The sequence below is a fragment of the Arctopsyche grandis genome, chromosome 6 (genome assembly GCF_051622035.1).
Source record: "Arctopsyche grandis isolate Sample6627 chromosome 6, ASM5162203v2, whole genome shotgun sequence".
Classification (NCBI taxonomy): Eukaryota; Metazoa; Arthropoda; class Insecta; order Trichoptera; family Hydropsychidae; genus Arctopsyche; species Arctopsyche grandis.
Window position 1 is genome coordinate 27112075 of NC_135360.1, and position 144179 is coordinate 27256253.

At 30.8% G+C, this 144179-nt stretch overlaps 5 protein-coding genes across 5 annotated transcripts; 1 reads left to right on the forward strand and 4 right to left on the reverse strand.

Annotated features, from left to right (window-relative positions):
- The first annotated feature begins 23058 nt into the window (after window positions 1-23058).
- Window positions 23059-105708, forward strand: LOC143912669 (adipokinetic hormone/corazonin-related peptide receptor variant I-like). The gene is made up of 5 exons (XM_077431965.1): window positions 23059-23442; window positions 82309-82536; window positions 93112-93316; window positions 101506-101659; window positions 105501-105708. The coding sequence occupies exons 1-5, from the start codon at window positions 23059-23061 to the stop codon at window positions 105706-105708; spliced, it is 1179 nt and encodes a 392-aa protein (XP_077288091.1).
- LOC143913734 (alpha-(1,3)-fucosyltransferase C-like) lies at window positions 47685-48827 on the reverse strand. Its single transcript, XM_077433713.1, has one exon. It carries the CDS (start codon window positions 48825-48827, stop codon window positions 47685-47687), a length of 1143 nt encoding a protein of 380 aa, XP_077289839.1.
- On the reverse strand, window positions 57141-58434 carry LOC143913736 (alpha-(1,3)-fucosyltransferase C-like). The gene is given in 3 exon segments (XM_077433715.1): window positions 57141-57636; window positions 57709-57924; window positions 58376-58434. Coding segments are annotated over 3 exon segments (771 nt in total).
- Window positions 67677-69527, reverse strand: LOC143913819 (alpha-(1,3)-fucosyltransferase C-like). Its single transcript, XM_077433834.1, has one exon. It carries the CDS (start codon window positions 69474-69476, stop codon window positions 68334-68336), a length of 1143 nt encoding a protein of 380 aa, XP_077289960.1. The 5' UTR covers window positions 69477-69527; the 3' UTR covers window positions 67677-68333.
- LOC143913820 (alpha-(1,3)-fucosyltransferase C-like) lies at window positions 76336-78056 on the reverse strand. The gene has a single exon (XM_077433836.1). The coding sequence runs from the start codon at window positions 78017-78019 to the stop codon at window positions 76925-76927; it is 1095 nt and encodes a 364-aa protein (XP_077289962.1). The 5' UTR covers window positions 78020-78056; the 3' UTR covers window positions 76336-76924.
- Window positions 105709-144179: the final 38471 nt, after the last annotated feature.

A 144179-nucleotide genomic window follows, 5' to 3' on the forward strand; every position in this document is an offset into this window, starting at 1 on the left:
TCGTCACGTGTTCAGTTAGTCTTGTTAGTTGTTGGGTCGTGGAATGTCCAGTGCGAAATCCAAATTGTTCATTTATTAATTTCTTATTTACGACTTTAAGTAAACGAGTGTAGATTATTTTTTCCAGAATTTTTGAAAGCGTGCATAGTAAGCTAATGGGTCGATAATTGGCCGGGTTTTTTGAGCTTTTATCGGGCTTAAGTATGGGAATTACGTTGGCTGTTTTCCAGTATTCTGGGAAATACCCGGTGAGTAAACATGCGTTGAATATTTTAGATAGTGAGACTAAAGCTTTAAACGGAAGTTGTTTGATTATGATGTTATCTATTGAATCTCGCTCAGGTGCCTTTTTATTTTTTAAATTACGTATTATATTTTGGATTTCACACGGATGCACCAATTTTATATTTTTAGTACTATTAGTGGGAGTTTTTGTGATGATTTTAATGGACCGGTTGACTTTATTATGCGTTGGTATGTGATTGTAATGTTGTGTGAGTGTGTGATGTTTTTGGAAAGATTTTGATAATAGTTCTGCTTTGTCGCAATCACGCGTCACTGAGATTCCTGCATCATCTAATGGAGGAATCGAGTTTTTTGTCCTGCGAATCGCTTTAGCTAATTTCCATACAGAGCCATCAACTGAGCTTAATTTTTCTAATTTTTTAGACCAATCTTCATTTTTGATTTCTTTGATTCTAATTTTAATTTGATATGTGAGCTTATTAATTAATGTTTTCAATGCTGGATTTTTTGATGTTTGTCAAATTTTACGGAGGTTATTTTTACTTTTAATTAGATTTGCAACAAAGTCAGTTATCTCTAGTTTGTGTTCAATGTATTGTGTCTTAGGTATGTGAAGATGTTTGGATCGAGTTATTGATTCCGTCAGGTGTATTATGGAGCTGTCGATTTCTGTTTTGTTTGTGAGTGTGGTAGAAGTTAGAATAGTTTGGTCATTTATGTACGACTTGAACTCTCGCCAGTTAGCTCTCCCGTAATCCCAACTATGCTTGATGATTTCCTCGGGTTTCCTGTCGATTGAGAAGATTATCGGGAGATGATCAGACGACAGGGTTTGAAGGGCATTTGGTGTCGATATTTTTGGGCAGTTCTTGACGAGGACAAGATCTAGTGTGGATGGTTGTGAGCTATTTGTGGGATAGTGTGTGTATGTATCCGGATGAAGTAAGATTGTATCTGTTAGTTGAATGTATTTAAAAAGAGTTGTGCCTTGTTGGTCAGTGTTTACGCAACTCCATAACGGATGTTTGGCATTAAAGTCACCAGCTACCACTACCGAACTACCAATGTTAAATATTTTGTTAAGATCGGATGCCAATAATCGTTTTTGGGGAGGATTGTAAGCGGATGCTACTATGTGACGGGTACCTAATTAATTTAACATACTTCTAATACTCTTAAATCTACTCACATTCAAAATACCTCTCATAGCTTTATTCTGTATTTTTTCTAAATCTTGACCACTAAACAAATTAAGCACAGTGGCACAATAAACGACATGTGGCAAGACAATTGAATTAAACACTAAAATTTTCCTTTTTTTACTTGAAATATTTCTTAATCTACACAATATACCAACTTTTCTAGCCATTTTTTTTATTATATTGAACGTATACTAAACAGAGCCGCCGAGTAATTGCGATCGGATTAGGACGGGTAGCGTTCTGAGAGACCGTGTGACCGGGGTTTTAAGGATTAGCGACAAGCTAAGTGCATGAAAGCTAAACAATGATTGCACTTCTCATACCGTGGGAATACATATCCGAATACGTGACTATATAACAGGTAAACAGATTAGACGTCCTGAGAGATCTACCCCTTATAAGGCGATACGTAGGCGATATCATGTCATTCTGGACTGAGCACTGGCAATACGTATATCTCCTGAATCATCAATAAATGCTGTGAAACGACTGTTGGCCTTTTACTTGGATCCTCCACCCACCCCTACGCAACAATATAGTCAGCGTGCATCTTAAAATTTAGTCCCGAGTCTATGTATATTCCCAAGTATTTTATATTTTCAACTTTTTCATTTAAATTATCATCAATTCTAATTTCATTCAATATATTTTTATTTTTACCATTCAACCACATCATTTTTGTTTTATTCACATTCAGCTTTAATTTATTTTCACACAACCAGTCATTCACATAATTTACTTCTATATTTAAAATCTCAGACATTACATCAACATTCTTTCCAATGATATATATCAATGTATCATCTGCAAACAGATGTATTTTACAATTCTTAATTACCTTAACAATATCGTTTATATATAAAATAAATAATAAGGGTCCCAATTTGGACCCTTGCGGCACTCCATGAGGTGTTTCATATTCAGAAGATAACACCTCATCGATTTTTACAATTTGCCATGTATTATTTAAATATGACTTAAACCAATTTAAAACTAAACCATTTATTCTTAATTTATATAACTTATCTAATAATATACTCCTATCTATAGTCTCAAACGCTCGTTGAAAGTCTAGAAAAACTGCTCCAACAACCATGCTAGATTCATCCATCGCCTCCATCCAATCAGAAACCACCAACTGTATAGTGGTTTCTGTTGAATGTTTCTCTCTAAATCAAGTTTGTTCCACAGCCAAACAATCATTTATACTAATAAACTCTTTCAACTGAATCATCACGATTACCTCCAGCATCTTCTCAACAATTGGTAAGTTATTGTAATTGTTTCGATGAATAATCACTAGACGGTACAAACTATTTGTAAAAAACGAATCAATGAATCAAAGCGATGTTTTTTACTTAATATTTTAATTTACTTTATTTTTATTTTTATATTTTGCTTTATACTTTATATTTTACTTTACATTTTCGTATATGTTTTATTTAATCTTAGAAATTTATGGATGCGAACCGAAAATTTAAAGAATGGAGTCAAACTCTCAAAATTAGTACGCCAATATGGGAGTATTTTTTCCGTGAAACATCGGGAGAGTTTGCAAAATTCAATTGAACGTTTTTGAAATATGAAAACATGCAATTGAACTTTTTTTTCTTATACATTTCCCGGTGCTAGCACCGAAAATATATTTGTGTAACACTTGTCATTCAAAATTGTTGGATAGAAATTATTTAGAGCAATGAAATAAAAAAATACGCATTTTTAAGGTGGACATTTTTCATTGACCGTTACGGTATATACATTTATTTAAATTTAAGTTTGGACCATTGTGACATTAGAGGAGACCCTAATGTGCCAAAATGGTCGAAAATACAGAGATATGAGAAATATAAAAAATTATACATATATACACCGACAAAAAATACATTTATACAAAATCATAAAAAAAATAGCCTCATTATAATAGCAGATAAAATAAAAATATAAAATAATAAAATACAAAGTAGGTGAATGTCTTTTACCCAAACCAGCCGCAAATACAAAATATACCCTCGAGGCCCATATGAAAGAGAAGATCAAAATTCCACTCATACATCACATTCAATTGTGAAAATAATGATGAGCGTAGGCTACCCGAAAAATTGGTTAAAATAATCTCGGATAACCTACTCTCACTGGGGTGGAAAATATCACATTCAGGCTCAGCAGCAACGATTTCATTGAGAAGTCAGATAGCTCTTGGAAGAGGAGCCATCTGATAAAGGACTGTGCGGGCAGGAGGTACAACCATTAAATGATGATATCTACCACACACATAATTATTAGGTACGTAAAGCCTCCTTTTCATCGATGGGCATGACGTATTACCATATAGAAGCTGGAGAACAAAACGAATTAATGAGAAGTTTTTTCGAAGCTCCAGGGGATTGTACCCGAACATGCTCAAAAGGAAAGGAGTAGGGTAGAAATATGGGTAATACCCATACTTTTTGCACTTTCTCAATCCCTAGAGAGTAATTGACATACATATATTTTATATATGTACATATTTACATTCCTATATATGTGATATTGAATAGCACAATATTAGGAAGTCCCATTTTGTATTTATAATATAAGATTAATAAATATTGGTTCCTATATGGGAAATGAACAAACTTAATAAAATTAGCCCAGAAATACGAAGTTGCGTAAAAGATTATCATTATGTTTCACATATATGTACTTATATTATATGTGTAATATTCGTATGTATGTTTGCATGGACGCCGAGTAAATATACGTATGTATGTAGTTGTAATTTGAAGATATTTTCCATCAAACCGATTAATCCAACTGTCAATAATAACGATTGTTACGTTTTATTTACTCTTCACCGAGTAAATGATTTCTTATTTATGTTAAGAGGAAGTAAGAAAATCTTGCACGGTATAAAAACTATAATAAATGTGCATATGTGTGTACATATATTTGTTAAATATTATATTAATTAAAAGTTAATACTTTTTAATGGGTAATATCTATTTAAATTTTGAAAAACTTATGCTTTACTTTTAGGGAAACTTTTTAGGGAATGGTACTTAAATATAATACTTATTTAAACATAGGTGCGTATTTTAATATAATACTTATACAGTTACTCCTTATTATTATGATATTATTAACACACATTACACATATAAAACTAACACATTCGGAAAACCAGTTGTGCATATATTTTCTGTTAAAATTACAGCACTCTAAAACACCAGAATATATGTAATATAAAAGCATTTTTTTTCCTACCTTCATTGTATCAAATATGCACACACATATGTATGTACATATTTGTACACTTTGCCGTAATGGGGTCTCCTTTACCATATTTCAAACTTTCAACACTCAAAGTTAATTTAGATGAAATTCCTCTGGAAAATAAGTTACCTGCACGACGAGATACAAAACTTTGCGAGCACTTTGCATAGCCTAATTTAAAATATTAACCGGCACAACACAACGTGTAAACCGAATTATCAAACTATTATCTTCAATGAGTCTCAACTTGAAATAATCCGTTTATTATTCCACAAACAATAATAGTTAGGCTAATGATATTTTATGCGCAGATAATGGGTCAACATTATTTCAAACGACTTGGTGAAAATTTCCCAAACGCATTTTTCTTTCGAAACGTGTATCCCACGATTCACTTTTCATTGGCGTATCTTTATGGCACATCACGTACATATTATATTATATTAGCCAGAAAGAGGGACTTTGCTATGGGGAAAAAAACATTAAAGTTAATGTTGAGTAAAAACAGTTAACGTCGAATTTATATTATTCGGAGAAAAACGACCCTACTACGGTTACTTGCTTATTGCGTCCATTCTACGGTTTTTTTCGTGGCGTAGGTTAAATGTTAATATTAACACAAACGTACATATAGGGTGTAATTAAACTGGCAGGTCGAGGATAACTGCTTTGACGAAACATTCGCTAACTATGTCTACGTGTATTTGTATTATGCAAAAAGCTGCGGCATGTCGGAATTTAGATTAAACCATATTCAAAGTATGTACAACACAAATGCAATGAAGAAATTTATGGAAAAAATATCATCTAAACTTTTGTTTTATTTTGCATTAATAGACGAATTATTAAAATTTAAATATTTAATATAATGAATTTAATGTTAAGGGGGTATTCTAGTCTATAAATATGAAATAAATCGATTTTTTTCATATTTTCAAAGCTTAAATATGTCCTTAAGAGGAATTTTCAAAATTAAAATTATTTTCGGAGTATAGCTGTTTTAGTGACGTGGCATCTAACCGGCGCGTAACTTTACACGAAACTTTAAATGCGTGTTTTTCGAAAATACTTTTTTCGAGACGGTTGTCATGATATCTCAAGTTCTACTAAACCAATTTACTGAAATTCGGTGTGAGCCTTCTCTATACATTACTCTATCGCACTAACTAAAACTATAACAACATTTCAATTTTTACTATTTTTAAAAAATTCTGAAAAATCAAAAAAAAAACTGGTAAAAAATGTCTTTTTATTTCAGACAGCCGCAATTTTGCGAAAAATATTTTTTTTTGACTTTTCCATAGTTTGGGCGATTGCAGCATTTGTTTGGATCAAGCATTAATTTGTTTTTACATACCTCATCTTAGCTTGCAAACGATTTGGTCGTGAGACATGGGCTTTTATCCGATCGTTTTCAAACTTTGCCATTTTGCTCGGTTTGGTCATCAATATAAGTGGAAGTGTAATCCGCCATTATAATATAATAATAATCGTAATAGACACGTTTGAAAATACTGCATCGTATTACACGGTGACGTTTATCTGTCACATACATCATTCACGTCGGTAGTTTCATTACTTTTCGCCTTGCCATCATTAATAATGAATGTTATCGATCGATATTGCTGTTATTTTTACAAGGTTTATTTTGATATCAGATTACTAGGAGGGTTGCAATTTTGACAACTAGGGCGCACCATTTTTTTGAGACCCCTCACTTCATCAGCCTGTAACATTTTGAATTTTGAATTTTTTCCTTCGATTTTTTTTATGTATTCTTCAAACAATAATAAATATTTGGTAAAATAATGGCTATTAAATTATATGTTTTTGTTTTTTTTTTATTGCACCTGAAAAAATACCTACAATTCATGCCTCTAGACTAGAATACCCTCTTAAATTTGATGTTAAATTGTATGTTATAAAAAATATTTGAATAGTGGACAACATTATACATTATATTGTATGCTACAGAGAAATCATAATTACACTGAAGTTTCAGAGAATTCATGATCGACTACGCATTCACTAGGTATATATTTACTACGAGTTCCAATTACATGTAATTGCAGTGAAATTCACATTCCACTGAGTTTTAGTGTGTTTTAATTACACATTCACTGGGCATGTCTATATTTTTCTACGGAAATTACATGTTCATGGACCCTGGTTAGTGAACTTATAATTTCACTGACGATATTAATTTCACTGCGGTATACATTGTATATGTACATATGTATGATAGTAGTAAGATAATTATGGTCAGACGAATGTTGGGAAAAAAATCATCGCAAGAGCTACGAATCGTTTTTATATGGTAAGATTAGCATAATTTTTCATATAAATATAATATAATAATTACATAATTTACCAAGGGGCTTTGATCACTAGCTTTTTAAGTAATCATATGTTAACATTACACACGTTTTAGATGGTTACCTGACAACTCGTTCACAGATTTTCCGTAAACCGAGGATGCGCAACATAATAGTTTATATTAATATTGACGTTTCGGAAATTCTGTAACAGTGAGTAATAAGGGTATCTGCATTAGTATTTATGTACAAAATCGAAATTTTGCTGTAGAGAAATTGAAAAGCGTTTAAATACTCCTCATAATTCATAAGTGCGATAATGATGTGGCTGCATGTGAATATTGGTTGTTTTATTTTTGTCAATTTTAAAAGCTTTCTACTAGCAGGCACGCTGAATATTCTTGAAATTTTGGCTGAGTAAACACTATGAACCCACAGGTAAGTAAATCTGGTGTATAATGGGAGATGAGGGATTATAAGGGTGATTTTTAAACAAAATTTTGGAATAAAAGTTTTCGGTGTGTATGTGCATATTTAGGGTACTAAATAATGAAAATTATAGGATGATTGTTTTATTTTTTTAGTTTTTGATTGCACTTTTGGAAATATCGCACGCTTCAAAATTAATTTTTAACAAATTTTTCTGGTACTAAAATATTCAACTCAAATCTCGTAAGAATGCTATATGTACTATGTGTATGTAATTCGGGATATTGCTACACACAAAGACAGACTTAAAGGCTTACAGGATTAAATATCGAAATATGGTCAGTGTATAAAATATGCTGAGGCTGGTTATCATGAGATCTGTGGATGATCAAATAAAGAATTCTTTAATAATTTACGAAAATCCTCAAAATGAGTATATATACTTAGCGTCGGAGGAAAACGTTGAAATTCGTTGTAAATTTATTTTTATATCATATAATGCGATTTGTTCATTTTTAGAGGAAAATGGATGAAATAAAAAGCATTTTTATTAATATTATAATACTATTTTGTAACTAAATATAGCAATATCGAAGCTGTAAGTAGAGATTCTGATTTCTCGATGATTTTCATTTCTCGAGAAATAAGAACTCTCAATTTAACTTCTCAAGAAATTTTGATACATGAAAAAATGTATACAACACAAAGTATCGTTTATTCTACAACATTGGAGTCAAGAATACAAATATATGTTTTCGCAATATTGGTATGTAATTTTTGTATATATTATCTTAGTGTAAACATAATTAAAATAAATCTCACGCCTTATTTCTTCTTATCGGAGAGGTTTCTATAATCTCCAAAGCAAAGATAGCCCCACCGGCCGGGTAGAGTAATAGAAATAAATAATAATAGAAAAAAAGTCACATTAAACATGACGGTAAATGCATTCAGAGGATAATTAAGGATAGTCAGAAAATATTGTTTGCGTATTTAAGCATTTGCAATGACCAGGTCAAAATGAGATAAAGATCAATTCAGAAAGTAGTCAAAATATACTGTATTAAAAATATAAAATATATATAATAAACAATGTGGATTGCTCTTTCAATGTGGATTTTTATTTGCAACCGTGGTCCAAAAATGTGTATTTTTTTCTTGCATAATTTAATTTAAATATTCATATAAAATGATTTAAATTTTTTTTTATTTATATTGACATTTATTCAAAAAATCAATAATTAGTTTGCGTCTGATAGATATTTAAACACGGTATGCTTATACATACATACATTCATACATACATAGTTCGGCATCGCAGTCGCTACAAAAGAAACGATTTCTTGCCTTCTATGACACATTTCCTAGAAATCTTTTTCATACGGAAAGGGTTAAATTTCATGAAACGTACATACATAATATAAAAATAAAATAAAAATGAAGAAAAGAACAATCGATTGATTGGAGTCACAGGACATTGTTTAGAATTGATGATTTTTACTTTATCTATGTACGTAGTAACAATAGACGAAGTTTTGTGATCATGCGAAAATTAAAACTCGAGATTTTGACTGATTCAAACTTAGATCTAGAAAAAATGTATGCATGTGTGTGTGTCTGTGTGTCTGTGTATTTTGGTGAGTTTTTGAACACCGCTAATCTTCTCGAACTAAAATTTAGTATCGGTTACTGAAATTCTTATCGACATGAAGTAAAGTTTTTCAAATTTTTAAATTGACCGGAAATGGTACCTTATAGGTTTCCCCTTTTTTAAGTTTTTGAATTCAATTATCTCCCAAACCGCCAACTGAATTGGACTGGAATTTTTTGCATGTAATAGAAATATTTTTATCTGAACTGGAAGTAGTAATTTTACTCTAGAGAATCGAGGTTTTTTATGTTTTTCTCAGAAACCTTTAAGTTTATTGAGCTAAAATTTCATATCTAGACGTTTAAGCTTAATAAAAAGTTATGTATAAAATTTGGTAAGCATTTGTCAACCGGAAGTGGCAGTTTACTCTTGTTCGATTTTTCTTTCACTATTTTTATTGACCCCTTTAACATGTGTGCTCTTCATGAAAAAATTCAAGTATAATTCTTGTGATGAAAATAAAAAAAATCACTAAATTTTATATACCGGAAGTGGGATTTTTTCCTATTAGAAAGATCAAAAATGTCATAGCCACGATTATTTCCACACCCCTGAACGTATCAAGTACTAACTTAGAGCTGATAAGGTCAGAATTCGTATACCGGAAGTAGTATTTTTTTTAAAACAATATTTCATTATTTTATTTTGACCTTTTATTATTATTTTAATCTTCTTAATATTTATTGTGTATTATTTCTGGTTCGTTATTGCGACAAAGATTTTATGTATTAGATCGCTGCGAAAGACTGCCACAAACGGATTGTCACCGAGATAAATTTATTTATTTCAAGTGTATTTATTGAAGCGAACGTCGTAGAAGATTAATTAATTTTATTCCATTGCCAGAGTAGAAAAGGAGCGCATCGAAAACAATCCACCTCTCACAAAGAGCATTTTTGCTTCCTCAAATGATGTACATATATATTCATACAATAAATGGTATACGTTCGCATTATATTTTCTACATAAATGACTGAAAATGAGATGAGGTAGCGAATAAAGTTTCTTCGTTTAATTTTCTCGGCTATCATCAACGGGCTTTGTAATGGAAAAGCGTATTAATTTCGCCACGTGCTTGTGAGCCATTTACATTTTGACCGAAGCCTGAGGGTTCATCGGCGGTCGGTGGAGAAGATAAATGTGATGAAGAATCTGGGACAAGACAGAGAGGGTTCATTTGAAGTCCAAAAAAAAAAACGGAGAAATATTAATGAATATATTAAGTGAAAATGGAAGCAATGTGCGTTAGAATATATTCGACGAGAGTAGGAGACGCGTTTTGTCATGCATTTCATATGTGTTCATAATATCTAAAATGTTATACTTCCTTAAAGCGCAAATGTAAATCTTATAAATATATAATATACATATATTAAGGTCATGTATATATATACATATACATATCATAAGCTGCTGCAGCCTATTGAGGGCGAAATAGTCAAAGGATAATATGGCTGTTTGGTGGGTATTTGTATTAGAACAAAGTCTCAGAAATAAGGTCAGTAATATCTCTGGAAAATGATAGGAGAGATAACGTCGTATCGATTAGGTCAGTTTTGTTGCCATGTCAACTGACGTTTTCCAGCATACTTTATCGGTATTCCTATAAATAATTCACTTTTATGCTTATACATACATATATGTTATATATATATATATAAAAAACCGATTTTATCTGGTTATTTTTTTAGAAAATTCAAAAAGTGTATTAAACTAGAAGATATTTCCCATACCATGAACCTCGGTCAAAATTCAAATTCAAATTTCGCGCATAAATTTGTTGATTTTTGGCCAGCTAAAATTACATTTTTTATTCAATCAGAAAACTGGAGTTTCATGGAACGGAGAAACATATATAAAAGAAGCTGAAAAAAAATCAAATCGATCGGATGATTCATTCATGAGTTACAACTGCAGCAAATTTGAAAAATGTAGTTTCGAGAAAAACGCGTTTAAAGTTTAAGTTAGTGATTTCGTGGTTTTAAATCAAGAAATATCATACCTACTACTAATCTGTTATTCCAGGCCCATACAATGGACCTTCCTCTTCTTTGAAAGACAGCTGTTGGGCTGCTGAAGCTTTTCTTCGAGCTGATCGGCCCTCTTTCGAAGCAGCTTGTTGATCTGCTATTGTCAGCGGCATAATCGTTTGCTGCAGGTCCAACTATTATTCCCCATCACATTGAACATTTTTAAAATAGAAGAATAACCGTCATTGAATATTGACGTAGCAACATAAATGGATAATTCTATAATTTTGAGACCACTGGAGTTTATTAATTAATTTGATAGTAATTTTTTATGTATCCTTGCTTTTTCCTCCCAAGGTCTTAAAAACGTTCTTCAAACTACGGCATCGTGATCCCATTCTTTTATTTATATGTAGACAGCACTCAAGTTTTTGTATTGGAAAATCATATGGACTCAAATCCAATAATCCTTTGTAAGTGGCACTATCACCATCGCCAATATACCGCGTATATTTCGCTGTAACTCAAAAAATATTCGAGATATGCACTTGAAATTTTAGTATGTTATTTTTAAAGGTATAGACTATCGAAATATGCAAAAAAAAGATTTTTCAAAAATGTCACGCTAGTGGTCACCCTTAATGAATTTAATAGTTACGAATGTAATAAGACCTGCAGTAGAAGAGATATTACGTTTTTGTTAAACTATTGCGTTACGTTTTTAGAAGAACTATTACGTTTACGAAGAACTATTTACGTTTACGAAGAATTATTACGTTTTTGTTAAAATATGTAAATAAAATAGTATAATGAACATACGTACGTGCATTTGAATTTAATAATTTTTTTTTTAATTAAATTTCAGTCGACAAATAACTCACACAAGGCAGAAATTGAACACGTATATTTTATGATTCAATTAATTACCAAAATACCAATCAATACAACTATATCATTCGTGAATGAAGCTGAATATTAATCGCAATTCAATTGTCGATTGTGGATTTATTGAATATCATCGTCTGCAAAACCGTACTTCGCACTCGCCATCCGCGTATTTTGCTCAGATAAATTATTATATTATTCGCATCGGCTATAAATAAATAATAGCTACGTATTATGAAAAGTGATTTCAATTATAATTATCTATTATTTAATTGTGTTGAAATTTTCATTCGCGAGTGAAAAATAAATTCATCTGTTTTTCGTATAAAGTGAATTTAAATTTAAAAAATAATAATAAATAATCATTATCAAAAATACATAAATAGAAATGTTTGTTCAACTACGTACGATCTTTTTAAATGCATATTGAAAAAGATGGGTGGAAAAGGCGCTTAAACTATTGCCATGGAGACTGTTTAATGAAAGTTTAACTGGTGAATTTCCACGCAGTTTTATATTGCTGTGCAATTTTATTTAATAATGTCTGTATTTCAATTTAAAATATTATATTAAACTTTTCACTAAACTGGTGGATATTTATTTTTACTCGCAGAAATAACTTACCTGTAAGGTTGTTTTATTTTTATTATCATTTAACATATACATATACATATGTACATATGCACATGCAGCCTGTATTATACAGGGTTGTGGAGTCAGATCAAAATTTATCGACTCCGACTCCGGCTTTATTTTATGATTCGATACCGATTCCGACTCCGACCCCAAAGTCCGACTCCAATTTAAACGATTTTAGTAAGATGGACCTTTCTTGACAACGTATAAAATCATTAGTAAATTCATGTTTTAAGAAATTATTAAATTTCAATTTATAAGTCGATTTACTTCAATAAAATAAGATACTTTTTTTTTTAAATACTATTAATTAAAAAAATATAATAAAATATTAAACAGGAGTCCGAATCGGTTGATATTTTACTACTCCGACTCCACAGCCCTGCAAAAATGCAAAAAGAATTGGTTTTGATGGTTTTTCAATTCCGTATTCACCATGACAGTATTGTGAATTATATATTTAATGTATTCTATTCTATTATTATTACAAACTAATGGTTTTACCCGGCTTCGCTCGGTATTTGTAATATAAACTGCTTATAACATGACTAATCTAATAGTAAACATTTTATTAAATGTATTTGAATAGTTTTATTTTATAAAATTTTATTTGAATACTCATTTGTTTTTTTTATTAAATTGACTGTCAAGAACGTTTAAACATACATACTGTCTCTTTCAAAATTATATATATACATATATACCGATACGAATTATATGTAAACGTATCGGACCGATATGATACGAAATTATATGAATCCGGCGCCTACGCCCTTGGAGCCTTCGCCCCCACAGGCTTCGCCCCCTAGGGCTTTGCCCTCGGTGGTTGCGACCCCGAAGGCTTCGCCCCCGGCGGCGCCTGCGCCCCCGATGCGTTTGCCGCCGGGGACTTTGTGAGACATTTATGGACAAATTTACGGCATTTTTATACGAATTTCATTTATAGTTTAGTTATATTTATAGTTTTAGTTATATTTATGGTTTTGTTTATAGTAAATTTATTTATTTATTTCAATTTTACCATAATGACATTACACAGTAGTTCCAAGTCGTCACTATGACTAAAATAAAAATTCGGGTGTGACCAACCCATGAATTTATCTACGTATTTGAGGAATATAAGAAGGTTACAAAACAAAATTCGATATTGAACTAATGACTATGATAGCGATACAAATTCAGCGCAAATGTATGGAAACTTGCACAAAACAAAAGTTCTACTTCCGGTTGTCAGATTTTGTTCAAATTTTTTTATTACTAAAAATCACTATCAGTATTATACACAATAAATATCAAAAAGATTAAAATAATTTAAAAGGTCAAAACAAAATAATGAAATATTGTTTAAAAAAAAAATACTACTTCCGGTTTTCGAATTCTGACCAAAAACTTATCAGCTCTAAGTTAATACATATAGAATAAAAATATGAATTTTCAGCTTAATACGTTAAGGGGTGTGGACTGAGTAGTGGGCACAACATTTTTGACCTTTCTACGAGGAAAAAATCCCACTTCCGGTTTATAAAATTTGCTCATTTTTTTTTATTTTGATCAAACTGATACAAGAATTATACTTGAAATTTTTCATGACGAAAAAACATGTTTAAAGGGTCGAAAAAAATAGTGGAAGATAAATCGAACAAGAGTAAACTACCACTTCCGGTTGACAGATGCTTACTAAATTTTATAAATAACTTGGTATTAAGCTTAAACTTCTAGATATGAAATTTCAGTTCAATAAACCAAAAGGCTTCAGAAACCTTTTTGTTTATGAAAAACATAAAAAACATCGATTCTCTAGAGTAAAAGTACAACTTCCGGTTCAGATAAAAATATTTAAAAAATATAAAGTTATAAAGATTATTATTTCTATCATATGTAAAAAAAATTCACTCCGACACACACAGTAACACACAGAGACACACACACAGACACACACACACAGACACACACACACACACACACACACACATTTTTTCTAGATCATTAAAACGTGATCAGTAATCGATTCCGAGTTCGAATCAGTCAAAATCTCGAGTTCGAATTTTCGCATGATCACAAAACTTCATCTATTGTTACTACATAGTGTACGTACATAGATAAAGTAAAAAGAAAATAGGATGAAATGAGAAGAAAATAAAATATGATAAAAAAAAACAGCATTAGTATATAATTATATAACAAATATAATAATAGAATACGTTACGATCTCAAATTAAACAATCCGTTAACTAGATCAGCATATTTTTCATTAAACAAATCCAAGTTAACATAAATCTGGTTGAAAAGCTTGATGCCTCTGGCAATAGGCGACGAAACCATTAAATTGTTACGTGCCCTAGAAAATAAGAAAATAAATTGCGGTATCTAATGTATTTGAGTTGGCTGGGGACATTGCAGCTCATTCTGCAAGAATTTGAGGGTTGCTCATCAAACTAACCAGTAATTTATAAAAAAATCCTCAAATATACTCTATGCCGTGACTCTAAGGAATTATGACCTATTGCTCTTAGCAGGTAAGCACTAGGATAGTGCCAAGGATAGCGACCATAAACTATTATGTACATATGTAGGTGTATCTGAGAAACCTCCTTTGTACTCTCTCGATTCTCAAACAATGGACCCTTTCACTATCAATGAAACTCACAACCAAATTTAGCTTCATGCCATTTAAATGGTATTAAAGATGATTTCGCGATCTGGTGAAGCTCAAAGAGCAGCATTTCTCAATTTTGAACGGTAACAAGCTTACAATTGATCAATTGAAAATAGCAAATCAGATTGCAGGTCAATTGAATCGCAAAGGGCATCAACAGATTTGAATAATTTGAAATAATCAGAAAACAATATTATAAGAGTACTTAATAAAAAATACAATTTATAAATATAATCTAGAGCAGGGGGCCAAAATTGGAAACCAGAGGATTTGTCAGAAACTTTGCCGCAATATGAAACATATTGCCTCCAATTCACAAAGTAGGACTTTAAAAGACTCAAAAAATATCAGATAAACCCAGACAGCAATTTTTCAAGCAAAATCTGGTGATCAACAAGGTCAAAGACATGAACGAACATGTTTAAAAAGTATGTGCATGAACGAACCTGTGTACACGTGGACTGTAATATTTACACATCAGACTATAGTGACGAATTGGAGTTATATATGCTATGTTAATATGACCCGACAAGAAAAAAATAATGGTTCAGTTTTGTAAAATATAAAAAAAAATCGTATTAAGTGAGTAAAGTAACAAAACAACACAAACTGCAGATGTCATAAATCTTTGTTGATACATATGTACATACATATGTATGTAAATTGTTTTGTTGAATAGAGGTAATTGGTTCGAATTAAATTGCAACGGTTTCTTTGACGGATCCATTTTAATTATACGGTCAAAAAGTAATAATGAAATCAAATCTTTCAAAAATTCAATATCCGATTCACCTTGTTCATCATAATTAGACGATAATGGGCTTTTGAATGAGTGGTTTATAGCACAGCACGACAGTTAAGCAATTAGCGTTTTGAGTTCCTAATTCGCGAATTAAGGTTAATTAGGTCACTCGTTTTAATTATAAATACACATATAAATGAACATGACAGATTCGGGATGTTCATTTATACTGAATAGATGTACATGGCTGATAAAATAAATTTACGGTTGATATTACCCACGTTGAATGATGTTAGTGAGAAATATTACATTTCACCTACATACATATTATACATAGTATACATAAGTTGAGCATTGAAGCGATGTTATAGGAGTTCATTAATTTATTAATTAAATTTACGTATTTAGCAATTGAGGTATTAATTTATAATGAAAAAAATTGCTTTAATTTCCATTGGACGTCGAAAGGAATTGGTTCATCATAAATAGGATCAATTTGGCAAATTTTTACCCGCTGATAAAATTTTATTATATTCTGTTCAATTTGATCGAATTAATTTAACGCGACTTGTTTTTATCGTCCACATAAAAAGTCCCTGGGGTGTAATGTTAAAAGATATACATTTATTCATTTGCTGTTTATTGTTGGTGGAACAATGTATTTTATTTTATTTATTTATTAAATCGATCATGTGCATACATATGTACACTTATCTTACAGATCGCTCCAAAGCGACTAGTGTACTTATACATATCAGGAAACACTAAATTATATATTACTAATTGTTTTACCCGGCTTCGCTCAGTGTTTATTATATAAACAGCTTGGCGAATCTAATAGTAAATATTCATTTGTTTTTTTATTAAATTTATTTGAATCGAAAAAAATATATATATCGAATCGTCATATATATAGAAACTTCATTTGTTTTCGATGTTACCAACCAACATTACATATTTATATACTTAAATACTTACATACAAAGTCTCTTTCGAAATTTTATATAAATACATAATTATTATTACATATTTTTACATTATATATGACATCTTAACTATTGCATGCCTGATAGCATTTCAGTAGATGATAAAATAAAAGAAGTAGTCAACAGTTATTTATATTTAGGAAATCTAATAGACATGTCCGGTAGTAATTAAGAGAAAATAAAGAGACGTGTGAAATTAGGATAGAGTGCATTTGAATGAATGAATGCGGTTTTTTAATAAAAAATGCCACTTTGCCACAAAATCTTCGATCAATGTATGTTACCAGTGATAACGTATGGATGTGAATCTTGGATATTAAACGCCAAGTTGCTGCATAAAATTCAATGCACTCAAACATTGTTATGCCACATGCTTGGCATAACTAGGAAAGACAGGAAACGGAATACGTGGGTACAACGTTAGTGGATATAGTGGATACAGTGAAGAGATTGAAGTGGCAATCTCTTCAATCTCTTCGCAATCAATCGCAACGTGGCTAGAAGAATGAACAAAAGGTGGACAAAAGAAGTGCTGGAATGGTACCCAAGATAGTGAAAAAGGGTAAAAGGAAGACCGCAGGGTAGACGAAATTAGAAAAATGTGTGGGTTGAGATGAATGAGAGTTGCAAAAAACAGACGAGTGGAAGCGTGTTGTAGAGGCCTTCATCCAGCAGCAATGGCTGTAGATGATGATAATGATGATACGATATCTTATGGTCAAACATTAAATTAAAGTACCATTGCAAGATTTTATATAGTACGATCAATACAAACATTTATACAATACGAATTTATATAAACAAATGAAGAAATTTTTGCAGCATTTTATTATACAAACCGGTGAACCTCAAGACGCCGAATAACTTGAGATTTACAAGAGAGATAGGAAAGGAGATGTCAACTTTGCAGAAACCGTTTCAAAGGTCTGGCCAGCAGACTGATTCGAATCCGTGACTAATCTGCTCGAAAGCATAATATGCTAACCATTAGTCCACGCTGCTGGTTTTATTTTCGATTAAAAGGCAGGAAATAATTGATGTATAAATATGTGCATAATTTATGAAATAAAATAAAAAAAATGTATGAAAATACAAATACAAATAAAAAAAATGAGATTTAAAAATATAAATTCATTATTCGGTTCAAAAATATATAAAGAACGCGTCGAAGAAAAATTATTCGAACGACGGAATATGTAAAAATATCAGTCTCATATCGTGGTTTAGAATAGCATATATACGGTTTCGGAATGCGAATGTCTTCTCAATATTTGTTTAGGTTTTGATAGCACGTTTCGAATTTATGTAATGTTTATGCGAAGTCAAAGATCGGTATTTAAACTTTGACGTTTTCATCTAGATGTTTTTCACATTCAAATTTGTACTTTGAATATAGTATTTATATATGTGTGTATGTACGTGTCTTATTGATCAAAATATGTACATACATATGTATGTATTGTGGTGTTTTTCGGATGGATAAAGTAATTGTTGAATTCTTTTGTTTATGAAATGTTTCGATGTAATCGTCTCTTTGATTTTCAAGTTGAATGATTATTTGGGGTAAAGCTTGTGTATACATATGTACATACATATGTACGTACATAAAAATATATGATACGTTTATAAGCAAAAGAATAAATCGGACGGGTTCATATTTATGCAAAATATACCAATAAGGAATAAGCAAACATATTAGACTTAATTTGAATGTTTCCTATAAGGGCTATAAGTATAAACTCATATAATAAGCATACAAAAATAGGTCTAAAGCCTAAACGAACTTCATTATTTGTTGTCAAAATGAATGTGACAAAATTTCAAATCATAATGTTTTTTTACAACTTTTACAACAACAGTAAATAATCAAACTCAAAAATCTATGTATTTTTTTAGCATAGTGAGGACCATTCTCACGTTTACGTGCACATAATATAAGATACAGAAAACGTTGAGTTTCGTTTGATTTTGCAGCGTTTTCATTAGAATTTTAAGAGATTTTAGTGTACTGTTTCGAGATGTGAGATAAAGTATGAGTGGTGAAGTTTTCGAAATGTACATATTTACATTTGTGAAGAAGTTATCGAAAAGTTACTTAATTTAAATGAATGCAAATGAATGTGGAACGTACCTACACAAACGAAGCAAAAGGTATATTATATGATATGTACCTATGTACTGATAAAGCTATGTAGGTGAATTCTTAATGTATTCAATTACATATCGCCACAAAATTTATTTAATTAACATATAAATTTAAAAATGTTTTAAAGTTAACGTCAGATTTATAGTAATTTAGTTTTTCAGTCGAGAATGTTTAAATAAGTGTGAAAGACCGGAATTAAACTTTTAATCTTTCTCGCAAGTTGAGATTGCACATCGTAAAACATTAGTAAATGAGAAACTCGATGACTCGAGAAACTGTTAAGAACCGTTTAGCTTTGTTTGGGGAAAAACAAGTTGGAAAAAGTAATCATCGTTTTGTTTCCAAAAAGTCCATCGTGGTCGGAATTCACGGAAAGCTCACGAAACATTTAGAAATCGTTAAATACGATATATGAAATTAAATTAAAGATAGAAATTAAACTTTTTGTATTTCTCAGGTTAAACGTAAATTTTCATCGATTTAAATCAATGTCTAAATAACCGATCCATTAATATCGACAAAAATTAAGAGATCATTAGTTTATTTTTTATTTACACATACATACAGATCGTAGACATAGAAAATGCCGCACTCGATCTTTTCTACATTTTGTTTAATTCTGTGCGGTATGGTAATTTGCAAAGAATTTTTGAATGGGGGTTTGAAGATTATCAGTAACCTTCGATTTAAGCAAAAAAAAAAATGTAAATAGTTAACAAGATTTTCTTGGAATGGATGCAGAAATGTATACAGAACATAAAGTATACAGAACATAAATATATATTTATTTATTTATTTTATTTATTTAATATACTTGGGGGAGGCGGCAAAGCCGATAGGCCCAAGGGGTTTGAACAATCATATTTTACAAATTATCATGTTTGAAATAAAAATGAGAAAAATTAAAATACATTAAAAAAAAAAACAATTTTAAAATAAAAAAATAAAAAATAAGACAGAGAAAAAAAAATATAAACAAAAAATAGAAATACGATTATGGGAAAGAAGAGTTACAAAAAAATCCTTTAGTTTTAAAAAAAGTATCAAGTTTATTCTTAAAAAATTAATATTATCAGAGGTTACTAAATCATTCCAAACTGAAACCACATACATATGTATATATATGTACAATATTGAGTTTTTTTTTTAATAAAAAATATGCTAATATATAAAATTCATATTATATTTGTTAATTTTAGTTACTGTCGAATGTATAGGTTGGTAATTGCGATATGTTATGATAATAAAGAGGAGTTTGCTGTCACGAACAGACTTTCGTAGAGTATTTTGCGTCGAGCAATTATATTTTATGATATGTATATGAAGGTACGAAATAGCTCGCCGTAGTATGTTCAAGAGCTATGATAGGGAACAGTTTGATTGAGTCGTATATGGTATATTTGAATATCGTATACTTTTATCATACTATAAAATGCAAATGATCGACGGGAATAGAAAGAGAGCAATTCGATGAAATAAATATTATTACTATGCAATTATTGTGCAATCAATACATTCAGTTAATTTCAATATCCTAATACTGTTATATTCCGGATCTCGATATCGACTAATGCTTTATAGTATTCGATAAAATATTCGCTAGTTGCACGTTTGAAATTCAGTCTAGTTGAAAATCGATCCCACATAAAGGCTTTGAGTTTGACATACATTTATGTACATAGATAGATATTTGACAGCCTAACTTTCAGTTTTGATATATGTCTGTACATATGTATGTATATGCATATACAATATGAACATACTCGTATAACATGCATATGAAAATTAGATGCATTAAAATTTAAGTGGTAAAATTAATGTATGATTTATATTTTTTCAATGTACATATTTTGTGTATTGAGTATTATGTAAAACAATGTAAAAAATACTGTAAAAAACCCTACACACACACACACACACACATGTGTACATATATGTACGTATATATTATGGGATATAATTATTATTTTTGAGGGGCTTATCGAAAAATCCAATAAAAATTTAAAAAACGAGAATAATAAGGTCAAGAACCGCTTCTGGGCTTTTAAAAATTTTGAAACAAAAATTCATTAATCGTTCGACGTTTCAGTGTAATAGGATTAATGTTATAAAAAGTATAAAAACGAGATCAAATATGTACAAATCAGTCAAAAATTTCGAGGTTGAAATTTCTCACGACCATTTTATTTTATCTATTGGAATTATACTTTGTTAGCAGATTTAGTAAATATACTTATGTATATAATACATATTTTTAAGGGGGTTTTCTAGTCTAGAAAACCCCTTTTTTTACCCGAATAATTCAAATAATTTTTGGAGATATAGCTGTTTTAGTGACGTGGCATCTAACCGGCGCGTAATTTTACCCAAAACTTTAAACGTGTTTTTCTTGAAACGACTTTTTTCGAGACGGTTGACATGATATCTTCTAAGTTCTACTTAACCAATTTACTTGAAATTTGATGTGAGCCTTCTCTATACATTACTCTATTGCACGAACTAAAACTATAATAAAATTTTAATTTTTTCAAGTTTTTTTTGACTTTTCCATAGTTTGGGCGATTGCAGCATTTGTTTTGATTAAGAATTAATTTGTTTTTTTGATATCAGATAACTAGGAGGGTTGCAATCGTGTCAACCAGGGCGCGCTATTTTTTTGACACCCTTCACCTGTCATCAGCCTGTAACTTTTTGAATTTTAAATTTTTTCTTTTGATTTTTTTTTATGTTTTCTTCAAAGATTAATAAATATTTGGTAAAATAATGGCTACTAAAAATATGTTTTGTTTTTTTTTATTGCACCTGAAAAAATACCTACAATTCATGCCTCTAGACTAGAATACCCCCTTAAGAGGGCTGTACACCCGAAACCCTAATTTTGTTACCGTTCCTTTCTTCGATATATATATTGAGTGTATGTATATATTGAGTGAATGCGACAATATATATCAATATATATTGTCGCGCGACAGTTGCGCTTCGACCAGATAAAACGTATTTTAAATTGACAAAATCGAGGTTTCGTATTCTTCTATTTTCTCCTCCAAAACTGGACCAATTTTTAAAAAAACTTCATCATCGGTATGAGAAAGATACTTTCTGTGCATCTATCGGCGTATTTTTTTAAAATCGACCGTTAAATAAGCACGCTGGACTCGTTTCGTGGGTGTAAAAAAGAAGCGATTTTATAGATGTTTGGCGGCTCCTAGCTCCTATAAAAAATAATTAATCAAAAAAATAAAACGATAGATGCACCCCAATGGTGGATATCCATAGCATATTAAAAAATAGTTTCTCTAGTGCCATAATTGAGGAAGGGAGAAGTATAGTACGTTTGTATGGACAAGGCGCTGCTGTCCAGCCCTCTTAATAACTTGACTCTTACAATCCTTTATACATGCTTTAAACGCTAAAAAATAGAGAAATTAAATATTACAATGAAAATGAGACCATTTATTAGAAAGTAAAATCCATCAAAGGATATGTATATTCAAAAGAAAATCAAGAATATATCAAGCATAGGAATGCTTTTGAATAAAGAATCTGTCGTCTACCCGCAAAAGATACTACCAATCGGATACTTTTTTTCACAAAAGTCAACTATTTTTTCTTAAGGGACTTATTTTTTACTCAGCGGAAAGCTTCTGTTCATCAATCGGAGTATAAAGTGGAAAACCTAGAATCCGGTCATTTGTCCCGATGAGAGGAGTATGAGAGGGGAGTATATCGTCGGGGTAGAATTTGGTAGGTGGGAAACTGCACCTGCGCCTTGGGGATCAGAGCTCTCAGAGCTTTCACTAGAGACCATTCCACTGTGTGGGCTCGCATCGTATGGCCGAAGCTTTCAGGGTGCGAGCTTTCAAACTTTCCCCCTCGAAATCGTACGAAATTAACTGAATTTTTTTCTGACGCGTCGTGAGTGGATATGATGAAGGATCGAAGATGCCGACTTCAGATGGCTACAGTGCTAAAGTGAACTTTTCTTGGTACTTTCAACCCCTAAAACCCGTCGGTGTTATGTTCGACGGTAACCAGGAAGTGCTTTCGGGTGTTTCTAGCATGAATGAAACTACTTGGTATAACGATAGTGGTTCGGTTGATGAAGCAGTGAGAAATTCTACCAGCTTTGTGCCGCCCACTTTCAATCAAAATGCTTTGACTGTGATTATAGTTTATTGTGTTCTGTTCGTGATTGCTGCTATTGGGAATTTGACCGTATTCATAACGTTGTTCCGGTCCAGGAGGCGAAAGTCCAGGATTAGTTTGATGATATCGCATCTGGCTATCGCCGATCTGCTCGTCACCTTCGTGATGATACCGCTGGAAGTGAGTAAAAAAACTTGAATATAATTTTAAGTGGAAGTCATTGAAGTTGAAATCCAGACTCCTTAGTCTAAGGTGGCTTTTCAACATTATGTGTACCATATTTTGTGTTGATCATACTACATCGTCCAGGTCACGGGTGGCGAACCTTTTTACGTTTTGCTTGCAAAAATTTCCAAATACTTATTTATTGAATTTCAGGAGAGGCAAGGAATTTTGAATGAAGTAAACAAAGGGCTTTCAAAAATTATATTGAAAAAAATTAAACAAAATCATATAGTTTTAGTGAAGTAAAATAAATTAATAACTATAATAAACAATGACTTCGTATGTATGTAAATATTGTTGGTTGGAAATTGGTTTGGAACTTCGAAAACAAGTCAAAATTTCAATGACGACATGGGAACGGGGGACGGGGGGTGCCGGGGACAAAGGCCCTCGGGTGTGCCGGGGGCGAAGGTCCGGAGGACGCTGGAGGCGAGGGCCCCCGGGGGCGCTGGGGGTGAAGGGCGCAGGGGGCCGCCGGATTCTGGAATAATATATAATACATCTTTTAATATATAATTTCGAAAGAGACTTTGTAAGTTTGTAACTATGGTTGGTTGGAAATCGAAAACAAGTTAGTTTCGATGACGATTCGATTGGTTGAATATTTTTTTTTTTTCGATTCAAATAAATTTAATAAAAAAACATATTAATATTTAATATTAGATTCGCCATGTTACAAATACTGAGCGAAGCCGGGTAAAACAACTAGTATAATATAAAAAAGAGGACACTTATAAGGAGAGGTACCATTTGGGTCAACTAAAAAAATTGAAAAGAAAGTACGTCGTATCGATTAGAATTTCAGTAACCGATACTAAGTTTCAGTTCGATAGTTCAAAAATAATTATTTATTAATGGGATTTTTGTTTATTGGAAGCCAAATATATTGTTTTATATCTGCGTCATATTTTGTGACTTTCATCAAGATTCGTCATTGAATGAATTTTTTAAACTAAATTTTATAAAATTCATTGCAGAAAATAATGACTCACAACCGTACATAGGAGAAAAATTGGTCAGTATTGTCTCGCTATTATTTTTAATAAATAAAGATAAAGTTCTAAATATTTCTTATTCTGCATTTATTTTAATTACGTTTGATAACCGATCATTTCCAAGTTATTTCATAGGTTTACAATTTTTTGTTTCCATAAATATTATCGTGATATTTTTAAAATTTAAAAATTTTTTGGGCTGTTTTTTTGGTTTGGTTCCCGACCGCTGGTTAAAGCACGATATCCTCAACAATGGAAAGTTTGTTTGCAAATGTCTGTCTTTTGAGAATAATCTCTTTTATGTTGTTAATTCATTGTATTCATAATAGGGAGATCTATCTTTCGGGGTATTTTCCGTTTCTCGTTTTGGGCGATTTCACTTTAAAACATAATGCCAACGTTCAATGTTATATTTACATACATATGTATATTTACATATGTATGTAAATATATAAACACAGTGGTGGCACCCCAATTTTGGAACAACTGGTTTCCAATTTTTTTTCAATTTATATATACATATGTATGTACATACATATGTACAATATATACATGTCACTTTTTTTCGTTCAAGGCAGTATTATTAAAATAAATATAAATTTCAATTTTTACGTAATAGTGACTTGGATGAATTTTTTTCTTATATGTATATGTTTGTATTAATTGAATGTTATAATATTTCAAATGCTTATTTGAATACATCCAATAATATAAATTTGAACTCAATAGTGTAATTTGATTTTTTTACGTCGCTAATTTTAATACACAGATATCATCACTCATCAGCAGTGTGATGCCTCTGATGTAACCACGATTCAACAAATGGCTTTGCATCAAATTCAGAAATTGCCTTTCGAGGAAGTTTAATAGTCATTGAGTGGGATATGTTATCTACAATTTCTTTGATCATTAGGATTATTATTCATTAAACTAAATATCATTTTTAGCTTCTGCAGAGCTCACAGCAAAAGTTGGCTATTTTCTTACCTTCTTGGATACTTTTCGGAATTCGATTTATTGATAAATCGCTATCGTCGACATAATCTCGAAAATCGATAATAAAAATTTACGAGTTTATTGAATTTTCAAGATTTGTATATTTTTTGACAAAAATTATATGTATTTTTAGATTTCGAACAACGGGTTTCCGGAAACCCGTTGTTCGAAATCTAACTAATCTAATCTAACACCACTGTTAACATACGTACATATGTACATATATGTACAATATGTGCGGGCGTGCGTGTGTTCGTTCATTTGAAATAATAGAAACCGAAATTTGGGTTTCTGCCTATTCATTCATCAGGTTATCGATGACTGATACTACATATATTCCATTTTTCATTATGAGATTCACATTTCTCGTCTAGTAAAACATATCCACGTACATATTACTTATGTATGTAGTTGCGGATCCGGTCTCCGAGACGAGCCAGAATGTTAAATTACAGAAAACACAAATATCGGAAGGCGAAGATCGAAAATCGAAAGATCGTAAGTCGAAAGATCAAAAAAAAAGGGTGCATGGTAAACGGTACATACTTACTTAATTTGCGCGAGCAGGATATAACAGGAATAAGAGGAACAGGCTTTTCCTCCCGTATTAATGTACGCGCGCAGAATACGGGAGGAAAAGCCTGTTCCTCTTGTTCCTGTTGTACCCAGCTCGCGCAAATTAAGTGAGTATATACCGTTTACCATGCACCCTTTTTTTATTTTTCGATTTTCGATCTTTGCCTTCCGATATTTGTGTTTTCTGTAATTTAACATTCTGGCTCGTCACGTAGACCCTTGCGGATCGTATCATTAAGTGAAATTAAATATTGCTAGCATGATCTTATTTCAAGAATTTGTTTACATTTATTAGTTTGTCTATGTATACAGGGCCGTAGAGATAAAATCCGGGCTTCGGTGCAAATTTGAAAATCCGCCCGCCCTTGACCCATTTTTGTAAAAAAAAATTTTCAAAATATGTAAAAAAAAAATTGATGTGGGTATTTCAATTAATATCGTTGCTAGTTAATTAAAATATATTTCATATTAATTTATGTACATAAATACAATATATTGAAACAAATGAAAAATTAAATAATTAAAACATGTGTTTCATTTTAAAAAAATACACAGACACACACACACATTTTTTCTAGATCATGAAAACGTGATCAGTAATCGATTCTGAGTTCGAATCAGTCAAAATCTCGAGTTCGAATTTTCGCATGATCACAAAACTTCATCTATAAGTACATATGTAGATAAAGTAAAAATAATGCTGTTATACATGATATAAAAATTAAACATATAACATTATATAACACGAAGCCGTAAAATATCAACTTATATTATTCATGGAAAAGCAGATACATAGTAGATAATAATGTATTGAATTTGGGATGATTTTTTTTGTGAGACCTTTTTAAAATGTCTCTACATATATACTAATACATACTTCAGATTGATACATGTCATTATAGGTTAAAATAATCGACATAGAAAACAGTTGAATAATAAAAATGAATTCGTAAACGACACATACATATTATTAAGAGGGACCACTAGTGTGACCGCGCGAAAAAAAGGTGATTTTTGGGAATTAAAATAAAAAAAAACTACTGGATGGAATGTTCTATCGTTTTATGGATATATTTATAGATATATATTATAAAAGTTTTTAGACAAAAAAAATTTAAAATTCAGCGAGTTATACGCAATCTCCCAAGACTCCAAAATAAAAGTACCCCCACTGCTGCAGTGATAGCAACCTTCCTGAAATCAAAATTCAACAGTGCCTGAAATCAAAAAATTCAAAAAGTGTATTAAACTAGAAGATATTTCCCGTACCATGAACTTCGATCAAAAAAAATTGAAATTTAACAAAATGGCGGAGTTTTAAAAAAAAAAATCAAATTTCGCGCATAAATTTGTTGATTTTTGGCCAGCCAAAATTACATTTTTTATTTAATCGGAAAACTGGAGGTTCATGGCACGGAGTAACATATATAAAAGAAGCTGAAAAAAAATCAAATCGATCGGGTGATTCATTATCGAGTTATAACTGCAGCAAATTTGAAAAATGTAGTTTCGAGAAAAACGCGTTTAAAGTTTAAGTTATTGATTTCGTGGTTATAAATCGAGAAATATCATACCTACTGCTAATCTGCTATTCCAGACCCATACAATGCACCTTCCTCTTCTTTGAAAGACAGCTGTTGGGCTGCTGAAGCTTTTCTTCGAGCTGATCGGCCCTCTTTCGAAGCAGCTTGTTAACGATAATCTGCTATTGTCAGCGGCATAATCGTTTGCTGCAGGTCCAACTATTATTCCCCATCACATTGAACATTTTTAAAATAGAAGAATAACCGTCATTGAATATTGACGTAGCAACATAATTGGATAATTCTATAATTTTGAGACCACTGGAGTTTATTAATTAATTTGATAGTAATTTTTTATGTATCCTTGCTTTTTCCTCCCAAGGTCTTAAAAACGTTCTTCAAACTACGGCATCGTGATCCCATTCTTTTATTTACACGTAGACAGCACTCAAGTTTTTGTATTGGAACATCAAACAATCCTTTGTAAGTGGCACCATCATCATCGCCGATATACTGCGTATATTTCGCTGTAACTCAAAAACTATTCGAGATATGCACTTGAAATTTTAGTATGTTTTTTTAAAGATATAGACTATTGAAATATGCAAAAGATTTTTTCAAAATTTCACACTAGTGGTCCCCCTTAAGTTAAAAACTAACTTTGATTTGAAATATTCTGAATCTAGTCTACCGTTCGCAATTATACAGCAACATTTTAACATGTTTGAATAACGTATATTCCTAAAGTCGAAATACAATCGGACACTTTTAACGATTAAAATCAATCATTTATTAGTATATTTCTGTTGAATTATTCTAGGAATAGCACGTGCATCAAATTTGCAAAAAAGTTAAAAGTTTCGTAGCAAATTTGCAAATAGGTAAATGTGAAAGATTTTATCTTTATTATCGATGTAAAAATGCGCTAATTTCGTACTTTTAACTGTCCGCTTGTTACCTGCTTGAATCGACCAAGGATTATTTTAATAATTTGTTTTGGATATTGTGACGAGGGAACTGACCATTCTGAACACCAGAACAGATCTTTTCCTAAATTTTATTATGCCATAAGTAGGTAAAATCTGTTACTTGAAAACACCAAAAATGTACATATTATTTGCGGGGGCCCCCTTCGAAAGCTGGGCCCGGGTCATTTGCATACCCTTTCCACCCCTCTCGACGGCCCTGTATGTAACAGTTGGGCTGAAAAGTTCATAGGCTAGCATAGAAAAAATCTTTTTTTTGTTAGAATTTGATTTTATTATTCAATATAGTTGCCTTTGAGGGCGATACAACGATTATAGCGGTCATACAATTTTTCGATACCATTTTTATAGTACGATTTGTCTTTAGCCTCAAAATAGGCTTCAGTTTCGGTGATTACCTCTTCATCGGCGCAAAACTTCTGTCCAGCGAGCATCCTCTTGAGGTCTGAGAACAGGAAAAAGTCGCTCGGGGCCAGATCTGGAGAATACGGTGGATGCAGAAGCAATTCGAAGCCCAATTCATGCAATTTTGCCATCGTTTTCATTGATTTGTGACACGGTGCATTGTCTTGATGAAACAGCACTTTCTTCTTCTTCTTCAAATGGGGCCGTTTTTCCGCGATTTCGTCCTTCAAACGCTCCAATAACGCTACGTAATAGTCGCTGTTTATGGTTTTTCCCTTTTTAAGATAGTCGATGAATATTATACCATGCGCATCCCAAAATACTGATGCAATAACCTTGCCAGCCGACTTTTGCGTCTTTCCACGCTTTGGAGTCACTTCATCACGTGCAGTCCATTCGGCTGACTGTCGATTGGACTCCGGTGTGAAATGATGGAGCCATGTTTCATCCATTGTCACATATTGACGCAAAAATTCGGGTTTATTACAATTGAACAGCTCCAAACACTGCTCAGAATCATCAATTCGTTGTTGTTTTTGGTCGATTGTGAGCTCGCGCGGCACCCACTTTTAACAGAGCTTTCGCATACCCAAATATTCATTCACGATATGTCCAACACGTTCCTTTGATATCTTTAGGGTTTCAGCTATCTCAATCAATTTCACTTTACGGTTATCCAAAATGATTTTGTGGACTTTTTTGATGTTTTCGTCGGTAACAGCCTCTTTGGGGCGTCCACTGCGTGCATCGTCCTCGGTTCTCATTTCGCCTCGTTTAAACTTAGCAAACCACGTCTCAACGGTTGATTTTCCTGGTGCAAGGTCCGAATAATGTTTATCAAGCCAAACCTTGGCTTCAATAGTATTTTTTTTCGCCGAAAAACAATGCTTTATTAACACACGAAATTCCTTTTTATCCATTTTTTCAAACTAATAAAAGTTGCTTCACTCAAAATGCTATAACTCACAAACTAATAGTACGACAGCTGTCAAATTTATACACGTGTCTTTTTAAGGTTAGGGCTAACTAAAAATCATATGGATTTAATACTAGTAGCGCTATCTATGTGTCAGCCTACGAACTTTTCAGCCCACCTAATATATACATATGTATGTGAATATGGAGAAGTCAATGAATTTTCGATTCATTAACGTCGCGGCTATATTACGTAAGTTCAGAATTATAGCCTACATAAAGTACTTAATTAGATTTTAAGGTTATGTAGCTACATAGTGCTATGATAGAAGATTTAAGCTCGGGGTTTAGTTTCAGATCCCGAAAATAATTGGTTAACGAAGTATTTTATTGGCTTGTGCACAAAAGCGAATATAATTCAGGGTTAATAAGAATTTAGATTGAGGAACCGTTTCGGATAATTGGGTAGTAAACACAATTTAAGAAGCCTATGTAGTATGTGCATACATATGTATGTATATTGCAATATACTAAATACTAAATATACTAAAAAAACTAAAATTGAATTTTAAATAAATAAAAGGTACAAAACTGTGTATTGTGAATAGGAAGCGATTTTTTTTTAAATGTTTTTTTAGAGGAAAAGCATTCAAACGCGGTTATTGAAATTGTTTTTCCGGTTGTGTGTTCGATGCAATTGGTTCAATTTTCCAATGACTAAATCGTCTATTACGCGAAAATGGAATGCTACTGGGAAATTTTATTTTCATTTCTTAAAACAGAAATACACCGAGCTTGTTAAATTTTTTATCAATTATGTACTGTTTATGTAAATATGTTTGAGAATTTTGATCACGTTTACTTTGTGTGTCTGTCGTTACCAATGAGTTACTTCTTGACTCCACAAGTTAGAGGCCTGATTCTGACATTTTGTTTGAATTGTTTAATTAAAAAGCTATGTATATTTGATTATATAAAAAAAGTAACAAATAAAGTACTGTATTCGATGTCGGAGTAATATGGTTATCACTCTTATGGGTTTTTGTATGATTTATATGGAATAGTGGCATTGCAAATTCAAAAGTATACTAATATAAAAGGCTTAAGAGTTTTGAAACACAAGTTTAAAAGTTAGGATTGTGAATGTTTTTGAATTTTCTTACTTACATATGTACATATATTACAACAGTATATTCGATCCATTTTTTCAAAACGTATCCATTGTAAAGCGCTACATATATTAGAATGATCAGATCTGTCCATCTCGACCATTTTATATATAATTTTCAGTTATTCATTTGTACATAGGTACATAATATGATAAAGGAGATAAACCAAACGCTATTTCCAATGTGTCAGTCGTGATCGTTGTAGGTACTTAAAATGTAACAGATCTACTTTTTTCGCTCGATCTGTGTAAGAGATTAACATTCTGCTTGTGGGTATTTTACAATGTCGGCGAAATGAACATGTTTTTACTGTACACGTAGGCGTTTATACTGAAAAAGTTTCAGATAATGCATAATACGATTTTTTATTCAGTCGAGTTGGGTTACTGTAAGGCTGTGGCTGGAAATGTCAAAGTTCGAATTTGGAAAATATATTTAATTGAAAATATTATCGGAACAAGCTTAATTCGCATGGAAACTTTTTAATCAATTTCATTAACCTTTGAAGGACGGAGCGTCGAGATCGGACGAATGTCCCAAACCGGAGTCAAGTAAGACACCAGTATTTTTTGATGAAAATACAGCTTTTCTCAATAAAAATGGGTTCAATGTTGTATGTATATCTTATTTATCATTTTATACGTCAAAATAAAAAAGTTTTAGTTGCACAGCATGTTTTTTACTATTTTTGTATTCAAAAATAACGACGAGCATCGTCATGCGAACGCAAACGAGTTAGGGCGAAATCACACAGCGCGGTATGTGGAATGTGGTATATGGGACGTTTTTTTTAAACAGTTTTGAACATACAGAAAAAATATGGTGTAACTGTTCACATACGTGGTATCATGTGGTATATACATGGTACCATCCTTTCAAAACCAAAAACAAGGAGCTGTTTCGTTGAAATTCTATACTAGTGTTTATCCTTGCTTGACAGTGATATATACCAAAACGATCCTTTGGAACATTTTCGGTAAAATTTTATCCTTGCTTGACAGTGATCGATAACGGTGTATTGACAAGTTTTTCAAATATGTGATATTTGAGAAGCTCAGTAGTAATAGCCACGCACCAAAAGCAACGAAAACAATAGCTTATGAAAATATAGCTTCCTCTTTCTCTTGCATTGATTCATCGATCAACAAGAATATGCAAGCGAACAGTCAAAAACATGACTTATCGCCACCGCCTTTAAATCATACTTTGGAACGTAGAAATGTACAAATGTATTTTTTAACGATGTACCCCTTTTCTAAATCAAACAAAATCTATTAAAATAAATTTCTTGTAGTTCATTCTATGTAGGAATACAAAAAATGTAGTATGTATAGCTTTGAAAACCACATAGTTATTACGAAAAATGTACAAAAGGGGGCACTTGCATACCCCACTTCGATAAGGGAGGGTTAAATTGATAAATTTATAAGGGGTTAATTTTTTGAGACTTGTTTTATTGAGTACTAGTTGTTTTAACCGGCTTCGCCCAGTATTTGTAATATAAACAGCGTAAACATGGTGAATCTAATAGTAAATATTCATTTGTTTTTTTATTAAATTTATTTGAATCAAAAAAATATAATATTCAACCAATTGAATTGTTATCATTGAAACTTTGTTTTATTTACGAAGTTGGCAACCAAAGATACTTACATACATATGCATATATGTATGTATATACATACATACTTACATACTTATTTTATTGAGTATTCGCGAGAGTGTGGTATTGTTATTTTGGAATATGGATTCGGTTAAATTTGATGTTTATTTATTTTAGAATACTTGGGAAAGGTGGAAAATCCGATGGACTCGAGGAGTTTGATAATAGATACATACATACAATAATAAAAATAAAAATTAAATACAAAGAAAACTGAAAAGAAAACATTTCAAAATAGACGAAAATAAAATAAACAAGGGAAAATACAAAAGATATACTTAAATTAAAAAAAGGAAGAACTACAAAACCCCTTTTATTTCAAATAATCATCAAGTTTATTTTTAAAAAGGTTTTACTAGAAGTTACTGATTCGTTGGATAGACTTTTCCAAACTTTAACCACTCTCTTTGAAAAGAAGGATTCTGTAATTATTCTGCAATAAATATATTTTAAGAGCCTGAGATGACCTCTCAGATGATTGTAATTGTTAAACTTAAGCAGGTTTATCATGGGTGAATTGTAATGCACTTCATTAATTTTATGGACTTTAGACAATTAGATCACCTCTCATTATTCTCGTCCCCAATGAGTAAAGATTCATTATTTTCGATCTCATATTATATGAAAGTGATTTAAGTTCGGAAGGCATGAATGTTTGCTCTATTGTGTTGAAAAAAGCCAGGTTATATTATCTATTCGCATATGGTATCTATTCGCATATGGTTTATGGAGAAAATGCACCAAAGAAAACCACTTACTATGATGAATTAATCCACTTGACACGAGTCAAGAGAAGCATCGGAAACTTACATATGTTTTTATGTAGTTAAAGTTTCTTACGATTATATATTTTTTATGTTGTGGAGGTCAACGTAAAATTGATAACACTGTTCGACAAATGATGACTTTTTTTTTGGTTCAGAGATGAGATATGACTTTTCTTATAGATCTATGCCCAGTGAACACGAATCTGGTAATAAAAAATGTTGATTGGCTCGAGATTATGAGATATATGTGTTTTATAAATCGCGCGATTTTTCTATATCTTGGTGTTGTTCGCTCGATGTCTCAAAATCTGTCAATTTCCTGTTCAAAATGAATATTAGAATCTATATTCGGGTATTTTATCTTCCATTTGTAGTAATTTTCAGCTTTCAAATCTCTCTAATTAGTCATCCAGTTCAAATCAAAAGTCAAAAGTACGTATTTTTACTTGGGATTTTTTCCCACTGTTAATACTATTTTATATTGAATTTTTTCTATTGAAACATGTTTTTTGAGATAATGTTCTGACCACAATATTTTTTGTTTTTGTTTAAAAGGGCTAATAATAGCTAATAATAATATTGTATAAACTTATAATATTGAAAACTTAAACTTATACATATGTATGTATTCTCACAATTATGAATAAAATTAGATAAACATTACGAACATCTATCATTGTATTATTATGTATGTATGTATGTATTTATAATATATATCATATGCTAGTTTAATCTGAGTACAATAAATTATGAGTAAATCACAGTGTATGAATAAGGGGGCCGAAGAAACTGTATTATTTACTTTCGCGTAAAAATGAGGTATAATAATAATTCACGAAGGTCGTTATCCTAGATGTTCATTGTTATCTTTAAATGGAAAAAGTCTGTATGTCTTCTTGTATTTTATTTTGTGTACATTTGTACATATGTATGTAGTAATACACATAAGACGCAAGGACGAAGCAGGCATTCAGAGACAAGAATGGTTATTCTTGAAAGCCTAGTAATTACATATTTAAAAAGATTAATTTTAAAATTAAATTATATGTATATGTATTTACTAAAATTAGTGAACCGAAAAAAAGGTTTCGAAATTAATGTCAACAATTTAAATCTCAATGTAAATATGTATTTGCGAGAAAATGATTCTAAGAAAGGTAATTAACCGAGTAATCTTGGGGTTTGTATGTTAAATGTTCAAATAAAATTGGAATATTTTTTTCTGATTGCCGATTTTAGCACGCGAGTGCGGATTTCTATTAATTTCAACGACCCCGAGAGTTTTTCCTCACATTTTTTGACAAATTTCATATTCAGTATGCTGAAGGGTGCTCATTGCACGCCAAATATTTAATATAATCATATGCTCGTAAATTGCGTCTGACAGACATACGAAGAGGAAATTTAATAAATGGAATAAATCCATCTTCTTTTTCATATTGCAAATTTGACGATGGCGATACCCGATTTCACGAAAAAAAAAATGAATAAGACAAATATGAAATTTTATACACTCGTGAACCTTAGGCAAATACATTTTTCTCACAAACCTGACTATTTTTATCCAATTTTTTTCCTTTTGCGTTTGATTTGAGTTCCGATCGTAAAGTCTTATGGCTTACCTAACAATAACATGACGCTGAACACCGATCTTTTGTTCTTTTCTCGATATTTTAATATTTTTACCATCTCCGTGTTTTCCAGCTACTTACGTATAATATGTACACATGAAGATATATGTACATATACTATGTACACTGTTGCATTAGAGAGATTTTTATAATATTGCGGTTATTGTACGTAAATCTATAAAAATAAACTTACATATGTATGTATTAATTAGTAAATAAAAATTTTTAGCATCTCAAAGTGTACCATGTTTGTCTCAAAGTGTCTTTATGAATGTGCTTATTATGTACATATGTAGGTGTTCAGTATAAATATAGAAGAACAAACTATAAATATTATATATATATATATAAAACGCAATTTAGTTATTTATTTCATTTTAATCGGCTTTAAATCGAATCTCATGCCATTTGGTATTTAACGAGTCATTTCACTCGCGAGTAATGACACTGAGCAACAAAAAATCACGTTTTTGAGTTACCAGAGCGGAGACCAGCCAATCTTTACTAAGTTTGACCCGCTGAATTGGAATATGATATTGATATTTGTTGGTGGGTGATCGTTTACGAGATATGAGCGTTTAAAAAAATCCGTGATTTTTACAGTTTTTTAGCTTTTGCGGTCTTTAACTCAAAATTTAGGATTGTTACGATCAAAGTGAGTATTGGAATCAATAGTCAGATATTTTTCCTATTAGTTTTTATATTTCATTGCTTTAAAATACTTCTAATTAATTGTCTAGCGAATTTTAAAAGTCAAAAATATATTTTTTTTTACGGATTTTTTTCCGTGCTATTTTTCATTTATTTGGCAATTTTTTTATTTCTGATTGGTTTTCTATCCCAATATATTTTTTTTTATCTAAACGTACTAACTCGAGCGGTTTTTGCGTAAGAAAGATTTTCATTCAGATCCCATAATGCGTATAATATATATATATATATATATATATATATATATATATATATATATATATATATATATATATATATATATATATTTATATATATATATATATATATATATATATATATATATATATTTTTTTTTTTTTTAAATTTTAAATAATAATATTAGATTAAAGTTCGATGGATTTTAACATGACTCCGGTCATTTATTTTTTAATAATAGAATAAATGTAGATCCCACATTCTGTTTACAAAAGTATTAGGCCTCCTCTGAGAACAATCTGAGTGCACCTGGCCCTAATAAATCCGTCGCCCATTGGGATTTGTGTAAAAAAAAAATACACTCAGAACATTCTAAATATTTTATACTGTTTTTACTTACGCTATGTATGTATTTTTAGAAAATATAATATATGTTTTTTTCGTATATTGTTTGAATGAAAAAGCAATTGTACGTAAAGAAAAACAAATCTTTGAGTGACTTTTGGGTCAGTTCTATTCTTAAGCCGAAAAGGGCTTTTTTAGGGTTTTTGTCACGAAACCGCGTGCATCGCATAATAGCGAGCTCCGATCACATTTTTTATACAAATAATACATGGGGGTAAAATATTTGGTCGATGAGAGCGGAAAAACTGGCCTTTTGTCCAACATAAAGGTAGTACGAAAATAGGCCGTATGTAAATCACCACGTTTTGAGAAATAATGTGTCTGAAACCTTTTACATACGGCTTAGATAAGAAGCCGAAGCGGTCATCGTATTTTTTTTATTTCGTCACTAATGTGTTGAATGAGAAGTGGATTTCCCAATTTCCGTAAACTTAGAATTACATATGTACATATATATTTATGTACAGGGCCGCTAAAAGAAATCCCGGGGCCTTGGAAAAAATATTCCAAAAAATAATTGAAAAAAATATATTTTTCAATTTAAATAAGAAAATATTGGATACGGTTGAGAACCCCTGACATTTAAACTGATCCAATGAAATCCGTGATATATATAATACAATAAAAAGTTACTTTTTCCATTAAAATACGAAAATTTTCGATACTTTTGAAAATTTTGTCGCGTGAATGTTATTTTCGTAGACATTTTGTCGCGTGATCATTTTTTCGCGTGAACCAATTGTCGCGTAAACATTTTGGTAATGAACCAATTGTCGCGTGAAGAATTTGTTGCGTATACATTTTGGCAGAGCACCTATTGTCGGGTACATTGTGACGTCGAACCTTTTGGAATTGAACCAAATGTCGCGTCCCCACTGATGATACGGCTCTAGTCGCTAAAGATTTAGCAGATATGCAAATATCTCTAGACCGTGTACATAAAGAAAGCAATCGAAGAGGTCTGCGCATAAATATAAAGAAGACAAAATTTATGATAGTTGATAGAATGCAAACAGACACCGGTGATCTAACGTTGGATGGAGAGGTGTTTAAAAGATTCAAAAACCTGGGTACCTGGGTACCTGGTTAAACGAAGAGATGGAACCAGATAAAAATATAAGAATCCGCATCGAGATGGATAGAACAGCGTTTATCAAAATGAAAGCGGCGCTTATAAACAAGCATCACAATCTTCGTACGCGTTTGCGATTCGCGAAGAGCTACGTTTGGACAGTGCTACTACATGGATGTGAAACGTGGACTCTGAAGACCACCAGGACCAGGATGATCAGCCGCATCGACGCTTTTGAGATGTGGGTCTACAGACGTATGCTGAAGATCCTATGGACCAAAAAATATCAAACGAAGCTGTCCTCGGCATGATAGAGAGAGGCAGTGAACTTGTTTCTGTCACTATTATTTTTATTACTAACAATTTTATACGTTAGCAAAAAAAGTGGATGTTACTAAAATCGTTCAAGTCGAATCATCAAATATACATACATACATAGTTGGAGTCGATAAATTTGATGTGACTTCATAGCCCTGGTAAATAAATACACATATGTATGTTTGATATTGTCACGTATGTATAAATTAGTGCGTCATTTCATATATGTATGTATGTATGTATGTATGTATATATTATATGTATGTACATAAATATGTAAACATGGCAGTTTTTTTCCAAATAAAATGTTAAATATGTATGTAAGTGAAAAAAAATTAAACTAAAACCATAAAAAATATAAACCACTAAAAAAATTTCCCACGATATTATTTTTGCCGTAGTATTTTTACCTTATTAGGTTCTCATAAATTTTATTAAATAAAACACGTTTTTATTAACATGCAAATTTTATTTACAAATATAATGCATAAAATTTTTGCTGCGCTTTTTCTGCAAAATTTTAAAAATTTCACCATCCAAATTTAAATTCCATTACCCTTTGCTAGACTTCGACTACTATCACTACCCTTCCAGGAACGTGAACACCACCATACATAGATCATCGAAGTGTCGTTTATGTACATAAATTGACCCAACCAGCAACTAGTGAAAAATTTTATGTCACGGTTAAAGTGTGGTTAACCGGCACAGCACCACGTGATTATATTATGTATGCTAACGAGTTAAGGCAATGACGCGTGTGCTTCGACACGTTCTGAACATTTTCTGATTCATTTAATTGATATTGAATTTAAATTAAATAACTGTAATATGTATATGACCGAAAACACAATTTCGTGAAATTTAGATTACGGAATGCATTTGATAATTGGCATGCAATCATAGCGCTCAAGCATCAGGGAATACGATAATTTGTGATTAATATACATATGTCATTGCATAAGCATGTTTAGATTAGGTATATATGTACATATGCACAGTGGCGGACTGGGACTGAAATCAGTGCATGCCAGGAGTCAAAGGGGGCCCACCCAGGGTTAAAAAAAAATTGTCCCCCCCCCACATAACAAAATTTTCTTCTTTCCATCACGCTAAAAATCAAGGGCAAAAAATAAATAAAATTTTCAAAAATGGGAAAAACAAATTTAGGTACAAGAAAAATGGCAAAAGAAAAATAGATCCATAAATTACATTGTATATTTCGTTTTAATCCTTGTCCTAGATAAATAGAATACATCATAAAAGAATGCGGCATAAAAGCGGCTTTTACTTTAGGTAGAAAACAATCAGGGACGTCATTTCAGCTTTTTCTTGGGGGGCAGGCAAAGTTTGGTCAAATTGAATTTTTTTTCAAAAAATCTTTTTTATTTCGGAATAAAAATGGAAAACATAAAATATGAAAAAAATAAGCTTATTTAAGAAAAAATAATTATAAAAAAATATTATATAAAAAGCCAAAAAAGTGCCCCAGGCGAAAATTTTTTTCCAAAAACTGTCTGTCTTTCACTTTATCTATGTACATACATATGTACGTAATAACAATAAATAAAGTTTTGCGATCATGCGAAAATTCGAACTCAGAGTCGATCACTGATCACGTTTAAATAATATAAAAACATAGATAAAGTAAAAATTGTGTGGCTATGTGTGTCTGAGTGTGTTGTTTTATTATTTTATATACGTATTTGTATATATAAAATTATTTTTATCCCAACCGGAATTATTTTTATGTTTTTCTCGTAAACTTTTCAACGTATTGAACTAACATTTTATATCTATAATTATGAACCTAATGCCAAGTTATATATAAAATTTGACAGTGACAGTTTACTCCTGCTGGCAGTTTACCGGATTTTTCTTCCACTATTTAATCGACCCTTTAAATATGTGTGTTCTTCACGATTTCATGTATAATTCTTTGTATCAATGTGATGAAAATATAATAAAAAAAATCATTAAATTTAATTAACCAGAAGTGGGATTTTTGCCTCTTAAAAAAGTCAAAAATGTTTTTTTACCACACCCCTGATTGTATCAAGCTGAACATATATTTGTATTTTTTTTGTTCTAAATTTGGTAAGGTTTTGGTCAGAAAGCAATTTTATTAAATAACTAAAACTTTTTTTGGGCCCAATTTGTTACACATGAAGTTTAAATCCATCTCATTCGTTGTTTTGTGAGAGAATGGACGTTTGCAAATAAAATAAAAATACGAGAAATAAAATCATTTGTGATTGAACCGATTCAGTAAAATATTAATTTAAAACATTTATTGAAAACAAAAAATACACGAACTTTCGGAAAAATAAACGTTACACGTCTGTTTTTGAGACAAAATAAAGTAAAGGGGACCTTTCTAACGATTCACTACATGGGATGAACAATTTCTAAGAATTTTACCCAAAGCATACCACTTAAAAACCAAAATATACTTGCTTCAAAATAATAATCATTTTTTTTCAAAGCACATAGCAGCGATTATTTTATTAGTTACCCAAAAGTAACATACATATAAACGCAGAAATAAACGCAGCATTCATAGATCCATAGTATCTCATTAATCATTAAATTCATAATATTTTCTAAATTCACACTATTCCTTAATTTAGGGGGGGCGAGTGCCCCCCCCCAAATTACGGCCCTGAAAACAATGCATAATATTTTCAATTAATGTTAATCGAAAATCGGGATTTTGGGGAGGGGGCCCCTATCCTATATTTCTATATACATGGATGTGTCTAGATTAGGAATAGATTTTATATTCGGAAACTGTTTAAAATTGTGTATTTAAATCTTACTACATATATCGTCGAAGTATAATCAAATGTTATTTTGAAAGTATGTATGAAGTAAATTTAAATCGCTGGTTGATGATGAATCGTCCTATCAAAATTGTTTTAAGCAATTCAGTTTATATTATTCACGAAAATTTGTTTATTCCCATTTTTATTTCAGTAGGCAGTTATTACATACATATATAGGTATTGGTATATGCATAATCTTGAGGTTGGAAATGGGCCCGGCAAAAGGGCCCACGCAAATGTTGAAACTTACATTTCGAGCCTAATAAAAAAAGTTAACCGATCCTTGGGGTGTTAAAGCAGGTATTAGTTGTTTGTGTATATCGTAAGAAATTTGTTTTGTTGAAATACCCAAACTTTAGGTCCCAAAGTGCAATATCCTATAAATTTGTACACACGTGAAATAGTTAAAAAGTTATTTAATTTTACTGAGGGCCCATATTTTCTAACGGTTAGTGGGGCCCACATGCCATCGGGCATGTACGCTTGTATGGCCAGTCCGCCACTGCATATGCATACATGTATGTTGGAACTCACATTAAATTAGTATATACATATGTATGTAGGAATTCACATTATCGCGCATATGGATGCGGGCACCAGCATTTATTAAGCTCTTCAATCTAAATGAACTCAATGTGGAAATACGCATTTTTAAATACGGACTTTCATGAGCTAGACGCATCGTAGGAAATGTTTTTGGAATACGCGTAGATCGATTTATGATATTACAAACCAAAATACAGGCTGACCTTGAAAACATAAAACCAATGGCATGCTGTGTTCTACATAACTTCAGCTCTACAACCATTTCAAATATAGTATTTTTTTACGGGTACCATTTATCGGCCTGGCAAAATAGTCCTATCTCCAGAAAAATTAGGTATTTATCACATTGTATGCGAATGCCCATCTCTAAAATATTTCGCCCTGCAAATAAAAAGAGTGCCCCTCTCTAAAATAGCTTAGTCGACAGATTCGGTATTCGCCCGGTAAATCAAACATCAAATGGGTTGCCAGTAACAAAAATAAAATTTGACAAAAATAAATACCGATCCTAACAATCTAATCTTAAATGAACGGGGCCAACCCTAACTTAACCTAACCTAACCCTTAAATAAAAAAGTGTTGGCTGCTAAGATATTACGATGTGTATCATATAATATATAATGAAGAGAGTGGGAATTGACAGGAGAAAATCTGATCTGATCATCCAACTGAAAAAAAAAACTGATCATCCAACTGTCAAAAATTATAATTTCACTGATAGGGGCCATTGAAAATGTAATTGGATATGATTTCACTGAACTATACCCAGCGAAAATGTAACTGGTTATGATTTCATTAAAATTTTATTTTTGATACTGGCAACCCGTCTGACGTTTAATTTGCCGGGTGAATGTTAATTTGACATTAAATGTCGTTTTGACATTAAATTTAGTTTTGACATTTGTCGTGTAATTTATTTTAGAGCCGTGCCAAAAATATTATTCCTTTTTTTTACTCATCTCGACATTAGTATCTCTGCTTGAAGTTCATTCTAGGCTAGGGTTGCCATAATTGTCGGACCATAGACGGGGACACCCCCCCCCCTCCAATAAAAATAATTTATTATATTTTTTGATAGTTATAATTATAATAAATTGAATCATGTTTAATTATAATATTAACAGATTGTAATTGAATCATGTTTAATTTAATTTAATTTTACTCATTCTCTCTTGTCTTCACTCTTCCCCAACTTCTTGAACTTGATCTTCGTTGCTCTTTGTTGCCCAATCATACCTTTCTGACTTTTTTGCTTGAATCTGTAGAAATTCCATAAAATGGGATTTTTAGCATATCTTGTTTGATAATTTCCACAGTATGAGGTGCAGTATGTTTTTATGAGGGCAGTTGCTTTCGTTCTTGCTACAGATTGCTTCATCGCAATTTTGGAATCGTGATACATAACGGAATTAAGCGTCGATGTACATACAATCTAATGAATTGAATGTCTGATGATGCTTAACAGTTTTGTATGCGATTGTTAATTCCGTAGCAGACATCAAAAGATCTTCCTGGGAATTTTGCTTAATTAAATAAGAAAAAATATTTTTTGCGGTCGATACAGATACCAATTTAAATTATGAGTTTCATATCCTCTTTTATGCTGAATTTTCCACTATGTTTGAATTGATATAATACTCGTAGTATTGCAAATTGAGCAGTGTGCTTCGTATTCATTCCTTCCTTTTTAATACATGCCATTCCTTTGTGTAGTCGTCAGAAAAATGACACTTTCTTCTTCCCATGGCTGTAAAAATTTTTCAAGTTTAAGGAATCACTTATATTATGAAATGAATAAGTAGGTAACCTGGTAACTTGAAAATAAAATTGGAAAAACCTACTCGTCTTCCCGAATCTCAACGCAAATAGGCTCCCGTCCGACTTTGACAAAAATGCAAATTATGATGCAATCCACGTCTGAAGAATGGGCGGGCTGAAGAAGCACGTCTGAAGAAGTGACTACAATGTTACCATTTGACAAATATAGCCACTAGCCATGTGTTACCATTGTGCACTTAATTATATATTATCGGAAAGATATATTTTTAAATCTATGGAAAACTGGGACAAATATCCTTCTGAAGGGGACACTGGGACGTAAGCCTCAGAACGGGGACATGTCCCCGTAAACTGGGACGTATGGCAACCCTATTCTAGGCCCTAGAATCCCTTAGAATCCCTAGAACCTAGGGACTCTTTTTGATTTTTCAAAAATGCGAGCTCATTATAATATTTTTTTGAATGAACTACGTAAATTATTTATATTTTTGGTGATGTATCACGATTAGTCTTTGGATTTAATGAACCACAACGGATATATGTAGAGTTTTAAATAATTCAATGAATTCAGTCGCACTGGCCGCCGGATGTGCGTCCACCTGAAGGCCAAAACCAATAAATAATAAGCAAAAAATTAAGTTTTCAATGTAAAATTTTTATTATTTGTATCAATATGCAATTAATTGTAAATAGAACTGTATCAAAAATTAAAAATTAAAAATTTTATTACAAAACATGTATATTCTATTATCAAAGGAATTTTATTTCTGTAGTGTATATGTGATGACCCTGATTCCAGTCCGTGCGTGTAGTATCATTTTCAGGTAAATACAATATCACATAAATTAAACCATTCTCAGAAACACATACGAAACTTTGATATGAACATATATTTGTATGAAAATATATTTAATAATCGCCAAGGCAAAATTTTTACACTGATTGACTTCTTCATTTATACATATTTTCATTTTTTATGAATTTTTTCATCCTTAAATATTTGAATTAAAACGATTAGCTATTGGAAGCCGTCCAATGAAACGTTTGACAAAACAGACAGAAATAAACAATCGTCAATGATTACAAATGATCGTTGCAATATTTTCATCAAGTTTATTTTTGTATATTTTTCCGCCATGGTTAATATTTTTTCGCATATCCCTAAACAAACCTCGTTTGAGAATTAGTGATATACAGGATCTAATTACATCTTCATAGATATTATTTTTAAAGGTGCAAACACACTGAATCGTACGGCATAGACGTGCTCGTGGTTTCCCGCTGGGAAGGTCGTTTATTCAGGTAATTATTAGTTCGTACTACCTTTCTTCCACATTTCTTCAAATATGGGAATCACCATTATCGATCACTGTCAAGGCAAACCCATGCCAATACGAGGATAAAATATCACCGAAAATGAATGTTGGGAAGATCGCGACGGGACAGACTAAGCATGCCAGCGATTTTTGCATGTGCAAAACTATCTAGAAAAAAAGGCGCGAACGAGTAGATATCATCTGCCTGCAGCTTGAGAGTTCTATGTAAGAGGAAAGCTAAGTAGCGTCTACAATATTGATTTGGATTTTATGGAATTTCCATTAGTATGTTTTGTATGGTTGATAACTGACAGCACTTGCATATTTCTGTCTATGAGTATTATTTTTAAAAGTTCTCATTTATATTAAAAGCTAAAGGGATTTCCACAATCCTTGCAAATATAATATATATAGGTATTATTCGAAATACGAATATCATGTCTATTTAAAAGCGGAAATAATTTAATAACCTACCTACCAAGAAATGACGGAGTGACTATATCTTATATGACTATATACAAGTTTTTGCCTAAGAAAAGATCCTGTTTGCACTTTTTCAGGCTACGGTTATTCTTAATTCTGGATTCTGTAAGGGAGGATCGTGGAGTTAAGAAATGATAGGCGACTTTAGGACAAGTCTTTTATTGTACATACGTATATGAGTACAGCCAAAACACGCTACATCGTACCAAGCATGGTACATTAGACTCGGCCCGCTGACACTGCGGTACTCACTATATATATATATAGCTGTATTACCCGGCTTCGCTCAGTGTTTATAATATAAACCGCTTAAACATGACTAAGCTAATTTAATTAAAAAAAAAAAAAAAATTAAAAATTAAAAAAAAAAATAAAAAAATAAATTAAAAAAAAAAAAAAAAAAAAATCAAAAAAAAAAAAAAAAAAAAATCAAAAAAAAAATCAAATTTTTTTTTTTGCCTTCTAGGGCTTCGCCCTCGGCACCCCCCTGAGCCTTTGCCTTCTAGGGCTTCGCCCCTCCACGCCCCATGAGCAATTGCCGTTTAGGGCTTCGCCCCCATGATCAGTTGCCTTTTAGGGCTTCGCCCCTCCGCGCCCCCATGATTCAAAGCCGTCTAGGGCTTCGCCCCCCTTAGTTAATGCCTTTTAGGGCTTCGCCCCCCGCGCCCCCAAGATTAATTGCCGTTTCGGGCTTCGCCCCCCTTAGTTAATGCCTTTTAGGGCTTCGCCCCTCCGCACCCCCATGATTAAATGCCGTCTAGGGCTTCGCCCCCCCTAGTTAATGCCTTTTAGGGCTTCGCCCCCCGCGCCCCCAAGATTAATTGCCGTTTAGGGCTTCGCCCCCCTTAGTTAATGCCTTTTAGGGCTTCGCCCCTCCGCGCCCCCACGATTAAATGCCGTCTAAGGCTTCGCCCCCATGATCAGTTGCCTTTTAGGGCTTCGCCCCTCCGCGCCCCCATGATTAATTGCCGTCTAGGGCTTCGCCCCCCTTAGTTAATGCCTATTAGGGCTTGCGCCCCATGAGGCTGGGCCCCCCGGGCCCCCTTCGGGGCCCCACGGGGCTGCGTCCCTTGTGGCGCCCCCTTTTGAGCCCCATGGGGCTGCGCCCCATGAGGCTGGGCCCCCCGGGCCCCCTTCGGGGCCCCACGGGGCTGCGCCCCTTGTGGCGCCCCCTTTTGAGCCCCATGGGGCTGCGCCCCCTTTTGAGCCCCATGGGGCTGCGCCCCATGAGGCTAGGCCCCCCCGGGGCCCCACGGGGCTGCGCCCCTCGTGGCGCCCCCTTTTGAGCCCCATGGGGCTGCGCCCCATGAGGCTGGGCCCCCCGGGCCCCCTTCGGGGCCCCACGGGGCTGCGCCCCTTGTGGCGCCCCCTTTTGAGCCCCATGGGGCTGCGCCCCATGAGGCTGGGGCCCCACGGGGCTGCGCCCCTTGTGGCGCCCCTGGCGGGGCCCCATGAAGCTACTCGCCTTGCGCCCCCGCGGGGGTGAATCCATTGAAACGAAAAAAACAAATCGGCGCCCATGGATCGAAAAAAAAAAAATCGAATCACGTGTTCGATGACGTCACCGATCTACGGACGACGACGACGAAAACGACGACCAAGGATACATACAAAGTCTCTTTCCAAATTATAGATTAGATATATATATATATATATATATATATATATATATATATATATATATATATATATACATATATATATATATATATATATATATATATATATATATATATATATATATATATATACATATATATATATATATATATATATATATATATATATATATATATATATATATATATATATATATATATATATATATATATATTTATATTTATATATAAAATACCACTACATATTATGAAATAAAATACAAAATATTTCTTATATTTACGTAATTTTTTGAAATTAATTACGTAAATATAAGAAAATCGATGTACATACTGAGTTAATATTATATTAATACACATTATATAGGAAATATCGACTATCTAGTAAATTCGTAAAAAAACTACGGCAACTGACGATGAAAACGAGTGTAATTTGTACATAGTAACAATTTCAAATATTATATATTTAAACATACATTGCTCTCGCATTAAAAGTTATAACATTTAATGATTAATCAGTCTTCTATTGAGTTTGTCGCTTAGAAAAATATTTTAAATTTATATAATTGATAACCTATATTGTACATATGTATACATAAACATTCGAATGAACGTTATAAATCTAAATTTCATTGAATCTATTTAATACATGTGTTTGCAAAAATGAGAACATGTTAGATTGGTCTATTGATTATTTAATGTGCTTATAATATAATATTGTAACGAAGCGTTTTACACGCGCGTGCACTGCTCTCGCGATGGGAGAACAGATGGCGGAAAGCGTCGTCCTTCCAGGGTCGTGTTATAGGGAAACGTTGGCCAACCTGGGATACAGTTTAAATAGTCGGGGAGGTTCCTGAATGCTGGCTCGTCTCGTCGATAACAGCTTCCACGTGGTCGCGACAGCTGGCTCTCCGGTCCTCTGGTCGGTCCTCTCATGGCTAACGTTTCTCCAGAAACTGCGTGAGGAATACAGGGGACGTTGTGCTGGAACTCAGGGGAGGGAGTGCTGATGCACTTGACCTCACAGCGGTTCTTCAGCAAGATGGCGGACCTCTGGGGTCCGTTCGCGATGGGAACGGACGCGGGGGGAGGTCGCGGGGAACACGTCTGTCCCCAGTGGTGGTCGGGATGCAAGAGATCGACTCTCGAATCTCGTGTGCTTTTACCGCCCGTTTTATGTGTTGCCACCCGAAATAAAAGCAAGTGCGGCCCGATGGGACAGCGGGGAGAACGTCACGTTACAATATGTATATATATATGGCACATTAACACAACGGCTACTTTATAAAATAAATTTTTTTATAATTTTTATGACTTTTACTATCGACATATGGGCTTAGATGAAGATCCATGCCACCATTCACGAATGTTATATGCTTTTGAGCGTATATTTCGATCATGTAAAATTTCGCACAGCTTGCAAAAAGGATTATAGCCATCTACAACTTGATAATAGTCCTTCCACCAGAAATATTCAGCATAGTATTTTGGATTTTGTATAATTTTTTTAATCATATGAGCCATTTGTTTTGGAGATGTACCACTGGCGTCAAGATAGGAATGTGGTGGTAGAAACTTAGTATAATTGGCACCTCCGAGTACTATTGGTACCACGTTGTTTACAAGAGCGTTTGATACCTTTTCAGTGACGTAATCTTGACAGTTTGAGTTTTCAAACGCCAGATAGAAATAGTAATCTGTACGTAGCATGTCAAAGCAGTGATGTTCATCGTTCCTAGGACATCTGAAAGGTCCACAGCTTCCGTAGATGTCCACTTGGATATATTTTTGAAGTTCTTCTACATAACTCTCCCTTCCGTTATTGCTTCGGCAGTTCGACACGAACCAAGCGACCGCTTTTTTCTTTAGTTTGCTGACTTCAATGTATTTTATTAGTTTTGAGAAATCGGGGGTCATCCATTTGGGGTTATCAGAAGGTGCTACATAAGAACCGTCGACGTTAGAGATCGAAAAGTAGTTCGTGATAACGTCAGAGTCTAATCTGTGAGTCATGGTGAAGTTAAAGAAGCCGTTCAAACTTGATTTGACAGGTCTGTTCTGTGGTGACTCTTGAGAAAGGTAAACGTACCTTTGGTGTCCGGATCTAGATGAAGGAGAGTCTATATTGAAAATAGAATTGTATTCAGGACCGTGGAACACTATGGCGTCGTACTTGTCTATGGGTAACCATCCTGGATATGCTGTCGTGAAGCAATCGTAAACTCGGCACTTGTACTTGAAGAAAGGATCGTTTCCCAGTCCGAAATTGTAATCTTTGACACCGAAAAAACTGTTCCAGAACAGGATAATCTTAGTGTCTTGCTTTATTTCACTTTTTAAGTTATTTTTGATATAATTTGGGTTGATTTTCTCGGTCCACTTCACGAAATATAGCATGATTGTGATGGTGAATACTATTAAAAATATAAAGTATTTAAAAGTTATCTCTGTGTTAATGTTCATCATGAACTGCGAATGAACAACGGAACACGTGTATTATGAACGACAAATCGTTGACGAACTAAAGGCAGGTAGGTAAACTCGTGTACCAAATACATCGACATCAGACGAAAAGGCGCGACTATCGAATGACTACGATCTTCGTAGTAAGATAATTATCGTTATTTGGTTTGATTTCGACCACTGTCTCTTTACGTCCTGTTTTCGTCAGCAAGCAGAAGGTTGTCATCAGCCAAACGCACAGAACAAATTTTAAACTTGATCAAAATTTATGTAAAGTTATCCTTATATCGAAGACTAGAAACTAAACGGACGCGTGCTCGCGAATCGGCGGTGGCCTTAATACTGAAGACGATTGGGGCATCAATCAGTGATACCCAAAGTTGTGGTCTGCGGACCAGTACCGGTCTGTGGATCTTATGATGCTGGTCCAAAGCTGGTTAAAAGTGATTTGATTTTTGATCTGATTTTGAAATTTTAAAAATATTTACAGCTTTTATCTAAATATATACGACACTCCTATTAGTATATTTGTTTGAAATATAAGCAGTCCAAACTGTCGTGTGTTTTATGTCGAAACAGGTCACCTTGGTCTCCATATGTACATATATCTCATTAAATTCGTAATTTTTTTCGATATTTTTTGTGTTCAGATTAAAGTTATATGTATATTTACCCAAGGAATCTCTCAAGGACTTTTATTACCGGAATTCGGAATTAATTACAGGATGGCTAATTGTATTTAATTACCGGAAACTATTTTATCGGGAATTAAGTACGTATACAGGCATATAATTGCATTAAAATGGCGTATCGTGGATTATGTTGTCTGGAATTTGTTTATTTTCAATATTAAATGTAGCTACATATGTATTTCAAACTTGAAATGTAAATATATAATTTGGTACCATTATCCAAAATGTCTTTTATATTTTCATTTATTAAGACTTAAGTAATACTGTTTATTAAGAAAATAATTAAACCTCATAAAAGTTCTAAAAAAATATAATAATTATAATAACAATTGATTTAATTTTTATTTTAAAAAAGCCTTAACAAAAAAATCTTATTACTGCTAGTAATACGGTAATTAGTCAATAAATTCATATGAAATTGGCTTATATTACATATTTAAAATTCATATAAAAAGATCCCTGTCCCGATCCCTGGTATTTGGAAAAATTTTCTACTGGTCCGTCAAACTAAGAAGTTTGGGAAGCACTGGATTTTATGTAAATCCAAAACACTCCAATGGCAATGACTCGAGATGGTTTTTCCGTGTCATATTCGTCAAGTTTGCCCATCTCGTTTCCTCTTTTAATCTATCATTGTTTCCCTTGTTGTATACAATATGTATGTAACTAGTTTTAACTACTATTAGTTTGCATACATACATATATGCAGATATATTTATAGTCTCACAATAGTTGAAGTTCCATTGAAACTAAAAAAATTACATAGATGCCTGAAAATAATTTGAATCCGGTTTTCTCGTCAAATTGTCCATACATCAAAATATTCAAAATTGATATAATATGTATATATGTACATACGTAGTATAAATGTTTTACCATTTCTCGATAGAATTTATTTTTATCTATTGTCGGAAATTGAACAGTGTCGTGGCTTTGACTGTTTTATGGACTTGCGTGGGAGAATCAGCTGTTGGATTGTATTTTTATCGTATTCTGTCAAAATTTTCATTGTTTTGTTTTCATCGGGGGAAATTTGCGAAAAAATCAAATATGTATTGAAAGCATGCACATAAATGTACAATATTATACGTTCTAAACGCGGGATACATAATTACACGATAAAATTTAGATAGTGATAAAAACAATAACACTATTAAGTATGCATACATATAGTTCTATATATATATATATATATATATATATATATATATATATATATATATATATATATATATATATATATATACATATACGGGTATATGTATTTATTTTATTTGATTGAAATTGGCACACATACAGAATAAAATATAAAAAAGAAGTAGTACAGCGAGACAAAAAATATACAAATATAAAAGAAAATATTATATTCCATGTACAGCAGCGGTTTCCAAACTTAATGCTACTGCGCCTCCCTAAAAAAAAAATTTTTTTTCCGCGCCTCCCTACCTACTATTTTTTAATAGATATAATAATAGACACGTTTTAAATAATAAACCTTTATTTAATAAAAGTACTGAACACTACAATACACAGAATAATAAAAAGGTTTTGCTAGGTTTTAACTATGGTTGCCATACGTCCCGTATATACGGGACATGTCCCATATTTCACTACTCGGTCCCGTATTAAAATTTGTCCCGTTTTCTCCCTAAACTTTTCTCCAAAAACAGACTGTCGATTTCTTTAACACTGCATTGATAAGTGGTCCCAATCATTCAAAAAATTTAGTGCTTTCGATTGGATGACTCTCAAGAAAGTTCCTGAATGGGGGGAAATAGAACGAACCGTTCAATATTTGCAAGTAAGGAACATCGATGTTGGAAACAATGAGCTTCTATTCAACCAGTTCGTATATTTAAAAGATTATTTAAATAAAAATAATACCAACGAAAAGTGGGAGACAACGCTGAAATTGAGTATGGAAGAGAAATGGCTGAAGTTTTTTAGAGATACCAAGCATATTGAACAGAAGTCATGTTTAATAAAACTATGTGAGTATATATTTGCCATTCCAGCCCACAATGCCAATGTGGAGAGAATATTTTCCCTGATGTCAACACAATGGTCGGACGAAAGAAATAAGCTGGCAGTTGAGACAGTTGAGGCAATTATGGTTTGCCAGTATAATTTTAAAATGACTTGCGCCCAATTTTATCAGCATGTAAAAGAGGAAAACGATTTAATTAAAAAAGTTAAATCATCGTTAAAACACGATTGGTCTAAAAAAGACTAATTTTTTAAAATAAACTATTACCTACCTACTTTTTCATATTTTATTTATGTAGCACTTAAATGTCCCGTATCAATGCTTGACAATTATGGCAACTATAACATAAATTTATACGAACGCGTATATTTATTTTTATATTAAATTACTAATTAAACTACATCTAACACATCAAAATTTAATGCGAAGGATGTTGTTGTTTATCAAATCTTGGGGGCAATATGGAGAGTGCCACTCGTAACTCCTCTTCGACTATTAAACTGGCTTGATATTTGGTTTTCATTGCAGCTAGTGCCGAAAAGCCCGTTTCGCATAAATAAGACGTTACAAACGGTAGAAGTACTTACATACATTGCTTTGCAATACAAAGATTCATACTCTCCACTAAGATCTTCCGAAATTTAATTATGGTTTCATTTTGAAACTTTTGTTTTAGTGAGCTATCGCATGATAATTCTATCAATTTTTCTTTTTCGGTGGTTGTCAGCTCGAATTCTTCTTCTTCATTGTAGTTAAATGGATTCTGTATCCACAAAAACTTTGAGAAATCAAGGTCTTTGAAATAATTGGAAAAATGCAGCACTAAACCATCCAAATGGTCGATAAAAAGATTTTTACTTGCTTCAATATTGACTGTGGCCCAGAAATCTTTGAACAGTGAAAACATATCCAACTCATTCTTTTGTTAATTCGATTTCCATAACTTCAACTTTTTAATGAAAGCTTTTACTTTGTCTTTTTGAACAAGTGGATGTATTTGTGATCCCTGCATTGATTTATTTAAACCGCACAATTTTCCAAAAACTTCAACCAAATAGGCAATTTTTACAATAAAATTATCGTTCGTCCACAAATGTGCCTCTTCGTGTTGGTTTTCTTCGAGAAAGGTTGCTATTTCTTCTTTGAGTTCAAACACCCTTTGAATCAATTTTGCACGGGATAGCCAGCGAACTTCACAATAATACAAAAGTGAGGTATAATTAGCTTCCATAGGACATTGCTCTCAAAGGACTGTTCTTAATGTAGTTTATAATTTTTATAACTTTTGTAAAAATGCTGTTCAGTTCCTCGCTCATATTTTTTGACACTAGAGCTGCTCTGTGAAGCATACAGTGCGTCCAGATAGCATGTGGTGCATTCTTTTTGACCAATGCTTGAAGACCTGCTTTGTGGACATTGAGTGAGCTCCGTCGGTACACAGTTCAACGCAATTATTCCACTTTATGTCGGTTTCTTCAAAAAAAACTGTCTTTTATATTAAAAATTTCAATGGATGTGCTCTTCCCAAGAATGGTTTTGCAAAATAATATATCTTTTAATATATTATTATCCGCGACATATCGACCATATGCAATTAAATAGGCATTTTTAGCTAAAACAGAGCGTTTGCAAATGCGCAATTTTTAAAATCTTCCTCTCCGGATAATTTTTTATAGGAATTAAATGTATATATATATATAAAAAAAATGAAAGAAAAATAAACATTCATACATTGAATTTTTACTGTTAAGCTACGATATGAAGTTTTATTTATTTGTTGATATTATGATATGAAAATTATTTTTTATTAAAAAGTTTTGGCGCCTCCCCTGGCAATAGTCCGCGCCTCTCCAGGGAGGCGCGCCTCCCAGTTTGGAAACCGCTGATGTACAGTGATCATCAAATGGTAATATAATGCAATCAAAAAAGAAAAATTACAAAAACATGTTAAAATTAATAAACAATGAATAACAATGAAGGTGAAGAAGCAAATCAACCACAGAGATTTCTACATCTGGTGAATCGGGTAATAATGTTAAAATTAATTTCGTTCAAAACAGATGTGTCAACGATACCATTAGCAATCTTGTATAAAAGTAACAAGTCAGAAACCTTTCTGCGATGAGGAAAACTAGCGATCTTGAAAAAAGAGAGTCTGTCATTATCAGTTGGCAGCAATCTTACAAGATCTTACAAGTTTTCTTATGGGATAAAAAAAGCGCAGAAAACGCTTCTGAATTGTCTCTAAACGATCTACATATATGGGTTCGTGTCGAGTTATTTCCAATTAATTATGTCAATAGATTTTAATAGTGTATTTGAGAGTTCTTGAAGAACGCTGTATTTAAAACGGTCTTTTAAGAGACAAGGCAATATAATATTAAAAAAAAATGAAGAATAAATCAACATTCGCAGTCAATCGTTATACCTAATTATTCACACATCAGTCATTTGTAGTTTGTAAATGATACGATCATTTTGGACTAAACAAAGACTTTCAGCCTTTGTATGGTCTGAAATAATAAAAAAAAATTAATTGCATTGTCAAATTAAAGAATAAAATTTATATATGCATATATAAATTTACATAATATATGTATCGAATATCGATATATTACATATACGTATGATGATTTTCAATAAGAATAAAAAGCGTTAATGGCATTTATTAAAATTGTTGGTCACTTGTTCTCGTTCTATATCTATAAATACGAACACGTTGTGCGTATTATACATATCAACAATGTATGCATATATGTACGTGATAATTTTTATCATATTATGCAGTGGTGTAGTGCTAAACAAAAAAGAACCAGGGCGGTGTTTAATTTTTACCAGCCCCCCCATGCTTTTATCGTTACTAATAAAATATGTATCCCAATTGGTAGTTCAAATATTACATATAGGTATCTAAAAATCAAATTAACAAATATTCTTACTTGTTAAAATTATGATGTTTTTTTTTATATTTTATAAAAACTTCTATACTGCATCCTCTTCAACATATTTGATTTGGCAAAGCCACGTTTGTGTGTCAACAGCTGCTCGATGTGTTCTCAACTATTTTTTGCACGTAGAGTTTTGGGTCCCAAATCGTAATTGGTGGAACATGCAGTTTGATAAACATTAGGTTTATGTTTAATCAATAATCTGGATCAAGTGTCTGTCCCAATTAAGTTCATACAGCCAAAACCTCGTTCACATTCTGCATAAATACATGGCACAGTTTTTAAACACTTTATTATTGGATACAAGTCTGATATAATGAATAACACCGTCCATTATTGTCTACGTAATCTCTAAACGCATGAAGTGTTTTGGGATAGCAACTTGAAAATCGTCTGCATTGCGATTTTAATTTGCTATCGCCGTAATCTGGAGGAATATCTGCCGGCCAATTATTTTGATTTAGCATCTTACCTTTATTTAAGTCGAGTTCCCTTATTTCATCACGTATTGTCAATAGTTCAAAGAATGTTTTGGGTGGATTTAGATAAAAAAAGCCCATAAATTTCATCAAAACGTCTTTTAAGTCGTCTTTTAGGTTTTGAATATGCTTACATTACTATTCCGATGTAGTCACTAAATGTTAGAAAGAGAGTGTGCTCACAATATTTGGTATACAAAATTTTGTATGAAATATAAGCCAAAATATTTTATAATTGTATTCGAAAAACAATTTTCATATTAACCAAAGTGCTAAGGCGACAATCTGGCCCGACTTCACCACTGATCATATGTATGTATATACATACATACATACATACATATGTAGCTGTTAGCAATGATACTAAAAATAAATTCATCGCTGCCATACATACATACATATGTTTTATCAAAATATTGAATATCGATAGGAATAAAACTAGTAAATATTTAAATATCAAACGTACGTACGAAATAGAAAATCTTTTTAACTTTCAAATATCACAGCGATTTATATTATGTGTAAATATATGTATAATAAAAATAATAATTTATTTATTTATTCTAAACAGACCATTGTGGCATAACAGGAATTCCTAAAGCGCCACAATGGTCAAAAAATATAACACAAAAAAAAACAAAATAACAATTAAACATAAACATAAATACATCCATACATAAACATAAAAAATAGCATTTAATAATAACAGATAAAGTAAAAATATCAAATAAAATATAAATATAATAATAAATATTTACATACATATGTACATATATATGCACATACAACTGTATAAATAAAAATTGAGATCATTTTAAAATGCCAATGAGAAATGAAGCGATGATCAATTTCAACGAAGACTAGCGTATTATCACAACACAAGTTTTTGACTAATTTCATCTTCAGTTTGTAAAAATTCATATGCAAATCTTAAGGGGGTATTCTAGTCTAGAAATTTGAAGAAATCGATTTTTTTTTCTTTCATATTTTCAAAGCTTAAGCCTTTAAGAATTTGTCTTTAAGAGGATTTTTCAAAATTCAAATTATTTTCGGAGATATAGCTGCTTTAGTGACGTGCCATCTGACCGGCACGTTAACCCGAAACTTTAAACGCGTTTTTCTCGAAAATACTTTTTTCGAGACGGTTGACATGATATCTCAAGTTCTACTGGAGTGAGTGAAATTTGTTGTGAGCCTTCTCCATACATTCCTCTATCGCATGAACTAGAACTTTGACAAAATTCTAATTTTTACTATTTTTAAAAAATTCGGAAAAGTCAAAAAAACTGGTAAAAAATAGACTTTTTATTTCAAACAGCCACTATTTTGCGAAAAAAATTTTGTTTGACTTTTCCGTAGTTCATGCTATAGCAGCATTTGTTTGAATTAAGAATTAATTTGTTTTTTTGGTTTTGGAATACTAGGAGGGTTGGAATCGTGTCGACCAGGGAGCACCATTTTTTTGAGACCCCTCACTTCATCAGCCTGTAACTTTTTGAATTCAAGCATTCAAACTTCAAACATTAATAAATATTTGGTAAAATAATGGCTACGCAAAATATTTTTTGTTTTTTTTTATTGCACCTGAAAAAATACCTAAAATTCATGCCTCTAGACTAGAATACCCCCTTAATCCCAACTTAAATGACGAAATATTGTTATCCGACTAGATTTTTACTTTAAGTATCAATATCAATCTTAAAGTTTTGGTTGATCTTGATAAGTCTTGTACATATGTAAAAATGGGGAAAAAAAGTGAGCAACGGAAACTTTTATCTGAAAATACAGAACGTATGAAAATATGTATGTATGTATGTACATACATATGTACTTATATCGAGGATGTTGTTCACTCGCCAGTGCACAGGGGAGTGAAAGGGTTGGGCGATTATTGGTCACAAAGTGCTCGCCGAAAAATCACTAAAATCTCTATAACGGAACATCTGGCAGGAAAAAAGTCTAACTATCATAATAAAGAGAACTCGAGTGCCAAATATTCCGTATTCACGATTTTCATGACAAAAATTGTCTTTTGGGCGATCGCAATGTGACTAATAATAATTAATCCAATTACCGAGTGGAAATATGTACGTTATTAAACGATAAGAATATTTATAAATAACTAGTTCACATCGAATACATATATAATATATTATACATATATGTATGTAGTATTGTATCGTAAATAAATACGTTTTGATTAATTTTTATTGACATATCTGATTAGATGGATTACCGTGCCACCATTCGTGAATATCGTAGGATTTGGATGGTACACTTCGGTCGTGTAATATTTCACACAACTTGCAAAAATCGGGATAAGATCGGTCAACTTTGTAGTAGTTTTTCCACCAGAAATATTTTGCGTAACTTTCAGGATTATCGATCAGATGCTGAAGTAAACGAGCGAGCTATTTTGCCGAAGTAACACTAGCGTCTACGTAGGAATGTGGTGGTAGAAATTTACTATAATTAGCACCTCCGAGTACCACAGGAACTACGTTGTTTATGAGACCATTTGAAACCTTTTCTGTGACGTAATCTTTGCAATTTGAATTTTCAAACGAGAGATAGAAGTAGTAGTCCGTACGCAACAAATCGAAGCAGTGTCGTTCATTGCTCCGAGGACATTTGAACGGTCCACAGCCTCCATAAATATCCACTTGTATATAGTTTCGAAGTTCCTCTACATAACTTTCCCTTCTGTTTTTACTTCCGCAGTTCGACACGAATCAAGCGCAAGGCTTTTTCTTTTGCTTGTTGACTTTAATATACTTTTCTAGTTTTGAGAAATCAGGGACGGTCCAGTTAGGGTTTTCTTGAGGTGCTGTGTAATTCCCCTCGTGATCGAATATTGCGTAGTAGCTTAAAACAATATCTGAGTCCAATCTGTAAGTCATGGTGAAGTTGAAGAAGCCGTTCAAACGTGATTTGACAGGTCTGTTTTGGGGTGACTCTAGTGAAAAGTAAACATATATTTGGTGTTCGGATCTAAATGAAGGATGGTCTTTTTTCACTATACACTATAGCGTCGTACTGGTCTATGGGTAAACATCTTCGGTCCGCGACCCTTAAACAATCGTAAACTGGGCACTTGTTCTTAATGAAGGGATCGTTTCCTAGACCGAAATTGTAATCTTCGACGCCAAAGAAACTGTTCCAGAACAAGATAATCTTACTGCTTCCATTCGTTTTGATACAGTTCGATCCATTGAACCGTGTTGGGTAGTAGTTCAGTAGTAAGAGGACGAAGATTATAAAAATGAATAGATATTTTAGGTTATTTGATTTTAATATATTAGTAAGCATATTGAAATGCGAATGAACAGTGAAATACGTGTATTATGAACGACAAAATTTTAACGAACTAAAAGTAGGTAGATTTGAATTCGACACATGCGCAAATCGATAAACCATAATTGATAAGATATTAGTTACTCACAATTGATAAGATAAGATATTATAACAGCGACTGTTCAATGTTGGTTGCAGGGTCGGCATATTGCATCGCCCCCCATTTTTATTTTTAAATATTTTTATATTTTAAATTTTTTTTTTACAAAAGATGCCAAAAAAATAAATTATACACTAATTCAGAAAATTTTATTTTTATCCAACCTCAAGCTTAAATTACACAATATGCTTTTTTTGATTTTGAAGTAACGAGACGCTTTAAAAAATTATTGTCGTTGAAACTCGATCTTTGCGGCCATTTATCTGGGTGATCCGACTGTGATAAAATGATATTTATATTGATAAATTTAGCGTTTTCAATAACTTTATTTATTTCTTCATTCGAATTTTTACCAGTATTGTTATTAAACTGGTTGAATTTTCATCCGAATCTCCGCGATCGGCGCTATCTTTTTTTACGCACTTTGATAGTGATCCGGCATATTTTTTATCTTTATTTAATTTAGCTCTCTTTTTTGGTCTGATTGAACAACCAACAAATGCTATGTATAGATTTCCGATATGATTTATAAAAAATGTTTTATTTTGTTAGATGAGTTAAATAAAAATAATCAAAAAGAGAAAAAATTAAAAAATAATAAAAATAACGAAGAAAGAAAGAAAAGAAAAAAATTCCAGTATCGGAGTCTCTCCAACTGTACGTTTTGAGATATCTTGCAAGCGAAAAGCGAAAAAGAACAATTTTTACGATAATAAATTTTGACTCAATAAGTTTATATTTTCGGGAATAATTCTGTGAATCGGCACGTGGCATTCAATCTGTTAAATACTGTGCATACATTTAAAATACATTTGTGTATACGAATATGATATAAATTTACATGTATTGTAAGATCCCGAAATTTAACTTATTTATGAAATCTTTTAAAAAAATAACTTTTTTGCAAAATATATACACGAATAATATTCGAATAGTTGATGAAATATTCGAATAACGAATGGCTGAAAAATTAGACGAATAATTTGAATACTCAAATATTTAATTGGGATTCCGAATCAGAATTTTCCAATTTATCTGATTTCATTGTTGAAACCGTTACTGATCAAATTGGCAAAACCATCATACTTATTTGTCACCACAATTTGAATATGATTTCAAATGTATAATCTATAAATTTATATATGCGCAAGTTTAATACCGTAGGTATAGGTGTGTTTTAAGGCATCATGGTAAAATATAATTTTTATACAATTAATAATAAAAATAAATCATTAATAAAGTCAAAGAATACAAACAGTCATACATAAATATATACATGCACGTTTATTATGTACAATTGTAATTTATGCGAATACATGTTGAATCTCGTACTTGTAACAAACATTTTTATAATACCAGACATATGAACATAAATTTATTAATAAAATTTCTTTCAGCCGATTGTAACACATACATATATGATATTTAATTTAATCAATTTTGCAATTTTCCGCGAATTCATCAAATATACAATTTAAATTATCGAATCGGTCAAACAAATCGAAGGGTGTAATTACCATATTTAAATTTCCATAATACATATGTATAAGGAAAATAGTGGCTACATCTGTCGCTTTGTGGAAATTCTACCTATGTGATATTATTTTCATTTCCGCACATAGCGTACATATTTACATGACTGGAAAATATTTTCGTTTTTTATTTCTTAAAAACTGGTTTGAAAAATGCTGGAAACTGGTTTGAAATTTTTTTTTTTACAAAAAGACTGCTCAAAATTGATAAAAATAAATCATTATGAATACAATAATATTTTTCGACAGTAATTTATATATTTTTAGATGGCGTTTGATTTAAGCGCTAGACGTATTTCAGTATTCTGTAAAAATACAATATTTTTGATCTTTTCAAATAAATTTTATATTCATTTGAACAAGAAAAGTGACTGAGATAAATTTCTATGTACAATTGATAAAATAAAATTCATGAAATTAATTAAGTCCCATCCACGCTCTTCGACCGTGGTTTTGTTGTAAATATATTTTTTTAAATTAACTAAAATTATTTTAAAACATTTATCAATATGAGTCTCATCTTTTTTAAAAACTTAGTTAAACATACATTATGTGATGAAAAAAATCGGGAAAAAACATGTGAAAAAAAACGGGAAAAAACCTTTTAATAATAATATTCATAACTACGATTTTACTGACGTCAAAGTAAAGCTATCCCGTCTTCAATGCATCACTCCGCGAGTGTGACAATAATCGCGCCACGCCTACTCGCACTGAAATGTACTGACCATTCAGGGCTGTACCACAAACACACGGCGGATGGCCCACGACAGCAAATATATCTATACCTATATATAAAATTGAATGTCTGTGGAACGGTAACGGGAATTGCACGCGTTATTGTGGCATTGTAACGCATGCTGGGTTCAGCTAGTAGCATAATACAATATGTATAAACGAAAATATTTAATTTTCAATTGAAAGAGTAGTTTAATAGTTACATTATAGTCTGTATGTAGATACATTTGTATTATTAATTTCGTATGTACATACAAATTGTAAAATTCATCTACCCAATTCCACATGTGCACATAATTGTCGCAATTCGGATCAACGGAATAAATAATTTAAAATTTAATTATTTTTTTTGGAAAAAAAATGCCGCGTCTTTTTCCACGATATACGATTCCAAAGGGAGATAGAGAGACGGAGCATGGTTAATGAGTACTTCGTAAATACTCACCAAGCTCCGTCTTTTTCCACGATATACGATTCCAAAGGGAGATAGAGAGACGGAGCATGGTTAATGAGTACTTCGTAAACACTCACCAAGCTCCCTCTCTTTTCACTATTTACGATTACAAGGGGAGAAAGAGAGACGGAACATGGTGTTAACAGCGAGTACTTCGACACACGCACGCACGTACCTACTCACGAACGCACGCATTATACAATTATTATATAAGATTTGTCTTGAATGATTTCATTTGTATGTAGTACGTGCATAGAAATACAATACGGGGGTTTTCAAAATGGGCTCTATGCAGAGAAGTGTTATACAATAGAAGGCATCAAAAGTGTCGACAGTTGAAGCGTGGCTGTAGCCACACTTAATTTTTTTCCGCCGCAGTCGTGTTCCGTGTATGGGGCTGGTCATATCTCTGATAAACATTGTTCATATTACTGGCAAGATGGGGAAGTGCATCATTAAAAGTTGCACAATGCATTCAAATACACACAACAAACAACATGGAATACATTTTCATAGGTAAGTTGATCATTTAAGTAACATATTATTCAATTAAAATCGTAATTTGACAAGTTGCATGTTGTGTCTTGCGACCGCCGGCGATTGCATACAATTTCAGGGGTGGCACCAGAGAAATGTAAAAATAATTTTAAAATAAATGTAAAAACATTTCTCTGGGTAGCACCGAATACTCAATTATATTCATAACCAATTCACTCAATAAATTTAATTAATAAGTCACCAACTCAATAAGTTTAATTAATGTAAACATCGTTAATTTTATAATATACATATTTTAGTTGAAAATATACATTACACGCTAATTTTAGAGTTCCTAAGGACAGCCAATTACGAGAAAAGTGGGTAAACATAATCCGCAAATGGAGAAGAGAAACCGATTGGCTACCAACGCCCAACACCATTATATGCTCAAACCATTTTAGAGCTGAAGATGTTTTAACTTTATCGAAATGTGTCAGGTTAAAAAAATATGCAATTCCAATATCGGAGGTAAGATTTAATTATTATTTTCTGTGTATTGTATTTCGGTGTTATATAAAAGGTGAATTAATCTTTTTTTTATTTAAAGAGGGAAAATAATCAAGACCCACAATCAGCAATGGACATCGAATCTACTTTTACAACAGACGAAGAAATACAGGAAATATTAGAGACACCCCGAAAACATCTAAGAAAAACTTATAAGATAATAATAAACTTCAGAAAATCGTCTAAGAAGGTTAAAAGTGTTGCATACTGTAAATAAGCGATTAATTGAAAAAAAAAAACACTTGAAATTATTATCAAGGACATGAAAGAAAAGCGTTTTCTTACAGAAGAAGAAGAAAGTCACTTAGTCAACAATAAAAAAGCTTGTTATATACTTAATCAGTTTCAGAAATTTCGTAATAAAAAAATTCCTGGGGAATTAAAAAAATTTGCTTTAACTTTAAACTATTATTCACCAGCTGCATACAAATATGTAAGGAATGCTTTTACTAATCGATTGCCACATCCTCGAACACTAGCTAAATGGTTTTCTAAAATCAAGGGCGAGCCGGGATTTACTTATGAAGCATTTAAAGCTTTAGAAATAAAAACAGCATCAGAAAGTAATATTATTTGCAATTTAGTCATAGACGAAATGGCGATACGCCAACAAAAACTTTTTGACGGAAAGAAATATCATGGTTTCGTGGATATAGGTTTTGGTGTTTCTGATGACTGCGAACGATTAGCATCTTCTGCATTAGTATTTTTATTAGTGGGCATTAATCAAGCTTGGAAATTACCAATTGCGTATTTTCTTTTAAACGGTATTGACGCAAATAAACTTTCTAGCCTAATAACTGTCGCACTCCAAAAATGTTCGCAAGTAAATGTAAGAGTAGTTTCTTTAACTTGCGATGGCTGTGCTACCAATATTGCGGCAATGAAAATTCTAGGTTGTAAGTTAGATGATCCAGAAAATTTACAACCATATTTTAAGCACCCTACTGACAACTTTGATGTTGTTTTAATGCTAGATGCGTGTCATATGTTAAAGTTAATAAGAAATAACTTTGAGTCACAAAAAGTATTTTTAGATCGTTACGAAAAAAAAATTGAATGGAAATATCTACAACAACTTCAAGATTACCAAAATTCGGAGGGTTTACGATTGGGCAATAAGATAAATTCAAAACATTTAAATTTCAGGCGGCAAGTGATGAAGGTTTCGTTGGCATCTCAATTGATGAGTAGTAGTGTGGCTCTGTCATTGAAGTTTTGCCAAGAAAATGTTCCTTCATTTTCAGAATGCGGGCCAACGGCTGATTTTATTCAGTTAATAAATGACATATGCAATACGAGAGGTGACCCCCGTTTGTATGGGTATAAACGCGCGCTCAATAGTGGAAATGAAAGTGTTATTTTTAACAAAATTGAACAATTTAAATTTTTTTATTAGGTTTACATACCACGAAATTTATATAAAAAAAAACAAATGAACACACAGGAATTTTGTTCAAAAAAATTAATAAACCGGTATTGACATCTAAATTTAAAACTGGATTTTTAGGCTTCCTTATTTGCTTCGAAAGCATTAAAATTTTATATGAAAAAGTATTTAAATCAAATATAGGTCTTAGGTACTTGGCGACCTATCGGTTATCCCAAGACCACATTGAAATGTACTTCTCGAATATCCGCCATAGGGGAGGTTATAATAACAACCCCCATGCTTTGCATTTTAAATCTGCATATAAAAAAACCCTTAACCATTTAGAATTAAAATTGTGTTTCAACAGCAATTGCAGGCCCCTAGAATTCATTAACGTTTTAAACTGTGCACCCGAAAATAGCATAGAAATTATTAATTCTTCGTCTTCTGGTATTCGCCATAATTTTGTAGATGTGGACAATGATTCAAATGACAATAATACATCAACTTCACCGTTTGTGGAAAAGGAGGTAAAATATGTTGATGCAATTATTTTATCAAAGGGCTTAAAAAACACTATAGCCTATATCACCGGGTTTGCCGTGAAAAAAATATTACAAAAAATCTGTTGTAATTATTGTTGTGATGCGCTAGTTTCTAAGAATCTACTTCCGTATCACAATTTAATTATTTTAAAAGATAAAGGAGGGTTAGTTTACCCCACTCAAGAAGTAATTGATATTTGCTGCACTTGTGAAAAATTATTTAAATGTGCCTTAACAGCAAGTGGTAATAAGACCTTATTGCCAAAATACGATCTAAATTTTTTTATAAACAAAACTTTATATCAACTATTAGATACCCCCACCATTATTAGATTTGCTCCACATTTTGACGGAAATACTGAAAGTCATTGTTTATTACTAATTAAAGCAATAATCGAGAAATATTTTTTTACACGATTACATTTTGAAAGCAAAATGTTTACTATAAAAAGTAAAGGCGAAAGTAACCGTCAACGCTTTAATAAGCAAATTCTTTTTAGTGGTTTCTAATTTAATTTTTTTATTATTTGTATCAATATTTAATTGTAAATAAATCTATAAACATGTATATACTATTATCAAAAAATAAATAAACTATAAATAAAAAGGACTTTTATTTCTGTAGTGAATTTGTGATGACCCTAATTCCGTGAATTAGGGTCATCACAAATAAATAATTCGTGAAAAAAGGTTTGTTAATTAAAAGCTGGCGTGTAGACACGATGTTCTGACTCTTTCTCGCGCGCGGACACGCTTACGAGCGTGACAGAGACAACTATTACTAATTATGGTACTGTGAACGCGGTTGACACGGGATATTTGTTCAAAAGGGCACTTCTATTGTATAACACTTCTCTGGCTCTATGTTGTTGTTTAGTAAAAACACAAGCGTGTGGAATATATATTACCCCTTTATTTGAAAAGACTAACATCGACTACTAATATTATAGAATTCTGAAATATGACAATTAAAAAACAACATTCCAAAGCCTTGTTTGCATAAAAATGTAACATTGCCTACATATGTATGTATGTACATACAAATTTACTACTAGGAGAAACATTTGTTTGTAAAACGGAAGTCTGATGATTTATGATAATTACAGAAATTATGAATGTATAATTTTCTGAAATTAAATTCAACATTCAAACTGAAAAGTACACATTTTGTTGTTTTATTAAAATCTGAAATTAAATTTGTATTGAATGTTCCAGATAATCTATTACAAATAAATGTGCTACACGTTTGTATATATTTTATGTCATATATTATGTGATTAAAATTATTTTAAACGGTTTGAAAGATCATTATCAGAAAATAATCAGAGTCACGACAAAATATTCAATGGCAAAATAATCATGAAAATTAAATTCATTTTATAACAAAAAAAAAATCGGATGTTACCAACCTACGATTGTATCTATGTACATGTATGTGTATGTATTTGGGGAATATAACACGTGTTAAAAATTATATTCGATAATGACGCAACATACCGGTTATTATAACGTTCTAGTTAGAGCTCAAATGTAGGGAAATTCACAACATTTGGATTTTCAGTAAGACTACTGATAAAAAGTAGTACTTTCAACTGTCAGATTTTGTATATAAATAACCAAAACCTAAGTTAGTATATAAACAACTAGTGGTTTTACCCGGCTTCGCTCGGTGTTTGTAATATAAACCGCTTAAACATGACTAATAGTAAACATTTTATTAAATTTATTTGAATAGTTTTATTTTATATAAATTTATTTGAATACTCATTTGTTTCTTTTATTAAATTGACTGTCACGAACAAACAAACATATATACTGTCTCTTTCAAAATTATATGTATACCAGAATCCGGGGACTTCGAATCCTTTGAATCGAAAAAAATCGAATTGGCGCCTATGAATCAAAAAAAAAAAAAATAATGTGTCGTCTACGTACCAACTAACGAAGGTTATATATACAAAGTTTCTTTCGAAACTATATATGTATTTGAAACAAATTTACATTTTCAGTTGAGTAGTGTGGAAAAAATCGTGTGGTTACAACATTTTTTATTTACATGAAATTTATACAAGGATTTGTCTGAAATTTTATAAAAGAGCACACATTTTAGAAGGGTCGAAAAAAATAGTAGAAGAAAAATTGAAAAAGAGTAAACTGCGACTTCCGGCTGACGAAACTTTACTAAATTTACTTTGTATTAATCTAACTTTTAGAAAAAACTTAAAAACCTCGATTAAAATTACTGTTTTCGGTCGAGATAATATTTAACTAGTAAAAAATACTAGGGTATGAGATTTACCATATATGTATATTATATGTACGTATCTATATACGTACATATATACATATATATTCTACGTACATATATTCATATATAACGTACATATACATTCTAGTTTGATAACACCAACGGCGTTCGATTTATCTCCAAAATACACAGGAACACACACTACATACTAAAATATTATACTCACACACACACACACACACAAAACTGACACACATTTTTTTAACCATCAGTGATCAGTGATTCTAAGTCGAAATCAGTCAAAATATCGAGGTCGAATTTTCGCATAATCACAAAACTTCATCTATTGTTATTACGTACTTATTATTATTAAATGATGGAAATTTGAATCACCTAAAAATGCGAGAAAAATGTGTTATTTTTATTTCAACGGTATATTTTATACATAATTTGGTTTTATTATAGGAGTGAAAAATTTAGTGTCGACAAAAAGTATTTTATATTGTATTAAAAACATTGAAAAGGTCACAAATTGATTAAAATTAAAATTAAGCTTGAAATTTATACAGTTTAATTTAGCTGTTATTATATATATTAATTTAAATTTATGTATTTAATTGGTTCTCCTTCTCGAAAACCTTACGTTTATTATATAGTACTTATTATACGTACATATGTATGTATAGTATTATACTATAAACCATAAATGTTTTATCACATGCCTGCTGTCAGTTGTGATATAAAGAGGAAATTAACTGTCGGCATATGTTTGCGATGGTTTTTTTATAATAAGTTCAATAAAAATCGATAGAAATTTGATAAAAAAAAATTTATTACATTTTCGAAAACGTATATATGTATGTATATGCGATATATACATAAAATTAATATAATAGAAAAATTATTTTATCTTCAAATATCACAGTCATTTGTGTAATGCATTTACATATCATATATGTAGTATATAATAGCGCTATTCTCTCTCTCTGAGTGTGTGTGTGTGTGTGTGTGTGTGTGTGTGTGTGTGTGTCTGTCTGTCTGTGTATATGTTTGTGTGAGATAACGCTCGACATATGTAAAAACACTACCAACAAAAAGTTCGAATATAATACGAACATAATAACAAATCAACAAAATACTTACGTATATACTGTTTGCTACCAATTTTCCTGTAGGCTAATAAGAGTCTGAGCATTTAGCGCTATATATTAAAAAGTTATGTAATTAATTAATTTTTCTATTGATTTTTTGTATTGTTTATATGTAGGTAGATTTTTTCATATTAAACAATTAAATATAAATATTAAATTAAACATATTTAAAAGGTATTTAAAAAAAATACGACGGCGTGCGGATCGAACACAGGACCGATACATTTTTTAAAAGTAATAGCTTAATATGCCATAACCCATGCGATGATATTTCATCGGGCACAACACTAGTTATATTATAAATATGTACATAAAATGTGTATATTTTATTAAGAAAATCACAATATTATATTTACCTAATCAAAAACAACATGCGTATACGATTGCATTAAGACAAAGATTAGTTAAAACTGTTGCCTTTTTATTTTTAAAAAAGGATGTATAAAACAAACCCACGATTTAGTTAAAAAGTAAGTTTTTAATGTATTATATCTACGTATGTATGTATGCATGTATTTATGTATGTATGTACATACCAAGAATTTTAACTGATCATCTTGGTGCGAAAAATATTCGATTTCTGCATGCGAACTTTGTATTCTTTGCATTATAGCAATATTTCCGAATGGTGTTATGCAAATCCTATCGTAATTTAAATGATAAACGTTGGAACAACCTTTTTTAGTAACATTAATAAAATTGAAGTATTATTAAATTTCATTTCTAACGTACATATGTATATACGTCATCGTTCGATTGTACATGCACATATCGCATTGTTGATGTTTCAATGTATCACAAAACACTTTAAAGTTTCAAAAATATCATATTTCATATTTATGTATATTTTGACTGCAACTTATCGACAAATGGGATTCGACTGATCACCGTGCCACCATTCGTGAATGTTGTAGGATTTGGAGGGAACACTTCGGTCGTGTAATATTTCACAAAGCTTGCAAAAAGCGGGATAAGATTGGTCAACTTTGTAGTAGTTTTTCCACCAGAAATATTTTGCGTAACTTTCAGGATTGTCGATGAGATACTGAAGTGAACGAGCGAGCTCTTCTGCCGAAGTAGCACTAGCGTCTAAGTAGGAATGTGGTGGTAGAAATTTACTGTAATTAGCACCTCCGAGTACGACAGGAACTACGTCGTTTAAGAGAGCATTTGACACCTTTTCTGTGACGTAATCTTTGCAATTTGAATTTTCAAACGAGAGATAGAAGTAGTAGTCCGTACGCAACAAATCGAAACAGCGTCGTTCATTGATCCGAGGACATTTGAACGGTCCACAGCCTCCATAAATATCCACTTGTATATAGTTTTGAAGTTCCTCTACATAACTCTCCCTTCCGTTCTTGCTTCCGCAGTTCGACACGAACCAAGCGACCGCTTTTTTCTTTAGTTTGTTGACTTCTTTGTACGTTTCTAGATTTGAGAAATCAGGGACGGTCCATTTAGGGTTTTCTTGAGGCGCCGTATAATTCCCTTCGAGATCAAATATTGCATAATAGTTTAAAACAATATCAGAGTCCAATCTGTGAGTCATGGTGAAGTTGAAGAAGGCGTTCAAACTTGATTTGACAGGTCTGTTCTGTGGCGACTCTTGAGAAAGGTAAACGTACCTTTGGTGTCCGGATCTAGATGAAGGAGAGTCTATATTGAAAATAGGATTGAATTCAGGACCGTGGAACACTATGGCGTCGTACTGGTCTATGGGTAACCATCCTGGATCTGCTGTCGTGAAGCAATCGTAAACTGGGCACTTGTACTTGAAGAAAGGATCGTTTCCCAGTCCGAAATTGTAATCTTTGACGCCGAAGAAACTGTTCCAGAACAGGATAATCTTAGTGTCTTGATATATTTCACTTTTTAAGTTATTTTTGATATAATTTGGGTTGATTTTCTCGGTCCACTTCACGAAATATAGCATGATTGTGATGGTGAATACTATTACAAATATATATTTAAAAGTTATCACTGTGTTAATGTTCATCATGAACTGCGAATGAACAACGGAACACGTGTATTATGAACGACAAATCGTTGACGAACTAAAGGCAGGTAGGTACACTCGTGTACCAAATACATCGACATCAGACGATAACGCGCGACTATCGAATGACTAAGCGTTGATAAATACTTTTTTTTAAATCACGCATGTTGCATGAGTATTGTTTTTTTGTGCGATAATTAAAAATGTGTCTTTTTAAATTCCATTATAAGAATAAAAATTAGTTATTCATATATATTTTATAAATAGCATGCGAGGATGAATAGGTTTTTTGAGGATAGTTAAATTATGAAGGCATTTGAATAGAATTTTTACTCTCGTTACCCCGACTTTTCCGCACGGTCAATAAGCGCCCCGACATAACCGCGCGGTGACATAGCCGCGCGTCGACAAAGCCACCCCAGCAATAAGCGCTCGGCGACAAAACCGCCAGAATATATGAAAAAAATAAAATATAGAAAAAGAGATTTTCAAAACTGAAGTTAATAAAAACCAGTTTAAGATCATCCATGAATCAGGAGCTATTAGGTGGTTTGATTACAAATTTTGCATCAGCAAAAGCCAGAAAAACTTTTTGAAATAATTTTTCATAGTTATCGAATATGTTATTGTTATATATATTACTACGTTAATATTGTCATAGTGAAGAATAGTTTCTAAATTTAATTTTATGTATTTTTTAAATATGTTCCGCGATAACACGTTCCATTTGATAATTTTATTTGATTATAATAGATAAAAATTTACTATTTTATCTGTATACATAATATCAATAGATAAACATTTAAATTTACGATATACGTAGGTACATACTTTTTTTTACATGTATCATCATTTTTAATAAAAATAAAATATTTATATTTTTCTTGTATTTATTAGATATAAAGTAATTTGAACAATAGTCTACTCGTATGCTACTATACTTGTATAGGTATACTTGTTTGTGTTCCAATCTGTTGTTTGGATCGGGAGTGTTTTAATAATTAATAGGAATATTAAAATACTAGAAGGAGCTAACAGGGCCAGATTATATGTACATTTCACACTAAGTTTATGCTAAAATTTTTTGGTTTTTGTAGAGATTCTTGCGATCTGGGGTTTGTTTACGAGTCAGACGAAAAGAGGCTGATGGTCACATACGGGCTGTAGTTTGGGGACCCCTGTTTTAAATTAAGTGAAATTACACAGAAGGCATGACTAAGGACCAAAGTGAAATTTTTTATTTTGAAAAATAAATAATTTAAATTTTTTAAAGAAAGGACATATGTACATATTTTATAAAGAGTGAAATGATTAAGCACCAATTATTTTATGATAGCTTCATCATGTCAATTAGAAATAATATGACTTAAAGTTGTATATATTATCGGTGTGCTTCTGGAACTAATTCGGTCGGTGTAAACTTGACATAATAAGTCAATAGCTCCGACAAAATTTAATATTTGGCTGTATCGAAGCTTTTATATATTACATAATATTTATCTCAAACGGAAATGTGAAGATGAAAAAGAGCCGTTGTAAAGTTTCAATTGGAAAATCTTTCTATTATATAAGATAAGATACAATTTGCTTCATATTATTTATTTGGGGCAATTTAAGATTGGTTCCATGAAATAAAGTGAATGGGTCTATAAATACTTGAATTGCGCAGTGGGAGTCTTTTCTCACTTTAAATTTACTTATGAATATTTACAGTGCGAAAAATGGCCTTTCTTTCTCTCGCACAAAGTTAAGTCTGAGTTTTAAATTAGCAAATAGATTAATCTTTAATTAAAATAAAACGAAAGTGAAAAGTTCCTAACAATCGCGATGCTTTGAGTGATGAAATATTATAATTCAATTTCTAAAAATCATCCGATCTTGATGATTTATTTCATTTAACTTATAGTATAAGTTTGCACATTTTTATTTTAAATTCTTTTGAAGTTTACGAAAATTCAACGCCCAAACTCAAGATACAAAAATAATTTTTATTTTCATTATAATAAATGCTTAGTGAATAATATGATCGATAAGTTAACTCGGGCCAGTAGAGAAACAGTAAGTTATTATAATAATAAATATTGATTAAAATAATAGCAATCGAATGGTGAATATTGTTTTTGTATGTTACATTTAGTTTATTTTTACAGACAGCTTGGTGTGTAATTTGACGTCTAACGCGTAATGAAATTATTTTTTGAAGCCCATATCACGAAAATGGTTTTCAATTTCAGATATCAATCCAATAATAGAATTTACTGATAAATCAATCGAATAATTTTTTGAATAGCTATTGATCGTTCGTTTCAAAACTTACTGAGCAGCTAAAATTTAAAATTGGCCAAATATTTAATTGCCTAATTCTAGTTGAGGAGTATTATCTAACCTCGCTTAAATATGTGTATACTGTTATATATGTACTCCTGTAATTGTGAGTTATTTACGTTATTATTGTATAATAATCATTTTTAAAGACAACATTTATGGATCTCAACACGTTACGAGGTTCCAAACCTCTTATTTCACATGATACATATGTACATCTATGTTTTAAAAATGCTTTGTTAGCTAATAAATACTTCTTCTTCTTGTTAATGCCTTGTCCGCATCCGGACGTTGGCGACCACCTCGTCGATTATTTGAATATATCCACATCGGTCTTCAGCGGCTCGGAATAGCTCTTCGGCGCTCATATCGGTCCACATGCGCATGTTTCGAAGCCAAGATAACTTTTTCCTGCCAATCCATTTTTTTCCTTCTATTTTCCCCATGGTTATCAAACGGAGAAATTCGTATGTTAGACCCCGTACCATTTGTCCGAGGTACTCCATCTTTTTCCGCTTGATGACAGAAACAAGTTCCCTGCCTCTCCCCATCATGCCGAGGACAGCTTCGTTTGCTATCTTTTTGGTCCACGGAATCTTCAGCATACGCCTATAGACCCACATCTCAAAAGCTTCAATGCGGCTGATCATCTTGGTTTTCAGAGTCCACGTCTCACATCCGTGTAGTAATACTGTCCAGACGTAGCTCTTCGCGAATCTCAACCGCGTATGAAGATTGAGATGCTTGTTTGTAAGCGCCGCCTTCATTTTTACAAATGCTGTTCTAACCATCTCGATGCGGATTCTTAGATCTTCATCTGGGTCCATCTCTTCATTCAGCCAGGTACCCAGATATTTTAATCTTTTTACTCTTTCTATCACCTCTCCATCCAAGGTGAGATTCCCGGTGTCTGTTTGCATTCTATCTACTATCATAAATTTTGTCTTCTTTAGATTTATGCGCAGACCTCTTCGATTGCTTTCTTGATGTACACGGTCTAGAGATCTTTGCAGGTCTGCTAAATTTTCAGCGACTAGTGCCGTGTCATCAGCATATCTTATATTGGTGATCGTCTCGCCGCCCACCTTGATGCCCTCCGCCTCTTGGAGAGCATCGTGGAAGATGGATTCGGTGTAGGTGTTAAAAAGAGTAGGTGATAGGATGCATCCTTGCCTGACGCCCCGTTCTATAGGAATCTCAATATTTCAATAATAAATACTAGGTATATAATATTTTTTCACAATTCAAAAATTTATTTAAAATATATTTAATAGTATTTTATTCCAAAATTCGATACATGCAAAATTGCATTGGAAGAGGCGAGTCATTAGATCCCTTTTGATATTTTGTTTTGAAAATTTTCCTCATCATAAGGTCAATAATAGGTCAATGTGGACAGACGTTTATCATTTAAGAAAAGTAGAAAGATAGAGTAATGTAATAGAGAAATAACGACACAATAAATTGTTGACAGTTAACTTACAAAAGTTACCATCTATCTAGTGACAGTATTCTATACTTTTGACCGCAAATACATAACTGTATATATATATGTACATACATTATATAATAATCCAGACATATATAAGGCCTTCAAATATCAACATTTTTATCTTATATATATATATATATATATATATATATATATATATATATATATATATATATATATATATAAGATAAAAATATTATTTATCTTATATACATATGTATTATACAATAACGTGTATTTAACTAAATAAATGAAGCATGTAAAGTTAAATTGACACTGATAAAAAAAACCCGTAAATTGTTTATTAGTACAAGTTCTGAGATAATTTCATTTGCGGTATATAAAGTTAAGTTTCCGGTTTTCGAGAAGCCGTAGAGATAATCAGGTTTTGTTCAAGATATGCCAAAAATGTATGAATCCCGTTTACTGTTTCTTATAACTTATGTTTTGCAGGAGTTGGTTAATTATATAAGGGAAGGATAATATTTACATAAATTATTTTTCAGAAAAATCGAGGTTAAAAACTTGAGCATTAATATTACACGAAGGATTTCCATATAAATATGTATACATATTACATATTATATACAAATGTATATAGTTTGAAATTTTAATGATGTGTTTTTGAAACGATTCTAATTGAGGTGAAATTCGAACATTTATTAAAAATGTTTTTGGATTTCATAAATACACCAGAAAGTAACGCGTCTTTGAAGGCTCCACAATTTGTAATATTGAATAATCAATGAAATTTTGTACACATGAAGTACATATGTATGTATTTTTTCAGTACAGTAAACGGCGAAATAAAAATAAAATAGGTTGCAGATGATGCAAAAAATCACCTTCGAATGAATTTTACTAATAATGAAAACATATATGTAGATAAAAAACCTGTTGTGAATTATCATTGAAATTGTGGAATAAAAAAATATCATCTTCTTAAGTAAAGGATGTGGTTGCAAAATGAAGCGGTAATTAAATTATATTATGTTAGTGAAGTTTTGTTATCAGCGTTGTTAAATAATAAAAACTCGGAAAATAATTTGCAGTCATGATAAATATGTGACGTAAAAGTTTTACCATAAATTGAGGAAAAGCCGATAAGACTAAATGACGATTATGCAAATACATATTTGACTAGTTGGAAAATATGTACGTCGAGAAATTATGGAGTGACACTGTTTTTACATATTTGGCGATTCAAATTTATATGTATTATTATGTTTAAAAATATTACTTTGATTTTATATAATAATAATAATAATAATAGCTTTTATTCCAGACGATGAGGAGAATAGTGCAATCCCCAACGCCCATATAAATAATATATAGATAATAAAAAAAAAGTATTGAAAAATAGTAAACAAAAAATAAATAAATAAATACATAAGTAAATATATAAATATTACTGATAATAAATAATAATAATAATAAATAATAATAATAATAAATAATAATAATAATAATAATAATAATAATAATAATAATAATAATAATAATAATTATAATAAATAAATAATAATAAATAAGTCTAATAATAATAAATAATAAATATAAAGTTGATACTATTATATTATTTAATAAATGTCGATCCACTGTCGAATTTAAGAGGTTCTTAGGTCCATCGCAGTTTATTGGTTCACCCGTACTGTTAGATTTATTTGAAATTTCCTTCTCTATTTTCGGCTTTCCATTTTATTAAGGTTTTATACATTGATGAATTAAATTTTGATGCGACGTTTATTAATCAATTAAATCACCCTTCATAAGTGCAAATTGTAATTATATTGACAAGCGAATGAGTTTACATAGTGAGAGTGTTTATTTTCAATAATAAAATACAAATACAAATTGATTTACTTTATGAATTAATGAATTTGCATTATACATACCGACTGCTATGCAAAGAAGACGTTGTTTATTAAATGATAAAGCATTTTATAGCTTCAAAGCATTTTCTATGTAGACCGTACCATTTCCCGGAAAATTCCTAAAGTGTATTTTGAGTTTGTTACGACAATATTTTAAAATTCCTTTAAAAAATATAAAAAATTGAACTTAGCACAAAAAAGATGTATTTGATAAAAACGACTTTTATTCAGGATTTCAGTTGAATATATGCAAATATTTAAAATACGAATATATGCAAATATTTTATATAATATTAATTTAACAAGTCCAGTCGGTCCATACTACTTATGATGAATATAATTTAACCATCCAAAAGGTTATTACTCATATTATGAATATCGTTATATAACTGTTCAATGGAATGATTAAAGCATATCATAATACAGTAAGCCCATGTCGATTAATAATGGAATATGGAAATAAATAGGTCAAGCAAATACTGATCGTAGCAATACTAATTAAAGTTTGTAATATAAATTAATATTTATTTAGTAAATCAATAAATGTATGAAACAATGTTAGACAAAATGTTTATTGTCATAAGCAGAGATAGTGGAAATTTGATGCCAACACTGCAAATGTGTTTTACAGTTTTTTTAGCCACTTAGATAATTATTATCAGGAAAAAATGACATTTTATATAGCAACATATCGAGAAAATGTTAAAATAATTTTTATAATATGTAATTTATCTAAAATCGAAAATATATACATATACATACATACAATATTTATAAATAAATGGTATTTAATAAATGTTAGCTGTCATTTTGGTAGTCTTTTTAATTATAACAAATCGATTAAATTTTTTTTAATTGTACGGTAGGTGATTTTGCTTACATTCACGTTTTATCCCGAATTTTATTTCCCACCTCAATTTTAAGACTTACATCATTCAAGTTTTCTAATTCATTTAAATACATATTATATGTATATTATTGTGAAATCTCGAAATTGGATAAATCATAGGTTTCTTCTGTTAATTATAGCATTTACTATATAGGTATGTATATAGTTGACGAAAGTTTGATTTTGATTTTTAAATGCTTTTTATCTTTATATCTATTTTAATAGCTACAGATCTACTGATCATTTTCTATTTTACAATTTTAATTTAATTTTGTTAGTAATCATAGTATCATATTATTCTAATGTAAATGTACAGCATAATAAGAAAAAGAGCTCAAAAACCTATTTACAATTTTGACGAAAGTTTGAAAAATGACTAAACGCTTCCATTTCGGATTTTTAATTATTTGTGTCCTTATGTGATGGCGTTGTCCAAACCTAAGATTTATCAAATTTTGGGGTATTTGCAATAACATACACCTACTACAAATATAGTAAAAAGTTACTTATTATTTTATCAATTTTTTAACACTTTTAATGGAAAACAATGTTTAGATTTGTATAATTTTACAAAGAGATGTATGTATACAATTTTACATTTGTTGCCGTGCTATGGATTTTTAAGTTAAAAGTTATATATAGGTATCGATTAATAGTATACAAGAGAAAAACTGTGAGCAAATAAGCTTCGTTTTAATTTGGTTACCGTTTATAATACATTAATATATTTCAAACCATCACCACGCACTGCTTTAAAAACGACACTTGTCTTCCTGACTGTACAAAACCCATAATCCTTTTATTCGAACCCTACTGGCGAAACGTAATTCTGCACAAACACTGGCTTTCACTGTGTTAACACAATACTGGCTCACGACTTGAATTGTCGACAAATTGGATTAGTTAGAGATCCGTGCCACCAATCGCTAAAGTTTCTCTCGTTCGACGACACGACTTGCGGCTCGTGTAAAATGGCACACAGGTGGCACAACGGAGATCCAACACCGAAAATTCTTTCTTCAACTTTGTAATACTTCCTCCACCAGAAATATTTCAAATATTCTTCGGAGACTTTCACGATGGTCTGCAAACGATCGGCTAACTCCCCTGGCGCCAATTTCGCACCATCCAAATACGACCCCATGGGAAGAAATCTGTCTAGTTCGGCTCCGCTATTTATAATAGGCACAGTTTCATACAGCAAAGCTTTAGTGACCTTTTCAGATACGTAATCCACACACATGGTATCCTCGAAAGATAAATAGAAGTAATAATCGCCTTTGAGTCGAGCGTACAAGTCGTCTTCGCTCGTATACTCATCCACTTCTATATACTGGCGAAGTTTTTGCACGTACAGATTCGATTCCGTTTCGTTTCGATTCAACCAAGCCACAAGCTTTGATTTCCTTTTAAAAATATCCAGCATATCTTGTAAATGCTTCACATCTGGACGCTTCCAAGAAGGTTTCAATTTCGGAGACACGACATTACCGCTCGTATCCACTATGGAAAAAGGCGAAATATAAATGTCTGAATCCATTCTATACGTCATCGTAACATGATAGTTTGTATTGTGAGAGGATCTTTGCTTGGGGGGTTTTTCCGAGATAAATACATACTTCTGATGGTCGTAGCGCACTTCGGGATGCTGAGTATCTTCGTCGAACACTATCGCGTCATAGTCCTCGATATTATAGAATTCCTTTTTAAATACGACAGAGCACTTTTTGGTGGTACACTCGAGCTTTGAGAACGGTTCATCCTTTGTTGAAAGTCCAGATAGAACATCAGTTGCAACACTCAAAAATAGTATTTTAGGATCAGAGTCTTGGGAATGAAGTACGTATAAATTCTCCAAAGTGAATATGAGACGGTTGACTAAATAGTACGATACGATCAGCACTAGGAAATATATGAGAAATTTTCCTATAGTTCCAGTTTTTGAAGATACAGTTTTCCGTAACATAGTATATACGACGTGATAACAGTGTAGCGTTCACACGACTAGTGAATATAAAATTTGTAGATTTAAATACAATATATGCAAAGACCGTTGTTTGACGATAACAACGTTGTCGTGTCAAACAATTACTAAAACTCTGGAAATGTACATAAGTGCGTATTACTCCATGTACACAGTACAGAGTGCGGCATTTACATAAGTTTATCATATTCAATTTTGCGCATTTAATACGTTTATGTAAATATTTTAATGATTGCATTAATAAAACGTGTAGTTATATTCTAAACTTTTTGACTTTTAATCAGGCACTTAGATCAAGTTTTAATATAATTTGAACTGTCTGTCAGTCTGTATATGAAATGTACTTTTTATATTTGTTATGAAAATATTAGAGTGGTTTTCAGAAAATGTTGTCACCGAGATTAAAGGTGCAGACACACTTTTTGTTTTTTAGATAGATTACATGAAAAAAAAACGCTGTCATTCCTAGCCTGTAATGTCGTGATCCTTTCCAAAATTCGCATCCCGGAGTATTTTTCGTGATATTTTATTATTGTATTAATATAGATTTGACAGTGATCGATAACAGTGATTTTCATATTTGAATATTATATAGGAGAGATTTGTCCAAATAAAAATATCGTATGAATTAACAATGACATGAAGACAAGCTTATAACAGCTGGCGTCTGCTAGGCGTGCCGTGCCGTATTTTACATACATATATATATATATATATATATATATATATATATATATATATATATATATATATATATATATATATATATATATATATACATATACATATATGATTGGTTTTCTTCGAAAAACTACAAAATGTCAGTAAAAATTGAGCCATTTGAAAAAAAATCTAAAATAACAAAATAAAATAATACGCTTTCGTCTAAATACTCTTTTGAAGAAAAAATCTTGAAAAATTTATTAAAAAATCTTTCATTTTAAACCATCATATTATGAAAGCAGTTACAAAATACATACATACATATATACACTTTTGGCATACACAAAGCGAGGTGGGGGTCATTTTAATGAGATTAAGATCCAAAGGTACATAGATTTTGTTGGCTTTAAACAAACGTAAAGAAAAATGTTATTAAAAATTAAAATTACCGGAAGAATGTATATTATACATTGTATACATGTACCCTGAACATTTGAAATTAATTAATTAAATTAAAATAAATATATTTTATGTATTTATTTACATTTTATACGTATTAATATTAGTATTTTGAGAAAAAATATTTTGAGAAACCCATTTACAATTATATTTTTATTTCGTTATATAAAAAAAAATTCTAAATTTCAAAACGTATGCAAATCGTTATCAAAAGTTCTCATACTCTTTTGGTAAGAGTTTAGTTTGCATGCAAATTTGTACATAATAAAGTATACAATATGTACATAATAAAGTCGATCAAATTGCATTCATCCATTATTTATAGGTATTATGATTTTTTTTAAATTGTTTTACATCTATCCATATTTAACTTTAATCACCGTGAACTATGCCTAAAGTCTAATATATCTACACACTATAGATTTTAAGTATCGATTAAATGTTTTATACTTGTATAATATAATCTTCCGCATTATATCACGATAGTATTATTTGATACATATACATACATACAATGTACTATTTACATTTTAATGTCAATTTGTACCAAAACATTCCGTAGATTTGTTTTCAGGTTTAAAATAACGACACCTCTCGACTAATTTAATCCTTTTGGTGAACGAAAACGATGTCCGTCGAGCTGTCGCAGAAACATGCCAGCGTCGAAATTGGAATAATGTCCAAAATTGTATATACATATGTATGTACTATATATGTATATGTATGTATGTATAAGTAAGACTGTGGTTGTATATTTTGACCCCACATGACCCGCACGAAGGGTAAATTACTCGGGAGTTTCTCTCGGTTGACCTTATTTCTCTCTCAAAATGCATATACATACATATGTATGTACATACATACAGACATATGCATATGATCTCGAACTGGCGAGAGTTCAAGTCGTACATAAATTACCAAACTATTCTAACTTCTACCAGACCCACAAACAAAACAGAAATCGACAGCTCCATAATACACCTGACGGAATCAATAACTCGATCCAAACACCTTCACATACCTAAGACACAATAAATTGAACACAAACTAGAGATAACTGACTTTGTTGCAAATCTAATTAAAAGTAAAAATAAACTCCGTAAAATTTGGCAAACATCAAAAAATCCAGCATTGAAAACATTAATAAATAAGCTCACATATCAAATTAAAATTAGAATCAAAGAAATCAAAAATGAAGCTTGGTCTAAAAAATTAGAAAAATTAAGCTCAGTTGATGGCTCTCTATGGAAATTAGCTAAAGCGATTCGCAGGCCAAAAACTCGATTCCTCCATTAGATGATGCAGGAATCTCACTGATGCGTGATTGCGACAAAGCAGAACTATTATCAAAATCTTTCCAAAAACATCACACACTCACACAACATTACAATCACATTCCAACGCATAATAAAGTCAACCGGTCCATTAAAATCATCACAAAAACTCCCACTAGCTGTACTAAAAATATAAAATTGGTGCATCCGTGTGAAATCCAAAATATAATACGTAATTTAAAAAATAAAAAGGCACCTGGGCGAGATTCAACAACTTCCATTTAAAGCTTTAGTCTCATTATCTAAAATATTCAACGCATCTTTACTCACCGGGTATTTCCCAGAATACTGGAAAACAGCCAACGTAATTCCCATACTTAAGCCCGATAAAAGCTCAAAAAACCCGGCCAATTATCGACCCATTAGCTTACTTTGCACGCTTTCAAAAATTCTGGTAAAAATAATCTACCCTCGTTTACTTAAAGTCGTAAATAAGAAATTAATAAATGAACAATTTGGATTTCGCACTGGACATTCCACGACCTAACAACTAACAAGACTAACTGAACACGTGACGAAGAACTTTAATATGAAGAGAAGTACCGGAATGGTATGTCTCGACATAGAAAAGGCCTTCGACACGGTTTGGCACGATGGACTCATTCATAAGCTGCTTATTAACAAAATACCAAACTACCTAATTCTTATCATCAAATCGTACCTAACTCGTAGAAAGCTAGTGGTTAGCGTAAATAATGAATTATCGTCTCTGGCGTTCCGCGGAGCTTGCTTGGCCCACTCTTGTTCTCCATATATATAAATGACATACCTATTCCAAAAAACTGTCACATAGCCCTATATGCAGATGATACCGCTTGCTTCACAAGTAGCAAAAAACCAGACACTATTATTAAAAATCTTTGTTTTGTGTATGTATTATGTATATAATATATATTTTTTATTGAACTTAAACAGTTATTGAATACTTCGAGTACCTACATTTTTTCAGAATAGTGCTAATAATATTGAAACAATTACGATATAAATAAGTCCAATTTTCTGTTCCAAAAAAACTCTTTCTGTTTAATTTAATTCACAAGTTGTCATCATTTACTTTAATTCGATATGTCCAGAATGTTGAAAAAGCAGAATAGACGTATTACAGATCACCAGTATTTTTGAATATTGTTAAACGTAAAACATTATATTTCATTTTTTGCGCGATATTTCTCGAAATGTAGAAAAGTGGACTTATTTCTCTATGATGTATTGTTAAAAATATTCTAAAAATTGCATATTTTTGATTTTTAAATGCTTTTTATTATTATTAAATTATGTTCACAATACATCTTATATATATATATTTAAATAGCTACTGATCTACGAATCATTTTCTATTTTACAATTTTAATTTAATTTTGTTAGTAATCATAGTATTATATTATTCTAATGTTAATGTACAGCATAATAGAAGCTCAAAAATCTATTTGAAAATTGTATATCGATGCTTGTAATTGGCCAGAAAGACGCATTGGGGTTTACCAATTAGACCTTCCTGGTTTGTATGTATACATATGAATGTAAAAAAAATAAGACGTGTACATACACTGTGTATTTTTCAACACACGCTGTAGCTTATGGTTATTTCAACTCCAAAGGTTCTTACTAAGTATACTGAAAAAAAGCTAATGGTGCTAATGAGTATGCGAGTTTCGTGAGTCATTTTCAAGGATGTACTCGCTGAATGTTGGATTATGTTAAATGGAAGTGTAAATTATGCGTTATAAAGTTTGTTGTGAGGATAAATTTTATCCATTATATTTTGATTGAAGTGAGTAATTTCTTTGTCTCATTTCTTTGCTCTTTTTTCCGCAGGTCGGATGGCGCATTACCGTGAAGTGGATGGCAGGAAATTTCGCATGCAAAGCCTTTCTTTTCCTGAGAGCCTTCGGCCTCTATTTATCTTCGAATGTGCTTATTTGCGTATCTCTGGACCGTTACTTTGCCGTTCTGCACCCATTGAGGGTAACAGATGCCAGGCGCAGGGGCAGAATGATGTTAGCATGTGCTTGGGGATTTTCTCTCATATGCAGCTTTCCACAGGTGAATAATTTAAGTATACAGTTTGAATTTCATTTAGCGTGTATTCGAGTATCGATGAATGTCACGATAATTTCAAATTTAAATAGACATTCCCAAATGGTATTATATTTGAAAGCAATTGGAGGATTGCGATCGGTGAAGCATTTATGTGACACTACTAAAATTGGGTTTAAATTGAAATCAAAATATATATAATCAAAATATATATAATCAAAATATAAGTAATCATTCTATATAAATATGAAATGAATATAAATATGAATACAAATGAAATAATAAAGAATCATTATAAAGATTCAATGAATAATTTCGCACGTTCGATGAAATCGTTCATTTGAGAGGTCACAACTTAAGACTATAATAAAAATAAAAATTGAGAAATAAAATTGGCGATTTCTTCTGTTAAAATAAAGCGATTAGAGTTTGGAATAATTAACTAAATTAATTATTTAATACTACTAATATAAACTTCTTTAATAATAAACTTATAAAAGTATTAAAAATTAATTGTTTCTTGTACAAAAAGCTATTATTTCTTGTCTAAATTAGTTTAATTTAATTTTAATTTTGTCTTAATTAGAATTTTTTTTAATATAAGTCAAGTCCCATTTATAAAATAAGCAAATGAATAAAAATTTTAAAACATTGAAATTTTAATTTCTTTTGATATTTTGGAGTTGATAGTAATGACTATACCTATACATACATATGTATGTATGTATGTATGTACAAGATATGAGAATGGATCTAAATAAATTAATTCAGATTCGAAGCATACCGTATTATTGTGTATTTCGTATATACATATGTACCTACATAGTTATAAATGAATAAATTCTTTTTTTTTTTTATTTGAAAACATTTTTGAAGATAAGATTTATCTGAATAAATTATACGTTTAACTAATTAAATTTATTAAATATGTACGCTGTATGTTGTATGCTGTACGATGTATAAACTTTATCACAAGCATAACTCCCTTTGACGATGATGTTTTTTAATATTATATTTAAATTGAAAACGAATGTAAAAATATTCAAACAAACGTCTTTTAATGCTCGAGGCTGTTTTTTGTCATACTTTTTGAATGCCTTAATACGAACCATATATTAAAACAAAAATGATCAAACAAAATTACTTATCAAATTTATATATTCGATTTATTAAAGTTTCGAAACGTACAAAGAAAATATTAAAAAAAAATTCCATTTTGCTGCATGTATGTACATATGTAAAAAAAAATTCTGCGATAATTCTATTATTCGATGTTCACAACTCTGTGGTTCAAAGATAACTTTTACTAGCAAACGACTCACTTTCAAATTTTAACCACAGACAGCTCAAATGAAAATGTCACTTAGAGAACGTGAATTCTACGAAACTTGCGTCTCGTACTATATCATTTTTATTATAACATATGTACATTTAAATATATTAGAAGGAATACCAAGGACATCGCGAAATATAAAGTAAAATATTAATTTTCTGTGTGATGTACACACATATTTAATTCACTGTTTTGAATGGGGAGCAAATAAATTTCAAGTGCAAATGAAATATGGTAATATTTACTTATTTATTTATTTATATACATATATGTATACAATATGTATATAGAAATACATGTGTATTTGAAAATTTATAAAATATGCTTTTTAAATAAGACGGGACAGCTATCGAGTTTGTAAGATTCTAAAACACTATTTTGTATTTACTAGTATTTTAATTTTAAAATGAAGATAATGAGTTACATTTCAGTGTACTTTGAAATGCATCGAGATTCGTACGCTTATTATTAATGCTGGGCTTCAAAGTATTATATAATAATTGAAGGGCAAAGATGATCAGGATATATTAAAGATATTGATATTTGGATCTACCTAAAAGAAATCTTCAGTACTGATGGACGTACTGAAATTTAATTCATAATGTAAATAATGTGTACTTTTTAGATGAATTGAACGCAAAATTGACATCGAGTAATCAATTTATGTATTTGTATTGAGGGTAGGTACTCATTTCAAAGGAGGTACCATATTTATTATGTTTGATTGTATATAACATTGGCCAAAAATCAGTTTTGACGTTAATTAATTTTGATTTATTTAGTTTATATGCACAATTGTAATATTTACAAATTGAATTTAAACAGTATTGTTTGAATCATGTTCATTCCAAAATATAAATATTCATTCGTAGAATAGATTCCGATTACGGATAAATACAATTCTTTAAAACAATGAAGTATTGAATTGGTGCAATTATAATGTAAGAATTTTCAATGCTAAACAAAATTAACAATTGATTTTATTGCCGCCAAAGGTTTTGAGAAACGTCTTCAATTCAGCGAAGCGCTTAATTTCTTTGGAAGAAAATGAATTTCTGCAAAAGGACAATATACTTTTGTACATATGTAGACTTAAGTGAATAAAAACAGCCATAAATGAATGTATATCTTACTATAATTTTCGAGAAAATTGAGAATGTATAGATATATATATATATAACAGGGGTGGCCAAGCTCCTTGATAGTCCGAGCCGTTTTTCAAAATTTGAAATGTTTCGCGAGCCGCAATTAAATACGTATTTAAAAGGTATTAAATTTTTTTTATTTTACAGAAATTATATTTATTAAAAACATATAAATAAAAGTACAAAATATGTGTATTGAATTTAAATATTAAAAATTAAACACATTTATTTCACTTCTCTTGATAATTCTTTAAAATTTGGTGAATAATTGGTGACAGCACTTCTCAGTAAATCTTTGAGATGCTGGTTAGTTAATACTGATCGGTGTTTGGATTTCACCCCTGATATATAATATCGATAGGTATTTCAATTACTTTACTCAAAATAAACGTCGGTGTGTAGAAAATAATGAACTAGTTGAATTGTCTGTTTTAATTATTCATAAATTGAAGTTGACACAAATGAGTTTAAATTGGTTGAAATTTATTAAGTGAAATTAACAAGTGATAACATTAATATTGACTCCATTTAAGTTTAATTACTTCCGATTAATTAATCTTTTGCGAATAAATATTCGAAAAAGATTATGCGACAAAAAGAAAGAGCTCGGATTTATCTCGGGGCTAGGATTTTTTATTAATAAATGTATTAAATTTTCATGATATGTAGAAATTAAAAAGAATAGTAATAATTAAATAATTAAAAATTGCCATAATATCGAATTGCTCAATAAATAAATCTTTTTGAAATGTATTTTGATTTTCAGAAATCCTTTTTTTTATTCGTAAATTTTTCTCTAATTTTACAAACGAAGAAAATAAACCTTCAAATGGTTAAAGGATCGCCAACGTTAATTTTTGAAAAAAGCATTTAGAAGCGGATGAATCATGATTCACGTTAAAAAAACGAATTGATGCAATTATAAATGAGCCTGCCTTTTAAGTTGAAACTCCACTCTGAAGAGTGGAATATTATTATATAAATATAAACGATCGTTGATCCTGGAGCGTCTTAGTGTAAAAAAATACACAATACAAAGTGAGTGGACCAGGACTTGTATTTTATTTAATTTCTCTAAATATACTGAACGCAGGGATATATTTTATGTAATCCTCATTAAAACCTCGAAATGATTCAAATTATATCTTCAGGAAATAAAAAAAATTATCAATATCAACGGAAATAATTATTTTTGCCTAAATAAGTCTCTTGTACACGTGCCTCACAGATGCGAGAGAGAAAAGCGGAATCCAGTACACGCAGCACTCAAAAGTGTGTGAATGATATCCGCCTTGGAATGAAAGCTCTGTTTCAGCATTTTTTTTATTCATTTCTTGCACTTATTTTACATTATTCGATTTAATTTGCTTTGGTTTCTGAATTTTGCGTCAAATTACTTTTTTAAGTTTTAATTGGTTTTTGTTGAAGTTGACATTAATAATGAAGAAGGTTATGTCTGGTTGTACACAGCAGGTGAAGTGTTTCAATTTAAAAAAATCTCATTTGTGAAATGAGCTAGTGTGATATATGTACATACATATTTGATTTTTTTCATAGAAAAAAAAACCTCCCAAGGTTTAATTGGCTTAGAACTTCGTCAAGGTTTAATATAAATATTAAAAAAAAATTATAATCTATATTATACATGATTAAATAAATTTTATAATAATAATAATAATAATAAAAATAATAATAATAGCTTTTATTCCAGACGATGAGGAGAATAGTGCAATCCCCAACGCCCATATAAATAATATATATGTAGATAATAAAAAAAGTATTGAAAAATAGTAAACAAAAAATAAATACATAGCTTATTAAAATAATTAACCTAGCATAATTTGAATAATTTTAATTTAAAACACAAATTTTTAACTGGACTTATGGAGTCCTGCACAGTGGCTAGCTGATTTATTTAGCACGGCAAGGCAAGTGCTATATAAATGAAATTTTACAGAAATGCGACATATTCCTGTGCAAAAATTATGTTAAAATAAATTTACATATGCACATATATAAAAATCTACACATTTTTATGTAATATTTCGTTGAGCAATATAAACATGTCTCATGAATATAAATTGAGTGTGTATAGTATCACGCACAATATGATTTTTTTATGATATTTCTCACGTCGCATATACAGATTCAAAATGTCTCAAACTATTGCGCAACAAAAGCTTTGGCTTTTTGAGCTGATTGCAATATTTTTACAAAATATTCATATTGTTTTTCATAAACACTACCGAATACCACATGTAAATTTTTATACAATATAAATATTAAATATGTAATATAAGGAATCTAATAAAAATATATAAAATGGATATTTGTATGTATAAAAACTCACTTTGGCACAAATAAATTTAATGCGTGAATATAATACTTGTAGCGAAGGATGAGTTCAACTTTTAATATAATTAAAACAAGGTCTATGCAAGAAACATGTTGAAGGCTAGACTCTTGACAGTTAAAGTTTACAATCAATTTTATGTAACATTTAAAAGTTTTCCGCTTGTTAACATGCCAATATTGTAATGAACCTAAAGTTTTACTTAGAATATTCTTAATTTGTTTGAAATATATGTATGTACGCAAATACATACATACATAGTATAAAATAAACTTAAAATTTCAGACATCTTTCTAGTGTTTTTTATGTTTACATATATGTTCATACACAAATATGATACTTGCTACGAGAAGTAAGTTAACTTATGTACATACATATGTTAATATGTATATGAAATTTATTTATGTATTCAAGGATATTTTCTTATACAACGCCAATTATAACAAAATGCTTCCTTTTTGAGTTGAAATATAAATAAGTTATTTTACCTTTATATTTATTTATTATCCATATACAAACGTAACAAATTAAGAGACTTTCATCAAAAGACTAGTACTTAAAGCTGTTGTAGATTTTGTTGTGCGTTGTTTTTATAAAAGCTTTTATATTAGTTTCACTTTTTTCGTAAATAAGGGGTCCCTTCCCAAACACTTAGATAGCCACCGATAGAAATTTTGAAATTGATTTCATTGAATTTTATCGTCATAGTGCAAAGATCCAGAATTTTTCGAGACGGTGATAGTCAAACAAGTGTGGGTAACCAGAGATCAACGGACAAGTTTATTTTGCCCACAAAAATAATTCACCATTGTAAACCTTTTTTTTGCTTTTTTGCTTTGTAGGACAATAGTAATTGACAAAAGTGAACCAATTTTTACGGGCAAAAGAAACTTGCCCATAAAAAAAAAAAAAATTAATCGCCGAAAAGTGACCATGCTTGTTTAACTTTCCGACTCCCCACTCGTTTTGTCAGATTTTAATTGTTTAAACGTCTATGGGATCCTTCAATGCTCTTTTATGTTATGAACAGGATCCTCTTCTATTATATTTGCCAGTTTTGCTTGTGACTCGCTAGCATAATTTACGATGCTATTTATGAATGCCAAAGCCGCAAAATTGACTTTTGGTTGCGACATCAAAAAACGTCAGATATCGACTATCGCTAGTCAGGTGAGATGCAGTTGAATGTTGGTACTTAATTGTATAAAGAGGGGATCAAAATTTCCGCCATTAAAATGAAAGAAAGGGTCAAGAAGTCCAAGAAAAACCAATTTGCCTGAATATCGAAATATGAAGCATTTGTATTTGCAAAAACGATTCAAAATTGTTATCGATATTATATTAGAGATATTTATTTTTTATTTTTTATTACAGTTTATAACAGGAAGGCCTTACAGGCAAATTCCAATGCACCTTCCTGGCCAATTACAAACAATACAGCATTTTTATTACACAAGTCGCTGAATTACGAGACACCGAAAACTCGCAAATTAACGAGACATCTATGAATTGTACATACATTTAATTGTACATTAATCATACTCAAATAGTGATGACATAGTAGGTAGGAAGGTTTTTAGCCAATTTTTAATCGGGAACCGTTTCAACAATGAAATCAGAGAAAATTGGCAAACTCTGATAGGAAACGATCGACCTGGAGTCACTTATATCCAGTTCTGACTAGTAGCACTACAGATATACCCAGAAAAATTATTTTCAAACTAGGTCAGCTCATGGGATCGAACCCGGCGCCTCTCGCCGCTAAGCAGAAGCTTAACGACCGAGCTATGCTGCTGGCTAATGATAGATGATAGCAGTAAATTGATTCAATATAAATAGTGAAACCACTCGACGCCTCCTTCAAGGACGGGGTTTCCATGCAAGGATAACCTTTGTTTTACAAGGTTTTTCTTATTTTCACTTGTGCAACGATAAGTGTTCCATTCCTAAAACTCTTCCGATCGCTTTGAAACTTTGCCATTTTGCAAGGTTTGGCCGCCTATAGAGATTTAAATTGGGTCCTCTAAGTCAATATTGAAATATAATCATAATAAATACGTTTAAGAATCCAGAAAAACTCGAAATGATGGGAGCTCTCGACTACGTTCGGGTGATTGACTTTCCCATGCATGTTTGACTTTCCGCCCCTTACTCGTTTTGTCAGATTTTAATTGTTTAAACGAAAACTTTATCATTTTGACACTAAATCTTATAAAATTTTATGGCTTAGAAAAAAATGTGTATATGTACGTGTGTGTGAAATGTTGCGGTTACGGAAATGTTTATCGATACGATATTTTTTCAAATTTTTAAATTAACTGGACGTGGAATTTCCTCTTATATCGTTTTTTTTTTTTAAATTTTAGATTCAATTATCTCCTAAGCTACTCAACAGACAATGGATGGAATTTTTTATAGAGTTGGGTAGAGAAAATTTGAATCAAAAGAGTTGGAAAAAATCCGCAATGTAATCAAACGTTTTTCAATGTTAATACCAGATCTAGAAAGTGAAACTCATTCTTCAAACTGTTGTTCTCGGACAAACCCAGCATCTTTTGATTTCCGCTTGTTTTAAATTTTAAAACAGTCGGATTTTATTTTCAAACGTTAACTACATATGTATGTAAGTAGAAGTTGAGAATATTTTCATTCTCTTAGAAAATAAAAGCATTTATTGTTAGATGAAAAACAACAAAGAGCAACTAAAAAATCGCGTTTTTACTTTATCTACGTACGTAGTAACAATGGATGAAGTTTCGTGATCATGCGAAAATTCGAACTTGAGATTTGACTGATTCGATCTCAGAATAGATCACTGATCACGTTATCATGATCTAGAAAAAATGTGTGTTATTTACAAGGCTTTTATTATTTCACTTCGTTCAAAAATAAATGGTCCCTTACTAGACTCTTCTGATCACTTTGAAACTTTATCATTTTGCGAGGCTTGGCCTCTGATAGAGATTTCAATTATTTCCGCTAATTCGATAGTGAAATTTAATCGCCATAAACATGTTTAAAACTCAAAAAATGTGGAGACGGTGACAGCTTACCCATTGCCATTAGTCAATAGTCTTATTTATTTCAGCCCCCCTCCCCCACTCGTTTTGTCAGATTTTAATTGTTTAAACGTCTATAATTTTTATATTTTGCACACTTTATCTTTATCTTATAAAATTTGCACCATACGCTTTCATTACCTCTCATATATGTATATATTTTACTTCACTTATAGATTATATAATTAATGATAAAAATTGTATATTATAATGTTGATTTTCATGTCATTTTAAGGAGACAGGCAAAACGGTTGCAGTTATGTAAATCCGATCGGTATATGAAGATGTTATGATATTATTTTCTGGAGACGAAAATCACTGAAGTTAGAAATCTAGATATGTGACTTAAGTGACGAGAAGATACATTTCTAGATATTTTTTTCACGACGCTTCATCTCATCATCTAGTGATGCTGTGTGGCCTACATTTTGCTCGATCTCGTTTCTTGTAATTTTTTTCCTCCGGGGAAATCTGAAAGCTGAGATTTATAATAAAGGGTTCCAATAACAATTAATGAACATGCCAAAAAATTGGCATGTTCGCTGGAAATAGTTTGTACAGTGGTGCGAAAATTCATAAATAGACTAAAAATGTGTGACTATGTATATCAACGATATCATGTTCGAAATCAATTGCAAAATATCTGTATTTTATTACTAGCCTCTTCGTATTTCATTTTAAATAATGTCATTTAAAATTCAATTTAGATTATGTAATAATAAATAATGGAATAGCATTTACAATACATTATTTAATATCCTCCAAAATCCAAAAGATTTCTCTGCCGAAAACTACTATTTTTAATTATATATATATATATATATATATATATATATATATATATATATATATATATATATACATATACATATATATATATATATATATATATATATATATATACATATATATATATATATATATATATATATATATATATATATATATATATACATATATATATATATATATATATATATATATATATATATATATATATATATATGTATATACAATATGTATGTATGAAGGTATATATTTACATATAATATATACGCTTATGATTATCATTAACCTTTTGAGTGCTGACGTCTTTTCTGTTGAAAGCCAGCCTGACTGAAAATTTCGCCAACATTTCCAACATAAAATAAGCAAAAGAAGTCAATTAATGAATGTGTTTTTCCAAAAACTAGTCCCACCTTCTTCAATGTTGTTAAATTGTAATGCTCACAATCTAAATTCCAAGTCACAATCTAAAATACTCAGCAGCTAGGGATTTCCATCGGATAATTTCTGCTATGGCTATAAATTCAGAAATTCCGGTGTAAGCGAGTCTTTACAAACGTTGACAAATAAATGACACGGATTACGCGACCCATATTCAATGTATTTTTTTTCAATATCACCTTTAAAGGCTTAGCAGTAGTATTGTTGTTTACTTTCTACATGCAATTGTCAGCATTCAAAGGCGTTGTCAGCATTCAAAGGCGTTGTCAGCATTCAAAGGCGTTGTCAGCATTCAAAGGTTTATATGACGCTAGTCATATTTCCCACAATTTGCGTAAAAATTTGCGTCCGCTACTGACGTTAAAACCGACGTCTATGTATGTACATATGTGGTGCTTGATGGAGTTTTCAGGAACTTGGAATGGGACACAGCCGGAGTAAGCATCAACGGTCACTTATTGAGTCACCTTCGGTTCGCAGACGATATAGTTTTAATAGCTCGTGATTCAGCTGACCTACTTAACAGACTAACACAGCTGGACAGGGAAAGTAGAAAAGAAGGATTAAAAATTAACGTAGATAAGACCAAACTAATGTTCAATAGTTATTGCATGCCTGATAGCATCCCATTAGATGATAAACCAGTAGAAGTAGTAAATAATTATTTATATTTAGGTCAAATAATTGACATGTCTGGTAGTAAAGATGAAGAGATAAAGAGACGTATGAAATTAGGATGGAGTTCATTTGGACGGATGAATGCTGTTTTTAAATAAAAAATGCCACTCTGCCTGAAGAAAAAGATCTTCGATCAATGCGTTTTGCCGGTGATGACGTATAGATGTGAAACTTGGACACTGAAACCAAGATGCTACATAAAATCCAATGCACTCAAAGACGTATGGAAAGCTGTATGCTTGGCATAATGAGAAAAGACAGGAAGCGAAACACGTGGGTGAGAAGCATGACAAGGGTAGTGGACAGAGTAAAGCGATTAAAATTGCAATGGGCGGGCCACGTGAGTAGAAGAATGGACGAAAGGTGGACAAAATAAGTGTTTGAATGGTACTCGAGAGAATGCAAAAGGGTAAAAGGAAGACCGCAGGGAAGATGGGTGGACGAAATTAGGAAAATGTGCGGGGTGAGATGGATGAGAGTTGCGCAAAACAGAGACGAGTGGAAGCGTGTTGGAGAGGCCTTCATCCAGCAGTGGATGGTGAATGGCTGTAAATGATGATGATGTTATACTTGAACCTGTCTTTGACTTGGCGTCATAGCTATAAGTATAATAGCTAGTTTTAGTTACATACAGTTTTAACTTCACCGCCTGAAATATGTAGGTTGGGTGTTTACTTTATATGTATTATAACTATTTATAATTTGTATAAAATATAATAATTTTCATTTAATAAATCTTTTAATGTGAAATAATAATCATGAAGTTATACTTGTTCTCTGTTTCAGAGTTTGGTTTTTCACGTTTCATCACATCCAGATGCACCTGACTTTGAACAATGCGTTTCGTTCGGATTTTTTGAAACCCCGGCGCTGGAAATAGCCTACAATTTATTTTGCGTCGCTGCTATGTACTTCGTTCCATTGCTGGTCATCAGTGTTGCATATACGTGCATTTTATGTGAGATATCAAAAAAGTCTAAGGAAACCCAAGGTATGTATTTTAAGAATACTTTTGATACATGTTGAATTAATTTTCATGTTTTTACAACGTTCAAAAATTTCCATCGAAAAGATGTTGAAATAGCTCACAAGATTAATGGTTTTAAATTTATTGCATATAGTCAGCGTTGCTTGAACTTTTCTTGGGCGAATGTAAGCTGGAAAAAACCCTTTTCAAGGGGTCCGAACCTGTCTACGGTCTACGTTTAGGTACTGTGAAAAAGGATAGTAAATTTGGCAGTTGAAAGCTGCGGATTTGCATATCGGAAAAAAACACACAAAATTCATTTTTGTATATTATACATACATATGTACATATAGTGTATATTATATATCTACTATGATATATGTACATACATATACATAAATATCAATGTTTGTTTGCCCGTTATGTAAATTTACAGACTTAAATGTTATACCACCAAATTGTTATACTCCGCTGTCAGTGTATTTATTTTAAACTATATGTAGACAGTAGAGTATAAAAATTTCTAAAACGTTTTATTTTTCATGGTACTTTTACTTAGACCAGCCTTCGATTAGTTTTTTTATACAAATCAAATGAATTTGGTTGCTGAATTTATTTATTCTATTGAATTTTTAGCAATTTGAAAAACATTTGAAAGATTGGTATTTGCTATTATAAAATTTTATTCCCAATGAAAAATGAGATTGTTCGAGTATGTATTTTTATCACAACAGCTTCGAATATGCAATTTGAAAATAAACAAATTTGGTTGGTTATATATAGTTTCATTCGTGTTTTGGACAGAAGGGAACAAAATAAAATCATTAGAGTAAATGCGCATTTGACCAATTTCTTACAGCCGAAGAGATTGCACTCGACAAAAATTTTAAGTACTCTTAGATTATATTATACATACATATATAAGCTAAGAGTTTTTATATAATGAGAAAAATTGTTCGAAAGAAAAAATGTAGAATAAATATCATACATAATACGTTACGATATAAATTTCTCGAAATAATTATAAAAATAATCGGTAAAAAGTCATTCGTCAAAGAAAACGAATTAAAAGAAAACTTGTTGTTGCGAATTTTATTTGTAAACGGAAAAAAATTCCGTAAAACGATTCGCAAGTTATTTCCTCAGTAGCATGACTCGCTGGTTGGGCTTTTTACTAGCACCGAGAGGCGTCGGGTTCGATCCCTTGAGTTGAACTCGATTGAAAAGAATTTATTCTTAGTATATTATCTGTAATGCTGCTGGTCAGACTTGAATATTTGCGACTCCATGTCGATCGTTTCCTATCAGAGTTTGCCAATTTTTCTGATTGGATTGTTGAAACGGTTCCTCCATTAAATTGGCTAAAAACCATCCTATCCACTATGTCACCAATATTTGAGTATGATTTATGTACAAGTTTAAAATTCATAGATGTCTCGTTAATTTCGAGTTTTTCAGCGAAATATGTAATAAAAAAATGTTGCATTGTTTGTAATTGACCAGAAAGGCGCATTGGGATATACATGTAAAAAATAAAAATGTATATAATACGGAATAATACAGAATAGATTCCGTAGAATAAATTTTAGGAATTCTAAAACCAGAAAATTTGTTTTTTCAAAACAATGTGAATGTTTTTTTCAAGTGGTATTCATGAAATTGCCAATTACGCGAGTTTTTTTTATATACATATGAGGAAGTTTCAGCCGAATTTTCAGCGAAACCATTAAATGTTGAAAATACATACTACATATATACATACATACATATATGAATACATACATACATATATACATACATACGTACATATATATATACATACATATCAAATTGATATGTCTACATATACGGATGGTATCACACCGTTCCCATTTCAACTAAAATACAATTGATATGTTAATTGAATTGGGAATATATCTAAAAGAACAGATGCTGCCCCACGATCGTTTCGCTAGTTCAAGGATATTGTCATTGATAAATGAAATTACGATATGTTTGTAGAAAATCACAAAAAGATGGATTGTTTTCAGGTTTTATGTAGAAAAAAGTATAAAAATGTAAGGAGTTCCATTTTTACGGTTTTAAGAAAGTAAACGACCAATTTATTATGCGAACATTTTTTTGAAGGAGAAAAATATAAAATTATGTTGGGAAAATATACTATATAAATTTATATTGCTATTTGGGTTGGAGTGATCGTAAATTTTCAGAGTGAAAGGTTGAGAGTGATTTTCAGCATTCTGAGATAAATCCGACCTTCAGCTGATGAGTAGATATTTACATAATTAACCCGAAACACGCCTTTACAAACGAAAGTAAGATTATTTAATTGTTTTTAAATATTAAAACGATTCGAAAGAAATATGCTGATTAATTAGCTGGAAATAAGATTACTTTATATATTTAAACGAATTTGTGTGCTTAAATAAACGTAAAAAGATAGAAACTAGAGATATGTTAGACATATGTTTGTGTAATAATAATATCTTTTACATATACATATATTTAATGGAAATTCTTCCATGACGTGAAAGAGAAAAAGGTCAATTGTGCCTCGAGAAAGGCATTTTTTCAAACGTTTTTATATGGAAGGTAAACATACGCTTTTATGGCAAAATGGAATTTTGAGGATGGGATATTCGTGTTAAAATCAATTCATTTAAGATAAAGCCGAAGTTCGCATCATATCTGAAAACTTAGATTTAAGTTCGAATAAGGCGATTCCATGTCGAGAATATAATATGTTTGTATGTACATATGTATGTAATATATAAATACACACATATACATAATATACGACATTCAAAATTTTCAAACAAACTTTTGATGAGGCAATGAGATCCAATATTAACATTCAATGTAATACATACATATGTACCAGTGGCGGGCGGTGACTTTTCAAACAAGGGATGCTGTCCCTTGTTTGAAAAAAAAAACCGACCAATTTATTTTTTTAAATTTAATTTTATTCTTCGTTCCTTTTTACAAAATTCATCGATAACCGCATCATAGAATTTTTTATTGTTTTTTAAATTTGACATTATTTTCTTTTCGATTGCAATTTTAGTAAGACCAGAGAGTCTTTCTTCACTTTGACTACTTCTGGTGAACGTTTTAATTCTTTTCATAGTCGAAAATGATCGTTCAGCCGATGCGCTCGTGGAAGGTATCGTACAAATTAATTGTATTAAACTAAATACTTGTTCCAAAACTTCTATTAGATCATCTTTCACAATTAATTCCTTTACGTCATTTATAGATTTCAAATGAAAATCTTGCGTTGAGTACATGTAAATTAATTCGCTTTTTAATTTCATCAAATCAAATTATTTTCCATAAGTTAGGTGGAGTGATTTAAATAGGATATCTGGAAAATTATTTTCATATTCTTTAAATTTTTTGACGTTAAAAAAAATTAAAATAAATTTTAAATTTTCGATATCTCGAAATCGATTGGTTGTATTTACTGAAAGAGTTTCTAAAATTTCAGAATAGTGAAGTTTATACGTTGTTTTCACATCTTCTTCACATTCAGCATATTTTCTTTTTCTATTAAAATTTTTAGTTATTACTTTGTTCCACAATGAATCAAAATCGTCTTTTTTGTTATCTAAATATTTTACAAATTTTTTAATTTCACTTACGCAATACGATATGTCAAAGGTTTTTTTTTGTAAAATTTCAAATAAAAAATCTGCCGAATTAAATATTGCAGAAAATAAATGCAAATTGAAATTGAATTCAAACTCTTTTAAATAACGATGAAGGACTTCAGCATTTATGACAGCATCAGTATCCCATTCGTCTTCGTCATTAATTATTTGATTAAATATTTCCATTAATTCTGTTTGATATTCTAATATCATATTTAAAATTTTGCTATTGTAGTTCCATCGTGTAGGGGCAGCAGTGGGAAATCGTTTTTTTATTTGACAATCGAGAAGGGAAATTCTTCTTGAAGACTTACAAAAAAAAGTTGAAAATGACAACATACGGCTGAAAAAACGTTTGCATCCGGATATATGTTTAACAGATTGCGACAAAACTAAATTCAATCTGTGAGCGTAACAATGGACAAATAAAGAATTAGGACAAATATCTCGAATTTTTCGTTGCACTCCATTATGCTCCCCGGACATTACAGCCGCTCCATCGTACGTTTGTGCAATTAATTTGTCCAAACAACCAAATTCTTCCAAGGATGAATTTGTTGATGTTGATGAATGTGCTGAAAAAGAGCATTAGCTGTTCTATTGGGACTAACATCGACAAATCCAACAAATCTCTCCTGAATTTCATTATTTTCATCTACATATCTAAAAATAGTAGATAGCTGAGCTTTGCGACTGATATCTGTAGATTCGTCCACAATTATGGAAACAAATTTTGATGCACGTATTTCAGTTTTAATCTCATCTAGCAAGACTTTTGATATTGCGGATACCAAGTCATTTTGTATATGGTTCGATAGTCCAGTAAACACCGTAGAGTTATCTAAATGAGTTTTCAATTTTATGTCTGATTCACTCAACAGATACAGCAATTCAATATAATTCCCTCTATTTTCCGATTCCTGGTGCTCAAAATGTCCTCGTAAAGGTTGTTCTTGTTTTGCTAAAAAATAGATCGCGCTTATTAATTTCGACAAAATGTATCTATTTGCAGTAACTTCTTTGTTGTGCATTTCAATATTTGCTTTAAATTGAGCACTTAAAAAATTTTCTATACGAGGTCCCTTTCCAAATTTTTTAAATTGAGCAGCAGAACATATGTGAGCTTGAGAACATTCATGTCTCTTGCGCGATTTACTTAAATTGTTTAGGTCAGAAAATCCAAATTTACTCCAGACATTCACTTCTTGAGAAAATAAAATACATGGCCAACAGAATAATTTCGTTAAGTGAGCACATCCACAAATCCATGAAATTTTTTCGTATGTTTCTGTGTTAAAATACCTTTTAAATGTTTTTGTTTTAGACTGAATATTTAATATTGGTGTGGGTTTGGGGCTCTTAACAATAATCTCCTTTTCATTAAATGGGAGAGAAGCAAATCTTCAATCTTCAATCTTCAAGCAACAATTGCAATTATTATTGATCTCGACGACAAGTCCACTCTCATTGTTATTTTCGATATCCATATTAAAGGCAATAATGAAAACTCGTAAGTAGTGGAACAGTAAACTAAAAATAAAGTTAGACGAAACTAATTTAAATGAAAACTTAATTCAAAAGTAAAAAATAACCAACTTACAGTATAAATGATTAACTTCGTCTAAAGAAATGAATCGGCTAGCTTTTTGATAAATAACTTGGGGCGTAGCGTGCGGAAATATCGATCAACAGCGGCTTCCAAGTGAAACTCAATAGATAAGCAAACAGAGAAACCGAATCCACCGTAGAGGTTAAACAAGTGTCAACGCGTCCGCGCGAATAAGACAGCCTCATAGTGCGCATGCGCAAATGGGATCGGTCGCGACTCCGAATCCATGACGCGCGCGCACTTCACTCAGCGTCTACTCGCCAGCGTCACTCGCCTGTGGTCGGCCTATGCGAATGCGGCCTATGCGAATCCTTAATAAAAATTATCAAAAGATCCTATATAATGCATCATGTAACAAAAAACACGTGATATGTGAAATATATATCATATACTACATCATAATCACGTACATCACTAAGAATACATCGAAGCGAAATTCAAATATTTATTAAAAATACTCTTGGCTTTTTAAAGTTATAGGGGATGCGCCGCATCCACCGCATCCATGGACCGCACGCCACTGATATGTACGTATTTAAATATGTACATTTGCATTTGGCCGAATCGAAAAATGCGAATTTTGGATTTTCATCGATGGGTAGATAAGTTTTTAGTAATTTTTTTGTAGTATATAGGGATTTATCAGAGATCAGTAATTTATTTGCCAACATGTATGACTTTTTTTGCCCACAATCACAATAATAAAGAACACATTTTTTTTATCTTAGTTTCTCTAGGTAATATTTATTTATTGTGGGTTCTATCGTTGCATTTTTGGTACATACATAGCCAGATATAAGATATTTGTATACTGAAAAGTCTTTCAATGAATGAAAATATTTATAATATAATTTTAGATTAGATATAAATAATAAATTATAAATATAAGATATAAAATGCGATATTATTATTCTCAATACGGACCTGAGAATTAATGCTTATGCTTTAAAAACAAATTTCAAAAACAATAGCCTAAGCATACGTGACGTAAATCTTGTTCAATATAAATTGAAAAACATTGTAACGAGATTTGATGTCGTACTTTATCAGGATCAAGTAGCCTCAACTTGATATTTGAATATTTTAAGGTGTAAATTTACCACTTTATAAACAGAGGACGATTCATTCCAATATGAATCGGTAGTGATGTCGATATCTCTGGCAAACGAGACGAATAAGATTTATAGAAAGAAATTCGATAGAGAAAATGTCGTACTCTATACATGAATTGTATTTGCCACTTAAGCAACGGCTCATTGAATAGAATGTTGTGCTGATACTATTTTCTACAATAGACTATTCCCTCTGGTATAGTATGGGATATAGTGTGAAGCTTGTGCGTGTTGGAAAATCGATGAAACTTCAGAACATTATCCGACTTGTGTAGGCGGACAAAATGTGCAAATTAAAAAGGTTTTATTTTACGAGAATGTTTGCATTTGATTAAAGTAACGATGTTGAATAATTTTGGGTACGGTGATTTTATACTGGGAATTTTAGTGTAAAAGTACATGAAAATGAGAATTCTAAGAAAATTTTCCTAAATTGAATGGACAAAAGGGTTTTCAATAGAAATAAAATTTTAACGGTATGAAACTTCTTCAATCGAACTCTGTTTTATTTATTAATTACAATTTTGCCAAAGTGAAATTTCAGAGTGGTCACAATGCCTGAACAAAAAAAAAATGATGCAATGAGAAAATAAAAAAATAGCATACATATAAAACAAATACAATAATTAGAACACTTTACGAGCTCAAATGAAACAATCCCTCAACTAGATCAGCATATTTTAGGTTAAACAAATCTGAAATTAAAAAAGTTAATAGAAATCTGGTTGGGGAGCTAATACCTCTGGCAACAGGCAACGAAATCATCAAATTGGTAAGTGCCCTAGGAAAAGAGAATAAATTGCGGTATCTAATATATCTGAGTTGGCTGGGAATATTGAAGCTCAATTCTGCAAGAATTTGAAAATTGCTCACCAAACCAACCTGCAATTTATAAAAACGTTTCCCAAATATATGTACGTCGTGGCTCGAGAGAATTATAGCCTAGTGCTCAAGCAGGTAAGCACTGGGATAGAGCCAAGGATAACGATTGTAATCTATGGTGTAGGTACCTACATTAATCTGAGAAAACTTCTCTGTACTCTCTCGATACCGAAACAATGGAATCACTAGGGCTCCATATAATAGAAGAAAACACAAGAATGCTTCGTATTAGCGAATCATATAGGATACGGAATACTAAATGTAAATGTATACTAATGTTATGTAAAAAATAAATAAAATAATGCACTCTGTAAAGGTTTACTTGTAGGCAGCATGAAACCCAACATTAAAGATATTTTATTATTTTATTTTACATAGACCTAATAGGTAGACCCCGATGCGCCTTTCTAGAAAATTAATTACAAACATTGCAGCATTTTCATTAGATAAGTCAATGTATTTCGAGAGTCAGAAGAACACGAAATTAACAATTAATTAATTAATGAATGAATCCCCAGAGACATCTATGGATTTAGACTTGTACTTAAATTTTTACATATAGTACATAAATCAAATTCAGATATTTGGAACATAGCGGGTAGGATGATTTTTGTCAATTTGATGGAGGAACCGTTTCAACAATGAAATCAGATAAATTGGCAAACTTTGATAAGAAACGATCGACTCGGAGTCACTAATATCCAAGTCTGACCAGCAGTATTAAAGATTAGCACGGGATCGAACCCGAAAACCTCTTGGTGCTAAACATAAACGCAACCACCGAGCCATATTGCTGATATAACCCATAACTTTCGTATTCAGTTCAAAGATGATATCAAAAAGTGATTATTTCAACATCAAAATATTGCTATTTTGTGAATTTTTATAGAATTAATTATAAATATGTATTATTTATAATTAATTCTTTGATAATTATTTTTTATCCGTTTGTTCAAGATTTGACGTTTCAATCTAAAGGCAGCCGAATGCACTTGAGAAGATCGGACATTAGAAACATAGAACGAGCCCGAAGCAGGACATTGCGAATGACGGTCACTATAGTTTCAGTATTCGTTTGGTGTTGGATGCCCTATACTGTCATGACATTGTGGTGAGTACTTCGAATTCTTAATATTATATATTATATATGGTTTGAATATTACGGAACGATAATGGAAATCCAAGATGATTAGAACCGTGTTATGGTTTGTATACTCAAAACGAAGTTATCCGTCAAAGCGATTACGTAATATTGTATTATATGTTCAACTGGTTCAGGAAATTTGCAATTGGGTGCACAAAATACGTGTGCACGCTCATAGTACATAATATGTACATAAGTATGAATATGTACATAAGTATCGATGAATATGTACATAAGTATCGATGTGTTGACCTGGTTTACATATTCATATCCATATGTGTACATTGGGCCGAAGACGATAAACTTAATGTTAAGGGGGACCACTAGTGTAACCGCGTGAAAAATAGGTGATTTTTGGGAATTAAAAAAAAACCTACTGGATGGAATGTTTTATCATTTTATGGATATATTTGTAGATGTATATAATAAATTTTTTAGACAAAAAAATTGAAAATTCGGTGAGTTATCCGTAATCTCCCAAGGCTCCAAGAAAAAAAGTACCTCCACTGCTGCAGTGATAGCGACCTTCACAGTGCTTGAAATCAAAAAATTCAAAAAGTTTATTAAACTAGAAAATATTTACCGTACCATGAACCTCGATCAAAAAAAATTTGAAATTTAACAAAATGGCGAAGTTATGGTTATAAATCAAGAAATAAGAAAGGAGTCATGTTTATAAATCAAGAAATATCATACCTACTGCTAATCTGCAATTCCAGGCCCATACAATGTACCTTCCTCTTCTTCGAAAGACACCTGTTGGGCTGCTAAAGGTTTTCTTCGAGCTGATCGGCCCTCTTTCGAAGCAGCCTGTTGACGATGATCTACTATTGTCATCGGCACAATCGTTTGCTGCAGGTCCAACTATTATTCCCATCATACGTGAACATTTTTAAAATAGAATAATAGCCGTCATTGAATATTGAAGTAGCAAAATAATTGGATAATTCTATAGTTTTGAGACCACTGGAGTTTATTAATTAATTTGATAGTTAATTTTTGTGTATCCTTGCTTTTTCCTCCTAAGGTCTTATAAACGTTCTTCAAACTACGGCATCGTGATCCCATTATTTTAGAGCACTCAAGTTTTTGTATTGGAACATCATATGGATTCAAATCCAACAATCCTTTGTAAGTGGCACTATCACCATCGCCAATATACCGCGCATATTTCGCTGTAACTCAAAAACTATTCGCGATATGCACTTGAAATTTTGGTATGTTATTTTAAAAGGTAAAGCCTATCGAAATATGCAAAAGATTTTTTCAGAATGTCACACTAGTGGTCCCCCTTAAATGAAATTTTTTATCTAGATATTTTAAACAATGTTCCATACCTCTGATTGATGTATCTCGATAAAAATCGCAAAAAAACGTGGATTTTTTTCGTATACCTATATATTTATTTTTTTTGGATTGGTTTTGATTTTTTTTACTCTTTAAATAAAAATAAATGATTTAAAGTCACCTTATGAAGTTTAATTATATCGATCATGATTTGTTTTGATTTATTAATGAGAATCCAAAGTCGCCGTTTTGCCAAAAACTTCTATACAAAGCGTACATACTTCGCTTTCATACAACGGCCATTTCTATGGAGGTGCGGTCTTTTCAGAAAATCGTAGTTTTTTTGATATTCCCATCATTATTTTGAAAATAATAATCGTTGAAAGCCTTCTTGGGTATTCACTTTCAATTTAAACCTAAAAACGCCAAAGGAGGCAAAAATAACATTACCGAAAGGAAAGAGAAAAATGACCGAGTTTTCACTAGGAGACTTGTATTAATCCAGGGTTTCCCAAACTATGTATGTTCCATGGAACAACAGTGTTCCACTGAACTTGAATAGGTGTTCCGCGACAATTTGGAAAGGATTTATACACTGCAACAGATTTAAAGATCTTCTAGTTCATATTGAAAGGCGAGTGATGATCAATCTCCACTGATGTTTATGACGTCAAGTATCTAAGGTATAGGCGGAGGACAATCTTCTATCATACCATGCTCATGAAAGAGTATGTACGGTGTATATTGTTTTACCTGACCGGATAACAAATAAATTCCACAAATTTAAAAGATGTTATGGATGAAGCCGTCAAAGTGATTAACTATGTAAAATCAAGACCACTTAAATCCAGATTATTTAAAATTTTGTGCGATGAATGGGTAGTGGACACAAAGCACTTTTATTACATACTGAAGTGAGATGGCTATCCAGAAGAAAAGCACTATTTATACTTTATGAACTTCGAAGTGAGTTATTGGTCTTCTTGAAGGCACAAAATAATTCAAGACACAATTTTGTTGAAGTTTTAACAAATCCTTCACGGTTGATAAAACTTGCATATCTGACAGATAGTGCAATTATTTTAACTTATCATTACAAGGGAATAGTATTAAAATTTTTAAATACAAGAGATAAAATTGCATATTTTGATAAAAAAAAATACAATTTTGGATTTCATCAGTTAAATCTAATAATTTTGATTGTTTTACTGTCTTACATGAATGCTTGAATGAATTAAATTTTAAAATACATGAAGAAGTTTTCAAATTAATTTTAGAACACCTACATAACTTGAAAGCAACTCTTTTGCAATATTTTAAAAAAACTAGTAAGGACGATTCCTGGTTTCAGAATCCATTTTCCGTGACAGCTAAATCAGTAGGCTCAAGCGCAAGTGACTGAAAATCTAATTGATTTAATTAGTGATTCTGATCTGAAACAAAAATACAAAGATCAGCCTTTAAATGATTTCTGGTTGAGTTTGTCACAAGAGTAACCCAATTTGTCAAAACAAGCTATTATTTTTCTACTTCCTTTTTTTACAACCTATTTATGCAAAGCGGGATTTTCTTAATATGCTGCAACGAAGTCGAAGTGCTTGATGCCACACCAGATATTAGAATGTAATTTACCAATATTGTGTCTGATATCAAGAAGATACATTGAAGACGAAAATAACTAGAGGTGACTCAATCGAAGTCTTTAAAATACTAAATAATCACTATAATTGTCATATGTCTAATCTTATTACATTCAACGTAAACACTCACCTCAGATGTCACTCACTTAGAATCCAAAAAGAGAAATCTAATAAATTGATCAGACATTCCTTCTTTTCAAACAGAGTGGTTTCAGTTTGGAATAGTCTTCCCAATGATATGGTAACCTCTGATAACTTAAATATTTTTAAGAATAGGCTTGATATTTTTTTTAAACTACAGGATTTCTGTAATTCTTCTTTCCCAAAATCATATTTCTGTTTTTTTTTTATGTTAACTTTTTTTGCTCTCTTATTTTTATTTTAATATTGTCTTTTTATTGTATTTTATTTTTCTCATTTAATTTGCAAATATGAATAATTTGATAAAATATGTATGTATGATCAAACCCCTTGGGTCTATCGGCTTTGCCACCTCCCCCAAGTATATTAAATAAATAAATATGCAATTCATGGACTCAAAATCATCACAGGCATTAAGTGCTTTATTTATTCATATTTTTTTGTTTATATTATATTATAGTTTTATATTTAAAAATAATTACTAAATAAATAATTTGTTTTAGTGCCATTTTTTTTTAATTTTTACTAGTAGGAATTACCCAACCTAAAAAATAAGCTAAGTGTTTCGTTAAAATTTCCGGGTTTGCGAAGTGTTACATTGCAGAAAAAGTTTGGGAAACCCTGTATTAATCAAACGTATACGGCATAGTATTACGCGATATTTTATAAATTATTTGATTGTTTTACAAATACTTTTTGTTATTGTTTTACAAATTTTCAATTAAATCAAATCTTACTAGGTACATGTTCGATCGGGAGAGCGCCATGAAGGTGGACAACAGAATACAGGACTACCTTTTTTTGATGGCCGTATCAAACTCATGTATGAACCCTCTAGTCTACGGTTCTTACGCCATGAATTTCCGCAGAGAGTGTGCCAGATGCTGCGGCTGTTTGTTACCTAAGCAGCTAGACCGGAAATCGACAGGTTTGTCAACAATTTCCTAATTATCAGTAGGCCTGTGTATATACATAGGTATACATAAGCCTGTGTATGAACATATATCAATGTGAAGTTTTGCAGAGAAATATACCGAGGAATTTACGTCGTTATGACTTCGTATAAGGGTGCGAATTAATCCGTAATACTATAGATCCATAAAATTAACAGGCGGATGGAAATGGTTGAGTTTTAAGTGGGTCTGTAGTTTGTGATTGTGTATGTACACATAGGGAAGGGTTCTTCCCAATTTAATCAACTCGATCGGAATGTATTCCGGATATGTTGAACGCCAGGAAAATGTGTCGAAGATTTGCTTTTTCCGTTTTCGATTTACTTATTCCGCAAGATGTTATATTTTTAGCGTTGATTGTGTGAAGTATATATTGTATGTATGTATACCAGAATAAATTGGATACGACGTCATTTTCTCAGCAGGCGAGGGATTTGTAGGATATTTTGGGTGTCTGAAATCGATATCATAATATTCCGATAAGTATGTATATCTTGTTAGACGTTTACATTTACTTTTTGAAATATTATAATATCGAGACAAGCATTTTTTTTATTAAAATTTATCACGACGCTAAACTTTGCATCCATTTCAATTTTGAAGTTTGAGAAATCCCCTTGGGGGGGCAATCTTATCAAGATAAAGTAACGGATGGGTTTCGGGAAAATCGAAAAGAAATTTGTGGAATCTGTAAATTAATATTCGAAGATTTTCTTTGTATATAAAACATAGACGATTTAAGATTTGTATTTACGTATACGATTAAAATGCATTTGAAAAAAAAAGCTTTCTACTCTAAATTCAAATATTAACATCAATTGATTTTCACGTAGAGTTTGTTTATGTTTGCATATAATGTACACACACGTATACGAAAATTGATTTATGCATTGAATTTACGTAAATATAATGTAGAAGATTACGATGTTTTTAAAATTAGCTTATTAAATAGGTCGATGGGTTATTCCACCTCTCAAGATATAAAATAAAAACATAGATAAAGTAAAAAATAAATGAAGAAATATATAATTTGGTAATTAATAACGTTCGGAAACAAATTATGGGAAGTAATTTATTCATGTCACATTCACAAAGATACTTAAATTAATGATAAATATAATATATAATTTAAAAAACAAGATTTAAATATTATATAGCGGAGGAGAGTGATATTATTTGAATAATCATATTATATTCAATACATTATGTTTAAGTAAGTAGCTTTCGTCTGATGGAGGCATTCAAATTAACATATTTTTGACTCCAGTTTGTAAAATAAAATATACTAATATAATTTAAGATTTGATGAAAATAAAGGAAGCTTTAAAAATAATTTAGAATCTGTCAAATTCTTCGGAAAAGAATGTGTAATATATGTATCTACTCACATATAAAATTCTGTAAAAGTATGTTATATTAAAATTTACATTGAGATGTTTGTATGTTTTTTGTAGAATAAATTTCAAATTTTTTTTTATTAATTTATAAAGAACATCTCGACACATTTTTGATCATTCTATATGTAATATTTTAATTTTGCTATCGGTTTCAGCATTTTTTTGATTAAAAAAGCTTCCATTTTTTAGATCGTTGTACAATATAACTGAAAATCTCCTAATCCTCAAATTTAAATTATTAAAATTAACATTGCGAAGTTTTTTCTAGCAATTTTTGTAAATTGTGCTTTTTAAGTATTTATTATAATATAATTCTTTCAGATTACATTTCGTTTGACAAGTTGAAAATATATTATGATTTACATATTTTTTTTCGCAATATAAAAAAAATTGTTTGAAATTTTTAACTTGGGAGGTATCACGAAGATTATTTTGAGAGAGTATACATTATACAAACATATGTACATATGTTGATATACATAAATATATACATATACGTAGATGGAACTTGCACACGATGATTTAAAATAGTTGATAGAAGATATGTATGTACATATATATATATGTATATATGTCCATAATATGGATGTACATATAATATATCATATACATACATAGCTATTTAAGCATAAAGTTCAGTGCACGTTGATCCAAGTTTATGCAAAAAAAACATTAAGAATAGAAAATGTTTTAATTTTTTTTCTTTCATATCTTTAATATTTTTACGTATACTAAAATAAGAGGTTAGTAAAGAGCCGCCGGTTAGGTGCAATCGGATTAAGCCGAGGCGCATCCCTGACACCGTGTGACCGTTATAATTGGTTTCAAGGATTATCTGCAAACTAAGTGCAAGTAAGCTAAACAATGGCAGCATAGCTCGGTCGTTAAGCTTGTGCTTAGCGTCAAGAAGGTGCCGGGTTCAATCCCCTGAATGAAAATGAATTTTTCAGAGTATGCTGTTGGTCAGACCTGGATTTGTGACTCCAGGTTGATCGTTTCCTATCAGAGTTTGCCAATTTTCTCTGATTTCATTGTTGAAACGGTTCCCGGAAAAAAAAATTGGCTAAAAATCCTTCCTACCTACTATATCACTACTATTTGAAGTTTGATTGATGTGCAATAAAATTTATGTACAATTCATAGATGTCTCGTAAATTTGCGAGTTTTTCATTGTTTCGCAATTCAACGACTTGTAATAAAAATGCTGCATTTGTATTTGTAATTGGCCAGGAAGGCGCATTGGGATTTACCTGTAAAGTCTTCCTGGTATATATGTAAATAAATAAATAAATGGTGTAGTAGCGGTACTCGGTCGCATTCCCGTGGAGTTCTCAGAAGTGACCGATACCTTGGTACCGTTAGACCGAATGTCGTGGGAATACATATCCGAGTACGTGACCATAACAATAGGTAAACAAGTTAGACGTCGAAGATGTCCTGAGAGATCTACCTCTTATAAGGCGGTACTTAGGCGATATCAAGACATTCTGGACTGAGCACTGCCAGTGTGTGTATTTCCTTAATCATCAATAAATGCTGTGAAACGACTTCGGCCTTTTACTTGGATCCTCCACCCACCCCTACGCAACAATATTTACATATTTATGATAGTTGGCATGGGTAGCTTTCATATGAATTCAATTGTAAGCAAATACAAGCGAATTCTAAGTTCTTTATTCTTGAATATACATACATGTGAATAAATTTGTAGTGTACATTCAGACAATTTTTAGGAACATACCTAGCATAAGTGGAACTAAACCGATAGCACACAAATCAATAGTCTTATTTTCGGTAAAAATGATGAAACTCATATATTGTATACAATATTATTATACAATATATAAAACTATACATTTAAAATAAAAAATAATTTTAGGTTTGTTCGAAACATATGTACATATGTATGTATGTACATATGTAGTAAGGCAAGTGTTAAAAATCGTTTCTTATTTATCTTCTCGTCTATTGTTGACAAAATATGATATTATTTTAAAATAGTTTTGTATATTTTAAAATAATACAGAGCGTCTTTTCCAACTCGATGTGCTTCCAAATGCCAAAATTCGCTGTTTTCGATGTACCCTAATGTACAAATGTGAGTTAAATATGTACATATGAATGTAGTTTCTTATTTTAAGCTCGAATTATTAAAATTTATTTATAATATAAAAATACAATACACTCGGCGTCACTCAAGCAAAAAAGTTAATATATAAAATTCGTGCTACGCGTATAACCAGTGGTGTAGTCGAGCCAGATCGCCGACCTGGTACTTATTTTTGAGCCAGGTCGCCGCCCTGGCACTTTGATTGATATAAACATTATATTTCGAGTACAATTAAAAATTATTTTGACTAAAACTTAATGTAAAATTTTGTACTCCAAATATTGTGAGTAGACTCTCGTTCAAACACTCGATGACCACAATCGAATCAGAGCACATTCAAAACTTAAAAGACGTTTAATGAACTTTATTGGATTTTTTATCTAAAACCACCCAAAAATTCGAAAGAAAACATACTTTGAACTATTGACCATACGCACTTGAGGATAGATAAAATGAGGGAACTCAGCTTACATGAATAGTCATCTCTAAATTCACATATAAGTTCACATGTACATACATGGTTTTAGCATTGCTATAAGCAAATGTTGTTGTTGAAACACAAACACGGGTTTTGCAAAATCAAAGATGTTGAAGAGGGTGCATTATGAAAGTTTTGATAAAATACTAGCTGAACCCGGCATGCGTTGCAATGCCACAATAACGCATGCAATTCCCGTTTCCGTTGCCGTTCTCGTTCCCGTTCCCGTTACCGTTTTTGGGTGATATTTTTTCACAGGAATTTTCCCGGACATGCATACAACAAATCCTGAAAGTTCCATCATAATCGGTTTAGGAGTCTATACGAGACACACAGAGAGACATTCAATTTTATATATTGTATATACATATATAGATAAAAAATACACCATAATTTCAACAAGTAAGAATATTTGTTTATTATTATTTGATTTATTTTTAATAAATATTTCAACTACCAATATTAGGATACAACTTTTTTTTTTAGTAAGAGAAAAAACGGGGGGGTCATAAAAATTAAACACCGACCTGGTTCTTTTTTATTTAGCACCACTGCGTATAACATACATATACATATTTACTAGCTTGTCTTTGAGCACGTTATCTTGTTATAGGTACATATATTATAATAACATATAATACATATGTATAGTAAAGTTTTCCGCTTCCAAAATGTTATTTATTATACTATGATCGTATATTATACAGATTTATATGTAATATATTTTAAATTCCAAATATTTATGTCGCCTACTTACAAAGGAAAGATTTATGTTTTGATGTAAAAAAACGTTTGTTTTCCTTCATGCATTGTAGATACATATGTATGTACATTGTTGTGCGATGAATTTGTAATGCGAACTGCGCACGATAGATACGTGCGACAGTTATACAGTGTCTCGTTAAATCGATCGAATTTAAATTTTTCAACGATTGAAATTCGAAAAAGGATAGATTGCTGTTTCTGTTTGATTTTAAATTTGTAAATACATTGTGTTTGTTTGATTTAATCTAGTGAGCCCACCCGTGTTGTTGTGTGTTGCAGGTGCTATGGTTCCTGCGGGTGGGTTCGCTAGACGAATTATGCAGTGCGCGCGAACTTTAAGAAAAGGTAATCAAATTACAAGTAATAAATGTTAGATTGTCTGCCTTCAATGTTGAGAAATTTGTGTAAACATAAATATATACATATCACGCTTTCAAAGATCATGCATCAGCACGGCACGTCGGGAAATTCATGTACCCATCAACACGTGGAAGTTAAAATGAAATTGTTTATGTACCTTTAATATCCATATAATTTTTCGATCGAATTTTGCATGTCTATTAAACTGGAAACACAAAAGCAGAAAGTTAAAATTAGAAGTCTAGTTGTACATGACGTTGTACATGAGCCATGCTGCTAGCATGGATTTAGAATAAAATGTATGTTTTATTCTAAAACTACGTTTTAGAATGTATTAGGTTAATATGTGTGTATAATACCAGATGAATTGCCAGGCGATTTTCAAGCGGGTTAAATTTGAAGAAAAAAAAGAGTAAAAAATCAAAAATTTTCTTTACGAGAGACAATACCAAATTTGATAGCTTTTAAATTGAAAAGTGTAGATTTTTATGGTGAACAAAAAAATCAACCTAACCAAGATAAAAAACAAAATTTTGCTGCTTTATTTAATTGAAAATTTTTTTAATCAGTCTCCTCAATTTTTAGCCGCACTCGAGTTTGTTTTGTAAGTGATCTTAATATTTTTTTTTCTGGAAGATTGCTTCAGTCGTTACACTCGCCCTTTCATTTCCCGTACAGTTAATACAATTTTCCTCTTAAGCATTCTTTTGTTCATCTGTGGAATAGTCCACGTCAGCTTAATTGAGGCATCTTAATGGACAGAGTTAATGGTCCATCTCTTAGGTATATTTTTTCGGATCTCTGCGTGTCTGGTAACATTTTTGAATTATCTCGTAATAATCATAATTTGTGACTTTAACAAACTATGTACATACATATGTAATTTGTTATTATTAACCGATTAATTTCATACTTCAATAATAAATTTTTCCGTTTCGACAATTTGTTTGCTTGGTAAGTATTGCATCATTTGCATTTACGTATATAAATTGTATGTATGTTTGTCCGTTGTACAAAACTACAGTTTTCAATTAAGGATTGCCAAATTTGGTATCCGTTTGCTTGAAGTTATTGAGAGATGAAATAATAACAGAATATGAATTTAATTAATGATAACAATCGATTTATACTATATGATATGCATGTAGATCTTTCTTTTTTGTATTGTTTTCGAATACTGTATCATTATATGTATATATCAGCGATTTTCAAACTGGGATGCACATACCAGTACAAAGTGGCGTGAAAGGTTAGTTTATAACATAATATAATAAAATAAAATAATATATACTTACAAATTTATTATACATATATACTTTTGAAACATAATTTGAAAGAAAATACGATTCATCCTATTTATCAGTGGGATTAACAGATGGATTGGAAATATCAATGTGTTTTCTCTGTAAGAAAGTTTTGGCTGCAGATAGTATTATATGAGACCAAGTAAATTAAAACGGCACTTTGTAAGTATTCTGAATACGTTGGCCCATAGAATTTTTTCAAAAAAAATTAGATCAGTTTAATAAACAGTAGCAAACATTCAAGAAAATAGTTTTTGTTCCATCAAATGCATTGCTAGCATCGTACAAAGTGTCTTATATAATCGCAAAATGTAAAGAATCCAGATACATTAGGAGAGACACTGTAGATTTGGCAGCAGCTATTAATATGGTAGAAATGATGTTTGGCGACTTATATGCAAAACAGTTGTGACAAATATTGCTCGCTGATAGTACAGTTGGAAGAAGATTTTAATTGTTCTGCCAATTATGTTTGTATTATTTTATGGAATAAAGAGAGACTGGAGAGGGGGGGGGGAGGCTCCAGGATTAGATTTTTTTCAAAGGGGATGTCTTATTGATAAGAGGCAATTTGTTGGATATGGTCATTTTGAATCTCCTCCATATTTTACAAGATCTAGTGCAACTCAGAGGTAACTTTTTAAAATAAATTTTAATCTACAACATAAGAAAGTTTTGCCTAATGAAAACAACCTACATTTATTTTTTACATTCTTCAATGTAAAAAAGCATTAATGTAAGTTAGATAGATAGGAAGCAGAAGCAGCGTTAGGATACTTCATAAGAAAATTATCGAAAAACGATCTATCGGAGAAATTTTTAATGGGACTGGATTGAGAAAAGTCAATAATTCTCCCGCAAGACAATCAAATACATATGAATTACAAATATCTGCATATGTAGATATGTACATACATATGTGTAATATCAATTCGACCACCATGCATACTTGGTCGAATAGCTATTATGTATGTACATATCTACACATGGTAGCAACAAGTTTGAAAACTACTGGTATATATTAACATTTGAGTAAGTAAGTTCCAGTAACAAGAAAAAAAATCCATTAAGTAAATATAATATTGGAAAAGTGAGATTTTCTATTACAGCTCTATGTATATGAAATAATGTTGTCGGCATTGATATTTGATTATATTCCCTTTTGTCAGTTTCATGCGGTTTTTCTGACTGTGAAAAAAATTCTCTTGAAATCCCTCTGGTTATGAATATATATTATACTAGTCTTCAAACAAATTATGTACAAAACGAGAATTGTGTGAACAGTGAAAAAAGCTAGCCGGAGAAATTTTCATGCAATTATGGAAATTTCCCTGGAATTTTTCATTGCGTCGAAAATTGGAGCTATGTAATTTTAAAATGAACTGTTTGCACTATTCTTGAGAATTAGTTGTACAAATTTGTATCTGAAATAAATACATATGTATGTATAAATTTTATTTTAAGAGGGAAAATGTATGACAAATCCAATCAATTCGTAAGAACAAAATGATTTGTATTCCTCATAAAAATCAACCATAAATTACATTAACGACAGAACGTTATATAATATATGTATATGATATGTTTTATTTTGTTTATTAAATTTATTTGTATGTATATTTTATATACCAGCCAGGTCTAACAGGTAAACCTCAATGCGCTTTCCTGGCCATCAATACACAATTTTGTTTATACAGTATCATGACATCTACAGTAAAATTAGGCAAATTAATATCTCGAGAATACATACATACATACATTTTACAGCGGGTATATAGTGGGTTATAATGTTACTTCAAAATATTATGAGGATAAAATCAATTAATTGACATTTTGGGTTACAAACTGAAAAAAATAGATGTAAAATATATGAAACTAGCTGTATTACCCGGCTTCGCTCGGTATTTGTGATATAAAACGCTTAAACATGACTAATCTAATGGTAAACATTTTATTAAATTTATTTGAATAGTTTTATTTTATATAAATTTATTTGAATACTCATTTGTTTTTTTTTTGTATTAAATTGACTGTTACGATCAAACAAACATTTATAGTAAGTCCCTTATAATTATATGTATAAGAAATTATATTTATACCAGAATCCGGCACCTACGCCTCCTAGGGCTTCGCCCCGGTGCGAAGGCGGCTTCGCCCTCGAATTATTTGAATCGAATGACGTCACGGATTTACGACCCAACGAACTAAGGTTACATACATACATACATACAAAGTCTCTTTCTAAATTATATATTAGATTATAGTTGATCGTTAAATTGAGTTTAATGTTCGAAGGAATTAACTACATATATACATTTTTTTTTCAATTTCTTCAAATATAATATGGCTTTATATGTCATCATTATCATTTGCAGCCATTCACCATCACTGCTGGATGAACTCCTCTCCAGTACGCTTCAACTCGTCTCTGTTTTGCACAACTATGTATCATCCATCTCACCCCACACATTTTCCAAATTTCATCTGCCTTTTGCGTTTGCCATTCTAGTACTTCTTTTATCCACATTTCGTCCATTCTTCTAATCACGTGGCCCACCCATTACTATTTCAATCTCTTCATTCTACCCACTATATTAATGACTTATTTTCATACTTCTCGCCCAAGTATTCCGCTTCCTGTCTGTCATCGTTAGACAAAGCATGCAGCGTTCCATAGTTCTTTGAATGCATTGGACTTAGTGTGGCAAATTGGCGTTCAATGTCCAAGTTTCACATTCACTTATTTTAATTCCATTTGTCCAGAAAGCAGAATAAACTTATGCAGACCGCGAGTATTTTTTAATATTGTTAAACGCAACATTACATTCAATGTTTTGGGATATGTATATTTCTCGAAATTAAGAAAAGTTGACTTATTCCGCTTTCAATTAAAACGGCTCAATTATTGAGTACGTAATTATTGCTATTTTATCATGTAATGAAATTATGTGAGTCATGCAATATCTATCGTATACTTTAGAAAGCACCATCGTCTAAAACTACCGTAATATGGAAACGCCAATTTTTATCTTGATTTCTCGAAAGTAAATAATTCAACAGAGTCTTGAAACAAACCATGAATGATATATAATTCTAACAACTAATATTTTTCTTTAAAGTTGGTTCCGGAGTGACTCGGACAACGGCAACTTGCAACAACATACACCGGACAGTGAACGGAAATGTTACAGCAAGCCAAAAGGTAAATATACAATATTTTAATCTAAAAAGTTACGGTTATTTGTGCTGAGAAAACTCTGATATCTTTCTATATTTACATTTGAATTTAGAATATTAGGGATGGGAAACTCCTTGGGGAAAACTTTTTTTCAACACCAAAAACATATGTACATATGTATGTGCCTATATAAAAACACGATCACAAATTTACGTTCAGATTTGTTTTCCCTCAAATATTGTAGTAAATATGTAGGTTGAAATGTTTGATGTGGAAAGTTTTGTTTTTGATCTACATACATATGTACATACATAGACTTTTAGCATACGGATAACGCCTCTGAGAATTGTTATTTGCATATATACGTCTGCTATAAAGTTTAGGTTCTCAAATATTGTTGTCAATCTAATAATCGACAAGTTTTGGAGTCGGAAATTATCAAGCTATCAAAATCAAAAGAGCGTACTTTCACAAACAAATCTCACAAATATGATAAAATAACTTGAAATCCAATGCTTTATTATTATAGGAATGAACGGTGGAAAGTAAAAGTTAATATACAAATTTTTGTAGTATATATTATCCTCAAAACTAAACAGAAAAAAAATATATGTATCATGTATATGTATGTATATGTATGTATGCACTATTGATTATTCTCATATAGTGTTTTTTTTCAAATGCTATCATTGATATAAATGAACCGCACTGATTACCTAACGATTGTTACTAGCTTTGTACTAAAATTATTGAATCATTTTAAGACAATATTGAAAATAATTTCAGTTCAAATTTTGGGTTTTCAAAAGGTTAGTTTAAATGCAAATATAATATATGTGGGTGTTTTTGTGCTATTATATTTCGATTCGATCAGATTGAAATATCAAGAAGAAAAATAATATCTAAATTTGTTAAAAGGAAACAGAATGTTTTTTTTATACCTTCTTATGTATAAAAATAATGTTATTTACAGTTGAAGTTACGAAGTAGCCTTTTTGATGTTCTCGAGAGTAGTATTGATATCGATATACATATATAGAAATACAACGATTTTATTAGAAACTTAATGATAAAAAGTTTAAATGCCCACAAAGGTCACGTACACTTCAATTTAACTCATGGAAAATGTATTATTATTCAAAACTTTTAAATTCTGTGTCCGTATTTCTCGGCGCAAAGACGATTTAAAGCAGGAAAATAGTAAAAATAAACATTTCATTGAATACATTTATATTGTAGTTTTGGGATGTTGAATTTTAAATCAATATTTCAATAGTATGTTTTCAAGTTACATAAACTATGTGTATAATTTTCATATATTAATTTAATTAAATTCTACACATATGTACATATGTAAGTATAAAATATGATTCGATAAAGGAATGCCGTATTTATTACTCATATTTATAATGTATATATTACTCATATACGTAACTTTTCACATAAGTTTATGCTATATATATATTACTCATATACGTAATTACGTATTTACTACTAATATTACCGGCAAAATGAATAGTGTCTAAATCATTCAAATTAAATGATTGACTGATGAGATTTAAGGGTAACGTACGCTAAATACGCTAATTACTTTATTAAAAATTTCGTTGCAAACATTTTGATTCATAGAAAATCTGTCTGGATTTAAAATCACATTCATTATAATTAAAATCTATCGGCTTTTAGACTCGTTACAGTTCAGAGTTAAAAGTTAGACAAATTATGCGCTTTGAAACGATTTCATTTGTGATCATCATATTTATTTATGGCATTAATATTTATGTATTACTTTATGTTATTTGAAATACTCCATTTAATTCAAGCCTCATTATTGAAAAAAAATATCATCAGAATAAATGAAATTGAGATAAAGCAGTCGCAAGAAAGAGTTTTTCAGTTTATTAAGAATTGTATTGACCATCAAAACGATGACAGAGAGTGTACGATAGTATTTGCCTTTTCATAGAGTATTTATTCAAGCTCAATATATGTACATACATATGTAGGTAAATATAAGATGTCCTTCAAACTCCGTCTTAAAGCTTTGTCATTATTTCTGAGAACAAACATTTGATAAACTACGGAGAACCTCAACTCTAATCTCAATTCAAAACTCTCATCACTACTGTACTGAAAATGACTATTGCCTCAATTTTGAACTCTGTCTAACCCCTAAAAGTTTACTCATGACAAATATGTAATTATATCAGCAGGTACGAATCCAAGCACGTCCTTCGAGCATAGGACACGTGACGGCCCTGAGTGAACCAGAGCACATCTCCTGTCGTCCTTCGTTCCATTCTGATCCCAATCCTCACTCCGAAGACTATCGAGCTGAGTGCGCTGAACTATCGAGAACTTTGGCAATGCAAGGCCTTTTGACTACCAGGAGTTTGGATAACAGTATTCAGGTAGGATACAGAAGGCAGGGTCATCAAACTAGATGGAGATAGGAGGAGGAGATCGCCTCTCCCAACTTTGATTCCTTACCTGACGATGAGTTTGAAAGCTTCTCGTCAGATTCGAGACTCAATCCTAGGGGCGTAAACTCTGCCAGTAACTTCACGTCTATAATTCGCACTAATATTCTGCAGAAGATGGGCGAAAAATCGGGTGAAAATTCCAAAATTCATGGAGTCGATGGGAAGAGGCTTTTCAACAGAGTTCATTTCGCTCTGCCCAGTGTGGAGTTGTGTAATGTTAAAAAGTTGAAAATGTATAGTAGGAAAAAGAGTTGTGATACTGAATTGACGTTGAATCATTGCACGATGGTCAACAGCGAAAGGTTATATTACGTGAAAGAATCCAATGGTAGTATTGGTAGTACCTGCATGATTAGCGATAGGGACACACCAGTTTAGATATGATTAAATTACATTATATTATTAAATACTTATTCAATAAAATATTGCATGTTTCATAAATGTGTCAATGTGTATTAAAATATTTAAAAATCAAATGTTTACATAGGAATATATTCCCATACCTTAAAATGCATGTGAAATTGGAGATGTAATTTCGAATATTTTTGTATAACATTATGAATTAGTTGTTAAATTTTATGTTTTTTAAGTTATAAAGAAAGTATAGGGTTGTGGAAAATAAAATTGAATTAATTTCGATAAATAAATTTTCTTTAATTTTATTCTCTAGTTATTAAATTTTAAAATAAATTGATAATTTTCTTTTTGAATTGACCATTTGAATTTAATATACAATATCAGAAAGATAAATTATGAGACTGTTGATATACAGGGTAAGTAAATGAGATTGAATGTATCATTGAGATTAAATTAATTTATTATAACAATTCATATATTTACTATAAAAATATAATTAATTAAATACATAGTGCATTGACGTATTTTGCTTAAAATTATACTATTCGTTTAATATCATATTTATATTTACATAGGTATTTAAAAATCAAAATATATTTCCATATATAATAAGAAATTTTTTTTTTCAATTTTTCATCTCTAAATAATAACAGGTGATGTTTTAAATAAAATTTATCGCATCAAAGAAATATCTTTTTTCTTTAATGCGATAAATAAAATCAGTGTAAAATGTGTGTAACTAATTTATAGAAATGAAATATTCCAGAGAAATCCGATTACATCAAATATTCAATAAAACAGTATATTATATGTGTATCATATGTATAAATGTAATAAACCCATTCAAAAGTTTGTTACTTGCTTTTGTTAGCTTTTTAACGAGCTTTTATCAATGAGGACTGGTATAATCTGAGTACACGTAAAATTTCTAAAGTTAAATGAGTTAAAATGTAAATAAATTGTAAAACCACCACGTTTTCAAATAAATAAATGTTAAACTAAAGTAAACATGTCTATATTCATTTGTTATATAAATTAAGTATGAACATGATTTTGGGAGGAAAGGTTATACGGTTGTTTTGATGAAATATAAAAATAAAATACGAGAACGTGCTTCCGGTGTGTCATACAGCTGGTAAAAAAACTCGTTTGTGATATTGGTCCTTAGGGAGAAAAGGTGCACGTAAAATATGAAGCCTTAATTAAAGGTGCTAATTCATTTTGACCCTTCCGTTGTTTGATACATAAAATATTTCGCTGTTTTTGGACCTACATACATATGTACATACGTTACTTGAAGGTTTCCTGATTTTTTTCTTATACACATATATGTACATATGTTTTCGTTTATCTATTACATACATATATATGTATATAATATGATAGATTAAAAATATTTTTCGTATGGAAAAATAAAATACATACGCAGCTTTGCTCAATTATCATGCGAAAATAACGCATGCAATTCCCGTTCCCGTTCCCGTTCCCATTTTCCGGAAAACACAGGCAGGAAACACAATTGAAATTATTCAATTAATTATTTATTTCACCATAACAACGCATGTCTCGACGCGAAAACATTTGAAATTATTGCATTCCCGTTTTCCCGTTTCCGTTCCCGTTTTTGGCCGATTTTTTTTCAAAGTAAGCTTCTCGGACATGCATACAATAAATCCTGAAAGTTCCATCGCACAATGACGTATGAAATTACCGTTACCGTTCCCGTTTCTCGATGCGTTTCGAGAAATGAATGTTTCAGTTTCAAATTAATACTTAATAATCAAATTAAATTATAGTAAAGTATAGGAACGCATACGTGACAGACAGACAAACATTGATTTATATAGATATGTAGGATTGTTATGAGTGGTACAAAATGTCAGGTTGATATGACTGGTACGTAATGTATTTATACGTTGGCAATGCGTGCGCGCAAGTTGGTTACCAAGGTAAACATTTTCTTAACTATACACTGGCGCTTCATACTTTCGCGTCGTTAAAATCGTAATTACGAATATTATTATTAAGAGGTTTTTTCCCTTTTTTTTTCACAGTAATCTTTCCGAACATGCATACAACAAATCCTGAAAGTTTCATAGTAATCGGGTCAGTAGTTTAGGAGCCTTTTCGAGACAGACAGACAGATAGATAGACAAACATTGATTTATATATATATATATAGATATATAGATTTTTGTATTAGATAAAAATCATAATTTTGTGAAGCGAAGACTTTGTGTACTACAATTTTCCACTGATAAAACTTCTTTCATTGTATACTACATACATACATACATAATATATACACTGCTTTACGTCTTTTATTATCAAACTGATACAAAGTTGACGAAAATCTATCGTGATTTAAATAATATACAAAGATATTACTGTGAATGTGATGTATTTTAAAATGTCACGCTGTTTTTCAAATGTGGAATAAATATTTGGAAGCGTTGATTTATGTATGTATATTTAGTTAACGTCTAAAACTAATTATTGAAAATTATTGTCGATCTTCAAAGGGAAAATTTCTGCAAAGTTTTGACGAGGGTTTCGCATGTGAGGTGAGAGAAACCAGCCAGTCGTCATAATGAATAAATTGTTAGGATGACGAGTGGTTATCGTGTGGTTTTTCATTCCGATAAAACTATTTTCGATTAAACTTACAGTCACCGAATCGTTTAACCGTATCTTTCGAGTTTAAAAATATATCCAGTTAAATTTCGAGAGAATGTTAAGCGATGGGCTGTTTTGAGCATTCCGTTTTAACACTGCGATTTCAGGGAATTGGCCATTTTATATCTACGCAGTTCAAGAAATGTCTGTCCCTTTTTCAAAATTGCGTATTTCAGGCGTGAAATTTTGAAAAACAACCCATGCTAAGAAGGTTTATGTCTGTTAAATATCCAATGAGAGATTTCCAACAATTTACATCGATTTTCCAGCTGTCAACTCATGAAAGCGTCAAAAGCCAACTCCCCTTATACTATATATATATATATGTATATGTATATGCTGCAGTAAAACGATGAATATTTTATTCATTTTAATATTGAAGACGTCAAAGTGTGCGAAAAGAATATGCCCTAACTGAAAACCAACAAAGTTCAAAAGGAGGTCGTATAAATATCCAACATGTTTTCAAAGGCAAATGAGTATGTACGTACATATGTATATCCAATACACATATCTAGAATAATTTCAGAATATGATCCTCTCTATAAATCGAAAGAAAATATTTTCAGTAAAATATACGAGCTCATAAATTTGTATAAATTGCAAAATACGACTATGATCACTTTTCAATGCCATATTATACCTACATACATATAAATGTGTACATAGTATATGTACTAATTTATTTGTAAAAATTTTAGTCTTAAAATTTAAGAAACGGTCCTTGAAAAAAATTTTATAATATCCTAATCAAAATTTATGATGTGTGAAAAAGTATCAATTTTTACAAAATATTTATAGTAAATACAGGTTTCAGCCATGTTTATATCGAGAGTTTGGGTAAGTTGTGATAAAAATCAAAATAAGAGATAAAATGTGTACATATGTATGTATGAATGTACATATGTACTGTATCAGTCCATTTAATAATGAATTTATGAAAGTATATCTTGGAAAACATGTTTACGATACGCATAAAATACTTATTTTTAATATGAAAATAATGAATGTTTGATCACTTATATGTATATCAATATACCTATATAATGATAATAATAATTTTATTCAAGATAATAATAATTAACAAACTTTGCATACATTGTACATATATGTATGTACATATGTACATATGTAAACACATTAATTAATTAAATGGATTCGTGTCAGTTTTTTAAATATATTTTTGTTAAAATTCTTGTGATGAGACAAACCCATTGGGCTCATCGGTTGCTGCTTTATTCTTAGAATAAACTAATAATATTTAGTTGCATATAAAATAAACCAAAGACATGACAATAATATTCATACAGATAGTACATATATAGGTATACAGAATCCTCTAACTATGTATTATACATTAGGGTATATGCAGGGCCGCCGAGAGGAATCTTGGGCCCTGGAAAAATAATTCCATACCCTATGACAAACAAAAAAAAAAATCTTATAGATATATTTTTAATATGCAAAAAATCTATCAAAACTATTATAATAAAAATACCTATATGTTAAATGCTATTTTTTGAAATAGTTGAATAAGGAAGTATGATATAACAGGTACGATTTCACATGGACACAAAGAATGCGCAGATTGAAAAATAATAAACATTTAGCATTAAAGAAATATATGTATTTTTATGTAGAATAATATAAAATATCAATATCGATCAGTCGAACGTCCCAACACGGGGCCCTTTAAGTAGTCCGGGCCCTGGGACTTAAACCCCAGCTTCCCCCCCCCCCTACCTCTCGGTGGCTCTGGGTACATCGACGTTCTGTACCATGGGGAATCCGTAAAAAATAAAATAAAACTTCTAAAAAAATATTTGCACTGCCAGTTCGATAAAATGTGTAAAAATCGTAATTTTTATCAATTTTAGAAGGTTTTTTTTAATATAAAAACCGCTGCAGTAGTTAATTTTCATTATTCACCTTATCATATAAATGGAATAATTTTACATGGAAAAACCTCACATGGGATATTTCTTCACATTGTTAAGGTACGAAAAAAAACCGAAACTTTGTCGTGCGTACCTCAAACTCCGGTATCGGCGCGTCTCCAGTCAATTGTCGATGTGCCTTAAGCATCGTCTCTTACACTTTTAAAAGCTTTTTTATAATATTTTTCACGACTTCCCAATGATACAGAACTTCTTTTCCAACTTAAACTGTATCCAAATTCCAAAATGGATTGTTTGTGATGTACTCTAATGAACATGTATTGTATGTAGGATTCAAACTACGAATGCAAAATTATTAATGCTTGTAAGTGAATACTAAGGTACATATGTATACTTAGGGCGAATGCACATATGTACAATGCATACATATTTATACATATATGTATGTACTTGGTCAGGAGCCAATCCTTCACAGCCAAGACCTTGTGGAAAGGGGTTCATGTAAAATAAAAGGACGAATTAAAATTATAAGACACTCATTCTGTCACCACTACCATGTGTTATAGATTCTGTACACATGGCTCTAATAATATTAAGTCATGTTGTTTGGCTTTTTTTTTTAATTTCAACACTTCTGTGTTTAAATACAACACAACACCTAAAATTTAAGAATAATAATAAATAGTATGAATCTTAAACCATTAATTGTACTTTATGAGATATAGTTTTACGCGTTATAAAGTTTAAGTGCACTCTACATGTGAAGACTCCTTAATGATTATAATACAAAATATTCATATATAGATATATATATATATATATATATATATATATATATATATATATATATATATATATATATATATATATATATATATATATATATATCTATATATATATATATATATATATATATATATATATATATATATATATATATATATATATATATATATATATATATATATATATATATATAGATATACATATGTGTATCAATAGCATAATTGAAAGTTGTATAGGTTTGTCAAGAAACAATAAGCTTGTTGGATTTAATTTACGTCTCACAATCTGTTAAATACGTACTGCGAAAAACGATCTACCTGAAATAGATGTGGAATTTTTCAACGTAGAAATACAAACATACAAATGTACATTTAATATTTATCTCAAATTCTTAATATTTATCTCAAATTCTTAACATTTATGGCAAATTTTAATTTCAACGTTGGCCTTTTCACTGCCGTTTTCCACAAAATGAAAATCTAATATGAGATTTATTCAAACCAAACATGTCAGTGCTAGACAGTTTATGATAAATTATATTCTAAATATTTTTATTTAATTTTTCGAATAATTATCAGTCAATAATTCAGTCTATAAACCGCAGATGCATTTAGTGCATCTGCGGTTTATGTTTATGCATTTAAACATGTCATGTAATCATTATCTTACGTACAATGTATTTTTACTAAAAAAAATACTGGGAGCTAATTTTACGGACAATTTATGTACACATTTACATTCCCTAAATGCGTCAATGAATTTATATATTGTATGAGTGAATTATTTTTCGTTTTAACAAATTACGGGTAATACAAAATATAACTGATTTTCTGTCGGTCCTAAAGAGATAGATAAAGCATAATTTTACGAAAACAATGTCTTGTACATATGTAAACATAAAGAAAATGACGCAATTATTCATATTATGCTAAGATATACACAAAACAGCATTATAACGTTTATTAAAGCGATAAAACTTGAAAAAATAGGTTGCAGGTATTATATTACAGTATGTAGAGTAAAATTGAGGCCTCTTTTACCGAAAAAATGAAAAATTCAAACACTGAATTTATGCTGATTGAAATTTAAAGCTAAGTAGGTCAGTAGCGTCAAATGAGCCACGATTTCGTTTGGTGGACAGAATTTTTCCAAAATTTCGAGCTTCTTTCAGAATCATTCATTAAATACCGATTTATATGTAGATTTTCTTTGTGTTGTAGCTCAAACAATAAGTTTTAACGAGTTTTACTACCGGTTGAAGAGTGAGGTTGGTGGATAAATAGAAATTCAAAATATTTTCGAATGAATGGACATTTTGGGAAACGGATAACATTTCATTCGCAGGTGTTTGAAATTACGTGCCATTTATTTCGCAAATGTGAGCCTTTGGGAGATGGCAGGAAGTGAAAAGATGACAGACCGGTGAGTTGTCACAAGCGGTTAATATTAGGATTTGAACCTTTTATACTCTTTGGCGAAGTGTTTCAGTGAAAAGCTTTCGTGTCGAACGACTTTGTAAATTCTTTTGTGCCCTAAATATTTTAACGGTGGCACAGGCATGTTACACTCAGAAGATTAAGAGGTTGTGTAGGAATTACTTTGAAAAAAAAAGCGGCTTTGTGTATACGGCGTTTCAGGCATATTTTAAAGTCTGAATCCAACCAAAAGTGGGAGCTTTAAAACGACGTGTAAAACTTTATTTAATGAGTAGAATATTTGTACACATATGGTTTATTCAATGATGCTTCAGTATTCCATATAAATGGGATAGGAGAGGTCGTTCGCAGTCGAAATTTAATGACTGTTTTAAAGTTAGTTTACGAATGTACATATGAACAATGTTAAGTGTTAGGGTAATTTTATAACATACTGAAGGATCTGCAAACGGATTATTTGTTTAGGTGGTTTTCGATACAGCTAATACATATTTACATTCGGAAATCAGTTGAAATGAAAAGTTCTGATTAATTCAGAAATAAAGTTACATAGGTAGATTAAATGTAAGTTTTGTGTATATACATAGGTACATACACAAATAAAATATTATTTGAAATACATAGATAGAAATTGCTAACTATTAGGGTGAAATCACATTGAGAGGCACGAAGCGCGTGCTTTTTCAGCCAAGGAAGGGTGTTTTATTTTATTTTATTTATTGAAAAATCAACAGACAACAAGATGTAGAAATGCATAAAAACAAAGAGTAAATATATAATATATATATATATATATACATATATATATATATATATATATATATATATATATATATATATATATATATATATATATATATATATATATATATATATAATATATATATAACATAAGAGTCCAATTACAGATTTTTACAAAGATAAACAAATGAAAAAGATAAATACAAGATAAACAAATGAAAAGAAAAATAATAAAAGCTATAACATGACTAAATAGCACGTTGCATAACTAAACTAAAGTGTTCAAACATTGGAAAAAGGTTATAAAATAGAATAGAAGAAGAAATGGATCAATCGGTCAAGATTCTCTTGATGTTAGTCCTGAATTTATTGATGTAGGGAAATACCGAACAGATCAACTTCATTCAACTCCCCGTTAAACATACGATAAACACGCTGCAGATAAGAATATTTTTGGGAATTAGTATTGAAAGGATTGAGTGCAAAGAGTGCAACGTGTCTAGAATACCTAACTGGGATCCCGAAATCAACCTTTCTCAGTAAATCAGAACAATCAAGGAAACCATTCATGAGCTTAAAGAAGAATGTCGCTTCGGTAAGTCGTCGCCTGACAGAAAGATTGTTAAAAGATAGGATTTTTAAAATATCGGGAACAGTAGAATGGGTATAGGTAGGAAAAAGGTAGCGTAATGATTTAATAAATTTAAGTTGGACTTTTTCAATACAATTAATATGGGATACATAAAAAGGTGACCAGATAATTGAAGCAAATTCAAGGTGAGACCCTACAAAGGAAAAATAAAGTAATTTAAGTACATAAGGATCATTAAAGGGTTTTGTTGAGTGGAGTAGGAATCCAAGAGATTTAAATGCTTTGTTGGTAATGAAGGAAATATGCATGTATGTTCAAAGAAATCGAGTTTATTGTTGAGTATTACACCAATATCCTTAATGGAATATGATTTGTTTAGAATTGAATGGTTTAATTGATAGTGATCGGTGATAATAGACTTATTTCTAGTTAAATTTAAAATAGAGCATTTTTCTAGGGTGTTCTCATCTTCTTATTTCGACAAGTTTCTCTTACATTTCTTCAAATATGGGAATCATCATTATCGATCACTATCAAACCAATGTCAATCTACGGATAAAATATCACTCAAAACATTCAAGGGGGTGATTTTTGGGACTGTGTTCCGCAGGAAAGATAATGCGTGCTATCGCTTTTCTTACATATACAAAAGTGTTTAAAAACACGTGCTGTATGCCTTTTTTGCCCATATATGTATGTAGCAGTTAACTACGTATGTATATAATTATACACACATGTATAAAGTCTATTATAAAGAAATGAAATAATTGGTGTAATTTATGTATGTATGTATACGTATACAGAAACACTAAATTTATAAAACAAATGTATATATGTATGTGTGTAGAAAGTGAATTAAATATTTGAATTGTTTGTTTTATTATTTAGTCGTTTAATTATTTATTACGTATTTTAGGTTAATGGGCGAAAAAGGTCGAAGGTAAAATGGTTACTTTAAAAACATTGTAGTATTGTTGAATTTATTTATGTTATTTCTTATGAATGATTGAACGAACTTTAAACACGATTTTACGGCCTATAAAGTCGAAATTTAAGGGCTTCATTGATATTCTTCACAGATACGGCCGAATAGCTCAAGGCATTTTATAATGCAATGACTTTCTATCACGGTTTTATTTTGGGTATAATATATATGTAATTCAAAAATCTAAATTGACGTATCGGCGTAATTTAAAAATAAAAACTATTGAATCTACATACATATGTATTACAATTATTTAAAAGCCTTTTATTTTACGTATAAATTAAATATATCATATATTAAATTTATACGTAAAATAAATAATTTATGTTTACAATTTGAAGCTTTATTGATTATAATAAGGAGCTCTATATAGATTATTACTATGTATTCTTGTAAGCCGCGATTTGTCTTACATATGCTTTGTACGGCTTCTTTGATTTCCCATGTTATTTGCCTTTGGTTCGTCAAATCCCAGTTGACATTGTGTGAAATAAAATAAATATTATGTTTGAATAAAATATAATGTTTTAGGATGTTGTCATGATTATGGACTAGAAATTGATTTCTATCTGTTGAGGAAAATAGTATAATATTAATGGAATGTTTCATAACACGAAAAAAAAATCTCGAGAATTTTCGCATGATCACAAAACTTCACCTATTGTTAATACGTAGATAGTTAAAGTAAAAACAATTAAATCATGATCAGTGATCGATTTTGAATTTTAATCAGTCAGAATCTGTTCCGCCACAAAACGCTCACAAACCTAACGCTCAACGACACGACATAGCGTTCACGTGAAAAAACCCTCAATATGAAACTTTTGGAGCATTTATTACATCACAATTTTTCATATTCGCAAAACAATTTAAGCACTTTTTAGTTGATAACACGCAACTCGATATCGAATTCGAGTCCGTAATATTTAATCAAACAATATTTATTCTAACTTCTACGTTATATTAGAGTTATATTGGAAAAACTTTGTGAATATTAATTTTATATTAAATTGAACATCAAACATAATATTATATGATCCCGTTGATTATTTTACTTACAAAAGCATTTATAATGAGCACCAATTAAAAAAATAATTGTAACTGTACAAAAATCCTTATAAATATGAAGACATCAATAATTGAAATATATTATATTAGATAAACCAGTTTAATCTCAACGTATTCACAAAGTAACAACTTAATTATAGACATTTTGGGTTACACGACAATTGGTGCAAGTCCAAAAGGTTCAACGACAAAATGTACCCGAAAATTAGTGCACTGACAAAATGTACCCGTGACAAAATGTTCACGCGACAAAATGTCCACGGAAATAATGTTCAAGCGACAAAATGTTCAAAATCCTAAATTTTCGTATTTTATTGGAAAAAGTAACTTTTTATTGTATTATATGTTAGATATCTATCGATGTATATGGTACTTTTTATCGTATATATCGCGGATGTTATTAAATTAGTAAAAATTACAGGTGTTCTCAACCGCACCAACATATTCTTATTTAAATTGAACAATTACATTTTAAGTGAATGTCATTGTGGCTCATTGAATATCATTTTAAGATGTCATTGAATTAGTTTAAATTTAGGGGTTCTTAGCCGTATCCAATATTAAATTGAAAAAAAAAACTGTCTAAGCGTATGAACTGCAGATTACATTGAATTAGTTTATATGGCAGGGCTTCTGAACCGTCTCCAAAATTTTCTTTATTTTAAATGAATAATTTACTTTTTATCGTATACATCGCGAATGTTATTAAATTAGTCAGGGTGTTAAACTTATTCAATGACATACGCTTAAAAAGTATTTTTTTCAATTTAAATAAGTAAACATTGGATAGGGTTTAGAACCCCTGACATTTAAACTAATTCATTGACATCTGCAATACGCTTAAAAAGTTTTTTTTTTCAATTTAAATAAGTAAATATTGGATACGGTTGAGAACACCTGTCATTTATACTAATTTAATAACCTCCGCGATATATACGATAAAAAGTACCAGATACATCGATAGATATCTAACATATAATACAATAAAAAGTTACTTTTTCCAATAAAATAGGAAAATTTAGGATTTTGAACATTTTGTCGCTTGAACATTATTTCCGTGGACATTTTGTCGCGTGAACATTTTGTCACGGGTACATTTTGTCAGTGCACTAATTTTCGGGTACATTTTGTCGTTGAACCTTTTGGACTTGCACCAATTGTCGCGTCCCATGTAAATACATATATTTATGTACAATTGTATATAAAATGTTCCGTAAATTTATCCGACTGCAAAAATATTTATATATTAAAAAACTTTATTTTAATATTTAATATTGAGTCGAGCTCGTTGGTCAAATATCTTTAAAAGTCGACCCAAACGGTTCCATAAGTTTGTTCCATTAAGAATTTCAGACTTTTCAAAATCTTACGTGATTTCTCTGTGGAATACACTTATAAGAGCTCAGATGTGGTGTATTATTATAACTTCCGTTTGTAGCATTGTGAAATCATTTTATCGTGAAATCGTGATTTAATTTTGTTTAAATACATTCTTCCATAAATACACACATACATACATAATATTATATTACAAAAAAAAATTGTATTTTGATATGAGATGAAAATTTTCTTATATTTGTATATATTTTACCAACTTTATAATATTTATAAAATATGTACATACATACATACTACATTACATGGTTACCACTAACACATAAAATATTTACGTTAATGTTCAACAACCACAGATTCCAGTATGTAATGTAGTTAGAAAATTTCAAACGACGAGATATTATGTAGTTAGAAAATTTGAGGATCGTCTATGACGTGGTTTGTTTTTGAGAGGAAAAACATATTTAAGTACCACGAATATTAAGAATCTTGAAATGTATATATAATTCTTTAGACGAATTTTTTTCTTATATTTTAAAATAGTTTGAATTTTTACAAAACAAAAACGAGATACGTATTCTAAATTACAAAATGATTTAAAGTATTCCTACAGTTTAATACATGTGTAATTATTTAGTTTTGTGTCGATTCAATATATTTACCCAATCATCCATGTTATAATTGATATAAATATTACTTTACTGAAACTGTATAATATTGATGATATTTCAAAATGTGATCGCGAAGATGAGGTTATAAATATGATTTTCTCCCGCCACGGTTCAATTGCTTCGACGTACATAGTTGGAGCGAAAGACATGAGCTTTCACCTATGGTTTAATTTATGAATATCAGATTAACGTGACGGCACTGATTTAATAATAAACATGCATATGTATGTACACATTTATCACACAAATTAATGCACATGTACATATATAATTTCAGACTGAATCTGAGAAATTGATAATTAAAGAGACACGTGAGCGTGATTGATTATTTTCAGGTATTTATGCATGAATGGTATTCAAAAATTGCTTTTGGAAATGCTTGAATGTTAATATACAAAAACAACACAAAAATACGAATTTTATAACATTGTTATCAATTCATTTAATTGTTATTATTGTTAAAAACACGACATTTTACGTCAAAATAGGTCATTTTGGCCTCCTAATATTTCATAAGATTCTTAAATTTGTTGAGTATTTTTTATTTTCAAATTAATACATGTAGTCAGCAAAGTTCTCAATGAAATTTTGTTTTAAAATAATCACGGGAACATGAAAACAGTGACGATTTTCTGGAAATAACGCTTCTACCATCTACGAGTATTGCAAGCGCGATACACTTTGTATGGGGACTTTCGGGCAAAACCGTGACTTTGAATTCTCGCTATTCAGCCAAGACTAATTTTGAATGACTCATTTAAACTGGAATATATTATCATTAACTTTTTATTTTGGTCCAATTGATTTGTCTCGAAATTATTCGAGGTAATTCGATTGGTTGAAGGCACGGGGCATTGTTTGAAGTCGATGATTTTGACTTTTGTATACGTATTAATAATATATGAAGTTTTGTGATCATGTGAAAATTTGAATTCGAGATTTTTATTTTATTTAACGTTCCCTTGATACGATAAAAGTTAAAATTAAAATTAAGATAAAATTTTTCTACTAGGTTCATCTATTAAAATCCAAAATTCGCATTTTTCGCTTAGGCCTAATGTATGTACATATGTATATACAGGACTTTTTTTGAAAAAAAAGGTGCCGGAACTGACTTTTATTAGAAATGATTATATTCAAAATTTATTATATAGAATATTCGTTTGAAACATGCTGAGACAAATGCTGAGACGAAAAGGTTTGCGAACGCTATTCCACACCATTACATGGGAAAAAAAGTCTTGTATATTCATATAAATGTACATATACATATATATATATATATATATATACATATATGTATGAAGACAGAAATTCGCATTATTACGTTAGTAGGTATATGACAGTATATTTGATTATGAAAAATAACTCACTTTTTATGCAATTTAATCAATTTATAATGTACATATATAATATATATATATATATATATATATATATATATATATATATATATATATATGTATATATATATATATATATATATATATATATATATATATATATATATATATATTATGTTAGTAAATTTATGTTAATGTAATTTAATTAATATTTTAATATAAGATGAAATAGTTCATTCAATAATTATACAATATGCATAATATTGAATTTGAATCAATAACAGTAAATAATATGGTATACATATTTACGAGGGAAATAAATATTAAAAATATACACACCTTAGTTTAATCATGTTCAACTATACCAGTATCTACGAAAAAAAGTTGATGTGTTTATATTATAATATATATATTTTTTTATTTATTTTGATTCTGGTTCTAATTCAAAATATTTGCGAATCAAATTTGTAAATAATATTTTAAATTTAACTTTCCATCAAAAGAAATATTTTTTTCTTAAGTAACAATAACATATAATAATAATTTAATAATACTAATATCATGTATGGTTTATTTTGTGTATATTACAATTATACTAGCATGTGCTGTCTTGAGCAATGATGAATAATGTAGTCCTGGTTGTTTATTTAAGTGTACTATCTATAAAAAAAAAGAGACAAGGCACTGTAGATGAAAAGGTCTTTTATTTATCTGTAACTTTGATTTTTTAATTTGAATATAAAAATTTGGCATTGGCAATGGCATACAATATTATATTCTATTATACATATAATATTATATTATATTATACATACAATATTATATTCTATTATACATACAATATTATATTCTATGTGGATCAAAATATTGTCAAATATATATGTACATATATGACTCCTTTAGAATATAGCAAACAATTATTTTTAATACTTTATTGAAAAGAAGGCTTTCCACCAAATATCGTGTCATCACAATCAAAAGAAATGTGTGATACATGATATTTATTTTGTCGAAGGAAAATAAAATATTAACACAGTACATACATATGTACAGTGGCGGACTGGGACTGAAATCAGTGCATGCCAGGAGTCAAAGGGGGCCCCACCCAGGGTTAAAAAAATTTGTCCCCCCCCCCCCATATAACAAAATTTTCTTCTTTCCATCACGCTAAAAATCAAGGGCAAAAAATAAATAAAATTTTCAAAAATGGGAATAAACAAATTTAGGTACAAGAAAAATGGCAAAAGCAAAATAGATCCATAAATTACATTGTATATTTCGTTTTAACCCTTGTCCTAGGTAAATAGAATTCATCATTAAATAATGCGGCATAAAAGCGGCTTTTACTTTCGGTAAAAAACAATAAAGGACGTCATTTCAGATTTTTCTTGGGGGGAGGGGGTCAGGCAAAGATTGGTCAAACTGAATTTTTTTTCAAAAAATCTTTTTTATATCGGAATAAAAATGGAAAATATTATTTGCATACACCTTATGGAGTTATAAAATATAAAAAAAATAAGGTTATTTTTAAAAAAATAATTATAAAAAAATATTATGTAAAAAGAGAAGAAAGCGCCGCAGGCGAAAATTTTTTTCCAAAAATCTTCACATGGTCAACAAAAATCGACCATCAAACTGAGTCACTAAAAAACTATCAATTAACTTAATTTCTACCGACTTTCTACTTTCTTTTCACTTTATCTACGTACATACGTACATCCACTTTAATTATGTCTGCTCTTCACGATTTTATGTATAATTCCTTGTATCAATGTGATGAAAATATAATAAAAAAAATCATTAAATTTAATTAACCAGAAGTGGGATGTATATCGTAAGAAATTTGTTTTGTTGAAATACCCAAACTTTAGGTCCCAAAGTGCAATATCCTATAAATTTTAACACACGTGAAATAGTTAAAAAGTTCTTTAATTTTACTGAGGGCCCATATTTTCTAACAGATAGTGGGGCCCACATGCCATCGGGCATGGTCGCTTGTATGGCCAGTCCGCCACTGCATATGTACATATGTACATACATACGTGTTATTCAAAAAGTATTTTATAAAATTATTCTACAGCCTATCGTGTCATTAACGAGTTTTTGTAAGTTGGCCTTATTTAAAGAAATATTATTATGATGAAATCGATATTCAGTTGTAATTCTCTTCCTGTAATACCGGAAAACGGTTCATCGCGAAAATAATTAATGAAATTTTAGCAGGATTTTTAGGTACGTTGATTTAATAAAATTCGCTATTTCCGCGTTTTCATTTCATATATAATGATGTCGAAAGATTTTTTTTTACAAAATGGAAGTTTTACTCTTCGAAAGTTGTACTACCAAGAAATTCACTGAATAAGAAAAATTCCGTAACTTGTCGATAACTTTCTAAGTAGCTAGGAGAATATTAAGCAAGAATGTTTTAGCAACATTTTTATTTTTAGGCAACTGAATGCTTGTGGCTCTTATCGAGTATGTACCTTGGAGGCAGTTGAATATAAAGAAAATTGCAAAGGATTTTCCGTCGAATGGTTTATACTTTCCTTCTACGTGGAAAATGAACAGCTATTACGGGAAAGAACGTTGTAGTGAAATTGGAACGAATTCATAATGTCAACCCACATTTTCTTTTTCTTTTTGTTATGTGTCATCTCCTTAAAAGCAACTGCGACATGGATTTCACAAGTAAATAAAATTTTATGTGAAGGAAAATATCCGTAAAAATATAAAAACCATTTGTTGCACAAATACGATGTGTCTTATGTTAAGAATGCATAAAAGGAGCTTTAGATGACATACATACATATGTACCGTTACGGAAAACTGTATTTCAAATGCAGGCGAAGAAAAGGCTGTCTTTGAGTTGAAATGGTAGCATTTTTCCGTATCATTTTCACCGTAAATTATGTGCAGTACTATGACTAGAACGCCGTATACTGAAGAAAAGAAAAAATATATATACATATATGTACGTGATATAATACATTTTTAAAATATTTTTTTAAGGTAAAATTTTATTTGATCTAATTAAGCTTTGTTTACAAAAACCGTAGTGCTCAGACGTTGAAGTTGCGTAAAAAACGCAATATATAATTATCATTTGAAGTTTTTTTCTTTTCCAGGAAAAATTAAATATTATTAGAACTTTCTTAATATATTCTGGTGCTAATCATAAGATATTGCAATTAATAAAAAGTTAATATCACGATCTCGTTGAATAATATGACGTTAATGAACTAAAATTAAATTTACTTGGCGAAAAATGGCATTTATGATTTTCAAATAACTGCTCAAATTTCAAGGTATGTTCAAATATGACAAAAGAAAAAAAATTGGGATGTGACCAACTCACGACATTACACAAGATAAAAGATCTACTTCCGGCTGTCGGATTTTGTTCAGATTTTATTATTACTTAAAATCACTATAGATATATTATCAAGAAGATAAAAATAATTTAAAAAGGTTAAAATAAAATAATGAAATATTGCCTTAAAATTGACTATTTCCGGTTTACGAATTATGACCAAAACCTTATCGACTCTAATTTTATACATAAAGAATACAAATATAAATGTTCAGCTTGATTCATTCAGGGGTGTGGTAACAATCGTGTGTTCACAACATTTTTGACTTTTATAATAGGAATAAATCTCACTTTCGGTTTATTAAATTTAGTGATCTGTTTTATTTACATCAGATAAATACAAGGAATATATTCGAATTTTCTCGTGGAGAGCATACATGTTTATGGGGTCGAAAAAAATAGTGGAAAAAAATCACAAAAGAGTAAACTGCCACTTCCAGTTACGGATACTTACCAAATTTTAAACATATGGTTTATATACTTGGTTTTAAGCTTAAATTTTTAGATATGAAATTTTAGTTCAATAAACTAAAAGGTTTCCGAGAAAAACATAAAATACTTCGATTCTCTAGTAAAAAATACTACTTCCGGTTGAGGTAAAAATATTTAGATATAAAATTTATAATTGCTATTACACGTAAAAAATTTCATTCTGATTCCGTTAGCGGTTTGGGAGATAATTCAAAAACTTAAAAAAAGAGGACACATGAAGGGAGGTACCATTTCCGGAGGTATCATATCGAAAAAAATTTCAGTAACCGATACAAAGTTTCAGTTCGATAGGACTAACGGTGTTCAAAAAATCTCCAAAATACACATACACATTTTTTTCTGGATTACAATAACTTGATTTTATGATCTAGAAAATTTTTTTTCTAGAGTTCGATTCAGTCAGAATTTTCGCATGATCACAAAACTTCATATATTGCAACTACGTACACAGATATAGTAAATATAATATCCAATTAATTCCTTTACATAATCATTACATGTTTTTTTAATATTATTTTACAGATTACTAATTAATAAACTATCTTTGTGCACATATAAAAATGCGTTAGTAAAATGATATTGATATAAATATATACGTGAATTTTTATATTGCAATGAAAAATAATGTGCTAGGGCATTAAACGTTAAAAACTTGAGAACGCAGTGAAATACGATAACGACACTTTTATTACCTTCGTTAAAAGCGTTATATGCGTTTTTAAATATTAAAATCTAAAAGAAATGATTTTCCAGCACTGATCGCGGAAATGGGAAACTGTATACGAGGATATCTGGGCTCGATTGCTCCGGGAAAACTAAACCCAACACCAGATAATTAGTGAAGGGTAACGTGAGAAAATCTCACGGATCCACCCTTCCGCACTTAAATCAACCTTAATCTCCTGGAAATGCTAATACAATCCTGCTCGTTAACAAGGTTGGGTACAGAGGAAACTGTCAGCCCTAGGATGTGGGTGTGATTAAACTCCATCACTCATTGTTGCCACAAGCCACCAACAATCTAGTTTTATCCGACAGCTTCGCGGCTAAGTATGAGGGCTTAAAAGGGTAAAAGTACGTTCTAAGTATGATCCTTTTTGGTAACGTTTATTTATGTTTACCACGTTTCACATTGCGAATTCCCATTTAATGGTATTCAGTTGATTTCCGCATTTAGGAAAATGGAGATCATGATAAAATATGTACATACATACATACATATGTACATATGTATGTATGCACAAATGCGCGATAAAAGTGGAAATGCCGTATTGATTTTTTCACTTGGTTGATTCACAATACAATTGTAATTTTGCGGATAAATCTAAATGAATTATTTTGCAATGGATTACATACGTATGCATGTTTATAACATGTACGCAGAGTCGATGGAATATTAGATTTTAACGTATATAATGGAATAATGGCTGATATGTATGAAATGTTTTTTCAAGTGTAAAATTTAGAAGCAGTATACATAGACTAGTGGTAAGCATACATATATGTTATGCTTTCGAACAAAGTAGTCATGGGTTTAATCCCACTGTTTGCTACTGGCCAGAACTTGGATATGTGACTCCAGGTCGATCGTTTCCTATCAGAGGTTGCCAGTGTATCTGATTTTCATTGAAACGTTTTTTACAAATTGATATCCCTGTTCTATCTCTCTTGCAAAAATCGAGCTGTTCAGTTTGTATAAATGTATAAATGCTTTGTATAAATTTTTCACTGAAAATAAATATAGAAAAGATACGGAAAATCGGTAACTAAAATTACCCCTAACAATATGAAACTTATTTGATGTAAAAAATAATTAACGTGATCCTGAGTTTGTCTGATTTTGCAGATTTTAGAAATATTAGGTCAAATATTTGATATGGCTACCCTCAATTCTTCGTCTAAATTCGGAAGTCTTTCTTATTTTTTTAGTTTTTATATTAGTTGAGAAACCGCGCTCATACAAATATGATGTTGAGTTGATATGATGAACATTTTCAGTGTCCTCATGTACAGAACTTCTTCTTAGACAGAAATCCAAAATTTATAGTCATTTCCGGAAATTGAATTTTTAGAGTACGATCCGTCCACAGAGAGACCAATTTTTTTCTTCTGGGTACGAAAATCCACAACTCAATCAATCGTATCAATCGTAGCAAATATCAATAGTATCAAAAATCAATCGTATCAATATATGAATCCGTATTCGTATTCAGTTATAGTTTTCTATATTTACATACATATATTGAAGGAAAATAATGTGCAATCTTGTCTTTCAATAAAGTAAAATGTTCTGTTCAGCGGAAATAATTCCCTCGACAATGTTTTTGTTACGTGAAGGAAACATATCTAATTACACTGTTTGACACGACAAATGGTTCAGAGACGAGATATGACTTTTCTTATAGATCTTATGCCCAGTGAACACGAATCTGGTAATAAAAAATGTTGATTGGCTCGATATTCGGAGTTATATGTGTTTTTTAAATTTAATCATCAATTTGAAGACTTTTCAAAATCATCCATACCTTTATGTCTGAAAAAGATTTACAATTCAAACTTTACTTCTAGATAACCACCTGACTTTAGTGTGAAAAAGCAAACATTCGTACTTCCATAGAAATGGAAAGTTTTTTAAAAATGTTTGTTTTTTAAGGTCATGATTTGATGAAATTTACCATATTTACAACTTGGTCTAGTGCTGCTGTGAATGTTTTCGAAACTAGAAATTCTCTATGTAAAAACAGTGCGTAGATATAATATTAGGGTTTCTTGTCTTTTAAAGGGTAACAAATCCTTTAAATGAACCTATCATTTACGAAGTTCTATCCGCACAAATTCCTACACATAACTCCCATGATATTTTAAATTGTTTTAAATATGAACAAATATAATCAAAAACGTCTAGTCCTGCCGTACGCGTGGTATGTTCTTTGCAGAATAGATATTGATTCACTATTTTGTTTTAATCTATGAAACCAAAGAATCGTATTTTCACTATTTCGCGGATTTTTCTGTTTTTACAATTATTTTCGCGGTACACCAGTTAAGAGCCACTGCTTTATAGGAATCAATAATGAAAATGGTACGTAATTATTAATTATATTTTTAAATTAAATACGATATCTATGGTCAACCCTTGTACAGAAGTATTATAAGTTACAAGGCAAATACAAACAACGATTAACATCCACATATACATCTATCACATATCCAAGGTTTGATCAGCAGCATACGGGATAGAACCCGTGACAACACAAATCAAAAACATTATATGCTAACCATTGACATAATGTGCTACCATTTTATGTGGTTCGGTGATTATTCACGTCACTAAAATCTCGATCACGGAACATCTGTCACCCAAAAACTCCTAGTACTAACGAGAACTCGATTGTTAGATATTTCGTATTCGAGATTTTTGCGGCAACGATTGTCGTGCGCGCGACTGCAATGTGCGCAATATTCCGTTTACCGGTTTATGTATGTATGTAGTTTATGTCAAATGCCCAATGTTATAATTGTGTTAAATGATTTAAATGCATATGTATATATGTAAATATATGTACTTGACTTTTTCGAATAAAGTAATCTGTATGATTTAAAAACAAATAAAGATTATTTTATGATACAAATACAGATGAAATTGTTATTGGTTTTTAAAACTTGGTATACAAAATAAGTTGAACTTCTTCCGTAAATTGTATTGTGTCACTCAGATGTCTGGCATTCAAGCTTATTCTGACGTTTATATGGGATTTTTATGTTTGCGATAAAAAAAAATATACGTACACGTAAAATATTAAAATGTAGCATCATATCCAATAGAGTGGTGAAAACAACTTAAGTGCCTGAAACGACGCACTTTGAATAATATACGATGCTGTGAATTCACACTTATCCGGTTATAATAAACCTAAAGATTAAATAATACATATACGTATTCCAAGTGTTATCAACAACAGCTTTGCCTTATCAGTGATTCGTTTACACTAGCGAATGGATAATAAACTCATCGTAGAAGGGTGTGAGTTGTATGTAGTAGTTGGTAAGCGTTTATTAATATTATATATTAAAAATAATAAAAAAAATTACGTTAAGTATATTGATATTGTACAGATTTAAAATGCTTTGAGGAGGTTTTACTATTGGTAATTTTCGAATAAGGGAATAAGGGTCAATTATGGTCGGTCAATGGGTACTTGGGGTTTACGTAAACGGGCAATTTTGCTTTTGTAGGCAACTTAACCGTTTCAATATAAATATGTATACATATATGTATACGCCATACTTTTTAACGCTGTACAAATTAATGTGCTGACGATGTTCACAATGTAAACATCGATTATTAAGTTAATTTTTCTTTTAAAGTTCTTTAATTTAGATAACTTGTTTCCATACAAAATTTAATTTTTTACTGGTGATATTGATATTTTTGGGAAATAAGTGTGTAGGATGGAAAATTTGAATGCGTATTTTCATTACAGTATTAATTTCGTTGGTTGAAATCCATTTACTCGTTGAGAAAACATTTTTTATAAATGAGTTGAGTTGTTCGAAGCAAATGAAATTATTTTCATAAGCCAACAGAATTTTTTATATCAAAATAAGTTTAATTTCGAGCGCTTTTTATGTACTCTGTATGTAAATTCGTTTGGAAAAATTTTGTCTTTTTGACTGTCGGCTTTCAAACTGTTTCAAGTTTTTCTGTTTCAAACTGTTTTTATATACAATGTTTTTATATACATTGTTTTATATTTATATATATATATATATATATATATATATATATATATATATATATATATATATTTTTTATTTTATTTTTTTATTTTATTTTATTAATTGAAAAATCAACAGACAGGATGTACAGAGATAGGTATAAAAAAAACAAAAAGTAAATAAATAATATATGTAACATCCGAGTCCAATAATAGATTTTTACAAAAATGAAAAAGATAAATATAAGGAAAACAAATTAAAAAGTAAAGAATAAAGGCATGACAAAATATGTAGTACATTGCATAATTAAACTATAGTATTAAAATATTTGCAAAAGGTTATAAGATAGAATATAAGAAGAAATTGAAATTTACAAATATAAAAAACAAATGAAAAAGGTAAATACAAAATAAACAAATGAAAAGGAAAAGAATGAAAGCTATAATATGATTAAATAGCACATTACATAACTAAACTAAAGTATAAAAATAATGGAAATATTGAAAAAATAGAATAGGAGAAAAAATGAATCAATCGGTCAAGATTCTCTTGATGTTAGACCTGAATTGATGTAGGGAAATACCAAACAGATCAACCTCATTCAGCTCTCCGTTAAACATACGATAAACGCGCTGCAGATAAAAATATTTTTGGGAATTAGTATTGAAAGGATCAAGTGAAAAGAGTGCAACGCGTCTAGAGTATCGAACTGGGATTCTGAAATTAACCTTATTCAGTAAATCAGAACAATCAAGAAAACCATTTATGAGCTTAAAGAAGAATATAGCATCAGAATGTCGTCGCCTGACAGAAAGATTGTTAAAAGAAAGGATTTTTAAAATGTCGGAAACAGTAGAATGGGTATAGGTAGGAAAAAGGTAGCGTAAGGATTTAATAAATTTAAGTTGAATTTTCTCAATACAATTAATATGGGATAAATAAAAAGGTGACCAGATAATTGAGGCAAATTCAAGGTGAGACCTTACAAAGGAAAAATAAAGTAATTTTAGTACATAAGGATCATTAAAGGGTTTTGTTGAGCGGAGTAGGAATCCAAGAGATTTAAATGCTTTGTTGGTAATAAAAGAAATATGTTCAGAGAAATCTAGTTTATTATTGAGTATTACACCAAGATCCTTAATAGAAGATGACGTGTTAAGGATTGAATGATTTAATTGATATTGATTAGTAATAATTGACTTATTTCTAGTGAAATTTAAAATAGAGCATTTTTCTAGATTAATAAAAAGATCATTATTTAAACAATATATAGAGAATCTATCTAGATCTTCTTGTATCTTATGACAATCGTCTATGGTGTATATAGGTTTGTAAATTTTTAAATCATCAGCGTAAAGAAGTATAAAGGAATGTTTGAAGATGTATGAGATATCATTAATATAGAGTAAAAAGAATAAGGGACCTAAATGCGACCCTTGTGGGACACCAGAAGGAATATGTCTAAGTGATGATCTAAAACCATTGAGAATTATGATTTGGTGACGATTTAGTATATACGAAGAGATCCAACGAAATAAATTTCCTCGGATTCCGACGGACCAAAGTTTATTGAGTAAAAGGTTGTGATTGATTTTATCAAAAGCTTTAGAGAAATCCGTATAAACGACGTCTATTTGGATTCGTTTGTCCATATAAGATGTGAGAGTACTAGTGAAATTAAGCAGGTTAGTCTCTACCGATCTCCCCTTAAAAAAACCATGTTGTTCAGGTATAATGTAGTTTTTGAAATTGGAGAAAAGGAAATTATAGATAATTTTTTCAAAGATTTTACTAATGACAGATAGTTTAGATATAGGACGGTAATTCTCAATAAGATTCTTATCACCTTTTTTAAAAATAGGGGTAATGTAAGATAATTTCCAATAGTCAGGAAATATACCGTTAGACATAGAAAGATTGAAAAGGATTGTTATGGGAAGAGATAATGGGACAGCACATTTAACAAGGAAAAAAGAAGGCAAACCATCACAACCCGCACCAAGATTAACATTGAGAGAGTTGATGTGACTGAGTACAGTAGATAAGTCAAAATGAAAAGTAGATAAGTTACAAGAAGAAGTATCTGTATTAGAGATAGAAAGGTTAATGGTAGAATCACTATTGAAAGTGGAGTCAAAATAGTCAGCAAAAATGGTACAGATTTCAGAACCATGTGAAGCCGACTTATTTCCATAATACATTACGGAAGGATATGAAGAGGAGGTATTTTTTTTTGAATTTATATATGACCAAAATGATTTGGGATTAGTTTTAATATTATTTTGAATAAGAGAAATATAATTTCTAAAGCAGATTAAAGAATATTTTTTAATTCGAGCTCTTAATAGTGAAAAACTTTGATAATCTAAGGGATTTGAATAAATTTTAAATTTTTTATGGAATTTGTTTTTTTCTTTTATTATTTTAATAAGAGACGATGTAAACCAGGGGGGATATTTGGTACGTTTAGATTTAAGAGTAAAAGGGACGTGGCATTCAATAATATTTTGTAAGGTATCGTAAAATTTTTTACAAGCTAAATCAATATTTAAATTGGACAAAAGTGAATTCCAATTGATATCGCTTAAAATTGGAATAATTGTAGCATAGTCAGCTTTTCTAAAGAGGAAAGTTTTATTATAATTATAATTCAAGGGTGAAGATTTGTTGTAAATTATTGAGATGCAAAAGGATAAATGATGAGAATCTTCATGGATTAGCGTAGAGTCAGCACGAGAAATATATAAGGGGAAACTACTAATAGCTAGGTCAAGAATACGATTATTAGTATTTGATAAATAATTGTATTGATATAGTTTATTATAAGATAAGAATTGAGTAAAGGAAAGGGAAGAAAAATTAATACAATTGGAAGGAAATAGATGCAGATTTGAGTCGTATTTTGTCCAATCAATAGTGGGAAGATTGTAATCACCGAGTAAAATGAATCGATCCTCTGGATAATTGGTTATTAGATCAGATACTTTATTTAAATGGGTAACTAATAGAGTTTGGTGAGAATTACCAGGAGGAATATAGACAGTACAGATATTTAGTTTAAAAAATTTAGTGGTAATAGTAATCCAAAGGTCTTCTGTGGAAGTTAACCAATTATTTTGAATGACAGAGGGTAGATTATTTTTCACAGCTATGATTACACCACCACCAAATATTTGGTTATGAAGAGAATAATCTCTGTCACGTCGAAACACCTGATATCTGGCATCAAAAAACTCACTATTATTGAATGAGTCATTTAGCCAAGTTTCTGATAGACAGATAATATCATAATTATTAACTAATACATTTTGAAGAAAAGAGTCAGATTTAGTTCGGAGACCTCTGACATTTTGATAATAAATGACAAGACGATTAGAAGACATTGTAAAAAAGGAAGAAGATAGAGCACGTAGTGATATAAATATAAATATCCATATGCATAAATGAAAATAGATATATGCATATAAACATACACATAACTGCATACACAGATAAAGATATGGAATTATTAAGCAAACCATCCTTGGTGATACCAGTTGAAATGCAAAGGTATACATAGACACAAATATAAAAATGAACTCGTACCTTTTTTAGTTTATGAGTAAAATATATGTAAATAGCATAGTTATATAGTAATAATAAAAATAATAAATTATATAGCCATACGTACATAATTGTTTGCACATACATTATAATATGTGATGCAGACCAGTAGACAATAAATGCATAGATAATTATTAGGTAATTAAAATTTAATATTGCACTTAGTCATTTGATTTTGCAAAGATCTGATTCTTTTGAGATTTGTATGATATTGGAGCTTGCACTTTTTCTAATCATGATCTTGCAATCTTTAACCCACAAGTAGGCGTAGTTATATTCAGTTTTCAATTGGCGTGCTCGCTTCAATAATAATTTATTC

What these genes read in the sequence shown, in the direction of transcription:
- LOC143912669 (XM_077431965.1), top strand. Translation starts at nt 23,059, where the DNA reads ATGCCGACTTCAGATGGCTACAGTGCTAAAGTGAACTTTTCTTGGTAC. An exon ending in TCATATGCAGCTTTCCACAG is followed by an intron (nt 82,537 to 93,111) that starts GTGAATAATTTA and finishes TCTCTGTTTCAG; the next exon opens with AGTTTGGTTTTTCACGTTTC. An exon ending in TATACTGTCATGACATTGTG is followed by an intron (nt 101,660 to 105,500) that starts GTGAGTACTTCG and finishes AAATCTTACTAG; the next exon opens with GTACATGTTCGATCGGGAGA.
- LOC143913734 (XM_077433713.1), bottom strand. Translation starts at nt 48,827, where the DNA reads ATGAACATTAACACAGAGATAACTTTTAAATACTTTATATTTTTAATA.
- LOC143913819 (XM_077433834.1), bottom strand. Translation starts at nt 69,476, where the DNA reads ATGATGAACATTAACACAGTGATAACTTTTAAATATATATTTGTAATA.
- LOC143913820 (XM_077433836.1), bottom strand. Translation starts at nt 78,019, where the DNA reads ATGTTACGGAAAACTGTATCTTCAAAAACTGGAACTATAGGAAAATTT.